The sequence below is a fragment of the Eptesicus fuscus genome, chromosome 12, assembly GCF_027574615.1.
Source record: "Eptesicus fuscus isolate TK198812 chromosome 12, DD_ASM_mEF_20220401, whole genome shotgun sequence".
Classification (NCBI taxonomy): domain Eukaryota; kingdom Metazoa; phylum Chordata; class Mammalia; order Chiroptera; family Vespertilionidae; genus Eptesicus; species Eptesicus fuscus.
Genome location: NC_072484.1, coordinates 864,658 through 988,254, shown reverse-complemented (window position 1 = coordinate 988,254; position 123,597 = coordinate 864,658). Strand labels below are relative to the sequence as shown.

Sequence of the window (123,597 nt, the reverse complement as noted above, 5' to 3'; positions counted from 1 at the left end):
AGGGGGTGCTGGGGCCTGGTGGCTGGCCGTGCCTGGGTCACTGTTCTCAGCATCCTGAGGGGTCCAGGCCGAGAGGGTCACCGAGACCTTGCTGCCTGAGATCTGAAGGACAGAAGAGGAGCACAGACACTGGCTGGTTGTGCCCCGAGGGCTGAGGTGGGTCACCCAGTGGTGACTCACCCGGTAGATCAGACCCCCGTAGCCCTCAGTTCTGGGCCAGGTATGCTTCCGCCATCCTGAGAGCAAGCAGCTTCCCAGGAAGGACACTGCACCTGGAAGGCTGCGGGGAGCAGGTGTTTGCCTTCTCCCGAATGTCCCGTGGCAGGACCCTCGGGCTGGTGGTGTCTTTCCCTGACACTCACCCTCTCCCCACCGCTTCCTTTCTGTCCCTGGGACTGGGCCTCTACTTTTTTTTTTTTTTTAATTTCTTTATTGATTAAGGTGTCACATATTTGTCCTCATCCCCCCATTCCCATCCACCCCTCCCCACGGCTGCCCCCACCCCCCTGTTGTCCTTAACCACTGGTTAGGCTTGTATGCATGCACACAAGTCCTTTGGTTGATCTCTCCCCGCTACCCCCACCCTCCCCTACCCACCCTCTGAGGCCCGACAGTCCGATCGATGCCTCCTTGTTTCTGGGTCTTTTCTTGTTCATCAGTCTATGTTGTTCATCATTTCCCCTAGATGAGCGAGATCATGTGTCACTAGAGATATACTTATAAGAACCGAATGTGAGACGAGCAATAATAGTTATGCTGACAGGCAGATGAATCAGTCTGTAGTGAGTTTCTTTCTGGACCAACAGTTCTTTTGAGACCCAATTTCAATGTCCACCAGTTCCTTATGTGTACATGTCGGCACTGACTTTTCAGCTCTGGATGGTGGACAAATGGTGGTAATGCAGGTCCGACTCTCTGGTTTGGTCTCGCCCAGACCCAGGGGCACGGCTTTACCCAGACTCAGGGGCATGTGGCCTCACCCGGACCCAGGGGCGCATGGCCTCACCCAGACCCAGGGGCACGTGGCCTCACCCAGACCCGGGACCCAGCCTCACCCGGATCCAGGGGCGCATGGCCTCACCGGTCCCGGGATCCAGCCTCACCCGGACCCAGGGGCGCGTGGCCTCTCCCGGACCCAGGGGCGCGTGGCCTCTCCCGGACCCAGGGGCACGGCCTCACCCAGACCAGGGACCCAGCCTCACCCGGATCCAGGGGCACACGGCCTCACCCAGACCCGGGATCCAGCTTCACCAAGACCCAGGGGCGTGTAGCCTCACCTGCACCCAGGGGCGCGTGGCCTCTCCCGGACCCAGGGGCGCGGCCTCACCCGGATCCAGGGGCACACAGCCTCACCCAGACCCAGGGGCGTGTGGCCTCTCCCGGACCCAGGGGCACTGCTTCACCTGGACCCGGGACCCAGCCTCACCCGGATCCAGGGGCTCACAGCCTCACCCGGACCCGGGATCCAGCTTCACCCGGATCCAGGGGCACACGGCCTCACCTGGACCCGGGATCCAGCTTCACCCAGACCCAGGGGCGTGCGGCCTCACCCGGACCTGGGACCCAGCCTCACCCGGATCCAGGGGCGCACGGCCTCACCCGGACATGGGATTCAGCTACACCCAGACCCAGGGGCGCGTGGCCTCACCCGGACCCAGGGGCGTGTGGCCTCTCCCGGACCCAGGGGCATGGCCTCACCCGGACCCGGGACCCAGCCTCATCCCGATCCAGGGGTGCACGGCCTCACCCGGACCCGGGATTCAGCTATACCCAGACCCAGGGGCGCGTGGCCTCACCCGGACCCAGGGGCGTGGCCTCACCCGGACCCAGGACCCAGCCTCATCCGGATCCAGGGGTGCATGGCCTCACCCAGACCCGGGATCCAGCTTCACCCGGACCCGGGACTCAGCCTCACCCGGATCCAGGGGTGCACGGCCTCACCTGGACCCGGGATTCAGCTACACCCAGACCCAGGGGCGCATGGCCTCACCCAGACCCAGGGGCGCGTGGGCCTCTACTTTTCATTAATTGAAGCATATTTGGGCTTGGCTGGCATGGCTCAGTGGTTGAGTGTTGACTGATGAACCAGGAGGTCACGGTTCAATTCCCCGTCAGGGCACATGCCCAGGTTGCAGGCTGGATCCCCAATGTGGGGCTTGCAGGAGGCAGCGATTAATGATTCTCTCTCATCATGGATGTTTCTTTTTCGTTTTTCTTTTTAAATCCTCATCTGAGGGTATTTTTCCATTGATTTTTAGAGAGAGTAGAAGAGAGAGGGAATGACAGAGAGAAACTTCGATGTGAGAGAAACACATTGATTGGTTGCCTCCTGCACAAGCCCCAACCAGGACCCAGGCTGGCCTCACCCAGACCCGGGACCCAGCCTCACCCGGATCCAGGGGCGCATGGCCTCACCGGTCCCGGGATCCAGCCTCACCCGGACCCAGGGGCGCGTGGCCTCTCCCGGACCCAGGGGCACGGCCTCACCCAGACCAAACACATTGATTTGTTTGTCTGCAACCAAGGTATGTGCCCTTGACCAGAATTGAACCCGGGACCCTTCAGTCCACAGGCTGACGCTCTATCCACTGAGCCAAACCGGCTAGGGCTCTCATCATTGATGTTTCTATCTCCCTTTCCCTTCCTCTCTGAAATCAATAAAAATCTTTTTTTTTTTTAAACGATATTTGGGTGGTTGATTGTTTGGGCAATTTTGAATAAATTGCAATAAATACTTACAGACTTGTGAAGGTGAGTCTTGGTTTAGGGCAGTTTCTCAATCTTTTAAAAATTACTCCTCCCTAAGGAGCCTCTTTAAATGGTTTTTCTTTTTTTTTTTTTTTTAAGAACTATTTTTTAAAAAAATATATTTTATTGATTTTTTACAGAGAGGAAGAGAGAGGGATAGAGAGTTAGAAACATCAATGAGGGAGGAACATCGATCAGCTGCCTCCTGTACAACCCCTACTGGGGATGTGCCCGCAACCAAGGTACATGCCCTTGACCGGAATCGAACCTGGGACCTCTCAGTCCGCAGGCCGACGCTCTATCCACTGAGCCTAACCGGTTTTGGTTAAATGGTTTTTCTTAATTGTCATCTCCCCTCGCAACATCATGGCCACAGAGGTTCTGTACATCTGGGGCCCTTTGGGGGCATGGCCCGGGCAGCACCTAAGATCCGGGCCAGTACTGCTCACTGAACGTGCTGGGGACTGCGGGTATGTGGCATCTCTCCCAACAACCCGCTGGCAGGACACTGCCGCTCCCTGCAGGTGTGCGCACCTGCCCCACCAGCAGCCCCGAGGACCGGGCTTGTCTCTGAGTGCTCACCAGCACGTGTGATGGTCAGTTTTCTGACACTGGTGGTCCTCGCTATGGCTTAATACCTCCCGGTTTTTACTGACACCCTGATTTCTTCCCTTGCAGGAGGGATGGCGTGTGACACAGCCTGGCCGGCTGGAAGTTTTAGATGAGGAACAGATGTGGCAGGCGTGCCTGCAGGCTGTCGGTTCAGCTGGCTCAGACCCTTCAAGAGAATGGCCATAGTGTGGTCCCTGCGGTGGCTGTGTCCCTCCCGGGCACCCCGTCTGCCTGTCCCTGTGCTGTGGGGCAGGAGGTGGGGGAGCAGAGGTCCCAGCCTTGGTCTTTCCCATTGATTTTTTTAGAGTGGAAGGCATGGAGGGAGGGAGGGGGGCGAGAGAGAGAGAGAGAGAGAGAGAGAGAAATTAATGTGGGAGGAACACATCGATCAGTTGCCTCCTGCACGCACCCCAACCAGGCCAGGGGCCGGGGATCGAGCCTCCAACCCAGGTACATGCCCTTGACCAGGAATCCAACCCCAGACCCTTGGGTACACTATCCACTGAACCACATGCTCTATCCACTGAACCACACCATTTAGGGCAAAACAGCCCCCTTCCTTCTCCCTCACAGCAGCCTGAGTGGCTGAGGTGCAAGGACCAGGAGTGACAGTGAGTGGGAGCCCCCAGGAACTCCCCGCCAGGCAAACACCTCATTATTCAGGTTCCCGGGAGCTAAGTTCTGAGCAGCACCTGTACCTGCCTGACACTAAGTGGAGTCACAGCTGGAGGACAGCCAGCGTGCTGGGGTGACAGGAAGCGGGAGGTGTCGTGGAGTGTGTACAAGACACAAGATGGGCTTCAGGCTGATGCAGGAGGCCACCCGTCAGAGGAGTCCTGTAGGGCTGACTGGGGACTTCTCGGTGCTCTGGGGGAAGTGCCCTGACAGCGTAGGAGCGTCCGGCCAGAATCCAGCTTTACCACTTGGCAGAACCTCAGCTGGCAGGGGCATCTCAAAGGCCAGGGCTCGCCCCTTGGGCTGGGCCTTGGGGGGGCTATCCGCACCTTCCAGGGACAGTGGTCTGTGGGCGGTGGGACTGCCCCACGCCAGGGTCCTTTTTGGGACCCCCCACTTGTGTTCAGGGTCCCCGCTGGTTTGCTGTGCGCTTAGCTGGGAAGTCATCTGTCCTGCCCAAGGGGCGTTTCCTCGGTGTCCCTGCTCACAGCTGGGTATGGACGCCCGTGCTCTGTGAGAAGCTAAATTCTGGCACAAGGATCATCAAATTAAGGCCAACCGTGCTGTAGATTCACTGAGGTTCAAGGGCAAGGGCTCGCTGGAGGCTGTTCCTCCCATGGCCATGCATAGGTTCTGGAGCTGTTCGCTTCAACTGAAACACCTTGTCTGCTCACAGCTCAGCCACTGCCCCCGCCCCCCGCCCCCCTTGGCACCCACCCAGGGCCACCGGGCTCCCAGCAGGTGCTCCCTAGCATTAGTCAGTGGCTGAGCCTTGGGGGTGAAATCCCAGAGGTTGGCCACGTTGTGCTGCTGACCCTGGGACCTGCCACATTGGCTGACTCCCCCACGGCACCCCCATCACCTGTCACTCTAACCACACACCTGTTTACTTCCCCGGGGCAGCCTCAGGCTTCCTGCTCTGAAAGTCCAACACGCGAATGCAGTGCAGGGAGTTTACCCAACTTGATGAGGTCGGGTGTCAGCTGCACTGGCAGCAGTCCCCTGAAGCCAGTGCATCTGGCCACCAGCCGGTCATGAAGTGGGCGTGTGAGGGCCCCAGGGCAGCCCCCGCCCCGCCATGTCCACTGGCAAGAAGGGGTGGCCGAGGCGTCCCTTTCCAACTTTCCAACGTGGGGAGGATGCGATCACACAGACAGAAAACCTCTGCAGATGTTTATTCTACTTCAAGTACAAAACCTACCAGTTCCACGTTCCAATGGACAGGGATATAGAACTCTGCACTATAAAATACAATTTACAGAAAATTCTATCAAGTAAACCTAAAGAAACACACCTGATTTTTACATTTGTGTAAGTTAGAAAAATTTGTGTTGTATGTAAAAAACCTTCTCATCCTATTAGATGTTGGAACTCAACACCGCTTGACTTCGCCTTAACCTAGGCCGCTGGCTCACGGCACCAGCCTCCCAGACGGCTCGCCCTGGACGGCGCCCAGCCCACCGTCCCCGGGAGAAGGAAATCTGGAGCAAGGCACAGTGAGCAACAGACTCCAAAGAACAAAAAAAGACGCTCTAATTTACATTTGCAAAAGTAAGTTTATGAAAATATAAAAAAATTATCAAAGTGTATTTGTACAGTCAAATAAATTAGCAAGGTTTTCTCTTTCTCACACTTCAGAACTTGAAAAATACATAGCAAGAAGCAGTGCACTGCCTCACAGTGGATGCTTTCTACTTGCTAGTTATGGAACTAGTATCACTATTTTCCATCTCAGAGTTTATACAAATATTGTTTTGTTTTCAAAGACAAACTTTAAAATTTACCCCCTGACAAATATAACGGTTTAGAGCTAGTGCACTTTTCCTGGGACGGAGGAAGAACTGTGCAGAAGGTGAAGTTCAACAAACAAAATGTTCCTGATTACTAAGATAAAAGAAACCCCCCTTCAAAGTACACTTAATTGGTATATTTTCTTACCTTTAGGCTGGTAAAATTGAAACCCTTTTCAATAAATTGTTATTTAAAATGCAACAATTTGTACTCAAACAGATGTTGCTTTTAATCATGTTTTTGAAAAAAAGAAAATATAAGGTGATATATAAAAAAACTGAGCACAACTAAGAAACAATGTATTGTTTCCCGGTTGAAATTTCTAATCAAATCTCTTTAGGAAAAAGGACGTTCACCAAGCACACTGCCCTCCAGAGGCGGCGAAACCCGCAGAAACAGCTTTTGGAAACCTAGAAATACAGATGAGGTGTCAGCAAAGGTATGGCTCTCAGGTCCACAGAATTCCCTTAAAATTTACCAGAATCAAGTTATTGGAAAAGATAACTTTATAATCTGAAAAAGCAATATGCTTTTGTAGACACTTTCCCATTTCAGTAATTTTAAATGGAAAAATTAAGAGTTACGTTTCTTTAAAAAAGCATCAGAATTGTAAAGACGTGAAATTTTGTAGGAAACCATCATACACAAAATTACAGTAATTTTTGAAGTCCAGAATATTCTATTCTTCATCTATGTTCATAGCTATTTCAAAACCAATTTGTTCAGCACATTGTATGAACTCGGCTTATAAAGGAAGTGCCAGCTGCGCCCAGGCCTAGGTGTGGGCGGCGGGGTCAGTGACCCGCGGGGCCAGGGCCTCGGCCTTTGGGTCCCGAGTGCTCTCCTTGCTTTTGCTGCGGTCCTTGCGGTCTCCGCCTCGCTCATGGTCCCGGCCCTTGTCCCGGTCCCGGTCTCTACTGCGAGACCTATCCCGGTCCCGCCTCCGGTCCCTGTCCCTGTCCCGGTCCCGGTCCCTGTTCCGGCTGCGCTCCCGGCTCCGGTCCCACTCGCGCTCTCGGTCTCTGTTGGCGTTGCGCTCTCGGCAGGAGTCCTTCTCCCGGTGTCTGTCCCACTCGCGGCCCCGGTCCCAGTCCCGCTCCCGGCTCCAGTTCCTGCTGCGCTCGCGCTCCCAGGGCTTCCCGTGCTCCCGCTCCCGTCGTCGGTCCTCGAAGGTGCGGCCCTGCCGGCTCTCGGGCTGGGCCTCAGGCTCATCCAACAGCTTCTCTTTGGGCCCGGTCTGGTTTCTGTAGTCCGCGCCTTTGGATGGGGCCCACTGCGCCTCGGGCTCGGGGGCTGGTCCGGGAGCCCCCGAGGGCAGGTTGGGGGTTGGGCCCGACTCGTCCCACCGGTCCTTGCGGTGCTGGGGCGGGTGGCTGGGCAACTCCAGCAGGGGTCTGGGCACTGGCTTCATCACTTGAGGGGACTGGCCCTGGAAGTGGAACCGGGGAGGGACAGGCTCACTCTTGTCAGGAAAAGGCACAGACCCCCTTGGCCCACCAAACTGAAGGGGTGCTGGGGCCCTCGGATTCGAAAATCTGGGTGGTGAGTTCACCCTTTGCTCTTCAAACTGCTGAGGCTGAAGTCCCCTGGGTCCTGGCATGAAATTTGGTGCTTGGCCTCTGGGTCCATCAAACTGATTAGGATGGGGACCCCGGGTGCTTTCAAACTGACTAGAATGTGGCCCTCTTGGACCCACAAAATGGCCAGGGGGTGGTCCCCTCTGACCCCCAAACTGAGACGGAGGAGGGCCGCCTCGGGGCCCTTTAAACGGGGCCAGCAGAGGCCTCCGTGGGCCTCCAAACTGGAAGGGGCCTGCACCTCTGCTTCCCACCAACGGGCCTTGTTCTGGTCCTTCAAACTGGGCAGGAGGCCCAGCCGTGTCATTGTACGGGGCGTCCTGGAATTCCCTTTTTTCCCCATGCAGATCCTTGCGTTCTTCAAACTGGGGTGGTGCTGCTCCTCTGGCTCCACCAGGGTGAGAGGGTGAGGGGCCCCTGTTGTCCCCGTAGGGAGGTGGCCCATGTGGCCCTGAGAATAAGGAAGGGATGGGCCCCTTCTGAGCTCCAAATCTGGCCGGCGGAGGCCCTCTGGCTCCATCGTTGTTAGAAACGATACTGTCTTCCGAAAACGGAGCCACGGGTCCCCGCGGTCCGGGGAAGCTGGGGCCATGAAGTCCCAATGTTCCAAAAGTGCGGGGTGCAGGCTCACGCTGGCCCTGTAACTGGGGCAGGGGGGTCCCTTTCTGTCCAGGCGGGGGGAATGGGGTGGCCCCCTCTCCAGGTCTGCACTGTGGGTCTCTGTCTCCTTCAGTTTCAACAGCCGAACGGTCACTTTTTTCAGCAAACAGGGCATTTCTTGGATCCTCATATGGGGACGAGCTGAAGGATTTGTCCTGAGATGCAAACGCTGGGCTTGAAAATGGGTCCCTCCCTGCAGGACTGAAACTGTGCCCCTCACCTGGCATAGCGAAGTTGGGCTGGAAGGCGGTGCTGGGCGGCGTGGGCAGCAGCACCTTCCGGGCAGGCCGGGCCAGGCCTGGACCGCCTGTCACGGGAGGGCTGCTGTCGGTGGCCGGCGGGCCCTGGCTTTCTGAGGGCTCACCTGGGAGGCCATCCTGCTTGGCCGGCAGGGTGGCCCCGTCCCCCGGAGCCCAGGGTGGAGGGGGGGGCTCCTTTTCCTCCGCGGCAGGTGCAGGCCCCTGACTGGCAGTGGCCACTTCACTGGGTGCTTCTCTGGTGGGCAGGGCATTGGGGGCGCTGCTGGCCGGGGCCTTCGAGAAGCTCTCACTCTCACTGCTCTCCGCGGCCAGGCGCCGGGCCTGCCGGGGATCCCGACTGTGTCTGGGGTCAGAGCCAGGGCCTGGCCCCTGACTGGTGGGGGGCACGGCTGGCCTGCCGGCAGCCTGCTGCTCTTGGGGGAACAGCTCAGCCTTGGGTAGTGAGGACTTTGGAGGCGGCGACATCAGCGCATCAGACACTGAGAAGTGGGCCATGGAGACCCCGACGGCGGCCCGCTGCTGCCTGAGCGCCTCCTCCTGCTCCTCCACTTGTCTCTTCTGCTCCTCGATCTGCTTGCTGAGCTCCTCTATCATCTTCTGCTGCTCCATCAGAGAGGGAGCAGACACGTCAGCTGCGAACCCAGCCGGCCTCTCCGTGGAGCTCCTGACGTCTGCACACATCCTGTTGGGCAGGTCGTCGATGGCCACTTTGGCTTCTTCCAAAATCGTCTCGTCCTCTGGGTCATAGGCCACCTCCTCCCGCTCGGTGGTCTCGGAGGCCTTTTCCATGTCGTGCCTTTTCCCTCGGTCCCCGAGCTGTGTGTCAAAGGCCCTGTCAGGACCGTATTCTTCTTCAGGGTCATAGGGTCTGTCGTCTTCCTCTTCCTCTAGAACTTTCTCTTTGGAGAGCTGACCAAACTGCTGGACAATGGGGTCCAGAAGGGGCACTGCTGGCAGCTCGCACTCAGCCTTGGCCTTGGCGTCTGGGCGGGAGGTGGAGGCCGACTCCACAGACTCCGTGGCCGGAGGGTCGAGTGATCTCTTCTTCCCAAACAGCGTCTGCAGGATGTGCTCCAGCGGCGAGGCGGATTTCGAGGCAGAGGAGGCAGCGCCTGTGACCGCTGCCGGCGCCGCTGGCACGGTGACGGCGTTGGCGGCTCCTGGCTTGAGGGAGGACAGCATCTGCAGCACCGAGGACGAAGCTGGCGGTTCTGGCAGAGGGGGTGGGGGTGGGGGAGACGCTGGGGGGGTGGTGCTGACAGCTGTGTCCCCAGAGCTATGCTGATACTTGGGGGGTTTCTTCTCAGCCTGTGAGGCCGGAGGCACTTTGGGATACACTGCCACGTCCGTCTCCTCCGGCGCCTGCAGTCGGGCCCGCTTCTCCTCTGACTTGTCCACGTCTCCAGCATTCGAAGGACGTTTCATTTTTTGACAGATCACTAACCCAAGGATTATGTTTGGCCGTGGTGACTCAAGACCTGAAAAACAAAATATATGTGCAAATTTTAGAATCTAAATGCCACTCTGTCCTTCAGAGGTGAACTTTATTAAGGGCGGTAGTGGGCAATGTTTTCATAGGCACAAGGCAGAAATTCTGTGCAAGATAAAATCAAGAGTTTGAAGGACTTACTGCAAAAGACAGAGAACACACAGGTGAGCTGTCTGCTGGGGAGCAATTTACCCCCAGATCCCAAACCCCAAACCAAGGGCCCAACTCACAGTAAATTCACCCCAAGTGCCAGAGTTTATGTTACAGATTTAAACTTATACATAACCCTTAGGCAGCAGTGCGGTAAAGGGTTGGCCCTGTGCCGACGGCACCATCGCTAACCAACCACAGGGAACAAGGTCGAATGAGTCCGGGTAGCTGTTGAACACATCTTGGCTCTTGCTACACACCCTCCTGGCCTTGAACTCAGGAGTTTCATTACCTACATTAAGCTAAAGGTACTAATATTAAACATTTGATTAGGGACCAGTTCTATAACTCAGATACGTGATCAATAAAATTATAGCGATCGATGCAGTCCACTCCATTAGGTAACTCCATTGATAGCCGATGTGAAAATTACACGGAACGGGGAAAATGCTGCTGACTGAATGGCTGAAATAAGTGTTCTTGCAGGTTTAGAGACATTCCACGAGCACCAACTGATCAAGAGCTGTCCACCGCTCAGGCTTCGTAAACCCAGTGCTGAGGCCTCCACAAGCTGGTGCAGAGAAAGCACACCGGCGCTGTGGGCGCAGCAGGTAAGTCATTCCTTCTTAAGAAAGGCTTATGCCAAACATTCCAAGTTGTGGCATGTTATTTCAGGGATACTAATATTTTATAATAACCCCTCCCCCCCATTCAGAGTAAATCCAGACTACCACAAGGAAAAGAAAAAAAGTCCAACTCATAAAGCAGTAATTTAGGGAGAAATGCCGCCACACATTGTTTCATGATAGCAGAATATAATTAAAAGTAATCAAAATGTATAAATTCAATTTATAATTTAACACTACCGTGGTACATATTCATGTTACAGTCTTACTTACTAAACAAGAAATCAAGTATTGTTTTTCCTATTGTATGACTTTAAAGACGATCACAGATCACTTCATTATGTAGTTCCGCTAATCTTCCTACATTCCGACAGAGACCGGTTGACAGGCTAGGCCCACGAGGGTGGTGGAGGTGCCCCCTGGCCCCAGGAGCAGGTGGAGGTGCCCCCTGGCCCCAGGGTGGTGGAGGTGCCCCCTGGCCACATGCCAGGGCAGAGTGACCCAGCACAGCCAGACTAACAATGCTGTGCTGCCCTCCCTGCTGCTCAGGCTGCCGTGTGAGCTGAGGTGCCCACTGAAGACCCAACTCCCAGGACCTCACCCCATCTTCGTGAGAGAAATGGCTTCAGAGAACAGCCGTGTGTCGGGGAAAGAACAAGCTGGACAGAGGGAACAGGGCAGGAAGGTTAGGCAGACTAGAGTGTCAGTAGGTGTGTCAGTCTGTTTTATAATTAACATGAATCAAGGTTATTTTAACTTCTCTGTTTTCATAGGCAGAATGTACTTATTGAATGTTTCACAGCTTATTCAGACCCAGTTTTGGGGTACAGTCAACTTCAACAGGCTGTTCTGGCCTGTCTGGACAATGGCCCCGGAGCTGCAGAGCAGGGGCACGTGCAGACACTCACTGGAAGCCTGTCTCTAGGGAACCTGGCAGAACTAAAGGACTGTGCCTGGCCCCATGGGTGGTGGTGTGGGCAGGGCTGGGAGCCTCAGTGTGGGGAAGTCCCCGTGGCAGTCCACAGCATTGGACTGGTCACCAGCGGAGGCGCTGTGCCACCTCACAGGGAACAGCTCAACTTCTCAAGTGCCAACAGCAGGCTCGCGGCACCCATGAAGCTCCAGGTCAGAAAGCTGTGCTGGAAAGTCGCTGTGCTTCACCCAGGAAGCCATGGTCTCCAGCCCAGTGATGTGTGTTCCCCGCCAACTAAAATGTCTAATGGCTCAATATGCTTTCTACAGAAATAGCACATCCCACTCTTAAGAAAATCGTTTAGACTAACCTGTTGTCATATTCAAAGGTAAGGTTATGGTAATATTTCTTAATATTTACATTCAGAAACAGGAAGTGACCTAGAGATGGGCATCTAACAGCAGATAGACTGACGGCCTCAGCTCTCAGTGCCCACACCTGCACACACCTGTGAGCAATCTAACAGCTCCAGAGCTGGGTGGGCATTAGTTTTGAATTTCCTCACTAATCCTCTCCAAGATGTGAAGTTTAAACTGGGCTCTCAAAATGTATACTCTTGTTTTGAAGCCGTCAAATCTTATCTGATTCACATGTTCATGTTACAGCTGCAAGAACGTTTGCAATGTAACTAGATCTTTGGAAATATGATGCACAGGAACAGAAAATAAAGTTCACTGATCTGCACTGGGCCTTAGGGGCAATCTTTACAGAGACGGGTGCTCTCAGGGAGGTCACCCACTGCTGGGAGGTGGCAGCAGGCCAGCTCTCCCCACCCGAATGCCTCTCTGGGCCTGGGCCTCTCCCACTCAGCCCACTGTTGGAACATCACCCTGGAGAGAAGAGTGGGTGCTGAGAAGGTGCAGAACAGGGACCATGCTGGCTGCAGTGAGGAGATGGAGGGCTCCAGCCCAGGGCACAGGGGATCAGTCTCCATTGTTAGAAGCAGAAGCTGCTCTTACCCACCTCCCTTCTGAGGGTTGTGGAGGCTTAAATTCCTAAGTCAGATGAAAACACTGGGTGGTGGGGGTGGGGAGGGCCATCCTGCATTTCCAGACAAGGAGTCCTGGCACCTGGGGACCCCTCCTCTGCAGGGCCAGAGCAACATTGATCTCAGACTGTACTAAGTGCATGGAAATAAGCCTGCTTAGCTGCTCGGATCCGTTCCCAGAGTGGTCATGGGAGGGGCAACCTCAGCTCAGTGTTAACATAAGATCACCCGACAGCACAGAGGAGGAAACCAGGAAGTCCAGGGACTGGGACATCTAGAGAGGCAGGTGCCACCTGACTTCCTGAGTCCAGACCAAACCAGGATCCATGTCTAGCTGTGTCAGCCACAGGATGCAAGAGGTGAAGTGACAAGGAAGGAAGCTGCCCTGGGGCCCCACATACCTCCAGCCTGGCACACCATGGACAAGCTTAATTTTAATAACTGGCTCCTTAACCCCCAAACTATCAAAATGTTGCTTTTTAACCCTAAATCTGCCGGGTACACATCCCACTCCATTGAAAATGAAAACCTGCTGTTATGGTCTAAATTTGTCCCAACACTATTCCCCCACCTGCTAGACAGAAAAGTGTGGGAGTTACGCAGTGACCATCCTTAGTGTGACTGGATAGAAAAGACTAGGCACATACAGGGGTGGCGGGGTACCTGCCCCAGTCTACACGCAAGCACACACACACATGCACACCCAGAATTCACACGACCTGTACAAAGCCGCTGGGCTCAGCATGCCTGAGTGTTGTCCATCTCCATCCAGGTGGCCCAAGCAGCACAGCCTGCACACCTGAGGCTGAAGGACGGAGGAAGTCATGTCGGCTTATGAAAAGCAAAGTGGGGACTCTGCCTCCATCAGTGCACCTACGACAGGTACAGAGAGCTACTACGTGTTCAGATTCAAACAAACAACAACCAGTTTCCATGAAATATACTTTATTGATTTCAAAGGAGAAACTAATACATTCGATACTACATTTGTCTCGGATCACAGTGCACATCTAGATACACACACAGAAATGCTTACCTGACGTTAAGTCACAGCAGGTCCAGCTCGTTGAGAAAGCAGTGAAAACGGAGGACAGGGAAACACTATGGCTGTGAGTCTCTAAGGAAGGGTCCTCTCCGTGGTGCACTCGAGGCCGTCCCTCCCCTCTGCCAGCGCACACCTACACCTTAGACACCAGGTTGCGCAACAGCCATTGCAAAGCGGAACCCGAGGCCTTGCCTGTCACTTGTGAGGGCGGAGTCCCAGCCTAGGTCCGTCCTGCTGGGCTGCACAGGAATGTACAAGACCAGCATCCAATCTGATGGGTCTTCCTTCACAAAGCAGCCCCAGGAGGTGCAGACCACCTGACCCCTGTCCCCAGTGGCGAGGCTCTCAGGGCCAGGGGCAGGGCTGAGCTAGCACCCGTAGTGGATGACTTCCAGCTGGACCAAAGGGCCCCGACTTCACAGCTGTCCTCCGAAACAACGCCGCCACATTAGGAAAATGCCACCGTCACACGAGACCGCCTGAGGACACGTCTAAAGTACGCAGGGTGAGAGCATCCTGGCACCGAGCAGGCTGCTCACAGGGCTGGCGGGCAGCCGAGGGGCTGTGGACACAGCTCCCAGGTCTGTTGTCCAGAGCATGCCGAGACGGGAGGCCCTAGGAGAGGGTAGCCAGAGTGGACTTACTAGATCTGAACTCGGTGTTGGGGCCGCCAGCATCTTCACTGGCTTCTTAAGTGTGGACAGCAAGAGCTCGTCACTCCACTGGGCTCCCAAGGTCAGGGGAGGGAGGACCCTGCACCTTCTGAATGTGGTGTGCGAGTTGGTCTCTCTGCAATTTCTCCACCCCCACAGCAGGCGGGCCCCACCCAGGCCTGTGCTTCTCGTCCTAAAGAGAACTGAGAGGGACAGAGTGCAAGGCCTCAGGACAGCCGCCCTGGCTCGACACCTAATTGTGTGTGACCTCAGGTGAGTGACAACTGTGACAGCACAGGGCTGCAGTGGGGTCAAGGGTGCTCCGGTCAGGCCATGGGGCCAGTGCTTGCCGGGTGGCACGTGATCACACCTGCTGGCTGCTCTGCTGAGGGACGTCACCACCACTTTGAGACTGGGCCTGTGCCTTCGGAGGATGCTCTGCAGAGATTAGCTCAGTGAGGACAGGGACCACCACGACAGGAGAAGCATCTCCACCCAACCTCCCACTGCAGGTGCACATACATCACAGACACACGCACACACGCACACAGGACACACACACGAGATACACACCATGGAACAGGACACTGTAGCTGGAGTGAGCCATGTCACACTAGAAACACACGAAACAGGCAGGTAGACCCTGCCTGGAAGCGGGTTTTAGGTGATGTGAAGGGTATAAAATATATACATAGATATTAATGTATATATAAAAAATTATACCATAATAAAAAAATAACAGACTAAATTAAACAGGCTTGCATTAAGAAGCCCTTAAATTAGCCCTAGCCGGTTTTGCTCAGTGGATAGAGCATCAGCCTGCGGACTGAAGGGTTCCAGGTTCGATTCCGGTCAAGGGTATATACCTTGGTTGCGGGCACATCCCCAGTAGGGAGTGTGCAGGAGGCAGCTGATCGATGTTTCTCTCTCATCGATGTTTCTCTCTCTCTCTCCCTCTCCCTTCCTCTCTATAAATAAATCAATATATTTTTTTTAAAAAGCCCTTAAATCTTTAAGAGCTTATGGGCAAAACATGGTTAGTTTCTAAAACCCTTGTCACTATTTGTTCTTTATTATGGACGAAAAGCTGCAGGTCCTTTGGATGTCCCCTCAGGGAGTGTCCAAGCCCAGGAGTGTCAGGTCCACTCGGCCCATCCCTAGTGTGTCTGGTGGTCAGCGCCCCAAACGAGGTGTTACTCAGGCTCCTCGGCCAAGTGAGTCTGCAGATGGGCAATGGGAGCTCAAAGCAGCACATGAGGCTGATGAGGGGAGTAGGCCCAGGCCCTGCTAACCCACCTCTGTACACAAAAAGGGCTCTGCACTCGGAGGGCTGTCGTGCTGCCCAGCTACATGCCCACTGGACCCGCATAGCGTGGCACCCGTGACTGACCGGAGGCTCCTCACAGGTGTCTGAGAAGTCAGCTTCTTTCTCTCACCTTCAGGGACACAGGATGCCGCCCTTCATGGTCATCAGGGAGCTCGCCAGCCGCTTCACCAAGGTTCTTTCTGCCACCCACCGCCAGGTGACATCTCTTTATCCCCAAGGAGTAGGAGAGGACACCCCGAGGGCCTGGCTTTTAAAATGTACTCAGCACGAAGAGAGCTTGATGATTGTGTCAGTAAGTACTGAACCTTGGGTTACTGACACCAATAACCCCTTTGTGGACACAATTCTGAAATCAGGGCACAGTGAGCCACCTTGTGTTAAGTGTGTGCTCCAGCCAGGACTGGGAATGCCTGTGGGAGTGGGGCGACAGTCAGGGCCCAGCTAGCGTAGGTGTGGTGTGAGCGCGGCATGTGGCTGCGGTGGGAGCACTCGCCAAGGCCTGGTGATGGGGCCAAGGCACGAAGGTGCCACGGTCTAGGCAGCCCCAGTGATGGTCAGAGGGTTCAGCCACCGCCTCTAGGACAAAGCCCTTCAAAGAGTATCACCATATGTCTCGTCATCTTCTCGGCACTGTTAATCCTGGGGGACTTCACGGCCAAGGAGACGCGTCAAGTTAGGAATCTTTCACCAGCTTCTTCTCAGGTTACAGAGCTGAACCCCCACAGACCATGTCCCTTTGGAAACACCCTCAACGCTCTGACAAGTCTGACTTTTTAAAGGTTAATTTGTAAGAAATCATTTAAAAGCAGCACTTTATAAGGAAGGAGTAAACACAAAGTATTTTGCAAAAGATGAAATAACTTATTAAAAATTAAACCTTGAACAGATTTTAAAGTATTTCTCAAATTTTTCTCCTTCACTACCTGTTCTTGTATCTCCTGGAAATGACTCCCTGACAGAGGCAGAGAGCGCCTCAGAGCGGCACCTGCTCACGTCCGGAGTGGGGTGTCCACAGAAAGCCCTGGGGGAGGCGGGAGTGCCCAGCGCGGTGAAGTGTTGCCTCTCCACCTCCCTCCTCCTGTCCTGTCCAGGCTCCTGGGCACCTGATCTGTCCAACGACCAAGGCCATGCAAGTGAAAGGCGGGGGAATGCTGAGGGCTTTTCCCTTCACGAAACTTTTCTCAGACCATTTATGCCAATAATAAGGGTACTTCTGGTGCCACCCCCAAGCCTAGAGCTGCCTTCTCCAGCTCAATGTGGCTTCATGTGACTGCTAGGTCTGCTGCCAGACAGACAGTGGGGGGAGCAGTTACAACCACCTGTGACAGCTCAGTAGGACTCGGTGTCAGGGCAAGGGGATGTGTGTGACCAGAGGTGCTTACCTGGTCCCTCAAAGGGCAAGAGCTTGGATGGAACAGGGTCCTCAGAGCTCAGTGGGATTAAGTAGAGGTCCTTGATGTGCCTACTGTTGTTAGCAACAACGCCAAAGCGGCCGCGGCTGCTAAAATAGGAGTAGAGAGATATATAGGCCACCTCCTCCTCCTCCGTGGCGGGATGGAAGCGGATCAGACACAGCTCCTGCAACACAAACAGGACAGGGAGCATTGGCCTACGGTGCCAAAACCAGCATCGATCTGAAGGAGAGAGACGCGGTTCCGACTTTGATTTCAGTCCTGTTAGCAATCGAGTGGCAGACAGAGCACAGGCTCAGGGACTCACAGCCGCGGGTCCTCAGAATAGCACCCACCTGTGGAGTTCTCATACCCAAGACAATCCATGAGCAGGGGGAGGTGATGAGCTACAGAACTCCCTGTGCCTATCCAACAGGAGGGCTAAGCTAGACTGGAGGGGGCCTGAACCGCTGTGAACCCGAGAAAAACGACCGCCTGGCCCCAAGAGCATTGTCCATGCAGACATGGCTGTGGCTAATCTCGGTGCAGAGAGGAAAGCCAGTCAACTCCTCCTGTGGCAAGGACAACAGGGAACAGAGCGGCTGCTCACTAACAATGACCTGCATGCACCCATGGTAGGTCAGTATCAAAACCTCAGCACTATAGCACTCCCACCCACCCGGACTCATCCAGCTCGAAACTTCACTTTGAAGGTCCACCTGGAAATACTTAGGAAGCTGACATTTCACATATTAACCCATCGGGATGAGAAGTGAGGGCAGAGCTGTGTTTGAACGGGCACCTTCTTCGGTGGTGCCATGAGCAGTACCTTAGACACAGAGGATTTGAGTTTGCCGACATAGTCCCACACCGTCCTGGGTGCGATCCGTCCACCAATGTGAATAGTGTCGGGCAGGTCCTAAACAAAACGCACTCTGTGTCAGTGACAGGAAAACGGCATTCAGAGGCTGATACAGTCATTTCAGGGCCCCAAGCTAGCGAGTCAAGATTCCAAAGAAAAGGGTAGTAACTGCCGAAACCGGTTTGGCTCAGTGGATGGAGCATCGGCCTGCGGACTGGAAGGTCCCAGGTTCGATTCCGGTCAAGGGCATGTACCTCGGTTGCGGGCACATCCCCAGTGGGGGGTGTGCGGGGGGCAGCTGGTCGATGTTTCTCTCTCATCTCATCGACATTTCTAGCTCTCTATTCCTCTCCCTTCCTCCCTGTAAAAATCAATAAAATATATTTAAAAAAAAAAAAGAAAAGGGTAGTAACTGTACCAAATGCTACAGGATTACGAGTTACCAAACCCATGGTGGGGGGTGATGATAGCCTTGTGCCAAACACGCCTGTTCGCTTTATGAAGACAGACTGCAGGACTGACTCGTGTCTCCAGAAATGCCGCCTGTCCAGGGCTCTGTTCACTGTATGTGTCACTGCACACCAAGGCAGGTCACACACTGAGTAAATGCCCAAGCTGAACAGAGGGAAGAGAAAGACCAACTGGGCTTCTTTACAGAAGCCGGGAGGCCCAATTTCTCATTGGAATTTGTGTCCAAGCGGCTCAACCTGTGGACTCGTCCATCAGTCCCCGCTGTAACTTCAGAGGTGCTCAATCACTGATGGCAGACTGTCCCACAGGATCAGAACGCCTGTGAGAGGTGTCCCCGCGCGCACGCGCACACGCACACACACACACACACACACACACACACTCACTCTCTCTCTCTCTCTTTCTCTCTCTCTCACTTTCTCTTGGCTCTAACCTCACTGAGATAATCAAAACATCCAGAGACGGGGTAAGCCTTAGTGACAAACTTTGCTACACTCTGCATGTTAATAAATCCTTTCCAAATGGTGCTGAGTCGAGACAGAAAGAGGGTTGTATCTCCTTCTGGAGGGGACCGAGACGCCACAGTGCTGCAAAACAAAACCAGAGAAAAGGAGTAAAGCTCTCTTTGCACAAAGAACATTCAAAGTGCGAAGATTTTACATATTACAAAAGTAAAAGTGAGTTCGGGCAGGTTTCAGTAGCTTACTTTTTCAAATTAACTACTTTAATCATTATGATGTAAACAGATATTCTGGTCAAAGAAAAACAAACTGAATATGAATAGGCCACAAAACCAGATGGCCACAAATTCAAATTTTCAAGATTTATACTTCTAAATGGTGTTAGGCACCTTAGATGTGGGACACTGAGTGCTTTACACAGCCCCCCGAGCGGCGGTGTTGCTGGGTGATTGCAAAGCTGAGGACTGAGTGGCTCTTCCCGCCCCTCCCGTTACTCTACGAGAGAACACATGTGGAGACCGCACCTGACGCTGGGGGACGGCGGGACCGACAGCAGGTATCTGGGCTCGGGGGATGAGGATGGCTTGGCTAGTATGGACTTGGGCACCAGCACCGTGGTCGCAGCAGGCTTTAGGACTTCTTGTTGTGGCTCTGCCGGGTGGGTGCTGCCTGGGAGGGCTGCTGCAGGAGTCATGACTGTGCTCGCTGCGCTCTGTGCGGTCCTGGGGTCTCGGCCAGACATGGTGACAGTGGTGAGCACCGTGCCCCCACAGGAGGCTGGGCAAGAAGGCCCTTCCAGGGCAGAGGGCTCAGGCGGGCCGTCTCCTGGAGCCCCGGGGAAGTACCTCCTTTCCAAGAGAGCCTGGGACGCACTCTCTGGGTCTGGCTCAGAGGTGTTTTCAGGGAGACTTTCTGGCACCGCCTCATCTGCTGAGCTAAAAGCTGGCTCACAGGCAGAGCCGTCGTACTTGGATTTTGACTCTTCTTTCTTAGCAGGAGCTGACAATTTTTGTCTTTTTGGAGCTGGTTCATCTTCTGATGATGGAACCTGACCTGTAGCACAAGAGAGGCTTGGTTTGAGGGCACAGCCTGCCCCCAAGTAAATGACCATTTTTCAAGGATAAAGGAGCAACGTTCTAAAGGCAGGCGCCGACCTCACACGCTCCAAAGACCATCCCGGCTGCGTCATGTTTTAAACTTGGGCTGAATCCAATTGCTATACGAGGGTCAGCAATGTTAAACAAAAGCCTCCCGCACCTGCTCACCTGTACAAATCTTGCAGTTCAGGTCAAAGAGGTGGGCGCGGTGCTGGCCCGTCGTGTCCTTTAACATGCTGCTGAAGAGGTCCAGAGGGGGTGCAGCGCTTTTCTCGGGAACAGCACGTACTGACTCCTGCTCCTAAGAGGAGAAGAAGGGACACGGCGTGGGTCACCGCGTCCCAGTCCGGCATGGGATAGGAAACCGAGCACAAACCACTGAGACAAGGCGACTGCATAACCCTAACCCACATCCTTACATCTGAGTCTGACACCGGGGGGGAGTCTTCCATGTCGGGAATGGCCTCCTGCCTAACGGCTGTCTTTCTACTTTCCTGATGCAATCTCGCTCTGGGCTCCATCACCTGAGAGAGAAGACAGCTTAGTGAGCTCCTCCCGCTCCCAGTGCGGCCTTTACTTCCGGGCAAGGCCAGCTGCTCCGGCTTCTGGCAGCCGCTCCCCAGCACTCACAGGCTTTGTCGGTCTCTCCTTCCATGTGGAAAGCTCTTTAGACACAAGTTCTTCTGGCTTCATTCTCACAAGTTTGGCCAAAGAGATTTCTTCACGCAGAACACGATGGAAGAGACCCTGTGAACAAACATTTTCATTCACTGGTTCAGGACAGCTGAGTGAGTGTCTCTAAGACCCAAGGAAGGTCATGGAGGAGACAGAGCAGGTGGAGTCCCTGCCCAGAGGCTGGTGACACAGGCCAAAGCACCGGACCCAGCACAGCAGCGGCCTCAAGGTGTGCAGCCCCCTAAGAGCTCATGGGAGCTAACATGCCCAGAAAACATCGGCACTGGGCCTGTACAGCTGACCTGAGGCCCACGCTGCACCAACTGCTAAAGAGACCTCAGAGGCAATAGATCAACTCCAAAAGGTAATGTTAGGGCTAAAAGTGAGAAGAGACCTCTCTGCCAGGGCTTAACAGGCAAGATGGGAAGTCAGAGCTTCCCTGTGACACTGCTTCTGAGCATAGGTGAGAGCTTAAGAGGTGGAGAAGTGGGCAACCATAAGCCCAGTGCAGGAAGCAGGAGCCACAGCAGGCCAGAGTCCAGCCCACTCTAACCCGTGGGAACAGCACTGCCCTCCCACAGCTGCTGTGAGAACCAAGTGCCCCCACCCAGGTGTGCACAGCACCTGTCTGAACAGTGAGCACAGCAGAGTTCATCTAAGGCACTGGTCGGCAAACCGCGGCTCGCGAGCCACATGTGGCTCTTTGGCCCCTTGAATGTGGCTCGGCGTTAGAACCACTTCTTCAAAACAGACTCACCCAGGCTGAAAACCGACTTCTATGCATGGGCCACGAAGTTTCAATCGCACTGTACGTGCGCGCCCGCCCGCACGTGGTATTTTGTGGAAGAGCCACACTCAAGGGGCCAAAGAGCCGCGTGTGGCTCGTGGTTTGCCGACCACTGGTCTAAGGGAACCATGAGGATAGGCTGGCTCAGCTGATGGGGAATGACAATAATGCCCAAATATGGAGCTACCCACATACTACCATAAAGAATTTAAACTTTATTCTGGAATCAATGAAATGACGAGAAAGCAATTTCACAGCCACATTTAAGAGAGACGAATCTGGTGAACTACAGATGGACGGAGCCAGTGAGGAAGCTGAGGGCTGCAGCTAAGGAAAGGAAAGGAAAGGAAGGAAGGAGGCAGCACTATTCCCTACACCGATGGCCAGTGTCAAAGGGAACAAAAACGCCTGTTCGCTTCCACAGAAAGGGCAGGAATGTTTCACAACGCCATGTATGGTTTAGTGACGTGCCACTCAACTCGAGCCCAGGAACACGTGCGCTCTGCGGCAGGACGCCCAGCCCTGAACCATGGGCACACACCTGGTTCTTGGGGTCCTTGAGGTTGAACATGATGCTGCGGTACTTGCTCTTGTAGCGATTGTCAGTGACGTGGAAGAGGTTGAACATCTCTTTCTCGATGTGGAGTGCAACCTTCCCGACCTCGTTCTCTGTCATCGTGAGGTCGTCACTGTCACTGGCTCTAGAAGAGACAGAACTGTGTAAACCCTGAGCTTGCACTTCACTCAACAGGGGAAATATTCCACTTTAACGGATAATCAAGCACAACAGCCCACCTTTTCCACAAAATTTCCTTCAAGGAGCGCCTTATATTTTGCCGAATCTGTGAATTCGGCTGTGATGGGGTGGTGCTCGAGGCGCCCAGGCGTCCTGGGGCTGGAGAGGCCAAGGGAACAGATGTCACCATGGGCTTCCTGGCGGCTCCCCCCGACGCAGAGGAGCCTGGCAGCTTTTTGGAAGTAGATGTGGTGGCACCAGGCACCAGCCCTGCCTGCTTGGTGGCAGGAACACTGCCTGAGGGGGCAGGCGAGGGCCATGGCCTCTTGGGTATAGTGCCCTTGAAGCCTGAGGGCAACTTCCTGATGGCTGGCTTGGTCACATTTGTGAAAGGAGGGGACTTCTTTGGAAGGAGACTCCGGGCTGCAGGCTGCCTGCTGCCCACAGCAGGGCCTGGAGCAGCCACTTTCTTCGGCATCGCAGCTGCCGTGTTCTCCACCTGCCGGTCTTCCTTCATGGCTGCAAAGAACACACAACGTTAGTGAGGCAGGAGGGCACGCAGTGCACTGTCAGGTGACATGAAAAGCACACTCGGCCTCAAACTAGCAAAACTTAACAGGCCCCAGCTGAGGTACTGGAAATATTGAGGGGACCCCTATGTAAAGTATATAATTTTTTTTTAATCCTCACCTGAGGGTATTTTTCCATTGATTTTTAAGAGAGTGGAAGAGAGAAAGGCAGAGAGTAATATCGATGTGAAACACATTGATGGGTTGCCTCCTGCATAAACCCTCGACCAGAGCAGAGCCTGCAATCAAGGTACATGCCCTTGATAGGAATCAAACCCAGGATCCTTCAGTTCGCAGGCCGACGCTCTATCCACTGACCCAAACCAGCTAGGGCCAAAGTATGTGAGTCTAACTCTAACCACTAAGCCATACACACCTGAAACCAATACAAAGAAAACATGCCCCCCCCCTCCAATTATTTACCTTAAAATCCTACTAAGTATGAAAATTAAGGGATGGGTGGTGGTCACCAGACCTTATTGTATGAGACACTGATTTAGGGAAAAGGGTTTTAAAAGTAATTATCAAATTCAGAAATGGAGTGTAATTAAGGCCTCTGGCAATATTTATGATCCTGACCATACTTTATTTCAGAAAGAAATGCTTTACTGGCCCTTGCCGGTTTGGCTCAGTGGATAGAGCATCAGCTTTCAGACTGAAGGATTCTGGGTTCGATTCCAGTCAAGGGCACAGGCCTGAGTTGCAGGCTTAATTCTCAGCAGGGGACGTGCAGGAGGCAGCCAATCAATGATTCTCTCTCATCATTGATGTTTCTCTTTCTCCCTCTCCATTCCTCTCTGACAATGATTTACTGTGAAATCAATAAAAATATATTTTAAAACAGTAGATTCAGAAGAGCACTTTCCCTAAGAACTTGAGTACAATTTCTTTGTAAACATGACTTTAAAAAAATCTCTTCAGGATTGGTCACAGACTGCCTCTAGGCCCTTGAGGCCATGGAAGGAGTATTAAGAGTCCTTTGGGGGGAGGTTACCCACAAGTGTTCATTATTCTTTTGGACAAAAGTCAATAGAACGCCATTTATAAAACACAGGAAAGTTGGCAGAAATCTGTAACATGGGAAGACTTATCACTCTTATACTAAGGTGACAAGAACAGATTGTGCTCTGATATAAACATTCTCATTTAAAACTACCAGTTGTGCCCTGGCTGGTTTGGCTCAGTGGATAGAGCGTCGGCCTGTGGACTGAAAGGTCCCAGGTTCGATTCTGGTCGGGGGCACATGCCCGGGTTGTGGGCCCGGTCCCCAGTGCAGGAGGCAGCCAATCAATGATTATCTCTCATCATTGATGTTTCTTCTCTCTCTCCCTTCTTCTCTGAAATGAATAAAAATATTATATTTAAATAAATAAATCTACCAGTTATATTTGATTATTGGTAAGACCGTAAATTAGCACTTTTAACCCAAACAAGAATTGTAGACAAAAGCTCAAAACATATCAAAACCCTTCAACTTGAACAAAAATTTTGACACCAGCACTTTTTATTTTAAAGAGAGCATGCTAAAGTATGGATTACATTAATCCTGTCAGCCTTTATACTTAAGGTTTTAGGGAAACAAGACAATTCTAAGACAGATGCCGAGCCCCAGTCCCAGGGGTGTGCAGCTGACCAAAGCCAGGCCGGCAGGTTTACAGATGGCCCTTGCTCCACACACGCAGAATGGCGAGAACAGGTGGGCCCAGTAAGCGAGCCAGGACAGCGACCAGGTCATCAGGGACCGATGTAAAAGGCGCCTCCTGTAGGTGTTTTTCTCAGACTACTTGCGCAGCAGCAGCAGTGAGCCTCTAAGACTCCCTACATGCAAATGGGGCAGGGCTTCCATAGATGATGCTCTAGTGAGCTGTCAATCTTACCCAGGGATTAAAAATCAATCACCAGTCAGCCACCACGGCTCCTTCTAACTCCCAGTAAACCAGGGAGACAGTCTGAAATCGGGTGAGAGGTGAGACCCTTTCTCCAGGTGCCGCCCTCCCAGGTGTTCATGCTCCAGGGCCCAGGCAGACACCACCACCAGCTGTGGCCGCCTTGGCAGAGGGCCAGAGCCCCCCCCCCCCCCCCCCCCCGAGCACTTCCCGCCTGCAGCAGCAGGTGAGGCCAGTTCGGCAATGGGCTTTGCTAAAGGCACGCGGGGACCTCAAGTTCCTTCCACTTGGTAGTATGAATGAAATCACCCATTTTACAGTTTGTGCAGCACCACCACCAGGACCCAAAAGCTAGGACTGTGTTACAAGTCCCTTGTTTCTATCATAAATTCTGACTTTAAATCCCATATTTTCCTCCCAAAGCCCTCACGCCCCCTGCCTACCCCAGCCTAAGGTGGCTGTGCACCAGACCCCCAGCTTGCTGGGGCTCCAGGCCTCGGCCAGCCCGCTTCTCCACCTGCCCTGCTTGTCATTACCCATGCCTACTGTCACCAAGGCTCACCTCTAAAGGCTTCCGTGCTTTGGGAACTGCGTTTCTAAATAAAGCACACTCCCAAGTCTGATAGAATGAGAAACGGGACAAGAACGAAGATAAAAGCATTTCTACGTGTCACTTCATCAGACTGAGTCCACATACCCCAGGAGGAGGCCACTTGGGAATTCATTTTTATCAGTTTGGATGTGGCTAAGGTTTGCAGCACCTTGCCTGCAGGATCACTCAAGCTCAGGTTCGGTAACAGGGGGGAAGCCGCAGGGGGAGGGGCTGTAGCACTGAGGAGCCGGTGCTGCCTGGGTGTCTAAAGCACTGCCTGGTAGAGAGAGGTCACCGAGCACCAGGCAGGGAAGTCAGCTATTAGCAGTCACGGAGGAATGAGCTGCTGACGATGAAAACTGGGACCTGAAACCAGTTCAGTCACTGCCGTTGACAAACTTGTATCTTGCTGGGTATTCTAGTAGCGCACTTTTAACAAACTCTAAAGGCCTGGCCGAGGTACATCCAAACACCTGAAGAGGATGCCTGACTGGACCACAGGACCCCCGCATGATGGGGCCTGGAACAAACCTTGTGGGACATTGTTTCACGTGACAAATTCGTATTAACTTCAAAAGCTCTGGGTCTGCCTCCAGATCAGAATCTAAGATCTGTACTTCTGGTCTAGCTAGCCTGTTTTTCCTCATTCCGGGAAAACCCACGGAGAGGTTAAAACATCTCCCACACACAATGAAAATGACCTGTCACCCAAGAGCGGTAACAAGTAAACACACACAATCTACTTAAAAAGAGGGGGTGACTTTCCTTAACCATCATGCTATTTCATAAAATTAGTTGCTTTTGTCTCTAGAAAGTCAACCTTCACCATCTTTATCTGACCCCCTAAGGGCATAAACAGGTACCACTTAATTACCGGTAAAATGTCAGGAACTGGTGGACTCCAACAAATTGGCCACTAATCTCTTCTACTTTGAAGAGACACATTTACAACCTGCAAAAACTTCCATGCAGCAACTGCTACACGTTGCCACACGTGGCCCCACTGAAAGCTGGACTTGGGACATTCTGGAACGACACTGGCTCTAGTGCAGTGCCGGAACATTCTCAGTGGCAGAAACACCGTTTTTGAGTAGAGGCAAAAATCAAACTTGCAAAACCCCCTAAGTTAATTTCTATGTTGTGTATATCTTTTTGGAAGGGCAGGGACTATTTTGATAACCAAGAGGAAGAACCCATTCTAGAAAAGCAGCAGCACACCCCATGCTGGGGTGGTTTCAGGGGACGGCAGACGCCCCCGCCCCCCGCGAGCTGCAGTGGCAAGGCTGGCAGGATCAGCAGTGATTGCAGTGGGCAGAGGTGGCCCTGGGAGTGTGCCAGTCTGGGCTGTCCTGGCAGTTAAGGCGCCTTTAGCTCCCACTCTGGGGGCTGCTTGTCCTGAGCTCCAGGCCAGGCTGACTTGGGGAGCCAGACACCTTAGCAGCTGTAGGAGACAGGGCTGCCCTGTGGGCCAGACCACTGTTTCTACCTGCTGGCCACGTGTGATGTGAACGGAAGGCTGGGGTGAGGCCTAGTGTAGAACTAAGCAGGCTGGTGTTCCCAGGGACCGGTAATCAGCAACTAATTGGCTCATTTCCCAGTAAGCATGGAGCGAGGGGCCTTGTCATACTGCAAGGCAGGCTGTGGGGCATCGCTGGCCTCTGGGTGGCACTGGCGGGCCTCAATGAAGACCGGAGGACACAGGTCTCCACTGGCACTGCTGCTGTCTCCTGCATGGAGACCGCAGACATCCAAATGAAAGTATAGCAGGACTGCAAGTAAATATGCGGGTACACCCAACCAGCACAGGCACAGGGCCTGGTGAGAAGCCTTCAGAGCAATTGCATAATGCTATATACACCTCCTCCTCCTCCTCAATGTGCCAATATAACCCCCCAAAATGAGTGTCACACTGCTACCCCAGATGGGCCTGCTTCTTAGTGACTGGCTGTTAAGAGCCAAAGAAATTAAGTGAGCATGTGGTATGACAGTGAGCCAACCTTATAACAAGTGCAGGGAAGCAAATGGAGGCCCTGGCAGGGGTGTCCCCTCTATGGAGCTGCCCACTGACTCAGCACCCTACTCCACACCATCACTACCCATTGGGTCCCACAGCCACTCGGCAGTCAGACTAAGGCAGCTACCACTGTAAGAGCCGTCTCTGACAGAGCCAGAGTGGGGCCCGGAGGACACAGTGGAACAAGTGTGGATGTGAATTCTGTTCGTGGTGACTTCAGCTCTAGTTTCAGCTCAGCAGGGCTCAGGTATAATTACATTTCTCACTGCAACTTGGGTTTCCTGTTAAGATTCTTCCCCAAAATCAAGTAACAGCAAATCGTTTTGCTTTTATGCGTTTGCTTAAATATTTTGAGTTTTTCAATAAGTACTGATTTGCTTTTGTTAGAAAAAACAAATTCCTAGAGAACACGAGTGTAAGCCACCTCCCAGCTGCTGCTCAGACTGGAGACGCTCTATCATTAGGATGTCTCTAAAGAGGTCTGAATGGCTGTGGTTTGGGCCACAAATCTTTTCTAGCTGACTTGTCTGATGTCCTATTTGGGTGATTTACACCTTATATGGAGAGGTGCCTAGACCTCTTCAAAGAAACTTGCCCAAAACCAAGTATGTATCTGGAGGTTAATGCCCTTCTTCATTTTAAGTCTCACATACAGGGTTTTGCAAATTCATGTTGGATTGACAGCATATGCAAGAACTGACCCAATTATCCTTCACCACTAACACTAGAATAATGTGATCAAGGCCTCATGGGGAGCCGGGCGTGTAATCAAGAGGACGGGTAGCCAGCCTGGCGGGGGGCAGTGGCCTAGGGAGCGCAGCTGCTGCTTTCCCGCCATCTCAGCACTGTCACCTGGCAGCCTCCTCACTTTAATAAGGCTACAGTTTAACCAACATCTGTGCCCAACTTGTTTACTACTTCAACCAATATGATGGGGCAGGGGCATGAGACCCTCCCTGTGAACTCCAGGTCACAAAGGGTCACCTGAGTGGACACCCAGGGCAGGCGGGTGGCCGTGCAGATGCAGCGGCTAGACAGCAGTTACCTTGGCGCTCTTCCTGCCGAGCTCCTCCGGGTCCACCTGTGCAATTACAGATGCTCTTTCATTTAAACAAATGAAAGTGGCAAAACTTCTTATCCATCTTCTAAGTTTACTTCTTTAATTCTCAGAAGCTAAGAATATAACTGTGCGCACAGTTTTGTGCCATGCACAAACATCAAGAATAGTATTTTATGATTTTATACAAACAGACCCACAACTTGTGTAGCACACTGGAAGACCTGCAGCATCATCTTCAAAGGGGTACTTGGGCTCTAACACTGATGATGCCACCAGAGTGGCAAGCAGTATCAGATGGGCCCAAAGCTCCAAAAGGTCATAGGTCACTGAAGAGCAGGTGGAGGGATCAGGACCCACCCTGAGCTGGAACTTTTAGCACCCCTCCCTCCCTTGGGGCTCCAGCACAGGGTGCTGCTGAGGGCTTTCATCTCAAATGTTTACGTTTATGTACATGAAACCTTTCCCCGATATAATTACCTGAATAGTTGGGTATTTTAATGTTATAAAAGTACAACACTGTAAAATACCAAAAAAATGTCACTGACAACCAAGAAAATTGCGGCTGTATAGAGAGCATTAAAAACAGTTGTCAAGCTAAATCCTTCATCAGTACAGGCTTTGGTTTTTCCTCTAAGGGGGGGGGGGGGGGGGGAGGCTGGGGGGGAGGAGAGGTGGGGGAGAAATTGGTTCATATGGACGAAGTCTGGTTTGTCCCAGCCTCATTTTATTGCTACTGACAATCCTGGAAGAGACAGGTAAAAATGGCTCACGCAGCTGATAAAACCAAAGACCCCCCTGTCCCCGCTTTAAATGTCTACAAAATATGCTTGGGCTCTAGAATCCCCCCCATATTTTATTACAGGAAACTTGTTTCCTCTGATGGTTTGTGACATATGCTCCTGGAGCCCACGCCAATAGTCACCCTCGTGAGTCCGTGTTCTCCATCCACTTCTCCACGGCTCGTGGACGATCTGCATGGCCACACAGGGCCTGGGGAAATGCTGGACCTGGGCAACACGCTTAACCAACCATCCGGATTTGGGTGTCCTGGTTCTCTTAGGGTTTTCCATTTTAATTCTCAAAGCTAGATGAAACTGTAGAAATCTCGTATTTCAGTCAAAATTTGTTCAGATCCCGTGTTTTAAGTCACCTAATGAGACATTTAAGGAGCCCAAAATACTAGAATATGAATACCAGAATCCCACTTCCATATTCTAATAAACCTGGGGCATTTTACAAAAGAAAAAAAAAAAGTTAAGCTCTCTCCATGCCTTAACAATAATGGAAGGCGAACCAATAGTAGAAATGAAGAGAAAAAAATAAAACATTGATTTGGGGGAGAAATTAAAAAACAATTGTTTCCACAAGAACAGAAAACCTCAAAAACGATTTAAATAAAAAATTAATCAGGAATGAGTGTATGTGAATTGCATCACCCTGAGAGCACGAAGGACCTACTGATCTTTTCATGAGGAGGAAGAGCGAACTTCGATGTGGTGTAACGGAGGGTCCCACACCATGTTCCCTGACAGTTGTCCCTGCATCCACAATCCAGGTCAGCACAAGGATGGGAGAGGGAAGCGCGGAGCACTGCCAGGAGCAGCAGACTGGCTCTCTGGGCTAAATGAGGCTCCACATGCCCAGGCCAGTGTCCCAGCACATCAGGTGCACCTTGAATCTCACCATCCCAACACAGAAAAGCCCATTCGGAAGCCGGCCAGGGAGGCAGGTGGGGGAGTCCTCATGGGGCTGCAGGGCTGTGTGTGTGCTACAGCAACTGTGAAAGGATGACCTGGGTCAGAGAGACACAACTGCTACTCACCCGGACTGAAGTCAGTATTTTTCCAATGACCCTTTTACTGTCCCTCCCAATCATTTTTTGGGAAGATGACATTTCTGGGATAACAAAAAACAAAAAACGATCAAAAGCAACTCAAAAATGTCCCCCATGCACTCAATCAATTCTGGATATCCATCAGTTTTAACTCCGGCGTAGCAGTGTGCTAGGAAGGGTTAGTCATTAGTTTGTTTCAACTTTCTGTCAACTGAAGCCCATGAAGCTTCAGGGAGGAGCTGATATGGAAAGAGGAGGTGGAGAAGAAAAGAAAACCCAGCCTGTGAGCAGAGAAATGGGCCCCTGGTGTACTTCCCCTCCCCCAATTCCTTTCTTCTCTCAGGGTCACAGTGAGATTAGAGTCCAGGGAGAGAGCCATCCTGTCCTCACAACTCCACACAGGGTGCCTCAGAGCAGCTTTCCAGCTCTAGTCCACAGATGGAAACCAGTCGCCAGGACCTTGGTAGATGTGCCCGTGTTTCCTGAGTCTGCGTCCTGTACCCTGTAATCCACTCAGAGCACAGTACACAGGACTCCAAAGTCACGGCTCCCATCAGTTCACACATAAGTGATGCATGTTTTTAGGTACGCTCTCAGCCTCTATAAAAGTGCTACTTCACAGGTGTGCTATAACTTGATGAAAATTTGAGCATGAAATTCTTAAACAATCTAAAATATATCAACTCATTTTAATACAGGTTAACTGTACTTAACAATGTATTCCTAAAATAAAAAAATCTAGTATTACTTTGCAATTTACTTAGGTATTAAGGCCATTACTGTCTCAAAGCGAGCACCGAGTTACACATTTTCTAACTATACTAGCCCAGCGCCTACCTACAGGTACCCTCCCTCGGTGACCGTTAAAAGGTGACTAAAAGGAGAAGGCAGAACAGCTCTATAATCTTGGAATTCAGGCCTTTTTAACCTTTCAGTGCTTGAAAAAAAAAAAGGCATAAAACAGTATAAAAGACAGCACAAATAAAAATAATCTTAGTAAGAGAGTAAGATGTGCCCTGCAGATCAATTTAATTTTGGAGAGTTAGGCTGAAAAACAACAAACAAAAGGTCCTGGTGCATAAGCAAATCTGGGATTTCTAAGACTGACTGGCAGTCCCTCAACTCATTTTTTGGGGGTGGGGAGGCCTGACCTACAGTCCAGCATCCAGAGAAGTCTGGAGGCCCCTGGTGGAGTCTGCTTTAGGAGACACCTCGCCCACTTACCTGACACACACGACGCTCGGGGCGTGAGACCAGGAGTGTGTATGTGTGGATATGTAATGTGTACTGAACATGAAAAATTTCTCTCAGCTCAGAAATCGTACTTTAGTTGACTATCAGTGCAACACCAATTTGCAGAAAGAGCTCCCAGCACAAAAGGAAGTGATGATCACACGTGCTAAAGGGCAGTGTGGAAACCTGTACAGCTAACAGAGCTGTGATAATGATGCACCTGTAGTGTGGATGGTGATGAACTTGGGAGTGCCGGGCAAGAGTACCTAACCATTGGACTTTGTTGGCAACAATACCAAATACTTACCAATGTGTGATAATGAAAACAGACTAGACCTCAATTGCCAGGTGCCACATTCAACACTGAGGTTTGCAGGGCTTTGTGGCAAACAGGCTAAGCGGAGCCCGTGGGGCTCCCGGGTATTTGCTTCCATCCCTGGAGATGCAGCTTTGAGCTTGGCTACACCTCCTAGTTCTGGACAGTCCTGAGTGGACAGACATCCAGAAAGACAGGGAAGGGTCCAGAAGCCACCCCTAGGTGATACATACATTTATACAACAGTGACGGCCACAGGGCAGCAGTCTGTTCTGGCTTTACTGCATTGTAATTGTGGTCGCTTGCCCAGGATGGCGTGCTGCTCTCGCAAGTCGTTTCCTTCACAAGGACCTCAGTCCGAGCAGGGGCCACCACTGCCTTCTTCATGGCATTCTCTTTCTTGTCTGGAGCAGGTCTCTTGGGCACAGAAGAGACTTTAATGCCTGCCTGGATAATCAGTAAAACCCCAATCATTAAGGAGGTCAAAAGTTAACCTTCATTCACTTCCCTTTCTCAATGAAGGTGAGAACATGCTTAAGGTCACTCACGCTCCCACCCCACCCTGCGCCTGGGCACCACGCCTCACCACCAGCTGAGCCATCAGCATTCCACCGTAATGGCTGGGAAGGGCTTCAACTTCTGAGTGACATGAGGCCCAACACAGAATAACTGTCCTTCAGCTGAGGTGTGAGGCAGCCAGGTAATACAGAACAAGTCCCTTGAGCAGGCCTGGTGAAGAGGCCAGAGCCAAGTGGGAAGGGCCACTATGAGAGTGTGCCTGCCCACAACACAGTAGGAGAGGGCGACGCTGGGCAAAAGGCCGGGACCCACACGCCCATGCTCTCCAGCAGGCATCCTGCGCCGTCACTCTTACTGGACACAGCAGTCGATTCAAAATTACCAGCCTTAAAAATCAGGCCATCTAGCCCAGCCAGTGTGGCTCAGTGGTTGAGTGTCCATCTATGAACCAGGAGGTCATGTTCGATTCCCTGTCAGGGCACATGCAGGAGGCAGTTGATTGATGATTCTCTCTCATCATCTATTTCTATCCCCCTCTCCCTCTCCCTTCCTCTCTAAAATAAAAAAAATAAAAAAGAAATAAAAATCAGGCCATCTAGCCTTGGCAGGTGTTTCTCAGTGGTTAGAGCATCCGCCTGTGAACTAAAGGGTCTCGGGTTTGATTCCTGGTCAAGGGCATGTACCTCGGTTTTGGGTTTGCTCCCCTTCTCCAGTTGGGGTGCGTGTGGGAGGCAACAGTCGTGTCTCTCTCACATCAATGTTTTTCTCTCTCTCCCTCCCTCTCTCCCTTCCAATCTCTTTAAAAGCAATGGGAAAAATACCCTCAGGTAAGGAATTAACAAAAGTAAATAAATAAAAGTTAGGCCATCTAAACGCTAAATAAGCACTCAACTATGTCAAGAAAACGCTCGCAAGTGCAATGGGGCCATCCCACAGCCATGCCAACCAAAGCGAACTCCAGGAGGGCATGCAAGTGGGAGTCAAGTGCCTGTGATTCTCGAAACACCCTGACTCTTGACAAGTCACATGTGTCTCAAAGCCAGACCACCTGAGAGCCAGGTCTCACAGTGAGACAGTCTCGCCTCAGAGCCCACCCCCAGCCCTGCTGGCTGTCTGTGACGTCGCTTCCCACATGGGCTCCAATGGTCACCAATACTTCTTGGGAGATGGCTGGCTTAGGAATAGCAGCCAGCTAGCTTCCTGGGTTTGCTTTACTGTGTCCATATTAGTCAATCCCTCAGCTAGAGGGCAGAGAAAAGAAAATGTGAGAATATATACTCACTGGTAATTCTGACAACAGGACTGGTGGAAAAGGTGGAGGACAACAGAAGCGGGGATGGCACCTGACTTCCATCTATGCCGCTTCCCCTCTACAAACAAGCCAGCGAGTCTGGAACATGGGCACACTTAGGCTTTGACTGTTCCAGTGGGGGGTGGTCTTGGTCAGCTTACCTGAGCGCCACACCTGGGAAGAATGAGCGTTTCTGGCTTGGTCTTGGTCTTGGTCTTTTCTTTGGGTTTTTGTTTTGGCTCCTTCCCCGCACTCAGGAACTTCATGGTGGCAGCAGCGTGTTTCAGAATGCAGTCACTGCTGCAGTAGACAGAGTCCGGCTGCGCCACGCTAGAGCACCCAGGCCCAATACACTTTGCGGCAGCAGGAGACTCTGTGACCTGCAGAACAGAACATGTGCCTTCAGACTTATCAATTCAAGCAGTTAAGGTACTTTGTAAAACCGCTATTTCTAGTACTGAGGGGACTGTTTTTAATCAAGAGATACTAACAGTATGTTTAATGTGAATAAAACTTACGTTTTACTTACTCAAAGCACAGGAATCGACTTCCCTGTGTAAGACATGCACCTTCTGCCTGCATGCCACTCGTGGAGAACACAACTCTGTCCCTTGCACATGTGCTTTCACATCCACAATTAGGTTCCCGCATACAGGATTTTTTTTAGAGGTAACTAAGATGCTTTTGAATTAATTGAAAGGGTCTGATTCAATCAGGCGAAAATGCTTAACAGAGAAACTGGGCCTGTTACAGGAGAGGAGACATTGCTGCTCCTCCTATTGTGAGGGCCATCAGTGGCTGGCTCTGAGGGTGAGGGTGCAGGTGAGAGCCAAGACACCCAATTAGGTTTGAATCCCAGATAAACAACAAATACCTTTTTAGTATAAGCATGCTACAAAAACCACACAGGACACCTTCATAGACATGAAAGCTTCTGGACGTGTATCTTCACCCGCCCGGCCTGAGACCCTGGCCTCCATCGGCCCCTGGGATGCAGCCTAGGACAACCCTGGGCAGAGGGCCTTAGCCAGGCCCATTTCTGACCCGTGGAAACTGAGCTAAGAAGTACGTGTTTTCCTGCCAAGTCTGTAGTTGTGGCGCTAGAAGCCTGACGTATCATAAGCTGAGTACGTCTGACGGTCAAGACCAAACATACAAACACATCCCTCAAATGTTCTTGAGCAAAATCTTATGTCTCACATTAAAGTATTTGAGATAATAGTTTTTCTTCTACTGAATCCAAGTTTCACTCAAGATAAAAATTAAACGTACATAGTCTCAAACACACTGACACTAAAGACATGAAATTAACCCTTTGCACTCGCTTGCTTTTTTCTCGATTCCTTTATTCTACTCGGGATTTAATTTTTTAAATACCCCAGATTTTACAAAGCGCGGCAGTAGAATAAAAAACTGGAGTTTCTTGTCATACAAACTTATTTGGATTTTATATTTCAAATTATTGATACATTCAATTCGACATACGAGCTGCTACCGATGCTAACCGTGTCGAGTCACACTCTACATCCGAGTGCAAAAGGTTAAGATGGCTTTTCCCACTTAATTTACATTTCTGTTAACTCTTCCTAATGACTAAAGTTGTTAACGGTATCATGTTTCCATTGCGTACCTACAGTACCTCACAATAGCTGTACTGAAGGCTCCAGTTCTCACTAACACAGTGCGGGGTGTGAAGGCAGAGACCCTTTCGACATGGTCGTCTCACAGCCTTCTGCCTACCGGATACCTGCAGGACAGGCGGGGCACAACCAGCTGGGGCGCCCTCCCACCAGCCCAGCTGACCACACCAGGGCGGCTGGGACGCAGGAAAACTGGGAGTGAAAACATGCCCTGAGCAGGGCAATCATGAGAGCCCAAGACAGCTCTCCACAGCGGAAGCTGACAATCCATGGAAAACATGATGAAGAATCACAGCCCTAAAGACCAGCTGGAAAGAAGGACAGAGTAAACAGAGCTGTGGACAAGAACCACAGACACTGGGCTGGGGGCTGTCCCTGGCTGAGGTGATTTGAAACCCTAGTAGTCAGAGAAAGCTGCCACCACCGCCCTCAGCATCTCCAGTGGGTAGGTTTCAGAGCACCATTTCTTGCTCGCTTGCATCTCAGCCACCAACATGTCATCCAGGCTGAGGAAGACCTGAAAACTTTGGGGCCATGGGGGCCACAGCCACAGAGGCGAGCACAGGAAGCACCCGGGAGGCCGAGGTAATACAGGTGGCTTGCATCATCACAGGATCAACTTTGACAAACACCACCTAACAGATGCAAGGCATCAGCACCTAAAGAGAACCCAAGCTTAGTCAACTGTGCACCTTGGTCAGTGAGCAGACACACAAATGCTGCAAACACAAGACAGGGGCTGCTCCTATTACTGACGTGGTGGCATCAGGCTGCTAGAGCCTGGGAAAGGGAAGGCTCCCACAGCAGCCTGTCATGGTGGAGGCCAAGTGCTTCAGAAGAGCTGAGGAGAAGACGAAGGGTGTTAGCAGAGGCTGTGTCCTGCTAGCTTGAAGCCACACAGAAGGAAGTTCATTAAATGCTCACGAGTGCTTTTGGGGGGTGGGAGGGAAGACCCCAAGTTCTATCAAGATGGTGCCAGTTGAGCGAGGGCACACTCACTTCAGTAACTCCAAGATGATTGTGAATTTGTTACAGAAGACTCCATAAAGAACACTTAGGGAAAGACTCATTTTTAACAAGCCAGTCATCAGTTCATTTAAGGAAAACATTGAGTCAGCAGTAACAGTCTATGAGCTGGACGCGGAGTCCCACAGGAGCAGGGATGGGGAGGCTCACAAAGCACAAAACACAACCGCTCTCCTCCCAGCCCACCCCCATCAGACACGACGCTGCTTCTGGGGAAGCCTAAATTATTCCAAAAGAACCAAACTCCTCCCTCTTGATGTTTGTCAGCAGAAGTCAGATCATCACTGAGCCAGGAGGCAATACTTACAGGCTGGAATATCTTGAGTTTTTTCTTGCCACTTGGATTTGCAGCCTTCTCAATTCTCCCCTTTATTCCTTGGTCTTCACTGGATTTCTGCTCTATGGTCCCAATACTCGTACAGTCAGTGCCGTCAGGGTCTGCAGGCGGCAGCCTTGCTTCCTGCCGGCCGGTGGCTTCTGAGTTAGGTTCGTCCTGCACCTGCAGGATGGTGCAGTTGGGGCAGATGTAATCCTCCCCGTTCCTTTCCAGGAGCCTTCCACGAGCCTCCGAAATGCCCACACAATCGCCATGAAACCACTCTTCACATCGGTCACAGCAAATCATAAATCTGAAATTGGAAAATACCCAGGAATGGAAACAGATACATACTCAATTTTAGACAAACTGGTTTCAACATTGTTAAAGAAATGCAAACGTACAGAAAAGTAGAGACAGGATAAAAACACAATACACTCTCAACATTCAAGCAAGTTCACTCAATCTTGTTTTGAGTAGAGCATTTTAACTAAAGGGTTCCTGGTACCCCCCCACCTCAGCTCAGTACTGTCTCCCCAAAAGAGCAACAATGCCTTTCTCCCACCCAAAGAACCAGACCACAGCTCCCCTACCACCACCAGAGCAGTGCCACCTGAGAGCGATCTCTGGGATGACAGTGGGTGGCAGGTAGTTTAGTCTTTGCCGCCCTGCACTCTGGCCGCTGACTGCACGTGGCTAGTGTGACCAAGGCAGTGAAGAGCCCCAAGTGGCCTACGGTGACCACAGTGCATGCAATGTATGGCTCCAGAGTCCCTTTTGACAATGACTTGTTCATCTGTTTCAACGCACAAGTTGCTCATTCAGCCCAGCTCCATAACCCTAAACCCGCTGCTTTTCTCACATGGATTTCCCTGAAGCCCGGGGCAGCCAGCACCCTCCTTGCCCATGGCCTACCTGTTGTTGTGAGGCTGACGACATATGCAATACAGAGCATTGGGGTCGTACACCTCACACTCGGGCTTGTGCTTGACTGAGCTTCCAGGGTCCTCCTCTTTGACTCCCAGGGCCGTCCGCCCTTCTGACTTCCCCTCTCTGTCACTGCTAGCTGCCTGTTCAGCTGTGGACTCTTGCTGGCCGGGTGGGGAGCTCTCCATGGCATCGGCCACCTCCACGTCCACAGCTTCTGCTGGGCCCTCTTCCCGGCGCTTCTTTCTCAGGCGACTCTGGACTCCTCTCACGGTCCTATCAGCTGGCTCCTGCTCACGCTTTCTTCGTAGGCGATTCTGAAGTTCTTTCAAGGTCAACCCATCGCTATCACTATCGGAGGTGTCGTCCTCACCATCATCTCCTTTGGTCTTTGCAGATGAGGCTGGTCGTCCCTTACTGCCCGTGGGGCCGACCTTGGGCCCACTTTTACTGTCAGAGGAGCTCTCGACACTCCCCTCAGAAGCGGTTTCCACGTCTGTGACTGGGCAAGAGGTTGGCTCACTGGGGTCCTCAGGGGAGATAGGCACCGTCTTCCTCCCTCTGCGCCGGACCGTTGTGAGAAACTCCTCCACCCTCTCAGTCCGCTTTGGCTGCCGCCCACTGCGTCGCAAGGAAAGGCTCTGCTGCTGCTGGGGCTGCTGATCCACAGAGTCTAACTCCGCGTCCCCGGCGCCCTCTCGTTTGGCAATGGTGGTCCTTCGAAACCCCCACGTTTTCCTAAACTCTTTACTGGTGGGTTTGATGACCTTGGGGGTCTCCTCATGGCTCGGGTCACCTTTCTCATCCATACCTAATGGGGAAATGCAACCAAACCACAACCAACGTTAATGAGGCCACATCCCTTGGCGAGTGAGCAGTGAGGCACCGAGCTAGAGGAGACGGCCTTCATCTCACAGGAGGGGACACCCACGTGACCCCAGGAAAGGACCAACTTCCTACCCATGAACAGTGAGGGTGGACGTTTAAGTGTAAAAAAAAAAGCCATTTAGACTAGTGCTTCTTCAAGTGTGAGACATGACCTAATTCGAGGCGATTTTTGAAGAAAATTCTAATTGTTATACATCTAACATTACGAAGAAAAAACAGCTAGCAAATCTGTAACTTCGCCATTTAACTGGTGAGGACAAGGTCTTATAAAACAGGGAGTGGGGAAATATCAAACGAGCCACAGTCCTGGGCAGCAAGGACATGACCAGAACAGTGTTTGCTGCGATGAGAGGTGGCTGCCATTTCCCTCCGAATCAGGCGGACTCTGCCTGCAGGGCACAGTGGATGGAACGCTGTGTCAGTCCTGGGCCCAGCAGGTGAGAATACTGGCTGCTCCTGTCCTGGGCTTTGGAGCCCTGAGCAGTCACATAAGAAGTCCGACCACCTGGCTGGAGAGACCCCATGGAGAGGCTGTGTGCTGGACCTGCCTGCACCGCAGCCCAGATGAGCTCTGACTTAGTAGATACAAAAGGACCAGTTCTAGGGGTAGTTGTTATGCAGCAACAGATGACTGGGACACTTAGGAAATACTGAACCTTGGCTACCTTGAATGTGTATTTCTTCTCCCTTTTCCCTTTCCTTCTAATACAATTACTGAAGGGTCATGCTTGTGAAAACGCTATTTCTATTTGAAAATAATAAAACCCAAAGAACACAGTATGTACCTTAAGAATTATTTTCCGAACTGTCCAGGCTTCAATCACATGTAAATGCTAGTGATGACTCAGACTTGACACCATGTTCCATCCTATGGGGAAAGACTGGTATAGAATGAAGACCTTCAAAACATAAAATATACAAAACTCAAAACCATATACAACTTGACTCCTTTCTACTTCCCACTAAATGCTGTCATCCCATTTCCTGTCCAGCTCCGCACACCCTTCACTCTAGAACTTGGCCTCCTGCTCCCACCACTCAGAAGCTTGCAGGAGTGGCTGTGTCATTAGCATGTATGCCATGGAGGACCACACCACTTCAGTAGTCACAGCCGAACTAAACTGGGGTCCTTCTGGAACTTCCAACAGAGAGTGCTCTGGCTGGTGACCTTGAGCAAGTCACAGAAGTTGGCTGCATCCAGGAGGCAATGCTGACCTCATAATGCTGTGAGCTTCAATGTGAGAAACAGCACTCACGCTCCTGAGAACAGGGCCGCGCTCCTTCCATGTGCCGTGTTAGAGCTGTTATTACTAACCTCACTAGTTACAACTGTTTGCCCATCTGGCCTAGAAATCTGACTCTTAGGATAAGTGTTCTACTCTTGCAAATCTACTTGTAGCAAACCTGAGGGCCACCTTAAAAGAGGATCAAGCCCTCATTTCATACACCATTCTCAATTCCTACCGAAGACATGAGGGATCTGAACCAGCCTTTGCCCACAAGAAGTGCAGGTAGCCCCAGTCCCTCCATTTCAGAGGGTCTGGGACTGGGCCTACGAAGCTCCCGCAGGGCTGTGAAAGGAGCCCGATCCCCTACCTGCAAGGGGTGGTTTCCTGCAGGAGGAACTCTCCTCTGCAAGTACACTTCACCACAGAGCGAACGTATGACGTCAAGTTCTATGCACTAATAAAACCAACGGGAAAATAATTGCTCTGAATAAAATTGTTCTTTTTTCCAGTTTGAGCTAATGTGTGTGTGGTGTGTTTTTTTGTGAGTAGTCTTTTACATTAAAAAAATATATATATTTTATTGATTTTTTATGGAGAGTAAAGGGAGAGGGATAGAGAGTTAGAAACATCGATGAGAGAAGCATCGATCAGCTGCCTCCTGCACACCCCCTACTAGGGATGTGACTGCAACCGAGGTACATGCCCTTGACCGGAATCGAACCTGGGAGCCTTCAGTCCACAGGCCGACGCTCTATCCACTGAGCCAAACCAGTTAGGGTATCTTTTACATTTTTATAAGCTGAATGTGGGCACCAAAACACCTGTAAGTTATCTTTTTCAGTTGAATACACACAAAAGTTTAGAAAAGGTGAAAAGAACAATTCTAAACATCATTCCATATTCACCTAAAAACTTTCCAGCTAAAGTTTAGGATGTTTCAAACATATATGAATGTTACATTGTATCACCTTCTTTACATAGAATGCCACTTTAGAAATAGAAAACACAACTTCAAACTTTTAAGGATGATACGTTACCCACCGGACACTGAACGCTGGGACACCTCCAGAAGTCCTGAATTCAAAAAAACCCAGTCTGACCGTTGCAAGCACTTGGTCTAAGCAAACAGCCAGGCCTCAAATACTGCTGCCGCCAGCCACTGCTCACTGACGACTACACAGATTATCGTGAGACCATTCAAAAGAGTGAGCTCCTAAAAGAAAGAAGATGGTTTATAAGTCTTAACTATAAATTAAACTAATTAAAAAAAACAAAATTAAAAAACCTAACACTCCCCCGCCCCCCAAAACACACACCACAGTTCCCTTCCTTCAAGGACTTCTAGAGAAAATACTGTGACCACACAGGGACCAGGACAGGGGTGGAGCTGCCTGTAAGAGAAACCGGGCCCTGGTGGGGTGGGATGGAGAGGGCCACAACCAGTAATCAGGTGTCAGCTATTACCCAATCAATCCTATTTCTCAATAAACTCAACAGAGAGAAACAAAATATGAAAAGGCTGAACAACAAAATTAAATAATTATTTAAAAATCCTTAATTCTACATCTACACCATCATTTTAGTTAAAAAACCTGAGAAAGATTTTAAGACTTTATAATCAAGGATCAGAGTGGTACAGGTCATGTATTATATTAAAAACATCTCTCTTCCTACACTCTCTTTCGAATGAACGTACAGCCTCACTTGGTCTAAGCCCCACCACATGTGCCTCAGTTCCCTGAGGGACCCTAAGTACTACTTTTGACACATTTCACAGTCTCACCCCAACCTAGGGGGCCCACCTCACCTCGTTTCCTCCTAGCCTCACTCCAACTGCCTCCTGTAACTGTGGTCTCCTTAGTGACTCAGAACAAAGACAAACATTCTGATGTTCCTCCTTTTAAAGCAACAGTGACCATTTCACCCCATTAGTAAAATATGTCACCACAGCCACCAAATCTCTTAAATGTGGTGGTAAACTGGTCTCAAAATGAGGCTACAGTGGTTCAGAAACTTTACTTCTCAGAATAAACTGGAAATAAACCTTACTTATATATTTCAAAACCCCAAGAACAAAATTTAAGAAGTTCTCAGGAATGAAAAAAAATTTTAATTTATGTTACTCTGAAAGACCAACATATGTCTGGATTTGACTTAAGTGTTGAAAAATTCATCAGAAAAGAAAAAATCTAGTTATTTCTATTGAATGGAATGAGATAAACTCTATATTCAGAACACATGACATTTCAGACAATTTGGTTCACTTATTTGGACTTCTTTATATTTCATATTTACATCTATAGTCAAGTGCTAAGTTCCTAACACAATTAAGTGTATAACCCTTTACACCACAAAGAGAATAGGTCATAAACTTTCATTCACATCATAGTAATACAACTTTCCCAAAGGAAAAAATGTGGGCATTCCTGAAAAAGTGAGGGGGTGGTGGTGGTGGTGACGAACAGTCATAAGCGCAAATTTTTTTCTCAGCTGAAGACTGCTCCCTTCCCTGCTGAGGTAGGAATAACTCTTTGAAACCTTAGGTTTAAAAGATAAACCTCAACAGCCAACAACCACGGAGCCTGTGTACCTATAGGACAGCCCCAATGGCTAAATGGAATCCAGGAACGAGATCCTCCGCTATCAAGGTCCTTGGAAGGCAGCTCTCAAATTTTTGGTCCCAAGGCCTCTTCACACTCTTAAAAACTGAAGACCCCAAAGAGCTTTTGTTTATGCAAACTACATTGTTATTTCCAAAATTAAAACAAGAAACTTTCCAGGTAGTTGTGGGTGTTCTTTGCTAACCCACACCAAGCCTCGACTAGTAGCAGAGTCATAAACATTAGTTGCAACACAGAAGCAGAAACCATATGGTCATCTGGATCACCAACTCACACAAGTCCAAGCGCAGCATGGTCCATCAGATGACACGGAGGACACACCTGTGCTAGTAATATTGGCACCTGTCTCCTCAAACAGCTTTAATCACTGGGAAGCCAACAAGCTCACAATGGCAGATAGAAGCTTTTCAAGATTCTAAGCCTCATTTGAAACCTGGAATTTTATCGTTAGGAACCATTATGACAGTTCTTTCCTTAAGACTCACATCCTTCATCTTCAAGAAAATGCCCGCCAAATGCCAGTCTGAAAACCGCAGCCTGTCAGAAGTCCTTTCAAGTACAAAGGCTCAGGTCCCAACAGCCCCCAGGGGCTCCTCCTGGAGATAGCCCCCCTTCCCATCTGGGGTGGAGCAGAGGTGCTACCGCATCCTCGCCTCTTCATCACAGGGAGTGGTAGGAAGACTATCAGCTGAGATTTAATAACAATAGTCTTTACTGCTTCACCAAAGACAGTAAGGTAGACTGGCACATTAAAAAAAATTTTTTTTAATTGATTTCAGAGAGGAAGTGAGGAGAGTGGTAGAAACGTCAATGAGAATCATCGATCAGATGCCTCCCGCACACCCCACACTGGGGATTGAGCCGGCAACCAGGGCATGTGCCCCAACCGGGAACTGAATAATGACCTCCTGGTTCATAGGTCAGCGCTCAACCACCAAACCACGCTGGCTGGGCAGGCTGGCACATTTTAAGTGGCTGGTGCAGAGGTGGAGAGCACACTATAGGGTTTGATGTCAGCAACCGAATTTGCTTCAGCACCACCAACAGTTAACTCAGCAAAGGCAAACAACGTCAACTGTCACAGCGGAGAGCTTTTACCTCTTAATCCCTGGAAGGATTTGGAGACACCCCGGGACCCAGCCAGAGACCCAGAGGACAGACTCCTGTGACAAGGTATTTCCACCCGTGTGAGAAAACACCGCACCGTACACAGCACTAACACAGACGTGGGTTTCATCATCAGAAGGGCCCACCACGGCCTCCCACCAAACCTATTCTAAAACAACCCTCACTCTGCCCTCCATTCTCTACCTCTGTCAAGCTGTCAGAAGTGAATTTCTTAAAAACAAAAGCAGAAAGCCTGGCTGGTGTGGCTAAAGGGCTCTCTGTCAACCTATGAACCAGAAGGTCATGGTTCGATTCCTGGTCAGGGCACATGCCCAGGTTGCAGGCAATCCCCTGGAGAGGGCATGCAGAAGGCAGCCAATCAATGATTCTCTTTTCATCATTGATGTTTCTCTCTCTCTCCCTTCTCCCTTCCTCTCTGAAATCAATAAAAATACCCCCAAAAAGTTTTAAAAACAAAAGCGTACCTTTCTAAAATGTTATGTGTTACTTACAAAACAACTACAAATGTCAGTGGTGCGACTGTGACCATGGTGGAGCTGAAGACCGACCCCACGACCACAGAGCCCTGGAGGCCTGTTTCGAATGGTGCAGTGCTACACAGTGAAGAGACTCATGTTTACAACATGCTATCCAACCACAATGTGGATCCTACTCTCACAGCATGACAACACTTCTTATCGAAGAGATTACCCAGTGCTGACCTGTCCCACCTGGTGGCCAAACCATGTTTGCCCAAACCTCATATCCCCAGGGACAACATTCAAAACTAACCATTTAAATTTGAAAACAATTCTGACCCCAGGGAAAACATTCAAAACTAACCATTTAAATTTTGAAACAATTCTGACCTGCCAGTCAGAAATTACATCCAAAAGCTACAGCATAACCTCGCCATTATGGATTCTGATGACTCAGACTTTTTAATTCCGAGTCTCACAATTCAGTTTCTATTAATGGGGTAGTCACTAATGAGAATACACCCAGAAATTCCAACCACGCAGGATGTCCCGAGAGTGTGGCATTTTCAAGCATTGATGGCAGCTGCCCTCATCTACCCCATAGGTCCAAAGTCACAAACACTCGCTGCTCATCCACAGAACATGAGCATACCCTTGGGGCACGCGCAGGAGGCGATCAGTGGGTATGTCTTTCTCAAATCGATGCCCCCCACCCCCCCGCAACCCCTCACTCTCCCTGAAATGCAATGGAAAAACATATCCTTGGGTGAGGATTAACAATCAATCAATCAACCAATCAATCAATCAATCAACCAATTGCCAGTTATCCCTGCTGGGCACTTCAAGGACTCCTTTCCCTGAATATCCCAAGTCCTGTAGCTGTTAATTAAGAATACAGTACCTGACCAGCTAGCATGGCTCAGTGATTGAGCATCGACCTATGAACCAGGAGGTCATGGTTTTATACTTGGTCAGGGCATGTGCCCAGTATTGTGGGCTCAATCCCGTGTAGGGTGTGCAGGAGGCAGCCGATCAATAATTCATTTTCTCTCTCCCTCTCTCCCTCCCTTTCTGAAATCAATTTAAAAAATAAATAAAAATAAATACACACACACACAATCCAGGACCCCTCCACACACACACACACACACAACACACACACACACAATTGGCCACCCTACTGTGTTTATATCCACACTGTCTGTTTGGGCCCCAATTACATCTGTGCTGGACGTTCTTCTGGCACCTCTTGGGGGCACTGCTGTCAGATCCCAGTGCCCAGCTGGGGTCTCCTGGGATCATCCACAGTCCCTCATACAGGCCATTCTCACCCCATTTTCACTGCAGCAAGTGTTGTTACCGAGGGTTTCCTACAACAAATGCCAAGTGCCATTTAACAGACAAAACCAAGGGCCTCTCCCATTCAGGAATCTACCTCACCTACAGGGCAGAGTGCCCTACAGCTCAAAGCAGTCTTCCTCCACCCCCCTCCCCTACCCTCCCCTCCCCTCCAGCAGACACTCGGGCCTCACTTCAGGCAGTCCACTGGGGGCGGAGGGGAGGTGTGCCCCGAAACACTTTCACCTGTGACCACAAACCAGCCTTTTCCCCAAAAGCAAGTAATGTGGTTGAGCCAATTTCGAAAATGCAAAGACATTGCCTGTCTTCCTAAAAGTAATTCATCCCCCCCACGTTAAAGTCGGAAGTCTACTATTTCTTAAAACTTGCATTCTCAAAAGTGAGCACTCCTAAAGGTTCTCAGTGTGGCCCTTAGGCTTTGGAGGTCTCCAAGGTCAAACTATTTACACAACATTGAGACATTGTTTCTGTTTTCATGGGTCACTCCCTCAGGAGTATTCTAGAAGCAAATGTGAAAGTCAAACTGCTGCCAGTTAAGCCAGACAGAAAAGAGATTTGCAAAAAGGTAAAACAATGCCCCCTTTCTCATTAAGTTGGTTTTGTCTTGGAAAATAGTTTCCATAAAACGTTATTCATGTTAATATGCAAGGGTTTATTGTTTTACAATAAGTAAATGTTCCTATTGTAAATGCCAAATACAGTAAATATCAACAGACACAACTTAAACAAAAGCTCTCTGGGGTCCCAGTAATTTTAGGCGTGTCAGGTCCAGACTTCGAACCCTCTGGGAATGGCTGACGGAGCACAGACTTGACTCCTGGGGGAACCTTAAGGGCTGCTGCCTATTGGACCACAGTGACCTTCCTTCCAGCCAGGAAGACTGCAAGGCAGGGACAGCACTGCTTCAGCAGCGGACTTTTCTGGATACTCCCGACTTTCCTAAACCAGCTTCGCATGACTGCCGAGAAGGGGCTGATTCCAGCTAGGAGACTGCAAGCGCCCACACTGACTGCCCCAAAGTTCAGAGAACGTGGCTGGAGAAACAACAAAAGCCTATACTCAGGCCTGTGTCTCCTGAGCAGAGCTGCATCCCCTACAGGTCTTAGGGCAGAAACGATGCTTAGAGACCTTGGAGACAAGTTAAGAATTCCTGGGTTTTCAGCTGGAATCTTCCTTTCTTTCCCCAAGATTAGCAGAGGCCAGTGTCTGGTTTTGGTTTTGGGGTAGTGGGAAAGGTCTAAGCTTAAATAAAGGTGTTAAAGAATAAATAACAGGATTTTGTGTCAATTTTCATGGACCCACACAGAGCTGCATCTTCACGGATAGAGAGGCATGCCCAGGAGGGCTGTCTTACAACTAAAGGGAAAACTTCAGATTACAATCAACAAACCCTAAGATTCCAAGGCTAGGGTCTACCTAGCCTGTGTCTCTATGGGGTGCAGGGTGGCACCTCAGGGGGACCACTCAGCATTCTTGGACCTGATAAAGGCTGCCAGCAGTGCCCTCCCCTACTGACCGCAACACGACACCCCCCCATTGACATGTGGGCTAAGTCCTCAGGTAAGCAGATTGGAGGCTGGGGCTCAATGGCTTTTACATCAGGATGTCCCTGGCTTCAACCCCAGCTGCAAACCTAACAGCAAGTTACCTCTCTCTGGGCTGTACTTTCCTGCCTGGGAAATGGGGGACAATTGTGACCTTACAGTTTCCTAAAAGGAAATTCCACCACGTCAAGACCAGTCAGGGCTCACAGCGAGCAAACATGCAACGAATGGTGGAAGTCACCTGTTAAAATGACAATGTCAGGCCCAGCTGGCGTGGCTCGGTGGTGTTTTTGCTTTCTTCTTACTTTTGTTATATTGCTTTAATTTTCTATATATGTGTATTTATCTTTATAACCCAAATCATCGTAAAGCTATATTGGGAAAAAGCCCCCGCTTACAGTCTTATAAAGGTGTATTAAAGTACCACCTAAGTGTCTGTATCAGCATATGAAAAACAAAATCACAGCATCTAAAATTTCATCTAAAATGTGATGCCCAAAGAAATATCTGCCTCATAAAAATTACACACAAGGTAACCACCACCTGCTGAAGTATGCTTTATAGTCATGGTTACAGGCATTCTTATTACAACACGTACAATTACCTATTCAACTTGGTGTAACTATTTACCTTACTCAAAAAATAAAATGTGGCCTAAGCAAGAGCCACTACTCTGCAAATCAGGTGGGCACTGGACCAAGTGAACTCGATTTGACGGTTTCTAGCCCCCTCCTTCCTGACTGATGCCTTTCCATTAATTGTCAGTCACAGACCTCTGTGACTGAATTAGCAAGGTCACTTAATGCTGGCCATAAAAAGGGTAATATTAGCCCTAACCGGTTTGGCTCAGTGGATAGAGCGTCGGCCTGCGGACTGAAGGGTCCCAGGTTCGATTCCGGTCAAGGGCATGTACCTTGGTCGCGGGCACATCCCCAGTAGGAGGTGTGCAGGAGGCAGCTGATCAATGTTTCTCTCTCATCGATGTTTCTAACTCTCTATCCCTCTCCCTTCCGCTCTGTAAAAAATCAATAAAATATATTAAAAAAAAAAAAAAGGGTAATATTAGATTTCCATACACTGTGACTCTGCCACTTAAATAAGAAAAATGCAAAAGTCAAACTGTAAGGAAAAGCTTTCTTAGTGAACTTGCTGAGTCTACCAGGGGTATGAGAAATCAGGCCTCTATGGGACACAGTGCCACACTTCAGGGACCCAAGGACAACAGAGAGCTGGCCTGTGAACACAATCTTTACTCTGTCAGAGTCAAATGAAATCACTTGGTATCATGGGACAGACATATGAAGAAAAATCAGGTCCTGGAACATGTACTAGAAAGAACCAGTCCCTAGGCTACAGGGATGGAACTCCCAGGAAATTAGGCACCCCCGGTACTTACAGTATCAACAGCAGGACCCACAAGCTCCACTGGGAGCCAGAGTGCCCACTCCAAAGCCCTTTCCCCACGTGAAACAAGCCCATGAACCAAGGCCCACCTGGAGCACCAAGCGAGCCCATCTCCAAGCCCAGGGACACATCTGCAACAAGCTACTGTGATGCTCACAGCACACATGCTATGAATGCCACCCTTTGCCAGGAAAGAAATTGGTAACCATGGGTACTAGCAAATAGTGAGGGAGAAAGAGAGGCCAATTATACAACTTTTTATTTGTGCCCTTTTTTCTTAGGAGAACAGAACTCACTTTGCTTGAAATAGCTTACATTTAATCCAATAGTAAGATAAGGGAAGGCTCTTGGAAAATCGGAAGTAAACAAAAGATACGTTATTCCTAAACTCATGGTGAACACAGGTAAGCAGAAAACGGTGCTGAGGAAATGCATTCGGCAAGTTTCTCAATGGGGCCAGGGCTGGGTCTTCTGAGATGACTATACCGTGTTTACAACGTGGATCAGTCACAGAGACACGAGCAATGGGGCTCCAGGGTGCAGGGTTGACAACACCGAGCCCAATGAAGGAGCTGGGATGACCTCGCATGTCCCCGCTAGGCTTGTCTACAGGATTGGGAGGGTCAACTTTCTGGTCACTGCTTCTGTCCTGGTGCCTGGCACACAGGATGCAATGAATATTCGCTGAATAAATCAAGGAATCGTTCCAAAGAGCAGAGATCTTAGTTCCTTAAAACGCACAGCTGAAAGCACCTTTCTTGGAAGCATGTTTCAGCCAGGGCCTAATGGCTCCAGGAAACCATGGAACCAACATTTGTCAGAGCCCAGCCGTGCAATCCTGGGCAAGCTCCTCCCCTGTACTTCAGCTTCCTGGAGGTCAGGCTGCACACAAAAGCACCCTTCTCCAAACAAGCTGGCACTCGTGCCCACTGCAAGCCGTTATTGAAGCATAGTAACTACATTGCAACATTATCACTACTAATCGGAGGCTCAGCTTCCCCGGGTACCAACGTACAGATACAAGTTATGTGAATACACTGAAAAGATCCTAAAAACCTCCTTTCTCCTCCTACAACATATGCCCCTTAGCACACGGGGCTCAAATCTCATTCCATCAGCGTGCAAACAAGGACATTGTTACCGACGGTCCAGGCAAGAAGAATTCCTTCAACAGCTACAGCTTGTCACCGCGCTGCTGTCACCTAAAGCCGCCCTTCCAAGCTCCCGTAACGAGGTGCCAGATCCAAAGCAGAAACGCTGACTGACTTCCTGTCTCTAGGCCTGGCCGGGAGCAGCGCGCGCGGGGACCGAGGAGAAAGCAAACGGATCTGAGCATCAGAGGCCAAAGTCCGGACGGTACACCGCGACACAAGTGTGGCCACAGACACCCAGCTGACAAGAAAAACTGAACACCGCCGCTTCCCGCCGGGGCGCGGACACTGAGAAAGCGGCGTCACCCTCGCAAGACTCGGTGCTCGTCAAAACCAGCCGGTTGCACGCAAGCCAACAGAACGTACCCCGGAACAGGCTCTGGAGCGAAACTTCGCCCCCCGAGTCGTCTGGTTTAAACACAAACAACTCAACCCCACCAGCTCCATGACCACTGGAAACAGGCGTCCTACGTGTCAGCTTGCCGCACCGGGAACTTGCCAGGGTCCCAGGGAGGCGTTCGCTCTCTCCCCTTTCAGTACGCTCCCGCCGGGACCGGACCCGGCTCCCTCAGCTCGCGGGCCACCCCAGGCCCCCGCCCCTCCCCCGCCGCCGCCATCTTCCCTCTCCGGCGGGAGCAGGCCCGGCGCGAACGCCGCAGCTCTGGGAGGGCCGGGCTCTAGCGCCGCCGCACTCCCGACCTCCCCAGAGCATGGCCCCGCGACGGCCAGCTCCTCCGCCCGCTGCTCGAACGCCACTCACCTTCGCTCCCAGGCCTCTAGGATCTCGCAGCCATTTCCTCCGAGAGCCCCGGAACGAGCAGGCGGGCGGGGTCAGCGCCAGCCATCGAGATGTGGGGGCTAGAGGGCCCACCCGCCGCTCCTAGCGCCGGGTAGACGCCAGCCACCGAGACGCCGTGGAGCTAGAGAGGATACCCGCACCCTGAGCGGCGCCCCCGTGCGGCAAACGAAAGAAGGCCAGGTACAGGCTCCAAACCGCGCGCATGCGCCCCGCGCCTTGAGCCCAAGGGCCAAAGCTTAGGGCGAAAGCGGTGGTGGGGGTGGGGGTAGGGCGGGAATCCCAGGCTGCGAGCCCACGGTAGACCGCCCCCCCCCCCCCATCTCCAGGGAGCGTACAGTGGCCCGGTTCCTGTTGGCGGACTCCTGAGGGCCAAAGAGCAAGGCGCAGCCTTTCCCACCAGCCTGCGTTTTCATTTCTCCGGAATGCAGCCCCGGGGGCCAAGGAGAACAGCGAGCCGCCCGCGCGCGCACGCAAGCAAACAGCAACCTGGGCACACCTGTCCACAGGGTTGGAGGGAGAGGTGAGACAGTTACTGTGCAGAAAGGGAAAGGGCTCTGGCAATGCGCAACCCTCCACATGGATTTTCTTCCCTTAGTGCGGACTAGTGCACCCCAGCATCTGCCTGTCCCCAAATACTCAGTCGACCTCAGAGAGCAACTCCTGCTGCCTTGGGACGCCGTGGACCCTGGACATTTGCTCCAAGGGCAGTAGTAACTTCTTGACCTCTGTTCCCATCACTTGCCCCTACAGCCCCACTTCCAAGTTCCTTGGAAGCGGGAACCCCTAGGCAAGAGTGGAAAGGCGCTGTGTGCAGTAAAGCGGCACCGGACACTACAGGGTCTCCCCGATGCTGCATGTGCACGAGAACCGGGGCCTGGAGCAGGAGTGCTTTTTAACAGACATCTCTAAGGACCACAAAGCCAGTTTTCTTCAAAGGAACACAATGCAGCTAGTTTCTGCTTGTGTGATTCTGTGAGGACCACCTTCATGGAATCTTGCAGGGATTGGCTCTATACTCTTCCATCTTGTGTCTTCACGTTTGCCCCCAGGTAGGTGTAGTGGGAGGGTTAGAGGCCAAACAGATCGAGCGTAAACTGGCTTGAACAAGCATGGTGATTGATCTTGGGCAAGTTGTCTGTAAAATGGGGCTAGCATGATGGGGCACTGGGGAAGATCACAGGAGCCTCACTTACAAAGGGCCCCTAAATGGGAGTTAGAATGGGGGAACCCCGCCAGCCCAGCCTCTTTAGTTGAGGATCCTTAAATGAATAAATAAATAAATAAATACACACACACACAAAACAAAACCCAGCAGCAATGTTTTTCTGCAAGTTGAGATTTTAACTTTGGGGTACAGTATAAGGCCAGGTGCTTGGAGTGATGAAGGGCACTTAAGGACAGGGCTGAGAGCCGACCAGGAAGTCTGAGGATGCTTCAGAATGGGAGACCAAGGGGACAGCGGGAAGCCCCACTGCAGTTAGAGATGACCCTCACAGCCCTGGGACTGTGCCTTTAGCCCTCTCCCCGCAGGCTGGCTGGGGCTGGGGCTGGGGCTGAAGGCGCTGCCCCAGTGGGAGGAGTCAGGCTCTCCCCCTAGGACCTCTTCAGGTAATTCCAGCCCACTTGTTGCACCTCCTCAAGGGAGCTGCTTCTCACTGTGAAAGAGGCATTTCTGGAATATAGATTGGGTATTTTTTAGTTGAACTCTACCAACTAAGGAATACTTTCTCCTAACAAAATTACTTTAATAACCTAAATTTAAAAGTGGTCTCCAGTGTCTCAAATTCTTCCTTAGATAACCCCAATGCATAACAAAAACCCCAAGTCCTGTGGACTGGCAAGAGGAGTGGCTCAGAGGGCCAGAGGGGGTAGGAAGCTTAACAGGCTTCCATGCCTCAATGGGGTTTGAGTCTTTGTGGAAAAATATGATTAGTGCATTACCAATACGGTCCTGCTACCTCCACACCTCATGGAAGTCTATCAAAGCAGAAAAGATCTGGGATTCATCAGTCCTTCAACAAACTGCTATCTGGCTTTCAGTCTCTTCTCACCCTGAATTAAAGCCCATTGGAAAGCAGGGTCCTGGTCTCAAATGAAAACCCTAAAGCAGAACACCATCGGGATCAAGTGCAACCTTGAGCCCCAATCCCCCCTCTGAGGTTCTGCCCCTTTCCAAGGACAATTCAAAACTAGCGAGGCAGCCACAAATAGTTTTATTATTACTCTCACTTGGAATTCATAGACTTGGAGCAGCCCAGCAACATCCTGAGGGGGTGGGAAAGGCCAAGGTCAGACCCCTTGGGCCCCTTCGCTGGGCCTCCCTAGCCTCCACTAGCAGTTGGGGAGAGCCTGCCAGTGCCCTTTGACTCAGGGGTCAGGGGCTGAAAGACTCGGACCTCACACACACCCTGGCCCAAGGCTCACTGGAGCGAAAGCAGTGGCACATTTCAGTGGCACTCGTGTTTCCTCGGGCTGCCCCAGGCTGGACGAGGGGAAGGGGCAATAAGCCCACCCACCCTACTCCAGGGCCCCAGGGTGCCTGATAACCCAGAGGCTGTGCTCTTAACCCTTTGTGGAATTAAAATACGTGAATGAAAAGGTTACACCCACCATTCCCTGTGGCTAGAATATAAATTCCTAGGAACAGATAAATCTAGTAATTTTTTATAGCTAACAAAGCTTCAATCACTTTATTTTTTAAAAACCTGATTTTCACCACTTTCACATAGTATATAAAGCCGGCTCTAACAAAAGTCTGCTTACATACCTGTCAGAATTTAGAATTAATTTCCAGGTGGCTATTTCGTGATTATCCAAAAGAGAGAATAGTCAGCCACCTCAAACCCCAGGAGCCTCCCCTTCTGATTAGCACATGAATCTCCCCATCAGCAGCGACAGCTAATCCCAGGAGGGCCCACCCAGAACTAGCCCCATCCCCCTTCCCCACCCCTGCTGCTCAAAGCTAATGTAAATCCTATCAGAGGCTTACATCTCTCACCTCATCTAATGTATAAAACTGGCAGCAAAACCCCGGACAGATGGGTGTGTCTGTCTTTCCTTCTTAGCGTGGCTGCAGGTGGTTTAGACTCCCAGCCCCAAAACTGGTTGCCCTTTTTTTCTGCTGGCTCACTAAAACAAAACGGTGAAAACAAGAAAGGTGTCTCTGGCGGAAACACCAAGAACAACAGAGGCTGAGCTCTGAGGGATTGTGCAAGTATACCCTAAAGGTTCTCATAAAAAATCAATACCCATAAATCATCCTTCCATAGCAGGAGATTTTTGCGTTCCGAACAGAACCAACTGCTTCCAAAATGTAGGAACTCAAGGAAAAACAAGAGCGCCCAACTCTGTCTATAAAGGTGGAAGGCAGCCACTGCCTTTTATGGTTGTGCAGAGGAATGAGAAATCCTGGGAGCCTGTCAGACACAAAATTCCTCTCCCTCCAACACAAAGTAAGAACTCAAAGCATGAAGGTAAGATGATTTCAGTCAAAAAAGCCAAAATTTTGCAAGTGTTTTTAAAAAAAGGAAAATGTGGACATTAACTGAAAAATGTCTCATCTTCATTCAGTGGCGCCACCTCTGGCCAAACATCCGATTACAACATCTGGGCCATGCAAAAACAACCCTTAAAGCATATACAGATGTGGCCGTGAACATATATATTGCGTGCATTTATGTATACATACGTGTGTATTGATGATATATATATAATTTAAGTTAAAAAAAAAACAACGGGTCAACTCCTAAAACAATCTGTGTATTTCGAACTCTCGACCAGTCAGGTCTGAGGGGCACAGTCAACTCGAGCCACCCAGGGGTGCCGCCTGTGCCCCTGCTGGTCTGCAGCAGGCCTGCCCGTCCAATCCCCAGGCCACCCCATTTGTTCTAGGTGGCACTATGCTGCACACAGCGTACGTTACAACACCAGCAGGAGTTCAACATTAAAATATTACTGTTGCTTTTACCCTTGCAAAGAAACTTATGACATAACCAGTGCCTTGGGACTTAATGGCACCATCCATAACAGGAAATACATGCAGGTGAAGATACGGTGGGAGGGTAACCAGATCACCCCCCCCCCCCATTTAACCTGCCCCCGGGGTCTTGGTTCAGCTAAGCATGGACAGAACCACCTATTACTAAAATGCTCCCTCGGGTTTCAAAGGGCCGCGGACGGGGCTGCCCTCCGCTGCCTTCCCGAAGCGCTCGAAATCGCTCCACCTCCCTCTCCTGCGACGGGGAAACCCGGCCCTGCTCGGAGCCTGCATTCTTCTAGAGCAGACGGGATGCGACCTGCAAACCCCGGCCAAGGTGTCCGTGCGCCTCCGCGTCCCCCAGGTGCGCGCCGCGCCGCGCCGCTTGGGACCCCGCCGTCGCCGCCGCCGCCGCGCCCGCCCGGGCCGGCGGGAGCTGACGCATCTGGAGTTGGTGCGCGTTCCCGACACGGCCGGGAACCCGGGTCGCCCCACAACGGAACGGGGAGCTCCTGCTGGCCGCGCTCGGGCGGCTCCTCCCGGGCCTGTGCGGCCGGTCGGGAGGAACCTCAACTCGGGGCGGCGCGGGGCCCCGGCGCCTGTGCCCCCCCGTCCCGTGCCCTCCGGGCTCACACAAACGACGGAAGGGACACTGGCACCTTCGCCTCGGACTCAGTCTAGCGGCAGCATTCCTCGCGCGAAGTACTCCCACAGCGACGCCTGCACAGCGGCCATTTTGCCCAGAGGCGGACGACGCCTTTTGACTCTCGCGCCAACCCGTAGAGCTAGGGCGCCGATTAGAGCGTTCAGCGCAAGGACGGAAGCTGTAGTTCAGCACTTCCGGGCAGCCGCCGCGCCACGCCCTGTCGCCGGAGCAGTTGATTGGCTGCCGGCTCGCGATCTCGCGATCTCGCGGGAAGAGGCTGAGGTCGGGACGGCTGCCGGTGCGTCTGCTCTCGCGTTCCCGCCCCGCCTCTGTCGCGGCCCCCGCCTCCGCCTTCCCCTGCCCCTCGCCGCCGCCCCTCCCCGCCCGGCCCGGCCCGGCCCCCAGAGCGGCCGCGGAAACTGCGCAGCGCGGGAGGCGGGATCCACACGGTAAGATGGCCGTGGTGGGCCCCGGCGGTCGGGCCGAGCGTTCCCGCGGAGCACGGCGGGGCCAAAAGGGGGCTGGAGAGGGGGTCGGACCTGCGCGGTGTCTTCAGGGGTCCCAGGTCCGAGCAGGTGTCAGGTCGCGGCTTGTTCTCGGGCGGCGGCGGCGTCGCCCCCTGGATTTGCAAGTCAAACTGCCCGTTGCTCCGGCCGAAGCTGCCCGGCACTGTGGTCCTACCGAGAGAATACCGCCGGGGCCGGCTTGGCGTTCGGAACCAGAATACTGAGACACGGCACTGGAGATCGATTTTTATAACAACTGCTTCCTGCAGACACCGAACCGGCGAGAACGGACACTGCTGCTTGGGGAGCAAGTGCCCCCCGTCGGAGCTGGACTGTTTAGTTGTGTCTGCTGGAGTTTAGCTGACTTCTCCGAAGGGGTCGCTTTCGGAAGTCTCCCTCGCCGTCCGGGAGCGGTACAGTCGGTGTGGTTGCCCCCTGAGAACTCAGAGACAAGTGTCTTTTTGTACCGTGTGGGAATGAGAGTTTGGTCTGAGTTACGCAGTTGGCCGCGTCCGCGAGGGATGGTGTTTGAAGAACAGCGTCTCTTGGTTTTGTCTCAGGTGCTCTCTGAGTGTTGGCATCTCCCACGAGCCAAGACTTTGTCTTGTGTCCCTTTGCTTCTCTACCCACACTGTCTCCCTGGGTGATCTGGCTGTCCCTACTTTCTGGCGAATGTTTCTCTAATTAATGTTCCCAGCGCTGAGCTCAGGACCTGTAATCCAGGTGCCTGCTGGAGTTGCCTAGCTGCATGTCTGACAGGCAGCCCAAACCGGGCTTGCTCCCCAAACCTGTTCCTGTCCCAGCCCTGCCTCCTCACTGTGGCCCCATCCTTGGAGGGCTCAGCTTCAGCCTTCCAGTCGTCCTCTTATCCTACCTCGTTCAGTCCAGCAGCAAGGCCCACGGGTGTCCCCAGCACATCTGCCCCGGGTCCCTCTTGTTTGGGTGGCTCCTTACTGGTCTTCCTGCTCAACTCTCACCACTCTGCATTTGCTATCTTGTAATTTTTTTAAAATGTATTGAAGCATTGAGCATGTGCTTGCTATCTATAAAGCGGTGTTCCTGACAGGTATGTCAGCGACGAGAAATCAGTATTCCTAATGGGTATGTCAGCAGCACCCCCACCTCAGAAGCCCAGGTGGTTCTCCCAGGGCCAGCACCTGTCCACCCCTCCTTCCTGGTTGCACCTCCTGAGTTTCCCATTTCATGTGTATTTACTGCTAAAGCACATGTTATGCAGTTTGCCTTGTTTTTGTTCTTTACTAAGCTGTCTGCCACACTTGGGCCTCTGCTGCAACTTGCTATATTCATCAGCTGGTTTCTAAGAGCAGTTCACGTAGCTGTCTTCATTTATTTTAACCCCCTTAGTAACTTCTGCCATGTGAGAGCAGTCGATCACAATCCCGTCTCAGCAACCTAAATCCAAATAGCTCTGAAAACCAAGTGTTTGCTTTTGTTTTTAACCTATTTGATGGTGGAAGCTGTTGAATGGCCTATATTCCCCTCAGCACTAATACCCATTTCACAGAAGAGATGATATTTGATAATGGGGTGCTGCCCCAAACCCAAGAGGGCGCCATGCCATATAGTGTAGACTGTCACGTAGGTTTTGTGTGGTCTGAAAAGTTCTGGATCCTCACACACCCGCCCAAGGGTTTGGAGCCTGGGGTTGTGGTCCATGCTGCTGTTGGATGGACGTGTGGCGCATGGCTTCCGTGTTCCTGCCGTCTGGAACAGTGTTTCTGTGAACAGGCTTGTGTCTGGTGAAGGTGGTGAGTTCTTGAGGTCTGGTCTGGCGGGAGTAGAAGCTTGGGGCTGTGGGAGCACTTGTGTGTGGCCTCCAGAGGCTGCAGATTTTCACAGTGCAGCCTGCTCTGATGCAGTGAGAGCTCGGGGTAACTCTGGGTCTTTGTGATGCTGGTGGCCTCACTTCTTAGTTTTTGTTGGTCTGGTGGTCGATTACCAGTTCCTCTTGAGTATGTGTGTCATAATATGTAATTCTTTGGGTCATACCTCTGGCAGCTGCCTTTTACACTTTGGAGAGACTTTAAACTCCCTCCTCAGCCTCGCTCAGTCCCACCTCAGATGACCTCTTGGTTCTTTGATCCCTGGCTCTTTCTTGCATTCATCCTACCTTACGAACACCAAGTCTTCTTCCTGGTCCCTAACCCTGTGCTGGGGTCGCTGGCCCTTTGCATGTGCTATTCTCCAGATTTAAAGTATCTTCCCACTCTATTGCTTCTTACTATGTCACTGTGTTTATTTCTGAAATGATCACAATTGTTAGAGAATTCTTCACCAATTCCTAAAATATTTTTTCCCTGTAGAAATAAAGCAGAATGAGTTACACAGAAAAACCTGATGAAATCACGAAAGATGAGTGGATGGAAAAACTCAATAACTTACACGTGCAGCGAGCAGACATGAATCGCCTCATCATGAACTACCTAGTCACAGGTAACAGCCTGCGATCAGGATGCTACAGATGCTCTCTTCTGTGTACTACCAAAGTTCTGTGTGCAGTTAGGTTTGTTCTGGCATTACATACCCAGTGTGAACATACCAGATTTGTATATTAATGTTAAAGATATCCACTCTTGGCTAGGAGGTCATTATTCCTGTGTCTGAAATGATAGCACCTGAGGCAAAAATCAATTTTTTTGGCTTTTTACATTTTTGTAGTTAATTAAGATCATTAAGAATGTTCTAAAGTACATTTAAAGCCCGAGTAATCTCCCCTGGCCAGTCTGGTAAATTATATTGCATTGTTTCTAGAAGGTGCTCAGCTCAAAGGAGATAGGGAGGGCAGAACCTATGAGGGAAACAGGTGGTCTGTAGTGGACATGCAGTCCTCCATGATAGTGGAAGGAAATGGGGGTTCTGCATTTGGGAGGAAGCCCAGACATTTCCACAGGGATGAGTCTTCTTCCTGGTAGTTCTGAGGACCCCTTCCCCACCAGCCTCTGCTGAGATTTTTTGACAGGTGAGGAGGAAATGTGAGCTTGTGGCTGTGTGTGTGTATGTAGAGAAGGGCAAACAGGCTGCTTCGGGGGTGGGGGGGGGTGGGGGGTAGGGGGGTGGGGGGCTGTGGACTCAGTGGAGAGGAGGGAGTGGCCTGATCCTTGAGGCTCTGAAGTCTTGCCTCGCCTGGACCATACTTACAGCTGCTCTGCAACTGGATCTGAGGTTGCAGCCTCCTTCAGGGAGCCCACGCCAATATGTCTGGCTTCACTTTCTGTATATCAAGGCATAACCAGGAATTCACAAAGATATTAACACCCAGTCCCTGAGGAAGTACAGTTCATGTGAGGGTGATTTACTCGAGGCGATTGGTCAGACAGCGATGAAGAGGCTTTGTGTTTAATATCTTGCTGACTTTCTGAGCAGTGAGGCCAGTTTTCATTTCCAGAGGGCTTTAAGGAAGCTGCAGAGAAGTTTCGAATGGAGTCCGGGATTGAGCCTAGTGTGGATCTAGAAACCCTTGACGAACGGATCAAAATCCGTGAGATGATCCTAAAGGGACAGATTCAGGAGGCAATCGCCTTGATCAACAGCCTCCATCCAGAACTGCTGGATACCAACCGCTACCTTTACTTCCACCTGCAGGTGAGTTTTGGTTGAGAGTTGTCTGCTCTGTGGATCCCTGAGAGGTGACTTGTGATGATTCAGAAGTGTCGGGTGAATCTGTGTTAATAGAATGTCGTTTAATTTACGTGGGGAAGGGGCTTGAGTTAGCTGTTGTGTTATGTATTTCAGAAGTGGTTTCTTGCTGTTAAAACGCAAGTTTAATAACTCAGAGGTGCTAGAAAAGTGTCCTTTAAGTTGTCCTTTTGACTAGAGAGTAGCCTGGTGCCGCGGGGCGGGGCTGCTGGCCCAGGTGTGGTGTGTAAGTCTGTGCGCCTTGGCCCCTGACTAGCAACAGCACCTGATCGAGCTGATCCGCCAGCGGGAGACTGAGGCAGCACTGGAGTTCGCGCAGACGCAGCTGGCAGAGCAGGGGGAGGAGAGCAGGGAGTGCCTGACGGAGATGGAGCGCACGCTGGCCCTGCTGGCCTTTGATAATCCCGAGGACTCGCCCTTTGGAGATCTTCTGAATATGATGCAGAGGCAGAAGGTAAAGAACCCTCGTGGGGTAACGCACATCATGTCGGGTGTGTGACCCTGGAATGATAGCACCCGTTCTTCCTGGTGTTCTGTTCTTCATTGTGTGCAGCTAGGCGCAGCATGCTGTCACCTTACCCAACAGCACAGTGACCCTGCACACTGTGGGGTTTCTGGGCACATGTATGACTTTGACTTCCCTGGAACCTAACTATTTACAGTCGTTCCTCCGTAACTACGGGGGGTTAGTTTTAGGACACACCCCTCCCCACGTCCCCCCACCCCCACCCCCAGTGGGTACCAGAATCTGTGGAGGCCCAAGTCCTTTGTATAAAAACGTGTGACAATGCATGCAGCTGCCCCTCGCATCCACAGATCCCAATGGTGGAGGTGCAACCCACCTTTGGGTATGGAGGGCCAACTGTGCTTATCGAAAAATCCACGTATGGTGGTGTTCAAGGCTCAGCTGTATCCAAGCCTCTGCCGATTTTTCTCATTTACCTTAGCCTTCCTCCTGTGTATTTGGAGCCTCTTAGAAGTAGGTGTCCTAAGTATTTTTTGTTTAAAATCCCAGACTTGTTTCTGAAGCTTCCTGTCCTCACTGCTGGTTCTGTATTCCAGCCAACGTGACGTCAGTCGTTTCCCTAAGTACAGCTGCCTGTCCTCGCATGGCCCCTCCACTGTCCTTCAGGCCACAGCAGGCTCCCTGAGGCTTTGAGGATGGAGCTTGTCACCCCTGCCTGCTCCTTCCTCTTGCAGTTCCTCCAGCCTGGCTCATGGCACTGAACTGCCATCCAGGCCAGGTGTGACATTTGCCAGCTGGACTGTGAGCTCCCTGTGGGCAGGAATGTGTGTGTGTGTCACGCAGAGGGCCTCACATGTGTGTCAGTGGTTACGGGCCTCTGCAGATGAATAAAATGCGTGCTGTAACAGACTCTCTGGCTGCCTGGACGTGTCTTTTCCAGGTGTGGAGCGAAGTGAACCAGGCTGTCCTGGATTATGAGAACCGGGAGTCAACACCCAAACTGGCCAAGTTACTGAAATTGCTCCTTTGGGCTCAGAATGAGCTGGACCAGAAGAAAGTAAAGTACCCCAAAATGACAGATCTCAGCAAAGGCGTCATCGAGGAGCCCAAGTAGACCTGAGCGGGGACCCCTTGTGTCATCACACGGACTCGCTGGAATGTCCAGCTTGACTGGGAGATTTTTACTGCAGTAGAGACTCTTGTCCCCCCTTTACTTTTGGGGAGCCCAGCACTTTTTTCAAAGGAATAATGACCCTTTTAAGCGCTGGAAAGTTTGCAGTGAATGACACCTTGTCTTCAGAAGCCTGGTGCCGACCGCATGCGGCACATCCTGAAGGTGGTGGCACCTGGCGCTTGAGGTGTCCTGCTCCTGAAGTGTTCCCTGGCCACTGCACTGTCCTGTTATGGACACCAGTGACCCCCCAGGTCCCCCAGAGTCTACGGAAAGCACTGGTCATTGTTCTGCTTTCTGAGAGCTTGTGGGCAGACGACACGCGTTCTTCATTTTCCTGTCTCCGCGTACAAGTTGCCCTTTCGCCTGGCTTTTGTTTGTTTTTTCATCACAGAGACTATATAAACTTGTAAACTCTAACTCAAAGACTTCTTGTGTGTGAGGGCATCGAGTTTGGTTTGTTTTCCCTTCGCTCTGGGTTGTGTGGCTTTGGGGGACACGTGTGTGTGAGGGGTGGGCTGTGTGTTTTTTAATTTTTCAAATATATATTTTGGTGCTGTCTGTGGTCAGAGACTCTTTTCTGGTGGGTTAAGAAACCATCTCTTCTGGGCAGTTCTATTGAAAATAAAAGTTATGCTTTGATTTCAAGAATGACCGAAATGCCTCTAAAAAGTCTTAATCATCATCGCAAACAAACCTGTTGTTTTCGGGGCTTGGTGATGGCAGTGCTTTCGTCTGGTCCTGAAGCTGGAGGGCCACTTGCCCAGCACTGTGAGGGGACACCGTGCCCTGAGGAGGTGGAGGCCTCAGCTGGGCATGCGGCTGGCCTGGAGGTCTCACACTGCAGCCTCGTGGTTTCACCAGCTCACACCAGCTGGTTCTGTAGGTGTCTTAGTTCTGTGCGCACGTGTGTCTTCTGCCCAGGGGTGGAGAGCTTGGAAGTGGCGGCCTGTGTAGTTGGGGACACACGAGTGCCATGGGATTCAGAACAAACAGCTTCCCCCAGAGGCTGAGGTTCCCAGTGGGTAGAGCAGTGGGCAGTGTGGGCATCCTGGTGGTTCTGTCAGTCAGTCACAGACTCGGAGGTCAAATGCAGTCACCATGGATGTCCTAGCCTCTGCCTCACCCACATGCCACTTGGACGTTTCCACGCTGACGGCTTCACTAGTCACGTTTCACATTCAGGTCATTGATACTTAACTACAGCAGAAGCTAGAAGGCAAATGCTAGGAGAGAAATAGAGATGAAACTACGTTTTCAGAGATGCACTAGTAACTCAGAATAGTCTTCACCACCTTTTCTTATTAGTGTACATAAGACGGCTCACGTGCATGATTACTACATCGTTAAACCTGATGGTGTCTTCGTGTGTGAGGGCCAAGGTGTGTGGCGATGAAAGTCCTGACTGTAGTAATTACCCAGAAACTCGGATTGTGCTGTTGCATTGGTCATGTAAACGGGTTGTCATGAGCTGTAAGTCGATGGCTTGGCATTTTACTAAGATAAGGAGTTTAGCCAATGATGCAGACCAGTGAGCCCGATGGGGAGCTCGAGAGAACTCAGGTGTTGTTCTTGCCTTTAAAAGGTCTGTTCCCGTGGCCTGCTAGTGGACTGGCATGTCCTGCGGAGGGAGCAGCTCTGCAGACTTGGCTACCTGCCACCCTTTTACAGTCTCCACGCTGAGCTAAGCCATTTAGAGGTGATGAAGAGGGAAAACCATTCAGCTGTTCTGCTTTGTCTCGTGGAGCCTCGCTGTGGTGATCAGGAAAATGTAATGCTTTCTGGAAGTGCCTTGAAATAAATAGAGTTGGAGAATGTTCTGGTTTTCTGTGTTCCTGGTAGGACGTCATGTGAGGAATCTCCCCAGTTTGGAACCTTTCCAGAGCACAGGGATGATTACAAAGCAAGTGAGAACTAACATGTTTTGCCATGTGAATGAAGTTTGCCAGGTTTTGGAAAAGGCACATGTATACCAGGATGTGAGATGGAAGTCGGCCTGGCATGTGACTACGCGAGGCCCCGGGGACATGGAGGTGCTGCCTCCCATCCTGTCCTGAAGACATGTCAAGAAGATAGCTTGGGGACGGTATTTCTAAGGCAACGTGCTGTCTTTATTTTCATACTCTGTACACTTAGTTCAGGAGCATGGCAGACCAGCAGTCTCAGAAAGAACCTTGCGTGTTTCATGACGTCCGGGACACTGAGGCAGGCCTCCCCCTAGGCCGTTGGTGGCAGGTCTCCGTGTGAAGGAAGGGCGGCAGGTGGCATGGTGGTCTGTCTGCGCTCCTGCTGACACCGCTGAGTCAGGCACAGTGGAATCCTCACTGGCTGTTGGCTTGTCCTCACAGGGCCTGTCCTCAGCCTGGGGAGGTGTGGTTTTGATGCGTGCTACTCTGACACCTCGTGTGTGGGGCGTCTTTTACACTGGGTATGTTTTGTTTCAGAAATGCGTACAGCTTTCTCGGGTTCGCAGTAGGTTGTGCTGTTGCATTGGTCATGTAAACTGGAGAAGCCGTCACCTTCCGTAGCACTCTCTACATGTGACCCTGAAGTTCCATTTTGTTCCTGTGGGCATGTCCACGCCCAGTACCTTTTTAAAAAAATCTTTTAAAAAATATATATTTTTCTTGATTTCAGAGAGGAAGGAAGAGGAGGGAGAGAGAGAGAAACATCAATGATGAGAATCATTAATCGGCTGCCTCCTGCACACCTCCCACTGGGGATCGAGCCTGCAACTTGGGCATGTGCCCTGACCAGGAATCAAACCATGACTTCCTGGTTCATAGGTTGACGCTCAACCACTGAGCCACACTGGCTGGGCGATGCCCAGTACCTTTTGAAAAATGCAGAATAGGTTGCTTTTGCTGCCTCTTATAAACTTTGTAGTAAAATTTCTCACACTTTTCTCAGAGTGGTCATCCGAAAAGCTCTCTTTCTTCCTTAGAGATACTCTTACAAGAATAAGAATTAGAATTAAGTGCAGCCGAAACCGGTTTGGCTCAGTGGATAGAGCGTCGGTCTGCGGACTGAAGGGTCCCAGGTTGGATTCCGGTCAAGGGCATGTACATTGGTTGCGGGCACATCCCCAGTAGGGGGGTGTGCAGGAGGCAGCTGGTTGATGTTTCTCTCTCATCGATGTTTCTAGCTCTCTATCCCTATCCCTTCCTCTCTGTAAAAAAATCAATAAAATATATTAAAAAAATAAAAATAAAGAGTTTAGAGTTTAAAAAAAAAAGAATTAAGTGCAGTCTGATCTATTGAGATGTGGTGGGAAGGCTGTGAGGAAAGTGGAGTTCCACAGCCTTTCTGTTTGGCTGCTGCTCTGTCCCCACTCGGAGCAGCACTGTATCATGTCTCATCTGTGTGTATCTGTGTGTTTGTTCGTGTGTGTCTTGTCTGTGGGTGTCTGCATGTGTCTCGTCTGTGCACGTCTGTGTGTCTTGTTTGGAATCTGTCGTCTGTTCTCTAGAGTTCTGGCACTTACCATAAGGTTCATTTTTGCGAAGGAAGTAGAACTATTTGGCTAGCCCACTGCATAATTTTAAGCTGAATTGGAATATCCCAAGTAAGTTTTTTACTTATGAAATTTCCAAACATTTAAGTATCAGGGTGGCTGCAGCCAGCCCCAGGATTTCTCACTGTAGTGCTCATGCCCATGTCCCCTGGGGTCGACTGCACCTTCCCAGGTGAAGGAAGCTGTGGGACACCTGAAAAAACCTAGGGTGGCCCTGGCCGTTGTGGCTCAGTGGATAGACCATTGGCCTGCAGACTGAAGGGTCCTGGGTTCGATTCCGGTCAAGGGCACGTGCCCAGGTTGCGGGCTCGATTCCTAATAGGGGGCGTGCAGGAGGCAGCCTATCAGTGATTCTCGTCATTGATGTTTCTATCTCTCTCCCTTCCACTCTGAAACCAATAAAAATATATTTTAAAAATAATTTAAAAAGAAAGTGAAGCCACACAGCCAGCGAGGATTCCCAGATTCCCACGCCAGGCCAGGAGGGCCTGGGAGGGAGCTGGGTGAGGGACGGCGCAGGACCCACTTGGCCACACTCGGGATGTGGCGTGTCTTCAATCTCGCATTGCTGTCATATTCTTGGGATGAAACAAGTGTCGAACAGCAGTGCTTGGAACAGCCAGGTAGCAATGCCTCACCAGCTCTCAGAATGAGCTGCTGCCGGCCTCCATGACTCCCTCATGGAGGACCAGTGTCACACTCACCATGTCTCACCATAAACGTGGTCTTTCTGGTTGCTGGTGAAGTTGTACACAGTTTTGTTCTTGATCCTCTCAGCTCGAAAGCAGGGTGCCCCCTCGGTTCACTCGAATTGTGTCTGGAGCCAGTTCCTTACTGCTTCCTCTTACCTGTCCACAGTGCAAGAAATGCCATACGTTACCTTCAGGAGGTACTGTGCCCGTTGGGCTGCACTGGTGGCAGAGGTGACATGGGGGGAGGGGCATGGGAGAGACACAGGCTCTGGTCTGCTGAGTCTGAATTTTACAAAAGCTGTGCTGGTTGTGGCCCTGGAGCTGGGCAGGCAGTTATAGTAAGGTGTGAATTAGCCATAAACCTTTATGGCTTGTCTCCTGGCAGCAGAAAGTAAAGGAAGGGCCCCGCCGAAACCGGTTTGGCTCAGTGGATAGAGCGTCGGCTTGCGGACTGAAAGGTCCCAGGTTCGATTCCGGTCAAGGGCATGTACCTTGGTTGCGGGCACATCCCCGGTAGGGGTTGTGCAAGAGGCAGCTGATCGATGTTTCTCTATCATCGATGTTTCTAACTCTCTATCCCTCTCTCTTCCTCTCTGTAAAAAATCAATAAAATATTTATTAAAAAAAAATATATATATATATAAAGGAAGGGCCCCAAAGAAGGAGGCAGAACCAACACCCTGCTAGGACTGCTCGTCACCACCCTCTGCCCTCCTCTTGCACACCAGGTGCTAAGCCGTCTCCTGGAATTCTCCACACCTGAACCTCAAGGGCAGTTAGGTATGGGGTAGCTCCTGGGATCCACCAGGAGCCTGGAGAGCGGGTGTCCACCCCAGTCCAGCAGCTAGTGGACTGGCATGTCCCCCCTTTATTCTTCCTGTGTTTTCTCTCCCCGCCCAGAACATCAGCTCCAGGAGGAAAGGAACTTTGGGTAGTCAAATAACCAACATCCACAACAATGTGGTTCTGGTTGTAGAAAACTAGAGGCTCAATGCACGAGATTCATGCAAGAGCAGGCCTTCCTTCCCCTGGCTGCCGACACCGGCTTCCCTCACAGCCCCGGCTTCGTCCGGAAGGATGTCTGGTCTAATTATCATATTACGCTTTTATTATTATTGATGACCATCAGAGAGTCTGGTGCAATGGACGAAGCTGAACTACCAGACAGAGAATGGGAAACTGTTGGTACTGAATTTAGCAACAGATTTCTCGGCTGTGGGCCAGGGCTCCTCGGGGGAATAAATCTCCACTACCACCTTCTGTCCTGTAGATGGAAGAGTAGCCACTGGTCAGCAAGCATGAATGAAGCGAGGTGCAAGGTCACCAGGGACACGCTGTTCAAGGCAACTGAGGGAGGGTTGGGAGGGCCACTCGGTGGTGGAGGGATGGTTTAGGCTTTGTCCTCAATGCAGGAGGAGCTTCTGGGGGTGCTCAATATGGTAGGACTTGGCCAGTCCCTAGGCTGCTGTGGATACACATGCATACCCCGACGGGAGAGAATGGAATGTGGTCACCGCAAGTGAAAAGTGGTCTTCAGCAAAGGGAATGTCCATAGTGAAATGATCTGAAAAGCCAGTTCCTGTGGGAAGGGTATCAACTCAATTGCTCCACCAAACCTAACAGGCATGAGACCTGCTGCTCAGTGGGCACTGACTACCCCAGCACTGCACCTGGTTCAAGGTCACAGGCTGGAGCCCACCCTCAAAGACTTATTTGAAAAGTTGTTTACACTTGACCTGGCCGGTTTGGCTAAGTGGCTAGAGCGTTGGGACTGAAGGGTCCCAGGTTCGATTCCGGTCTAGGGCACATGCCTGGTTGCGGGCTTGATCCCAGTGGTAGGTGTGCAGGAGGCTGCTGATCCGTGATTCTCTCTCATCATTGATGCTTCTATCTCTCTCCTCCCTTCCTCTCTGAAATCAATAAAAATATATTTAAAAAAAAGAAAAGTTGGTTACACTTGAGTCTTATTCTCCCTGCATCCGGGTAAGACTCCCCCTGACTTTCATTTGATGGCACATAGCCCTGTGAGGTGAAGACCAGCCATCCCCATTTATAGACGGGGCAGCAGGCTCCTGGCTCTGCGATGGCCACCTGGCTCAGCCCCTACAAAGCTGCAGGGAGCCCGTGCTACCGCCAGGGGTGGGGGTGTGATGGAAGCCTGTGCTGGCGCTCCAGGAGCTCAGGGAGCAGGGCGGATGGAGCGAGCGCCTGAAACCGGGAAGCATGCTGATGGCCTCCGGACAGACGTCGCGGGGCGGGAGGAGGGAGACGCCCCGCCTGCTGCTGTTCCCCTCCCCCACCCCGCGGGGTGGCCGTCTGGGGCGACACGTCCTGGGAGCGCCGGACGGAAGCGCTGCTGGGACTGACACGTGGACTTGGGCGGCGCTGTGGGCCGCGGGAGCCGGTCTCCGGACTCAGTGCACACCGTGGCTGTCGGCTCCTGATGCAGCCGCCCCCGGACAAGGCCCACCGAGACAAGGCCCACCAGGACACAGCTGGGGACGCTCAGTGGTCCAGGTGGGGAGGAGGGGCGTGGGCGGGGATCAGGGGAGGGGCGGCGCATCCTGTGGGGAGAGTATCCTGTGGGAGGCGTCCAGCTGCAGGGCCTCCTTTGGGCCTCATGGGGGGCAGGCACCACCCTGGGGAGGAAGGAGTGGAGTGCACAAGTAACTCCACCCAGCGGGACCCTCCTCCCACCCGCCCCCAGGCTGCTGGGGCCCAGGAGGTCATGCAGGCAGGGGGGCCTGCTTGGGATAGGGGGCATCTTCCTGGTTGGGGAGCAGCCAGCGCTCACTGGCCTGGCCTCACATGCTGGAACTGACCCTGCCAGGTAGGACCACACAGTAGGACCACACCTGAGAGCATAGAGGAGCAGTTCAGAGTCACCCCATGGGGCAGTCAGGGGCTGGTCAGAGTCCTGCCACCACGTGCCAAGTGTGTGATGTGGGCCAGGTCCCCGAGGGGGGTAGGAGGAGGAGAAGTTGGCAGTAGGAGAGGAAGGGCCCAGCAGGTTACCCACTCCTTTTCAGATCTACTGTGTAGACAGGAAGGAGTAGGGAGCCCCCAGAAAAGCCCCAGGCCACCGAGGCTCAGCACTTGCTCTGGTTCTGTGGGCTGAGGACAAGCCAGCTGGACCCTGGGCCCAAAGTCAGGCCCTGAAATTCCAGAGCTTGTCCACCTCCAGATTTGGGTCCCCGGTGAATCTGCTCTCGGGGCCTCCCTGTTGCGGGCAGAATAATGGCACCTTCCCGCCTCTGCCCCAGCACGGCTGCGGGAAGACCCGAAGGGACAGTCCTCAGTGCTGGGGTCTAGATGAAGGCAAAGCTGTTGGGGAAGAGGGAGAAGCTGGCATTCATAAGAAGCCATCAAAGCCAGGAGGCTCCTGGGACAGGGCCAGGGAGCAGGGAGGAGCGGGGCTGGCCGTAGTGAGTGTGACCACCAGTGATGGCGAACCTATGACATGCGTGTCAGCACTGACACGCATAGCCATTTTGATGACATGCGGCCGTGCCGAGGATGAAACATCTGCTGCTCCTGAGGATGAAACATTTGCGAAATAATGTTTTTTCCTCAAAGTGACCCACTACCCGAGTTATGCTGTTTTTTGGCGAAGTTTGACAGACCAAGCTCAAAAGGTTGCCCATCACTGGTGACCACAAAGCCCCAGGCACAGCTCTGGTGTCTCCCCAGGTTAGACTAGGGACTGTTAGCTGTGTGCCTGGACCAGGGGTGCTTTTGGCCAGCCTCTCCCTCACTTCCTCCCTCCACAACCTGCTGGTTATGGAGATGGGGCCTGGCTCTCAGCTTGAGTCAGGTGGCAGGCTCGCTTGGCAGCCAGCTGGGCAGAGGGTTGTGCCCAGGGCCATGGAACAGTCTGCAAACTTCTCTCCTGTGACGGTTTCATAGCCTGGGCTGCTTTGCTGTAGCTTCTTTCCTCCACGGGGTGCAAAAGCAGCACTTGAGTCCCAGGACAGACAGGACAGGCGGTACCTGGAGGGCCTGTGGGGTGCTGGGGAGTCATGCTCAGGGGGAGCAGGTTGTTCTCACCCACGACTGGATAATAATATTAATAATAAGTGCTACTGTTGACCGCCGCTGGCTCTGCGTGCCCTCTGCTTGGACTGCCACGTCTTGTACTCACAGCGACCCAGGAGGCAGGGCCACTCTCCACCCACATCCCAGGAGTGGGGGCGACCAGCAGCCTTGGATCCACATGTGCTCTCTGGCTTGCTGCCCTCCTGGCCCGCGGCGCCTGCACAGTTCCCTTTTCTGAATCAAGGGGCCACGTGACCGCATGTTCGTGTGGCGTGGGTGCTGCTTGCACAGGGGCCATTGCAGAAAGCATTTCTAGGTGCTTCATAGGAGGCATCTTGATGACTTGGGCTCCAGCTTGAGGCTCAGGGCTGGTCAGAGTGGGGGTATGCAGCCTCAGCCTCTCCTGACCAGTCCTGCCACACAGGGCTGAGCATTCTGGGTCTGGGTCATCCCTTCCAGCCAGACATCCTTGTTCTGTGTCCCCGCCAGCTGCTACGGACATTCCTTTGCCCACTTAGCCGACACTGCCCGCCAGCTTAGGAACGGGGCTGTGGAGGCCTCCAGGGCCGAGGGGGAAAGCAGAGAGCGCCTTATGCCACGCAGCTCCCGGGAGAGTGCCCCTGCCAGCGCCTCAGGCTCAGAGCCCACGTGGCAGAACCCCTCATGGAGCCTGCAGCCCTGGCCCTCCTGGGTCCCATGTCAGACATGGAGGCAGGTAGGGAGCAAGCACTGCTGGGAGCTCTGGGGCCTTGAGGGGCCTGGCCCGACCACCGCCTCCTTCATTCTGTGAACGCCGGAGGGAGGGTCAGTGGGAGTCTCCCCTCTACCTTGGCCTCTCAGGCAGGGGGGGGCTCCACTGAGACCTGTCCCATCTGCCACTGGAGACTATTCTTGTCTCGCTTCTGAGTAGCATTTTAAGAACAAGGAAGTAGGGCTGGGGCATGATGGTCACGGTCCCTCCCCAGTAGGCACTGAGGGGTCACTGGGCCGTTTCCAAGTACAGCACCGCCCTGCCTCTGTGGAGGTGCGGCCAGCGGGGCTCCCGGGTCACAGGACTGTGCACGTTCAGCACAGGACCTGTTTCCCAGCGTTGGGAGGAAGTTCCAATATGTGAAGCAGGCAGTGGCGGGGTGCCTGGGGCCTCAGCCTGTGGCACCCCACAGAGCACCTGCAGAACCAGCTTGAAATGCAACCTCTTCACTGCACACATGGGAAAACTGAGGCTCAGGGAAGAGACGGGGTCTCCAAGTCGGTCGGGCGTGCGCCAGACCACAGAAGCCAGCAGGAGCTTCCCAGCTCCAGGCAGGACCTGGTCTGCAAACATGGGCATGCGGGGCAGCAGGCTGGCTGTTTGGAACTTAGATTCATTCATCCCAAACCTTTGCATGGTGGTCTTGAACCTGGAATCAGCTGTCTCTGCTTGTGGGGTACAGCAGCCTCCGTGGGGCAGCAGGGAGGGTGCTGTATCCTCCTGCCTCCCTCCCCCACTGAGGAGAAGTACAGTGGCCCGTGTGGACAGGCGATGGAGGAGAGGGGCATGATTGCCATGCCTCCCTCCGGGCCAGTCACAGGGGCTTCTTGTGGGGGCACCCAGAACTTGTGGGCACCTTGCTGTTTACTGGCTCGTGAAGGAGGCAGACATCATGGGCTCTTCTTCCCTGGGGAAGCTGAGGCTTGAGGAGGCTGGGCAACTTGTCCAGGTCCCTCGCCCCCCAGCCTTGTCTGCAGCCAAGCGTGGGCTCCAGCCCTCCTGGGGTGGTCTTGGCCTCACCCTGAATCCTCCTCCCCAGTTGTCTGTGCAGCTTGAGCCTGGAGGGGCCTGGCAGGTAGGAAATTGGCTCTGGGTCCGCCGCAGATCAAGCCCCCATGTCTACCGCCTGGACCCCACTTGGTTCCTGGCAGACACCACCCCCTCCCAAGCCCCTGCCCCCTGCCAGGTCCAGACAGAGGTGCAAATGGGGGTTTGGGAATGAGGGGACAGTCCAGTGTCCTTCCTCATAGGCGTCCTTCCCTACTCTGCTCTGACATCTGCCCCGAAGCTCCTGCTGGCCCCCTCTTAGTCCCCCCCTACATTTTGGTGCCCGGCTCCCGGCCCCTGCCTTCCTCTCCCTGAGCCCTGCCGTTTCCTGGTGACTTTGATGTCCACATGGCCCATCGGTCCAGCGGCCTGGCCTCTCACCTGTGACCTCTCCTCCCCTGCAACCTCCTGAAGCTTTACAGCACTAACACCTTTGCCTTTCATCCGCCAGCCCTTCCCCACAGCCTGCGCTTCCCCCTCTGCAGTGTCCCACCCCAGGGAGGACCTGGTCACCTGCCCCAGGCCCCAGGCAGGTGGGCGAGTCCAGGTGCAGGCAGGACCCTGAACCCCCAGCTTTAGGGCATTGCCACTGTCCAGACCAGCTGCCTCCAGCTGCCACCACACTCTCAGTGCTCTCCCCCACCGCACAAGACATGCGAGTCAGCAGGGCGCCTCCTGCCCGCCCCTGCCGCCCCCCACACAGCTGCCTTTGGAAAAGCTGTAGCACGCCGGATGGCGGGAAGGCAGCACAGCACCCCTGGCTCCGCACTGCTGCCCCGTCACACCCGAGGTCAGTGTCCGTGTTTGTCACGGGCAGTGAGCCAGTGTTGACAGGTACAAACCAAAGTCCACAGTGCGTTCAGGCCTCTGCAGCTCTCCGCTGTCCCAGGACCCGTGGGGCTCCCGCAGGCACGGGTCCTCAGGGCAGGTCTCCTGGGCGCCTCCACCTGTGGCCCTTGGTTTTGGTGACAGACAGTTGAGAGCACCGGCCAGGAGCTTTGTGGATATCCCCTCTGTGGACATTTGTCTGACAACCTTCCCAGCAGCCAGGGGTGCCTCACCCCTGCCCAGGTTCTTCCAAGGGGCCCCATAGCACCGCCTGCCCAAGGTCCTCTGCTGGGCAGACCCAGCTGTTCTGGGGACCCTGCAGGACCCACTGTCCTGCCCCCAACCTGTGGTTGGTCCCCCCGCAGCCACAGGACCCTCCCTCTCTGCCTCAAACGGCGTCCTCTTGCCCACCTCACCGCCCCCTTGGCAGGTACTAGCTGTCAGCTCCCACCTGGCTGCCTTCTTGGGCCCCTTGGTCTGCAGTCCTGGGCAGCAGCCCCCGACCACAGGGCGTCTAAGCTGCCCTACACCCGCATGCTGTTCGCGACGTTCCTGGAGCCGTCTCTCCTCCTGGGAGTCAACAGGCGGCATTTAGACGTTGGGGAGTTTGGAGTTTGGGAGGTGATGTGCCTTTGTCAGACTCTGCCCCTCCGGGCCTGGCCCTTCCTCTCCCGCAGGCCCGAGTGCCAAGCATGGACGGGGACGCTGCTGCTGGGCACGTGCCTGCTGTACTGTGCCCGTGTCAGCATGCCCATCTGCACCGTCTCCATGAGCCAGGACTTCGGCTGGAACAAGAAAGAAGCCGGCATTGTGCTCAGCAGCTTCTTCTGGGGTTACTGCCTGACTCAGATCCTGGGTGGCCACCTGGGGGACCGGTAACTGCCCGCTCCCCACTCCCGTGCTGGGCTGCAGAGCTCTTGGGGGAGGCCTCCTGGGAACTGGGGGACCCGAGGCCCAGGGGCTGGGTGCACAGCCCCTTTGGGTGCTCAGCACTCAGTGAGGGCTCTTGGGGCGGTGGGGATGGGTGGACGGACGGGACCCTGTGCTCTCACCCTCGGCCTCCTCCGCAGAGGTTGTGGCTCAGCGCGACCCTGGAGGACAGCTCCGAGAAGGGGTGGCCCGAGCCCCACCTGGCTGTCTCCGTGGCAGGATCTCTGGCCCTACAGCTCAGTCTGGCCCCGCAGCTTCCCCATCACTGCCCTCTTGGCCCCTCCAGGATCGGGGGTGAGAAGGTCATCCTGCTGTCAGCCTCTGCCTGGGGCTTCCTCACCGCCGCCACCCCACTGCTCGCACACCTGGGCAGTGCCCACCTGGTCTTCATGACCTTCTCACGCATCCTCACGGGCTTGCTCCAAGGTAGGCGCACTTCAGGGGCTTCCCTCACTGGTCGTGTTAGACTCTGTGAGAGCATGTGTGTGCATGTGTGTGTTCATGCAGGCGGTGCACGTATGCATGTGTGTGCTCCTATGTGCTCCTGTGTGTGGTGGGTAGGCAGCTTGGACTGACGATGCTTTGGCACCCAAGCAATTTCCGTTTCTAGAAGCATTTCTGTCCTGGCCGGTCTATTCAGTGGTTAGAGCATTGGGCCCCGGACTGAAGGGTCTCGGGTTTGATTCCCCGTCAAGGGCACGTACCTGGGTTGCAGGCTTGATCCCCAGTCCCCAGGTCAGGGCACATGTGGGAGGCAACCAATCAATGTGTCTCTCTTACATTGATGTTTCTCTTTCCCTCTCCCACTTCCCTCCACTCTCTAAAAATCAATGGAAAAAAATATCCCCGAGTGAGGATTGACATCAACAACGAAATAAATAGAAGCATTTCAAAGTCTGGCAAATTCTAATGTCAGACGTCCTTCTGCCAAAACAGCTACACCCGGGTGGCCCCCAAGTTGCTGTCTAACAGCCATCAACACCGTGAGGCTGTCAGGCATGATGGGGACACAGGCTCCCGTGCTCTGGTCACACTGGACTTCTGGAGAGAGTCCCCAAAGACCCATGGCCCAGGTGAGCAGGTGGTGCCCAGCCCCGCTCCGGGGAAGGGACGGCCTCTGAGCTACCGCCTGCACCAGCCTGGGCTCTGCAGCGTCCATCTCCTGGGTTCCACCTGAGTGCGTGGGTTCTGGGCCCCCTCCTCACCACGCCCCGCCTGCTCCAGAAGGGCCCCCTGGCAGCCCCTCAGATCCTGGCAGGTCGTGGGCATGGGCCCTAGGGACCCCTGTGCCCCTGGAGGTGGCCAGTGCCTGTTTTCTGACCAGCCCCGCCACTCTGGCCTCTGTGCTCCCGAGAACCCACCCAGATGGTCTGTCTCCCTGTGGCTCAGCGCTGGTGCTCTGGGGCCTGCCGACCAAGGTCCCAGAGCTGGGCTGTAGGGCGCCCCTCTGGGTGGCCCACAGCTCCGGCTGTTTCTCCCCGTCCTGGGAGGCCAAAGGACTTTTCTATGTGCTGGACTATGGTTCATTATGGGGGACAGACCAGGCTCCAGGACAGCTGTCACGCTGGGTGACTGGCACTCTGTGGGCAGGGCCAGTGCTCCGAGGGGAACCACATCCCACTCCGGTTCCCAGCCTCTTACAGCATAACAGGCAGGAGCTGAAGTTCCCAGTGCAGTGTTTAAACACGAGGTTTGTGAATAATTGTAGATTCACAGGAAGTTGCCGAGCAACATACGGGAAGTTCTGTGCTCTCTCCCGCCTCCCTGTGGTGCCATCTCAAGTAGCTACGGGAAGCATCACCCCGGACCCAGCACTGGTTCCACAGGGCATGAGGTCTCACCTGTTGTGTGTGCAGCGTGTGTGTGTGTGAGATAGCATGTGCTAGTGTGAATCAGGGTGTGTGTCTGCAGGTGGCCACGCCACATGCGTGTGCCAGGACTGTAGAGCTGGTGTGGCTCTGGAAGCCAGGGTAAAGGTGGCAGAAGTCTTTCCCGCCAGCGCCTCTCATCCAAGCTGAGCATCTCCTTAGCCAAGTGTTGCTGCTGGTTCCTTGGGGTGATGCGAGTGTGAAGGACACCCCAAGCTTGAATAATCACCGACGGGAAGCTTCCCAGCCGGCTCTCACCCTCGGCTGGCTGCACTCGCTGGGCCCACTGGCCCGTGGGCCTCTGCATTCTCCGCTTGTTCCAGGGGTTTACTTTCCTGCGCTGACCAGCCTGTTGTCACAGAAGGTCCGGGAGAGTGAGCGAGCCTTCATCTACAGCACTGTGGGGGCCGGCTCCCAGTTCGGGTGAGTCCGAGCCTGAGGGGGCGGGGGAGGCAAAGTGTGTGGCCCCAGCAAAGCCCCACAGGTGGTGGGACGGCCACGTGGTGCCTCTGTGGCTCCAAGGGACTGGGTGCGGCTGGTGCTGTGCCCCGGGCAACTCTGTGCGCAGGTGCTGGCGGCAGGTGGAGTGGCTTTGGGCTGTGCCGGTGGGCAGGGCAGCAGCGCTTTGTCAAGCGCCCTTTCATCTGTGCTGGTCGAGCCAGATGTGGGGGATGGGCTCCGATGGGAGGTGCCTGCACTCGCCCTGGGGGGCACATGTCACATCTGGAAGTGAGAGCCTGTGCCCTGCCCCCGGCTCTGTGTGGAAGGACAGCTCCCTGTCCTCATGGGCTTCCTGACCCAGGCTCAGACCCTCACTTCCCTGCTCCAAGGTCCACGCAGAATTTAGAGGGGCAAGGGGGGCCCTGGGTGGGCTGGAGCAGCCCACGTAAGAACCCAGGGTGCCAGTGCAGAGTGATGTTCAGAGAAGCAATGCAGGACACCAGGGAACACCCCTCCTTTATCTGAAATCCCACTTCACCTGGGTGCCCTGGGCCCATGGGGGGGCGGGCAGGGAAATGGAGGCTCAGAGAGTGACCCCACAGGCCCAGTGGCCTCAATCTGAGCCCAGCTTTGTTCCTCCTTTACAACCTCCTGGCCAAACCTTGGCCGATGTGGTGGTGGGAAGCAGCCCCTGAATCGTGATGTTTGGGGATTGAGGGCCCCAGGGGATTGGGGGTTTTATTTCAGAGACCCACACCGAAATTTCAGGCCTCCTTGTTTTTAAAAATATATTGGTATTGATTTCAGAGAGGAAGGGAGAGGGAGAGAGAGAGAAACATCAGTGATGAGAGAGAATCATGGATCGTCTGCCTCCTCCAGGCCCCACACTGGGGATGGAGCACACAGCCCGGGCATGTGCCCTGACCGGGAACCTAACAATGACCTCCTGGTTCATAGGTTGATGCTCAACAGCTGAGCCAAGCCGGCCAGGCTCAGGCCCCCTTAAGGGCCAAGGAACAAGACATTCGAGCACCACAGAGCCCCTGTGCCCTGTCTCGGCCACATGGCCATCCTGAGTGCACGGTGGCCACGCAGCATCCAGTCTCCCGAATGCTAGTCTCTAACCAAGGGCTGCAACAGGGCACCTCCAGTTTCCCAGACACCAGCTCACAGGGCTGGGATGGTCCAGGCGCCTCCTTGCCTGGGTGAAGCCAAGTCATGGCCACTGTCCTCTTGTTCTAGGATGCTGGTGACGGGGGCAGTGGGCTCCCTGCTCCTGGACTGGTGCGGCTGGCAGAGCGTCTTCTACCTCTCTGGTGGCCTCACCCTGCTGTGGGTGTGTTACGTGTACAGGTACCTGCTGAGCAAACAAGGTAACTGCGGCCGGGTAGGCACAGCCTGCAAATTCGGCCGCCCAGGAAGGGTGAGGGCCTGGAGCCGGGGCCCCTCTGGCCACCACCGAATGTGAAAGTCACAAAGCAGCCCCAGCTCAGGGGACCAGGGCTGCAGCTCAGCCCCAGACTAGGACCTCAGAAAACATGCCTGCGCTACCTGTCCCTCCCCCCGCCCCCGCCCCCATGGTTAACGCCATGTTCAAGCTGAGCGGTCTGCAGGGGTCAAGGCAGAGGCGGGGAGCTGCGTGTCAGATGGCAGAAGAGGGGATGGGGACTCAGGGCTGGGGAGGGGGGATCAGAAAAGTGGACCCTCAAAGGCACGGGACACAGCGGAGGGCCCACCGCCCCAGCACTGGGCCTTAAGAGCAGAGCAGCCGCCGTCCCCCTGATTCCGAGCAGCTTTCACATGGACGCTCCTTGCTCCCTCCAGATCTCATTCTGGCCTTGGGCGTTTTGGCGCAAGGCCTGCCGATGGCCAGGCACACCAGGGTTCCCTGGAGACAGCTCTTCCGGAAGCCTTCTGTCTGGTGAGCGGGCTGTGCGGGGTCACCTTGTGGGGGGCGGGGCGGAGGGTGGGGACACTGTGTGTCCCTAGCACTGACTGATCAGGGTCCCCACGGCCTCTGGCCGCCCTGGGGGCTGGGGACCGTGGACCTGCACCTGCAGGGCGGCCATCTTCTCCCAGCTCTCAGCCGCCTGCTCCTTCTTCATCCTGCTGTCCTGGTTGCCAACCTTCTTCAAGGAGACCTTTCCCAGCTCCCAGGTGGGTGGGTTGCCTCGGCTCCCGCAGGGTGAAGCCGCACCACGTGGCCAGCACCATGCCTGGTGTGCAGAGGGCCCTGCCGTCCCGCTCCACGCAGTCCTGACCCCTGACCCTGCACTGCCACACTCAGCCCGGCCCTGTGACGGGCCTGCCATCTGTGATGGTCATTCCTGGGGAGGGCCCGGCAGGGGCCTGATGTGAACAGGAATGTCACCTCCCGGTCCTGGTGGCCAGGACCCCTGAGCAGCATCCTCCTGGCCAGGAGTGCGGCCCCCCACCCCCCACCCCCTGCTCTGCCCTGCGAGACTCGGCAGCAGGGGAGACTGTGCTGGGGTCTAGCCCGTGGGGATGGGTCAGGGTTCGGGAGGCCCAACCCTGGGGTGAGGGTGAGGGTGGGGGCTGGTGCCAGCCTGCCTGCCTCTGAGACTCGGTCCCTCTCCACAGGGCTGGGTCTTCAACATGGTGCCCTGGCTGGTGGCGATTCCCGCCAGTCTGTTCAGTGGGTTTCTCTCTGACCATCTCATCAGTCAGGGTGAGCCCTGGGGACAGGACTTGGGGGAGCCATGCCTGGACTCACCCCACTGTGGGAGGGGGAGGCACCCCTCCTGGGAGGGCAGCCACAGCGATGGCAAGAGGCCATGGCCCCTGAGGACCAAGCTGGGGGAGTGAGAGCCCAGCCCTTCAGAGGCAGCAGGTGAGCCCCTGGGGCCTGGTTCCCAGCCTGACCCGCTGGGTGGCTCCCCAGCCTCAGTTAAGAGTGGGCTCAGAGTGCAGTGAGAAGCTCCAAGTCTCCCACGACTGGAGTGACTCCCAAGGCTGGATGCAGAGGTGGGCAGGGCACCTGGTGTGGGCAGAGTCGAAATCAGGTGTGAGCGGGACCCGAGTGCACGTCTGTAACGGTCAGAATGGCCTTCCTTCCATGCATCTGCCCAACCTCAGCCTCGGGTCCTCTGAGTGCAGACGGACCTCAGAGTGGATGCACCACAGCACACACACGAGTGTGCACACACCTCTCCCACGACACAGAATACCACGGCTTGAGCCTGGGGCCTCTCCCTGCTCCCTCCGGCAGCTCTGCCGGGCGGGTTCCCCTGTGGGTGCTGTTGGAGGGGATGTCAGTGCAAATGGGGCAGTGGGAACGCGTCCTGGTCTCCCCTCTGTCCAGGTTATAGAACCATCACCGTGCGGAAATTCATGCAGGTATGGAGGTTGTGGGATGGCTGTTTTTGGACATCCTGTTTATTCCTGGGATACGAGGGTTGTGTCCCCAAATCCCCTGACCCAGAAGGTGCCGGTGTAGCAGGGCTGTGGGAGGGTGCCCTGGTAGTGCTAGGGCCGGTGCGGCCGCCCCTTCTCGGAGCTGTGTGTGCGGCTCTCTGTGCCCTTTGAGCCCTGGCACCCATTGGGGGCCTGGATTTGCTCACATCTAATGGGGTCTGTCCACTTGAGGTTCAACCAGCAGGGATAGCCTGGGAGGGGGTACCCTGGCCCCTTGCTGGCACAGCCCTGCCTGACCCTAGTGTCTGTCCACAGGTGATGGGCCTGGGCCTGTCCAGCGTGTTTGCCCTGTGTTTGGGTCACACCTCCAGCTTTTGTAAGTCTGTGTTCTTTGCATCGGCTTCCATCGGCCTGCAGACCTTCAACCACAGGTAAGGGCCCCACGCCCTGCCCACCAGAGACGCCCGTCTGCCCTCGGCCTCCAGCACTGCAGCCCTGGGTGCGCAGGGGCAGGGCAGGCCATGGCAGGTCCCCAGAGGCAAACGGTTGTCTGGTATCAGTGGGCGTGGCCCCGGGCCATTTGGAGAAACAAAGGCGGTGCTGGGGGCAGGGCTGGGGGAGGGGCTGGGGGAGGCGGCATCTCCAGGCAGCATCTCCTCCACCGGGAGGAGCCAGCTCATCCAGTCCATGCCCATCCTGTGGGCGGTTCCAGACCTTCCCAGCAGAACTTCACAGGGAGTCGTTTCAGGAATTGTCATTTTTCAGATTTAAGGACGCAAAGGAGCGTGCCTTCGGCAAGCTGGCCTTCTTGTTTGATTCATCCTGGGAGTGGGGCCCTAGGCTGGGTCACTAAAAAGATGGGGAGCTGGGAGTTCAGATGGCCCAAGTGTGGCCGAGCGCCTGGGCATGGCCAGCGAGCAGCGCGGGGCTGGGCCCTGAGCCAGGTGCTCAGAGGCCTGACGTTAGTCCCGTGGATGGCGGCTGCCCCGTGGTCACTGGCCCACGCGCTCTCCTCCCCACAGCGGCATTTCTGTCAACATTCAGGACCTGGCCCCGTCCTGCGCTGGGGTGCTCTTTGGTGAGGACCTGGCCCCTGCCCGGAGCCTCAGCGGCTGCTCCCAGGTGGGTTGCCTGCGAGGGTCACAGGGGGACCCTCTGATGGTCTTCCTCTCTCCCCTGTTCACAGGTGTGGCCAACACAGCTGGGGCCTTGGCAGGTGAGAGGCACACAGGGGTCCCCTGCCTGAGGTGCCTGGGGTACCCCTATGTCCCCCACTCTGGCTATGCACGGTGGGGTGTGGCACCCTTCAGGGGGGGTCTGACAGTGTCAGACCAGTGTGGTGGGGGGCACACCTCCAAGCTGGTCCAGAGAGAGAACAGAGCTGTGTTCTGTAGGGTTCACCTCCCCCTCAAATGTGAGTCAATCCCCAGTGTCCTGGGTCCCCATGGGTCAAGTGCCTGGATGACAGAACAGGCCCCTCCCACTGCCCCGGCCCCACTGGAGGCACAGAGGGCACAGAGGTGGCCGGTCTCCTGCAGGGGCTGGGAGGCCTCTGCCCCCTGAGACTGGCTGGCCTTTGGACACAGAATTTGGCTTTCTCTTTAGGCCCCTTTCCTTCAGGCACCCCCACCCCAACTCCTCTCCCCCAAACTGCCTGGGACTGCCTGTCGCTCACCCTGTCTGTCCCCTCTCTTGGGTGCAGGTGTTGTGGGTGTGGGCCTGGGTGGTTACCTGATCGAGACCACAGGCTCCTGGACATCCGTGTTCAACCTGGTGGCCGCCGTCAGCAGCCTGGGGCTGTGCACCTTCCTGATGTTCGGGAAGGCCCAGAGGGTGGACCTGAGCCCCCGGCAGGAGCACCTCTAGCTGCCCGCCCCCGCCCCGAGCCCGTCCGTCAGCCTCGGGCGAGCGGCTTCGTTCAAGAGCCTCTTCTCTTGACCGCAGAGGTGGGACCTCGGACAGTGAGTCTCGGTGGAGCAGGAGTGGGGCGCCGCCCTAGTTAGGCCTCAGTTTCCCCTCCGTAGGGGTGCGTGCCCTACTCAGCATTGGTGGACTGTCCCGGGTGTCTGGAGCCAGTGTAGAGCGGGTGTGCCCTGCCCTCAGCCGCCTGGGAGCCGTGCTGGCACAGGGCCTGGACGCACTCCGTCCCCAAGACGGCTTTGCTGTTTCTCGGCACTTGGGCCGGATCCTTCTCTGTGGTGGGCACCTGTGTGCTATGGAGTACTCGGCAGTGTCCTTGCCCCAATACTGTCTCCTGATGTCACCAAGTGTTCCCAGGGCAGCTGCCCGGGTTGGGTGGGGGGAAGTGAGCTCCACCCCTTTGGCTGTCTTTGGGGACCCCGCCCCAAGATCTGCCTCCGTGGATCCCCAGACACCAGCAATGCGCTCTGCTTCCCTGGCACCCGGTGCCACTGTGTGGGAGCCTGGGCACCCTCTCCTGCCCAAGGCGTTCCCCAGAACCAGGTGACCCTGCCTTCCCGTTTACAATAGAGGAGCCGTCGCTCATGAATAATAGGTGTCGCCAGATGTATATGGAGAGAAAGAAATACAAAAATGTGGTGAACGTACCAAAGCCTTATTTAAATGATGACTATTCGTTTATTTAAAAGAAGACTGTTATTTTAAAGCACAATGTTAAAAGAATAAATACTTGTAAAATATTTTTTGAACTCATTCACGAGAAAACCAGTGAAGTGTTACAAACAGGTCAAAGGAGAACCCCAGAAACAGACCCCGGGGTAGCCGGGGCACTGCATGGGGCGAGGTGCTGCGTGTCCCCACGGCTGGTCAGGAACGGGCCACTGCTATCAGCTCCCCACAGAGCCTGGCAGCCCCGCCCACAGTCACTCAGCCCAGGCCAGCTGTGCAGGCACATCTGTTGGTTCCTATTTCAGCACAAGCTTCCCCCACAGCCACCCCACTTTTTTCCTAATCCTCACTTGAAGATATTTTTCCGTTGATTTTTAGAGAGAGTGGAAGAGAGAAAGAGAAACATCAATACGAGAACACATCGATTGGTTGCCTCCTGCATGTGCCCCAGAGAGGAGCCTGCAACTGAGGTATGTGTCCTTGACCGGAATCGAGCCCGGGACCCTTCGTTCTGCAAGCTGACACTCTATCCACTGAGCCAAACTGGCCTAGGGCTAGTCTCCCCACTCTTGATTAAAAAGAACCTGAGAGATTCTTTAAAAAAAAATTTTTTTAATTGATTTTAGAGAGGAAGGGAAAAGGAGAGAGAGATAGAAACATCAATGATGAGAGAGAATCATGGATCGACTGCCTCCTGCATGCCTCCCACTAGGGATCGAGCCCAAAACCCAGGCATGTGCCCTTGACTGGAATCAAACCCAGGACCCTTTGGTCCGCAGGCCAACGCTCTATCCACTGAGCCAAACCGGCTAGGTCCAATCTGAGAGATTCTTGATCACAAAGTGAGTCTGGCCGGGTGGGCTGGGCCTGTTTGCAGAGGTGCAGTGAGAATGCTAATCTATATAATAAAAGCCTAAGTGACTGTTACGGCAGAATGACCAGTTGCTATGATGCACACTGACCACCAGGGGGCAGATGATAATGTAGGAGCTGCCCCCTGGTGGTCAGTGCACTCCCACAGGGGGAGTGCCACTCAGCCAGAAGCTGGGCTCACGGCTGGCCAGTGCAGCTGTGGTGGCGGGAGCCTCTCCCGTCTCTGTGGCAATGCTAAGGATCAGCGAGCCGAGCAGTAGGAGCAGTGAGCAGGTGGGCGGTAAGAAGCAAGAGGTCCAGACTGCGAGAGGGTGCAGGCTGGGCTGAAGGACCCCACCCCCACCCTGTGCACGTACTTTGTGCACCGGGCCTCTTGTGTCCCATAAAGGCCTTTGGTTTGCTCAGCTGGGGTTTCATGAGCAAACTCAAGTGAGTCCACTTCTGTGATCTGCTGTCCCGAGGCAGGAGCCCAGCCCAGGAAGCTCCCCAGGACACGACAGGAGGGCCACCATGGCAACCACATGTGAGTGGCAGCTCAGCAACACAAGTGCATTCACACTGCTGTGCGGCCACCACCACCATCAACTCCAGAACCTTTCGTCTTGTAAACTGACACTCTATCCCCATTAAACACTCCCTCCCCACCCCAGACACGGCACCCACCTTCTAGTCCGTGGCTTTGACGACTCTAAGCACCTCATATACGTGGAATCGTGCAGCATTTGTCTCTTAGTGACCGACTCCCCACTCAGCACACTGTCCTCAGGCCCCCATGTGGGAGCAGGCGCCAGGACTTCCTTCCTTTTTAAGTCCTGTGTGGATGGACCGCTGTTGGGAGGACTCACTCTTTATCCTGTCCCACCACGCCCGCGTTGGGTCCGAGTCCCTCTGCCACGAACGGGACCTGCTGGGACGCCGGGCGTTGGGCGGAGGAGACATGAGAGGTTGTGGGCGTGGAAGAGTCTTCCCTGTAGCCCAAGAGGCCACGGCTGCCCGGGAGCATCGGACAGAGCAGCCCTTCAGAGCAGCCCTGAAGCAGGCGCCCACCCGGTCGTCCACAACACGTCCTTCCTCCAAAGCAGCCTCCACACAGGAGCTGTGCAGCGTAGCAGCCCAAACCAGCAGCACGCACGGCTGGTCGTCACACACTTTTATACCAGCTCACACAAAAGCGGCTTCTTGCCCAGTAGGGACATCACCTCTGGGTGTGGAAGGGCATGCCTGCACGGTACAGGACGATCTCTGTGCCCTTGCTTTTGCTCTTGGCCTTGCACCCTGGATAGGGCCCCACAACTGCGTTGTGTGTATCCATTCATCTGTGGGCTCCTGGGTTGTTCCTACCTCTTGGCTGTTGTGAACATGCAGCTGTGAACTGGGGGGTGCGATGAACACCTTTGTTTTTAATCCACAACAAACTGTAAACTCTTTGAGGGGGCGGCCCTCCCCACGGAAACCGGGGCCCAGGCGGTGTGGTGGCTCTGTGCCGAAGCGGAGCCAAAGGCACACCTGGAACGGATGCTCACAGGCCTCCTGGTGCCACTTCCTCACAAGACAGAAGAGGAGGCCGCATGTGGGGTTTGGGGGTGCAGGGCCCAGTGCAGCAGATGGGCCCAGGCCCCTCCCCTCAAGGACCATTCTGGTCCAGAATGTCATCCTGGTCCTCGGGTGGGGTCTCCCTAGCCCTTCCCAGGCCGATGTGGACCCCAGGACAGAGCTCCATGGAGTCCGGGGAGTGTTTGTGGCGGGGAGGGTGCTGATAACAGAGGCGTGTTCCCTCGGTGGGAGGGGCCTGGTGCTATCTGGTGCAGTCAAGTCAGACATGTCCCCAGCTCTGGGCAGCTCTGGCAGGGTCCCAACACCAAATCAAACCCTGCCTGTCCCTTAGCTCCTGTCGGAGGGGCTTGCCACCTGGAATTAGGCGCATGTAACCTGCACAGCCCACCACCAGGAGGCGCCTCAGGAGGGCACGGCTGTTGTCACCCCACAGCTGGCCGACAGAGGGCGCTGTTGGACAGGGCTGTGCCCACTCTTGCCCCAGCTCCTGCTCCCAGACTCCTCCCAGGACCTGCGGGAGCTGCCCCCTCAGTGGGAGCTGATGTTCCTCTCTCCACAGGAAGGGAGTGGGCGGGAGGTGGTACAGCTCAGGGCACCGCACGGCGATGGTGGGGGCGTCACCACCAGGTTGTGTGTGGGAGAGGGCTCGAGGCTGGACGCCGTGGAAAGAAGAGGGACAGAGGAAGCGCTGATCCCTCCAGGGTGGCTGGCTCCCCGGTTTCCGCCTGTGCCTGACCTGAGTTTGAAATCCTGGCCCTGTCCTTCCCCTCCGTCCAGTGAGTCAGGGATGTGTCTCTGGGCAGCCGGATACATCCCTTCCATCCAGTGGGGGCGATGTCCTTGCCTGCAACAAGGCTTCCTGCCGCCACCCCCAGGGCACCTCCTCCTCTCCAATGTTCAGTCCCTACTGAGTCAGGAAGTGGGGCAGCACGTGGCCTCGAGACCGATTCTGTCCCTGGGACTTGGGAAGCAGAGACCCCTCGGGGGGGCAGCCCTGCTCTGACCCCTAGTTAGCACTCCGCTATAGCCCCATCTGGCCTGTGGGCTCCTGTCACGGACCGTCTCCAGAATCACCCCTAATTGGTGGCTTCCCAGCAGTTCTCGGCAGGATGAGCACCGGGCGGAGTGGGCCTGGTCTGCAGTCAGCATGTGCAGTGAGGACCGGGGTGGGGGGTGGGGGATCGAGGTGGGGGCGTGGGGGCACAGGCAGGGCGGCGGGCCCAGCCCCTGACCAGCCCTTCGGGACAGGCCGCTCTCCAGGTTAGTGAGAGCATTCAGTTTGCAGAAAAGTGGACAGCGGAGAGAGGGCCTGGTGAGCCCTGTCCAGCCAGCGGCCCGATGGGGACGGCTGCCTCCCAGCGCAGGCCCGAGCGGTCCGGGCCCGGCCAGGCCTTTCCTCCCTTGCTTCTCGCTCTGTCTGGGGCAGCACCGCCTGTTTACAAACCGATGTCTTTGTCCCCGGGCAGAGCTCACCGGCAAGATTCAAAGGTGTGAGGAGTAAATGTTGTCCTAAGTTTCAGCTGACGTTCAATTTTAATGACTTTTTAAACAAAGTAACTATTAAACGAGCCGCGTTTGCGTCTCCTGATGCCTGACAGGTGCTTTTGCCCGTGGGAAGCAGATGCTAATCGCATTTCCTGATAGCTCATAAATAAGCAGCCTGGCATTTCCCTTTGTCTGTGGCACTGCCAATGGCCAATTTGGTCTTCAGAAGTGGCCACCTTGGCCTGTCAATCATCTCTTGCCGTAGGCGCTTTTTGGTGATTAGAAGCCCCTTAGAGAGCGAGAAGTCTAAATTAGTTTTAAATAAAAAATAAGAATATTCATGCTGCTGAACATCTAAAGGTAAGAGCAGCAGCAGAGTCCAGACCGCCAGCCAGGGCCTTGGGACTCAGACCCACTGGGGGTCCCTGGGCTGGGGCACAGGCACGGAGGCAGGAGGACAGGTGGGGGTGCGGTGACGGGCCAGGCTGAGACAGCCGTCCGAGAGCGGGGAGATGGGCGCCGGCGGCACGTTCCAGGGGGCTCGGCGCCTCTGTAGGGACGTGAACGCTCATGCGGAGGACGGGGAGGAGAGTCGGTCTCCTTGAGAGGAGAACAAGGTCCCCTTGGAAGAGCTGAGAGTACACAGCACCTCGCCGGGTGGCGTGGGCTGCCTGGCGGTGATGGCCGTGCTCCCAGGCTGGCTCCCTGTGCCCCCCTCCGGCCTGGCCAAGTGGGGCCACCCTTCCATGGACAGGTCAGCCACGCTGGCTGTGGTCTCCCTGGGAGCTGGGGTAATAACCGCCTGACCCCGCTCGCATCCTTGCTGGGCTCTCTGGCCCTGGGCCCTGTCTGAGGCACTGACTCCAGGCATCACCCTGATGGGTGCTGCCCGCTCAGGAAGCAGGCCTGGAGCGCGTGTGGGACTGAGAAATGGGCTGGGCTGGAGGAAGCCAGGGTGGCTTTGGAGGAGTTGGCATCTGCTGGGACCTGGTGGGCAAGGCGGGAAGAGGCGGTGAGGGGCACTCAGGCTCCGGGACCAGCTGTGCGGGCTGCAGGCAGACACCTTGTGGTGCAGGCCTGGGAGTGAGTGTCGGGCCGGTGGGCTGCATGGAAGGTCCGGAATCTCCTGACCCTGCTCCCCCAGCTCTCAGAAAGTCCTGGCACAAGGGTTGGGGATGGATCCAGGATGCAGGGGTGCCCTAGCCAACCTGCTGTGGCGGTACCTGACAGGCCACTGCCTTCCTCTCCATTCGGAGGGGCTTATGGAAGCCCAGATGGGCGCTCTGGACCAGGCTTGGACTCAAAGCCCCGCCTGGAAGCCCCAAGGCCTTCACCAGAGACTCGCCCTCTCTGACCCTGTTTTCGAGGTTCCTCCGTGGCGTGGCGTGGCCAGTACTTCACTTCTTCTCTCGGCCTCGGCATGTTTCCGCGTGTGGACGGACCCAAGGGTGTCTCTGTCACCAGCTGACGGCTTTCGGGTTGACTCCGTCTTCTGGCTACTTTTCGGAACGAACGTGCGAGAAGCTGTGTGGGTGCGCACAGGAGGCTCTGGGGGGTCCCTGTTTCTAACGGACTCTCTGGAGTCCACAGATCCTCCCTCGGCCTTTGGCTGCTCCCAGGCCAGAGAGGGTCCCGGCACACGTTCCCCTGGCCGGGTGAGCAGATTCTAACTCCGCAGCCAGCAGAGAGCTGCTCTCCGGGACAGATGGGCGGGCGGGCGCGGCGTGGAGCCTGGCGAGTGCCCGTCGCGGCTCTGGGGAGCGGCTGGTGTCCGCTGTGCCGTTGTGCCTGAATCTCCAGCAAAGCCCTCGCCATGCTATTAAATCGTTTAGCAAATAAAAAATTTTAAAATGTCCAGCCAGATGTCCAAGTTGACAAAGTGCTCACGGCATTTGACTGATAAAAAGCCAGAGCGCGGGTGAGCGACCGCAGAGCCCCGAGCAAGTGTGGGATGTGACAACACCCGGCTCCTTTGTGTGGGGGCGGGGGCGGGCACAGAGGTTTGAAGGGAGCGCCCATCTGTCGCTGCCGTGTCCCCGTGTCCATCCGATCCCTGAGCAGCGCTGCTCTGCAGCAGGCCCCGAGAGGAGGCGTCACAGAGCAGCACCATCAATATTCATGGCGGCCGGCGCTTACAGAGGGGACAGCAGCCCGGCTCTTTGCTTCGGTGACTGGACTCTGTTTCCTGGCAAACTGCCTCCTGAAGCCGCGGACGCATCTGAGAGACAGACAGGGACCCACAGAGGCCACGGTCCTCTCCGGGGCAGAGGGAGAGCTCCGGCCAGGCCCCGCCTGAAGGCAGACCTCTCCCCAGGCTGAGGGGAGAGGAGGCCCCGGGGATGAGTTGGGGTTGGGGGTGAGTAGTCGGGGGATACGAGCTGAGGACAACACGGCAGCACACACGTGGGAATCGGCGGGAAGCCTGAGCTCAGCTACATCTAAAACCACCCCCTGGCATGGTGGCTAGGGGATTAACAAAAGGAAGTCAGTCACCCAGAGACCTCCTGCAGGAGACAGTGTCCCTGAAGCTATGGCAGGGCTGAATCCAGTCTTCAGTTTGTTGCTGTGAGTGAAGCATCCAGCCTTGACCTCGGCAGTGGGACGTCAGGGTCCGCGCAGGGAGCCTCCTTCCCGGGAGCGCTTTCCTCCCTCTGCGGGACGTCGCTGACGGTGCTGGAAGGCAGTGACCTCTGGCCTCTGGGCCATGCCTGTCCCCTTCGCCCCTTCTTCAGTGCTGGGTGGGGCCGACGTGAGAGGCGCTCGGTATGTGGGTACGACCGTCCTTCCCAGCTTTCGGTGGGGCATCTCACCGGTCCCCTGCAGGGTCCCCGGTCGTCCCCACTGAGCCCCCGTCGCCAGTGCCCTGCCCAAGCTCTAGGAGAGGAGCAGGCAGGCGCGCAGGCGCTGTCAGCCCCCCGCTATTGTCGCTAATAAGTGCTCACGCTAACGAACGGGACGGGTTTAACAGCAATAATGACTTTGTGTCACGGGAGTGGCCATTCTGGATCCCATATGAAAACTGCAACAACACCAGGTCCTCTGTGGTGTTGAAGTTCCCGCTGTTGTGAGACGAAGCAGAGGCTGTGCTCGAACGCTCTGAGCGGGTCCCGGAGTCTCAAACCCGAGCTGCCCTCGGGGACTGGAAAGGCACTCAGTCCCTGGACCTCCACCTGCCTTGTAGGGGGCGGGCTCGTGGGGAGATCGGGGAAGCCCCCAACAAGGCAGGGGCCAGAGGCCTGGACAAGCCGCCAGCCGCCTGAGCCTCAGTGTCCTGTCTGTGGTGTGGGTGTTCAGACTCTGCTTTCGGGGCTTGGCAGACACCGGGGGACTGTAGCTCCTCCTCCAGGTGACCCACTTGGGGTCCCTTGACAGCATGGGAAGGAGCGGGTTCCCAGAAACCAGCGTGTCCCCGCGGCAGAGCTGCTCCGGAGGGCGGACGGCTCCTCTCCCGCACGGCCGCTCCCCGCTGCAGCGGGCTCGCTGGCAGCCAGACCAGGCGACCTGCACGGACGGAGTCCCGCCGCCGCCGGAGGGCACGTGGGCAGGCACGCGAGTCCCCAAGACGGTTGAGGAAGCCGACCTGGACCAGGTGGGCCCGAAGCCGGAAGCCCTCCCCCTCCAGCTATGCCTGGTCTCTGTGAGGGGACCCCCCTGTGTCCCCTGGGAGAGGAACTCGGAGAAGACTGACAGCCCACAGCAGAGATGGAGCCTGTGGGACAGGCAGGCTGGGCGCCCTGGACACTGATTGAGGGGTGTAGAGGCCTGGGAATTGCCAGGAGCGGCTCCACTTGGACACTTTGAATCCACTGGGTTTAAGTTCCTCGGTCCCGGCAGGTGCGGTGTGCAGGCTATGCCCGTCCCCGCACCTGCTCCACGGGCCGTGATCTGAGCAGCTGCCCAGGGCCTGCACGCAGAAGGCCTACCTTGGGTGAATGCTGTGCTGTCACCATCCTGCGATTCCTAGTCATGTTGAACGAGGGCCCATATTTTCATTCTGCTTTGGGACTGCAAGTCCCTTAGTCAGTCCTGCACCTGGAAACCTCTGGGTCTTTGGAGGAAGGGTTGCCAGGGCGGGGTCTGCAGCCACAGGACTGGCCGAGCCGGGACGCTCAGGGCCAAGGGTGCAGGGCTGGGGATGGTGGCCAAATGCAGCAAATGGCAACATTGGATGCTGAGTTAAATTTGAATTTCAGACAAACACACTTTCACTATAAGTGTGTCCTCTGCAATATTTGGGGCAGAGCCCTACTAAAGATTACTTTAAAAAAAAAAAAATCTGGAAACACCAGCTTGGGGCATCTGCCAGGCAGGCAGGATTTCCAGTTGTTTCCAGGTGGGATTTGTCATTGGGCACCACCAGGCCCAGCCCAGGACAATGTGACTGCAGCAGACCCCGAGAGTGGCAGCTTCCGTGTGGAGCATCAGGAGGGGCCAGGGTGGTCTTGTGCACCCCAGGCAGGCTCGGGTCCGAAGGCAGCTGGGGAGAGTGCCCTGGGCCTCGCCGTCCCAGGATTTGGTGGCTGTCACATGTGTGACGTGCAGAAAAGCGGGCAGGTTTCAGGTGAGGGCCTGTTAGAGAACGAGGCCAGCGTGTCCATCTGGACCGCGCTCTGGGGCATCCAGTCTGCAGTCCAGCCCACAGGCCTCACACACCAAGGTCTGCCGGGCTCCCCTTAATGAGCAGTCTTAGATTAAAGGGACCAACCACAGGGCTGGAGAGCTGTATTAAATCTCTGCAAAATGAAGATCGCAAAGATTTACTTAGGCTGGTTCCAGAGGAAATGTAATGACAGCCTCATCCATGTGCCCCCTCGGGTGAGATCATTTAGCTGCCACCAGGGATTAGGAGCGTCTCCTGGACATGGAGACGGCGCTGCAGCCGGCAGCAGGGCACCGGGGCCGAGGGGCACAGAGCCCGGGCTCTGACTGGGCACTTAGCTCGCACGTACGCAGCGGCCATCCACCCGTGACATTGGTGGCGCCCCCGACGACAGCCTCTGATTGTTAAAGACATCCCCATGCTTTCCTCTGTCAGGAAAACCAAGCAGCCCCTGGCAGGACGGCTCAGGGTTGGAGCATTGCCCCGTGTACCAAAAGGCTGCAGTTTCGATTCCTGATCAGGGCACATACCTAGGTTGCAGGTTTGGGGCACGTACAGGAGGCAACCAATTGATGTTCTCTCTCGCATCGTTATCTCTCTCTCTCTCTCTCTCTCTCTCTCTCTTCCCCTTTTGCTCTCTCTAAAAATCAATGGGCATACCCTTGGATGAGGATTTAACAAACAAAAGAAAGAAAGCAAACAGGAGAAGAAGGTAGAGACAAGCTTCGAGGAGGAAGAAGCCTCTCTCACATTGTAATTTTGCAGACAATGAGCTAGCCGTGGACCATCTCCCGGCCTGTTTCTCCCCCGCTGCGGCCCGATGGCTCCACTGGTCTGAGTCCTCTCTCATTGCTGCGAGCATTTCCTGTTTCATTGCGAGAATCTTGGACGGCTCCTCACCACGGGTTCATCGTCCACAGGTCCTCAGCCTGAGTGCCCGGGTTAACGCTAACCACAAGCCGCTATCAGCAGCCGGGCCCTTCCCGGCCCCTCACCGACCACGGCCGTCATTTTGATTTAATCAGTGCTCAGCGGGCACGCTGCATGCAGGCCCTGTCCCGGCCTCTCGTAGGGAGGACGCCTGGGCTGCAGGCCAGCTCCAGCTCCGAGGCTGGCGCGCCCACACCCTCGCCCCCTCACCTGCCAGGGAGCCCAGCACGGACAGCCAGGCCGGCGCTCTTGTCTTACTCCAGGGGACGTGTTTTCAGGAGAAACGTGGGAGACAGTCGGACTAGTTCCGAGGGTGTTGGCGTGGACATGCTGTGGCGCCTCCATGTGTCCTGGCCGCCTCGCCCGGAACTGCAGGCAGGAGCGGTCTTTGGAAAACCCGACACACGCCAATTGGGTCTTTCCAGAAAGAGTGAGTTTGGATGCTCAAGTCGCCCCTGAGAGTCCATTCCATGCCACAGAGCATCATGCAGGGCAGCTCCCGCAGACATCAAGGTGGCAACGACCCTCAAAAGCCCACGGCACCCGGGGTGGGGTGGCCGCCGCTCAGGGTGGGAGCCCACATCTCAGGTGCCACTGGGATAGTGAGGCTCAGGCAGAGCCGTATCTTTCAACTGCAAATAGCTGCGCTGAGAGGAGACCAAACTCGGAACACCGCCGCTGAAGGTTTTTGGAAAAGGCAAAGCTCCAGGGCAGATGGCAGGCCCCAGTGCGGGGCTGGGCCCCGGGGCGGGGGGTGCTGGGGGGTCCTTATGCGGGGCTGCTGGCTGTGGCGCTGGGGGCGTGCCTCTGCGCTCCGCGCCCGGGACAGGCAGGTAAGGCGGGCGCGTGTGGCAGTGTGTAAGTTATTCCCCGGCAGCCCGACTTACACCTCACATTGCGGGCAGGAAAGCCCTGGAGGTAGACGGCTGCACAACATTGTAGGCGGACTTCATGCCGCTGAATTCCACATTGAAAATGGCAAAAACGGTACGTTTTATGCTGTTTGTTTTACCTCAATAAGAACAAAGAGGGAGCAGCCACGTTGTGAAAAGATGAACGGCTCCCCCTGCACCGACTCCCGGGAGGTGCTCCCAGCGCCTCAGGGACCAGCTATCACCTGCACAGAGCCCACGACCTCACAGAGCCACAGACCTCACAGAGCCCACGGACCTCACAGAGCCACAGACCTCACAGAGCCACAGACCTCACAGAGCCCACGGACCTCACAGAGCCACAGACCTCACAGAGCCACAGACCTCACAGAGCCCACGGACCTCACAGAGCCCACGGTCCTCACAGAGCCCACGGTCCTCACAGAGCCCACAGACCTCACAGAGCCACAGACCTCACAGAGCCACGGACCTCACAGAGCCCACGACCTCACAGAGCCCACGACCTCACAGAGCCCACGGACCTCACAGAGCCACGGACCTCACAGAGCCACGGACCTCACAGAGCCACGGACCTCACAGAGCCCACGACCTCACAGAGCCCACGGTCCTCACAGAGCCCACGGTCCTCACAGAGCCCACAGACCTCACAGAGCCACGGACCTCACAGAGCCCACAGACCTCACAGAGCCCATGGACCTCACAGAGCCATGTATCTCACAGAGCCACAGACCTCACAGAGCCACAGACCTCACAGAGCCACGGACCTCACAGAGCCACAGACCTCACAGAGCCACGGACCTCACAGAGCCACGGACCTCACAGAGCCCACGGACCTCACAGAGCCACAGACCTCACAGAGCCCACAGACCTCACAGAGCCACGGACCTCACAGAGCCCACGGACCTCACAGAGCCCACGGAACTCACAGAGCCCACGGACCTCACAGAGCCACAGACCTCACAGAGCCACGGACCTCACAGAGCCACGGACCTCACAGAGCCACAGACCACACAGAGCCACGGACCTCACAGAGTTCACGGACCTCACAGAGCCACGGACCTCACAGAGCCATGGACCTCACAGAGCCCACGGACCTCACAGAGCCACAGACCTCACAGAGCCACAGACCTCACAGAGCCCACAGACCTCACAGAGCCCACGGACCTCACAGAGCCACAGACCTCACAGAGCCCACGGTCCTCACAGAGCCCACGGTCCTCACAGAGCCACAGACCTCACAGAGCCACAGACCTCACAGAGCCCACGGACCTCACAGAGCCATGGACCTCACAGAGCCCACGACCTCACAGAGCCACAGACCTCACAGAGCCCACGGACCTCACAGAGCCACAGACCTCACAGAGCCACGGACCTCACAGAGCCCACGACCTCACAGAGCCCACGGACCTCACAGAGCCCATGGACCTCACAGAGCCATGTATCTCACAGAGCCACAGACCTCACAGAGCCCACAGACCTCACAGAGCCACGGACCTCACAGAGCCCACAGACCTCACAGAGCCACGGACCTCACAGAGCCCACAGATCTCACAGAGCCACGGACCTCACAGAGCCCACGGACCTCACAGAGCCACGGACCTCACAGAGCCCACAGATCTCACAGAGCCACGGACCTCACAGAGCCCACGGTCCTCACAGAGCCCACGGTCCTCACAGAGCCCACAGACCTCACAGAGCCATGGACCTCACAGAGCCACAGACTGGAGCCTTGCACGCCCTCAGGACCCTCAGGACGGCCCTGCCCGTGCTCCCCTCACCCGTCGCTGCGGCCGCTCCGAGCGCTCTCCACCGCCCGGGCCTGGAGGTGCCTCTGCCCTGGTTGTTCGTTGGTAATTGTTTTGGAAACACTCTCTGTTCACCTGTGTGGTGGGTGGAGGCGGGGCAGTGGTTGAAGCTGCGCTCCCTTTTAAATGACTCTCGTGGCAGTTGCAGGAGTTAACGAGGCGGCTAATGAACCGGTGTCCTTGAAAGTTCCCATGCCCCTCGTTTTTCAGCAAGCCACGGGTGTTAATTACCCACGCTGTCCCCTGCAGTGCCCTAGAGGCCTGCAGGATAACGAACCGGTTTAGGGGAGGTGCGTCCCCTCAAAATTACTTTCAAACCAGCCTCATTAAGCAGCAAATGAGAACAAAATTCCTGGACAACGTTCTCATTAGGGGTGCCGACCCGTCTGCACCTGTCCTGCATGTCCAGTGGCGGCTGATGGCCCTCCTGCTCCGCCAGCCCCTGTGTCTCCTGGAGACGTGTCCCCTGCGAGGAGGGCCTCCCCTCTGCCCCTCAGCAACCAGATGGGCTTGGGGTTCGGTGCTGCACCAGCCGGGCTGGGCAGGTATCTTGGGGCGAGAAATTGGGAGCCAGGAAGTGACCACAGCTCAGAAATTAGACCCTCCTCCTCCTCCTGTTCAGCTCTGTCCTCTCTCCAGTGTCGCTCCCGACTGTGGTCACATTTGCTGTCCTGGCTTCTCGTAGCTCTGGCTGGGAGGGTATCCCTGAGACCCAGAGGGAGCCCTCCCTAGGGCGCCGCCGTGTCATGGGCAGGGTTTCGGCTTGAGCCGGGGTGGAGGGAGCCCCGGGAGACAGGACCCGGGAGCAGGTTCCCACTGCCCGTTTATCCTGCTGACCCCGCCTTCTGTTTCCTGAAAGGGTTTGACACCTCATCCCTGGAGACCAAGCCAGCCGTTTGCCCAGGGCTGTCCAGGTCTAAATGGAGGCAAGTCATCTCACCATGCGCAGTCAGATACACAAGGCCGGGGGAGGACGGGGGAGGGGCTCTGAGATGTCTTAGAACAGCGGTGGGCGGGGAGGAAGGGCTGCTGTGGGCTCCTGCAGACCCAGGCTGTTCTGGTCCTCACTGTGGTTAAGGATCTAGAACCTGCTCAGGGGATGAAAGTGTATATAGTGTGACACACATGCACACGTGAAAATGCATGCACACAAATACACACGTGCTCACATGCACACACGCTCACACGGGTGCACACAGGCACGAGCACATGTACCCACATGTGCGCACATACAAAAACATATGCTCCCACATGGCAATGCACATATGTGCACCCGTGTGCTCACTTATGTACACACCACACATGTACACATAACACACACATGTGTACACACGCACACACGTGTGCTCACACACGTGAGTTCAGGTGACACTTTTGGGCAGAGAGAGCAGTGGCCCCAGCCTGTTCTTGCCAAGTGTCCCCCTGGCCCCGGCTGGGCTGAAGTGCTGGCCAGCGGCTCTCCTGGGTCAGCCTTCCTGCCTTCCTTCACAGACCAGCCAGACTCAAGCAACACCTGGGGACAGTGACACCACGTCTGGTCTGCCGGTGGGAAGGCCCCCTGAGAGGGGAGGGCTGCAGACTGGTCTTCCTTCCTAGAGCTGTGTTGGGGGGACAGAGAGCAGGACAGAGCGGGGGCTGTGTGTGCTGGAGGGCGGGGTGCTGGCCCATTGGGACCAAGGCGCTGAGGAGCCGGGAGGAGCTGGGGGAAGCAGGAGGAAGCCGCTCACTCTGAACGCGGCTGCGGCCCAGCCGGGAGGGGTGCCTGAGAGGAGGGGAAAGCAGTTCTGAGTCCAGGCAGTTGGTAAACGGCTTTTATTTGCTTTGGGAACGGAGATTCCCGGATATAAAGGACACGTCTCCCCACTGGTCTGCGATGTTCGGGATGAAGTCGCCATCCTCAGGGAATTCACCAGCAGAGGGGCGGGGGCTGGCCCTGCCTGCGGGCTGGCGAGGAACGAGCTTGAGCAGGTGGTTTCTCCCACAGCGGTCGGTCCGTCCCCGGGCCACCGATGCTCAGCCCATCCGAGCGGCCCCTTACCGCATGCTCCGCGCGGAGCTCTCCCGGGCCTGGCTTTCCTTGCTCTGTAGACCCTGCCATCCCAACTGCTGCTCCTGTTGGTAGTGACTCTGTCGGAACCCCTGGGCACACACAGGCTGGTCGGACCCTGGACGCATGTTCAGTGCCAGGGCTGTAACGGAAGGCTCTGTCCCGAGCGAGAGAGGAGAGACCTGTCGTTCCCAGGGGTCTGCACCTTTGGTGCCCTGGGGTCAGACAGCAGGAACGCACTGGGAGGGCGGGGACTTGCGGCTCCCGGTACAGAGAGCCAGCCGGGCTGCAGAGCAATGATGGCGACAAAATCACGTTGTCAGTTGCCCTCAGAGCGTGTGGTTCCATCTTGTGTCTCAGGGTTTGTGGCCAAGTTCCCAGACGGGCCATGGTCTTGTTAGGGCCGCAAGGGCCATCCACATGGAACAGGGAAGACGGGGCACCGGTCAGGGCCCCTGGGAGCGCAACCAACTGTGGCTCATTGCTTCACACGACTCGGGGCCTGGAGGCGAAGCTCGGCGGCGGGGAAGGCACTGCGTTCCGGTGCGGGCGCGGCGTTCCGGTGCAGGCGAGCTGCTCTGTGAAACCCTCCTGCTAGGATCCTGCTCCTGACCCGAGGCCAGCACTGGGTGGGGGGCACCCCAGGAGGCCCTGAAAGTCGTGTGGAACAGAGAACACCGGCCAGGCCCACACTGAGGACCGTGCCTCCTGGAAATGACAGAGGCCGCTGCATCCTGACCACAAGCTGACCAGCAGCAGCAGAACAAACCTCAGTTCATTCCGACCCTTTCACGTGGGATCTTCCAAGGCTGCGCTGCTCGCCACCGGGCAGGACCGCCAGCCGCCTCCCACTCAGAGCCGCGCTTCCGTGCAGCCTTTGCGCGGGGTGAAGACATCTGCACCCAGACCGGGACCGGCACGGACCGCCATTTAAACAGGCAAAACCCTGCCACCAAAGCCAACTTTCTAACGCACTGAGCCTTTCTGCATCTATGGAGACATGCAGTCTGCCCCTTTGGGTTACGTTTGCAAATGTGTGCTCCTTCCTAACTTCATGGAGCAGACTTCCCCCGGGCAGGGGAACCAACAGGGAGCTGGGGCCCACCGAGGCAATTGTTGCAGAAACAATCGAATTCGTTGTACATCTCTCTAGTCCCACCCCTCGAATGGGATGCTCACAAGCGGCTAAAGACCAGAAACCCATCACAAGCGAATTCACATGATAAATGGCTGTAATCACTCAGCTGGATTAACCCGGGCTCAGGGGCCTCGGCTGGGTTTCCAGCTGCCCTCCCCTCCGTTGGCGGGGGCGGGGGCCGGGCCAGGCTGTGAGCACTCCGCCCGCCCGCCCGTCCTTTTAGGAAAACAGGGCTTGTCCTTCAGCAGCAGTGCCGCTCCCTTTCATGTCCCCAGCTGCAAGGGAAGGAGACACATATTTGGCAAAGCAAGCATCTGGCCTGGGACTCATTAGCTTCCTCAGACGGCAAAGCCAAGCTCCCGAGGTGCTGCCGACATCTGTGTAAGGGCAGAGAGAACCCCGACTTGGGGGTGAAACAGCAAGGGAAGTGCTGGAGGCCCTGTGACTGCTTTGAACGGTGCAGGCTGGCTGGCTGGTGTGATGCTGGGGCAGAGCCAGGTTTGGGCCGACTTTTGCTCCCTGAGTGGATGTGGTTTAGGGGAGCGGATTTCCAGCCGTGGGAAAGCGCAGGTCCCTGTGCTGAGGATCTAGGGCAGCCCTGGGACCAAGCCTCACCGGCGGTGGAAAGCCAAACAGTTTGGCTTTGTGCAGGCAGAGGAGCAGGCTGAGGGGCCTCCCTGACCACAGGGCGTCACACGCAGGGTACGGGAGAAACCTGTCTGCAGGGGTTGTTTTAAAGAGAGGGGGAAAGGGTGGCTGTGTCTGTCCGGGTCCATCTTTAGCTTAACCACCTTGTTTAGAATCTGTGTCCTCTGTTTCCACCTGGCAAGCTGTGGGTGCTCAGGGGTCAGCAGGCACGCCCAACAGGGAATGAAGCTGGGGTGCCTTGGCCAGGCTGCTAGCCTCTCCTGACCTAGCAAGGGACCCCTCTGGAGTCCCCTGCCCTAAGCACCACGAGCCTGGCTTCCCGGCTCATCCCTGGGCTTGAGTGAAGTTCGGTGTGCGAGGTGCCCAAGCAGCAGTCCGTGTGGCCAAGGGGGTAACCGAGGAGGAAGGCCGTGCCGGCTCAAGACAGCCCCTCGCCAGAGCGGAAGCACCAGAGTTGTCCGGCACTGCCCCGGCGTGCTGCTGGATGGAACCAGTGGCCGGGGGGCATATGGCCACTGCTGCTGGGTAGAAAGCAGACGGGGCTCCTCTGGCTCCCCGGCCCTGGGGGCTCAGCGGGCCAAGGTTAAAGAGGAACAAGCACAGGCCTTTCCTGTTTGTCCGGCTCTAGAATTTATCCCCGGAATCAGTTCATTTTTATTAAAGCAAAGGAAACACAGGCACTTCATAGATTTGCATTTTCAGGCCAGAGCTGCAATGCCCGCTGCGAGGCCACGAGCCACACGTGTCCACGGACACCTGCCACGGGGCTGGTTCTAGCGCAAGACACACGACATTTTGAAGACTCATATGAAAAAGGAGTAATTATCTCCCTAATAATTTTAAAATGCTGTTGACATGTTACTATGTTGGGATAAATAGAAATTACCATTAAAATGAATAGTTGAAGTAAGTTTTTTAACTTTACTTAATTCATTCTATTTACCTCACCACTGGAAAATGTGAAGTGCCCCACGCGGCAGGCACTCCCCGTGCGGGACATGCCGGTTAAAGGGCCACTGTGAACCCCTCGGTCCCGGGACTCGTCCTCATGGCAGCAGGCGCGCCTGCCTTATCTGAGACGAATGGATCTAAGAATGAGCATCATGAAAAGGCTGTTTCAAAGCGGGGTTGTTCACGAAGCTCTCTCTGTCACTCCTTGGGCAGTGATGGAGAAGTGGGGGTTCGGGGGGGCGGGCAGGTGCTGGCGAGTCCGTTCAAACTGACCCACAGCATGGCCACCACCCCTGCAGGAGCACGGCCCTCCAGAGGCAGCCCGAGCCCCCGCCGGTGCTCCCGAGGGCCTCCTGTGTGGGGCACACGGATGGGGGAGGCCAGGCCTCTGTGCTGAGAAAGGTGCCCCGTGTCTGGGTTGCCGTAGGTGGGGAGTTTGCGGAGCAAACTTGGGAGAGGCCAAATGACACTTATTTCGAGGCAACAGCTGGCTTGATCAGTGACACTGTTGAGAAACCATCCGTTCAACCCCGGTGAAAGGCATTCGGCCAGTGGGGACACCAAATAAACAGCTTTGCAATTTAAAAAGTTTTAATTTGATTTAACTTTTACTTAAATGAAGTTACTAGAAGGGTTTATGGCTCGTTCAATGGTTCTCTTAAAAATTGTTATTTTTTACCCAAGACATTTTTCCCTTCACCTTTTCTGATTATTTCACCTATTTGTTGCTTACAGATCAGAGACGTTTTAGACTCTGATTTTGAAAGTATGAGTTGTCACAAATGAACACTACTTTGATATTAAAATTTAATCATTTAAACAAGTTGAAATCAAATGCTTTATCTGAACACAAAGGATGTACTGACATCTGTGGTCTTGGCCAGAAGCAGCACCTTAGTGTCAGATGATGAGTAACTTGCAGCGCTGACCAGGGCCCCTTAGCAACGTCCCCAGCACGCATGCCCTCGAGTTTGCAGCGTCCTGTCCTCAGTTACCTGGAGGGAATCTGGAACATAGTTCCCAACACTTGGCTCTGTGATAAACCAGCCTGTTAGGGGCAAAGACAATGAAAAAATGGAAATGAGCAGGAACTGGTATTAAGCTTACATCTTTATGAGTAAGATTTAACCACACTTCATTTCGCAGATATAACAGGGCATTTGAAATGTATTAATTAAAGCTAAATGCTACAGACAGGCCGCTTTGTAGGGCGGCAGTCCTCCCCCATTAGCACGGCATTAAGGACAGCAGAGAAAATGGGGTTAATAAAGCCGGATGTTGTCGCTGAGTCCCTCGGGCACCAACTGGGCAGACAGCTCAGTCCCCACGCGTGGACCCCGTGCAGCAGAATTCGAGCTGCACACCCACGTAAGAGACAGCCGCTCCTCACCTTTGCACCAGTCAGGGTGCGGCCCCCATTAGGTCCTCACCCGTGGCCGGCCTCCTCCCCCAAAAGCTTGAGGGGGTTGGCAGGTCACCGGGACCAGACCGGCCCTCCCTTCACACCCTACGGCCAAATGCGGGCGGTGCGGGCTCCTCCTCTTCCTTGCAGCCGCCTGGAAGCACAGGGCGCAGGACTGTCTCCGTCCAACTCCAGCAGGGCCGCCCCTGGAGAGTCCAGGGACTGTTTGGGGACAATTCTGCAGGCTTGAGGGCAGCGGCCTTGGCGTCCACTCATCCCCAAGAGGTTAGCACCTCTAGCTAGGCAAGAAGATAAGCACCCTCAGACTAGGGAAAGCCGAAAAGCCACTACCCGGCTCTTCTTGCGTTCGAAGTCCAGCTCCTTTGTAAAGGACAGTTGCGGGGCGCACTGGTTGCGGGGGCGCAGGGTGGTGGAGCCGGCAGAAGCAGGAGGTGGTAGGTCTTCGGGATCACCCAGAGCGCAGCCCTGCAGTTTGGCAAGAGAGGCGCCGGCAGCGGCAGCGGAGGGCGGGCCCTAACGAGGGCCCCACCCGCTAAGCAGGGTGCGCTCTGTCCCTGCGCTGCGCCAGCCCTGGGCTCAGTTGCTGGGAAGGCCTAGTTTTCACAGGACCGTGCGCCCTGCTAGTCACCTCCACCGCGTCCCCAGGCCCCTGGCGGGGGTGTGGGGGGTGGGGGGGGGCGTTGGCAAGGTGCCCAATGGACGCCTCAGACTCCGGGCATGGCTTCCAGCGCCCCACTCAGAGCTCAGCTCCTGTCCGACGGGCTCCGAGTTTCCCGTGGCCCCAAGCTGTTCGGCCACAGGGGCAGGCGGCGAGGCCAGGGTCCGGTGGGGCGGGGAGCGCGAAAACGGGTGACGCGCGCGGAGGGGTGAGGGGGTGTGGGGGTGCCCTTACAGCCTCTCATCGCAGTGCTCACAAAGCGCCGAGGGCGTCCCGGGGCAGGCGGCGCGCTTGTCTGGACGGGGCAGCGCGCCGCCCGCAGAGAAGGGGTACACGGCAGCCTGGCCGCAGGGCGTCAGGGGCGCGGCGAGGCCGGGGACCTGGTGGAGGCAGGCCACGAGGCGCCGCATCTCGTCCAGGGCCTGCGCCTGCATGAGGATGTAGTTCCTGGCGAGCAGCAGCGTGGCGATCTTGGAGAGCTTGCGCACCGACGGGCCGTGCGCGTAGGGGATGACGGCGCGCAGCCCGTCCAGCGCGTCGTTCAGGTCGTGCATGCGCCGCCGCTCCCGCGCGTTGATGCTGAGCCGCAGCGAGCGCGGCTCCCGGGGCCGCCTCCGCCCGCCCGCCGCGCCCCCCGGCCCGCGCCTCCGCCGCCGCCGCTCGAAGGCGTCGTCCTCGTCGCCGCTCTGCTCGTCGCTGCTCTCGGCCGCCGCAACCCGGGTGCGGGGCGCGGGCGCCGCGGGGAGGTCGCCGCCCAGGTCCCGTGCGCCGTAGCCACGGCCCGCCTCGGGCCCCTGGGCTGCCCCGAGGGCGAGGCCAGCCGCCGCCGCGTAGCCACGGCTCAGCGCCAGGTACGCGTCCCCCGACAGAGACCTGAGCTCGGCCATGGCCGCGCCGCCGGGGCTCGAGCTGGCCGCTGCTGCCGACGCCTTGCTGCTCCGGGCTCCGCGCGTCCGTCGGGCTGCCCGTGGGTCCCCGAGCCGCCGCGCTGAGCCGCCCAGGCCCGCTTCGGCCCCGCCCCCGGTGGCGGCCCCGCCCCTGCTCTCCTCCCCACCTCCCGTCCTCGCTCGGCGCGCTGGGCGGGTCCAGGGCGGCTCTAGTGCCCAATGGCCTTCCTCCTGCTTGGAGGTGCGGAGGTGCCCGCGGGGACTTCGCGGCCGTCCAATCCGAGCGGACCTGGCGACCGCCTCTTCCCGAGCCCCGCTCCCGGAGGCTCAGAGCCACCGGCAGGCAGAGGGAGCGCGGGGACGGAGGGGCTGGAGGTAGGAGTGGAGATGGGTCGGGGCGGCGGGACCCACAGCGCTTTCCCGGCTTCTCGGCTACGTCCCCCGCTGCTGCCTCCTGCCACCCCGGGCGTTGCCGCCAGTAAGCGCTCTCCTCCGGTGTGGACATCCGCTTCAGTCCGTTTGGCCCTCGTCCCTGTTGGCGGAGCCGCCTCTGGCATCGCGCAGGGGTCATAGCAGGGAACGCACAGCGCACGGAGGGCACCGGGCCGCCGAGGCCGCCGCGGGGTGGGGTTGCCCCCGGGGGCCACCTCCGGGGCCTGGGGCGCCCAGCGTTGCACAGCCAAGTACCAAGGGCCAAGCTGCGCTCCTGGCACTCTGCAGGCAGCCACGGGGGGCGCTAAGGGAAGCCTTTCCAATGCTGTGGTCAGGGTCTTGGGGCGCTTCCTCTTGGCAGAGTTGGGGGGAGTGAAAGGGGGCATAGAGACAGGTAGGCCAACTCCACGTACCCGGAGGCCACCGTGAGCGGTGCGGCTGATGGGGGCCGGGGTCCAATGACTTCTTACCTTGCGGGCTCAGGACTGCGCGAGGGACCAGGGTGGAGGGGAGGGTATGCTGTGGACAACTGGAGTGTGGGGCACTGGACCCCCGGGAGGGCCGGCAGGCATTTGCCGGGGTGTGGAACTGTTCGGCGGCAGCGGCGGCGGCGGCGGTGGGGGGGGGGGGGGGGGGGCGGTCAGTTGAAGCCAGAGGCATGATGAGATTGGCTTTCAAAACTTGGCCCGGAGCAGAGTTCTGGGAGGTTAAATTAAAGCCAGTCTGGGGTCCCAGCCCAGAGACCTCCTGTATGGGCGGGCCTGGCTGTGGGAACGTCTAACCTTGGGCCAGTTTCCTAACGGCCAGGTAACCAAGAACCTTCAACGGCTCAGAGAAGGGCTGGAGGCAGGGGGGGGGGGGGGGGAGTGTGTGGGCGCCCTGGGACATGGGAGGCCCATCTGCTGGTGGCGGGGAACCAGGCACGGATCCTGAAAACACGGGAGCCGCATCATTCTTTGGTCAGATGCCGCCACCTGCTGGCTGTCTGGGGGATTGCGTGCCACCCGTGAGTGCCTGGAGCAGATGGAACCCGTCTGTTACTGGCCCTTACTCCCTTGGTTTCCTCGTTCTTGCACCAATGATGGGGTGCTTGGTTGGGATTAAATGTTAATACATATAAAATTTAAAAAGGAGATATCCCAGGCACTAAACAGTGGCTATGGCACTGTTAAAAAGACATGAGTGACCCTGGTTAGGAGCAGATTTGTTGGCGGGAGTCTTGAGGATGAGGAGACACCCCTGCTGGAGGCAAGGAGACTGATGGCCCTCTTGTCCCACAAATGGGTGTTTCTATTGATCACGGTCAAGTAGACCAAGGGGCTCGGCCTCTGGCAGGGCCCACCACCCCTTCTCAGCTTCCCAGCGCCGACTCCATCCCGATCTGGCTTCCCTTTGAGCCACGACCTGTTGGGATCCCTTGTGGCCGAAGGAATGCTCACTAAGTCAAACTGGTTTAGAAGGAAAGACCTTGAGAGTCTTCTGTTATGAGAACCACTGATGGTTTCAGGCACAGCTGGATCTAGGCGCCTGGATGATGGCGTGGGACTTGCTTGCCTCCGCCTCTCAGCTCTGCTTGGTTCTGTGCTGACTTTACTCTCAGGCAGCTGTGACCCCAGAGCGATGCAGGCACCTCATTTCCCTCCCAGAGCTGCACTCTCTTGCCCTGGAAATTCTCCACTCTTGTTCCTTGTGGTTTGGGTGGCTGCCACCCCACTCGAGGGACGGGCACCCTGACATCAGAACCTCCTCCTCCTCCCACAAGAGACCAGGCTGATCTAGTCCAGTAGGTGCCAGCCCTGGGCCTTTGCTGAGGCTGCCAGGAAGCCTGGTCCCTAGAGCTACCCCAATCTACCTGTGGGTTCCTCCTCTCCCTCCTTCATGCCCCGCAGGCCCCTCAGACCAGAGAGGTACTTAGCTGGGCTAGTTCCCAGAAGGCTTCCTTTTTAAATATATTTTATTGATTTTTTACAGAGAGGAAGGGAGAGTTAGAAACATCGATGAGGAGAAACATCGACCAGCTGCCTCCTGCACACCCCCTACTGGGGATGTGCCCGCAACCAAGGTACATGCCCTTGACCGGAATCGAACCTGGGACCCTTCAGGCTCTATCCACTGAGCCAAACCGCTCAGGGCCCGGAAGGCTTCCTGATGGAGGTGGCGTTGGGTGGCATTGGCGGTTGCATTTGAGCAGAGGACTGTTCTCCTCCCATCTCTCCCACTTCCTCGGGGCCAGAGCTGCACAGGTTCGTCCCCATCTCCCGTTGGACCTGCAGAGGCCGGAGGTGGTGTTGCGGCTGCGTGGCTCTGCCTCTCCTGTACCGCCCTGTCCTCAGGGCAGCACGCTCCCTGCTGCCTCCCCTGCTGTGCCCCCTCCAGTACTGGGTTGGGCTGAGCTCCACTAGGGGCCTGGGCTCAATGCCACCTTCTTTAGCCTCCATCCAGCTGTCACTTGGGACTTTCCGCTGTGACTGCCTTTTCCCTGGTCCGTCCTAGGGAAAGGGACAGTGTCACCCAGACAAACACTTTCACTGTCAACCCAAGTTCTGCTCAATTAGGAGGGAAAGGCAAGCCAATGAGAGAAAATGAGGGCCGCAGGTGTGTGTGCACAAGACAACCCACCTTCCAATGTGTAGCCGGCAGGGCAGCCAGGATGAGCTGCAGAGGGGTGGCCTTGGGTCAGCAGGGTCCCAGCTGGGCTTCCAGGCCCCAAGGAGGCCAGGGCAGCTCACCATGGTGGCGCCACCTGTTGGGCATGGAAGACAGTTACAGCAGACTCTGCCCCAGGTTTCCAAATTGGGCAAATGTAGTGACTTTTAAAAGCAGGGTGGCCCTGGCCTGCTACTCAGCGGTTAGAGCAGTGATGGGCAACCTTTTGAGCTTGGTGTGTCAAACTTCGCCAAAAAACTGAGCATAACTCGGGTAGTGTGTCACTTTGAGGAAAAAACATTATTTCGCAAATGTTTCATCCTCGGCATGCGGCCGCCTCAGTGGCCGCGTGTCATCAGAAATGGCTACGCGTGTCAGTGCTGACACGCGTGTCATAGGTTCGCCATCACTGGGTTAGAGCATCGGGTTCGATTCTTGGTCCAGGGGGAGCCCAGAGCAGCCCGGCCAGCGTGGCTCAGGGGTTGAGCACCAACCTATGAACCAGGAGGTCACAGTTCGATTCCCGGTCAGGGCACATGCCCAGGTTGCAGGCTTGATCCCCAGTGTGGGGATCATTAAAAATTAAAAATCCCCTAATTAGCAGGAGGCAGCTGATCAGTGATTCTCTCTGATCACTGGTGTTTCTCTCTCTCCTCCTTCTGCTCTGAAGTCAATAAAAAAATTATATAAAAAAAGGCATGTACCTTTGTTGCTGTTTCCCCCAGACCCGTGTAGGAGGCAACCAATAACTGTGTCTCTCTCACATCAATATCAATGTTTCTCTCTCTCTCTAGAAATCAATGGAAAAAATACCCCCAGGCAAGGATTAAACAAATTGAAAACAGTGTGGATCACAGAATTTTTTTTTTTAAATCCTCATTCAAGGATATTTTTCCATTGATTTTTTTATTTATTTATTTATTTATTTATTTATTTTTAATTCTCACTCAAGGATATTTTTTCCATTGATTTTTAGAGAGTGGAAGGGAGAGGGAGAGACAGAGAAATACCAATGTGAGAGAGACACATCGATTGGTTGCCTCTGGTATGCCTCCGACCAGGGCCCAGGCCCAGGCTGTAGAGGAACCTGCAACCAAGGCATGTGCCCTTGACCAGAATTGAATCCGGGATCCTTTGGTCTGCAGGCCGACACTTTATCCACTGAGCCAAATCGGCTAGGCCCAGACATCAGAATTTTTCACGTTTTCTGTAAGGTGTGGCTATAGAAAGATGTGAAAATTAGTGCAGCATGGAGATGTTAATTAATGCAAAATAAAGTACAGGGCCTCTTATGCTAACATTACTAATAATTAATCTTCAAGCCTTGAGCACAGGGTGTGGAGTGACAGCCCCAGTCCCCTGGCCATGATTCTGCGTGTGTGTGTGTGTGTGTGTGTGTGTGGTGGGGAGTGTTGCATCTAGAACTGGATCCTACCAGGACCCAGAAGCCCAGGTTGCAGGCCTGGTCCAGGGGGAGCTCAGAGCAGCCTGGTCAAAGAAAAGGTCTTTTCTGTGGTAATGTCTGTGGAACCTTTAACACAACAGGGAGAAAGCCAGCTGCCTGCACAGACTTCCATGCAGGCAGAGCGCAGATGCCGCCCGTGAGCCCCTGGAGCAACCATGTCAAACGCAAAGGCTGACACGGGCCAAGTAAACAAGGTGTAGGTTTATGTGGCCGCAAAAAAACAAAAGCTTCGATTTTCATAGAAACGTAGGTTTATTTCGATAGAGACATGCTGAATACAAAGGGCTGAAATAAATGAGTCATAGTTAATCCTACCTAATAAAATAGTAATATGCAAATTGACCATACCTTTGCTACGCCCAAGCCTCGCCCACCAGCCAAAGCCACGCCCACCAGCCAATCAGGGCAAGTATGCAAATTACCCAACAAAGATGGCGGTTAATTTGCATACGCTGAGAGAGGGAGGAGTGAAGACTGAAGACAACTTAGAAGGAAGAGGGAAGAAAAGCGGAAAGCAAGGTGGCTGCCAGAGGGAAAGCCCGGGCGGGGCGGAGTGGGGTGGAACGGGACGGAGCGAGGCGGGCGGCAGTGGCGAGCGGGTGCAGGTGCGGTGTCTGCAAAGGCGGCGGCAGCGGCCGCATGTGCGGCCGCAACAGCCGCTTGCAGGATTTTCCTGCAAATGGGCTACTAGTATAAAATAATAGAACATTTTAATAAAAATTAATATTTTTTCTTGAACGTTAACTTACCAGACACTGAATAACTACACAAATTAATAAGCTAATGCACATAAACCTATTTTTCTTGTTCTCCAAAAGCGAAGTATTTCCTGTTGTGCACAGCAAACAAGTCAGTACAAGACTAATGACATGGCGATCGGCTGATAAAATATTCACTGCTAGTATTAGTGGAGAGAAATGGTGTGCCTGTGCGTAAGGTGCGTAAGGGAAATGAATGCAACATGATTATAGTAACCAGTCATTAGTGAACATTGTAGTTCGTTATTAATAATCCTATCTAATAAAAGAGTAATATGCAAATTGACCATCACTCCAAGACACAAGATGGCCGCCCCCATGTGGTCACAAGATGGCCTGCACAGGAGGGCAGTTATGGGCAGTTATGGGTGACCAGGCCAGCAGAGGAGGGCAGTTGGGGGAGACTAGGCCAGCAAGGGAGGGCAGTTGGGGGGGACCAGGCCTGTAGGGGAGGGCATTTGGGGGGGACCAGGCCTGCAGGGGAGGACAGTTGGGGGGGGACCAGGCCTGCAGGGGAGGGCATTTGGGGGGGACCAGGCCTGCAGGGGAGGACAGTTGGGGGGGACCAGGCCAGCAGGGGAGGGCAGTTGTGAGGGACCAAGCCTGCAGGGGAGGGCAGTTGTGGGCTATCAGGCCAGCAGGAAGGGCAGTTAGGAGTGACCGGGCTGGCAGAGGCGGGCAGTTGGGGAGACCAGGCTTGCAGGGGAGGACAGTTGGGGGGGACCCAGGGCTGCAGGAGAGAGCAGTTGTGGGGGGACCAGGCCTGCAGGGGAGGGCAGTTGTGGGCGATCAGACCAGCAGGGAGGGCAGTTAGGGGTGACGGGGCCGGCAGAGAAGGGCAGTTGGGGGAGACCACGTCTGCAGGGGAGGGCAGTTGTGGGCGATCAGGCCAGCAGAGGAGGGCAGTTGGGGGAGACCAGGCCAGCAAGGGAAGGCAGTTGGGGGGGACCAGGCCAGCAGGGGAGGGCAGTTGTGGGCAATCAGGCCAGCAGGGAGGGCAGTTAGGGGTGACCGGGCTGGCAAAGGAGGGCAGTTGGGGGAGACCAGGTCTGCAGGGGAGGACAGTTAGGGGCTACCAGACTGGCAAGGGAGGGCAGTTCGGGGTGACCAGGTCAGCAGGGGAGGGCAATTAGGGGCAATTGGGCCGGCCGAGGAGCAGTTAGGTGTCAATCAGGCTGGCAGGGGAGTGGTTAGCAGGTGATCAAGCTGGCAAGCAGAAGCAGTTAGGGGCAATCAGGCAGAGGCAGGCGAGCGGTTGGGAGCCAGCAGCCTGGATTGTGAGAGGGATGTCCGACCGCCCGTTGAGGACCAATCCCACTGGGAACGGGTGGTCGGACATCCCTCAAGGGGTCCCAGATTGGAGAGGGTGCAGGCTTGGCTGAGGGACGCCCCCCCCCCCCCCCGCCATACACGAATTTCATGTACCGGGCCTCTAGTCCTACCTAATAATAGACAAATATGCAAATTGACCGTACCTTCGCTATGCCTGCGATTGGCCAGGAGGCGCGGGGGGGCGGGACTCGGGGGGGCCGATTGGGCCAGCCGGATGCTGAGCTCGCGTCGCCAGCGGCAGCTCGAGCTCAGCGTCTGTGCCATGGCTGTGCTGCGGCACAGAAGGGGCCTCTGGGGCAGCGAGCTCACGTCCCACCGCGGACCATCAAAAGCGGGGGAGCTGGGTGCCTGTCCGCTCAGGCACCAGGCCTTTCAGAAGCCTCTGGCGCTGCAGAGGCTTCTGAAAGGCCTGGTGCACCAGCAGACAGACACCCAGCTCCCCCGTGATCAAAAGCGAAAGCATGTAGGGGACCCTACACGTGCATGATTCAATCATGCACTGGGCCTCTAGTTATGTATAACAGGATATTGTAAAAATTAAGTTACAAAATGTTTTTATTTTATTTTTTTATTTTATTTTTTTTATTTTAATGAATCTTTATTGTTCAGATTACAATTGTTTCTCCTTTTTCCCCACATATCTCCCCACCACCCAGTTCCTACCCCCCCTCTTCCCTTACCTCCCCCCGCGCTGTCCTTATCCATAGGTGTATGATTTTTGTCCAGTCTCTTCCCATACTCCCCACACAGACACCCCTTTCCCCCTGAGAATTATCAATCCACTCCCATTCTATGCCTCTGATTCTATTAAGTTCACCAGTTTATTCTGTTCCTCAGATTTTTAATTCACTTGACTTTTAGATTCACTTGTTGATATATATGTATTTGTTGTTCATAATTTTTATCTTTCTTCTTCTTTTTCCTCTTTTTAAAGAATACCTTTCAGCATTTCATATAATGCTGGTTTGGTGGTGATGAACTCCTTTAGCTTTTTCTTATCTGTGAAGCTTTTTATCTGCCCTTCAATTCTGAATGATAACTTTGCTGGGTAGAGTAGTCTTGGTTGTAGGTTCTTGCTATTCATCACTTTGAATATTTCTTGCCACTCCCGTCTGGCCTGCATGGTTTCTGTTGAGAAATTAGCTGATAATCGTATGGGAGCTCCCTTGTAGGTAACTAACTGTTTTTCTCTTGCTGCTTGTAAGATTCTCTCTTTGTCTTTTGCTCTTGGCATTTTAATTATGATGTGTCTTGGTGTGGTCCTCTTTGGATCCCTTTTGTTTGGGGTTCTGTGCGCTTCCTGGACTCGTAAGTCTATTTCTTTCATCAGGTGGGGGAAGTTTTCGTTCATTATTTCTTCAAATAGGTTTTCAGCATCTTGCTCTCTCTCTTCTTCTGGTACCCCCATAATTCTGATGTTGGTTCGCTTGAAGTTGTCCCAGAGACTTCTTACACTATCTTCAACTTTCTGAATTCTCTTCTCTTCATGCTTCTCTGGAGGAGTGTCCTTGGCCTCTTTGTATTCCAAATCTTTGAGTTGATTCTTGCAATCCTCTAGTCTGCTTTTGGGTCTCTGTATAATATTTTTTATCTCAGTCAGTGTATGTTTAATTTCTAGTTGGTCCTTTTTCATATCCTCAAGGGTCTCATTGAATTTATCGGCCTTTTCCATGAAATTCTTGAAAAACCTTATAACCGTGGTTTTGAACTCTATGTCCAGTCGCTTATTCTCCTCCATTTCTTTGGTTTGTGATCTGTTTCCTTGCCTTCTCATATTCTCTGCTTCCCTGAGTTGATAGGGTAGTTTTGTGTACTAGGTGTCCTATTGGTTCAACGGGTCAGCCTCCCAGTTACTTGAGGTGGACACTCTTGGTGTACCCTTGTGTACTGTGTGTTCCCCAGCAGGAGCTACAGCAAGGGCTAGTTTTCTCCTCCTTTGCTTGGGCGGTTTTGGAGCAGTCTGGAGCTGTAGTTGGTTAAGCTGCCACAGAACAGGCCATTTATATGCAAAAGCCGCTGTGTGGAGCCTGGGCGGGTTTGTAGAATGTGCGGGGCGGGGCCTCAGGGCGGGGCGGGGCCTCAGGGCTGGGCAGGGTCTCAGGGCGTCACTAGGCTGGGGTGTGGCCAACGGCAATGGCTGCCGTCAGCCGTCTTTGCCTTTCCCGTTTCCAAGTCCCTGCGCCCCGCGCACCAGCGCAGTAAACAATGATTGCTGGGCGCACCTCTGCAAAAAAGTCACTCTCACTTTCCGACCCGATGGCCGAGAGTCCAGCTTCTCCCCGTAGGCGTCTGGGTCCCCCGAGTGTCCCCAGAAACTGGATTTCAGAGTGATCGGGAGCTTGTCTCCCTGCGGGTTGAAGAAAAGCCGCGCACCCAGCCGCCCGCCGCCGGCCCGATTCGTGTGCCTCCGTACCTCAGCTTTTCAGCGATTGTGCTCCTTTCTCTTCTCAGCTGTAAATCTTCCACTGAGCCAGCTTTCCCGTGGTTCTGGGTGGTAGACGTTTCTGTCTTTTAGTTGTGTTTTTGAAATTGTTGTGTGAGGCAGCAGATTAGTTGTTTAACTATGCCGCCATCTTGGTTCCTCCTCCTACAAAATGTTTATTAAGATGTTTCTTATGTATCTTTATATTGGCTGGGCCGCAAAAATATTCATTGTGGACCGTGCGGCCCGCAGGCTGGGAGTCTGACATGCTTGCCTTGGAGGGATGGCTCCCCCTCAGCCTCCTGCATTGCACAGCTGTGTGGTGCTGCTTTATCCTATATAATAAAAGCCTAACATGCAAATTTCCCCCTCGACCGGGAGTTTGACCAGGGTCGGGGCTGGCCGGGGGGGGAAGGGAGGCCCTGGCCAGCAGCCAGCAGCCTCTAGGGACCCTACCCATGCACGATTTTGTGCACTGGGCCTCTAGTTGAAATATAATTCACATTCTGCACAAGTCACCCATTTTATTTATATTTTAAAGTGTTTATTTTATTTTATTTTATTTTATTTTTTTTAAAATATATTTTATTGATTTTTTACAGAGAGGAAGAGAGAGGGATAGACAGTTAGAAACATCGATGAGAGAGAAACATCGATCAGCTGCCTCTTGCACACCCCCCACTGGGGATGTGCCCACAACCAAGGTACATGCCCCTGACCAGAATCGAACCCGGGACCCTTGAGTCCGCAGGCCGACGCTCTATCCACTGAGCCAAACCAGTCTCGGCTAAAGTGTTTTTTTTTAATGTTTTTATTGATTTTAGAGAAAGAGGAAGGGAGAGGGAAAGGGAGAGGGAGAGGGAGAGACATTGGTCAGCCTTGATCTGGAATCAAACCAGTGACCTCTTGGTGCGTGGGATGACGCTCAGTCCACCGCCACACGAGCCAGGCACAAGTCACCCACTTTAAAGTGCAATTCAGTGGCATTTAGCACGTCCACACATTGTGTGACGCCCCCCCCCCCCCAATCATTTCCAGAACCTTTTCATCACCCCCAAAGGAGACACGCCCCTGTTAGCAGTCACTCACCAGCCCCAGCCCCTGGCACCTGAGAGGTTTGCAATGCGGGAAACGACACAGAGTCCAGGCGATGAAAAGCGGGGGAGGTTTTAATCTTGCGCTCCCAGGGGAAGCGAAACTCACCGGTCCGAGAGTGGGCCAGGGAAGTTCTCGCCAAAAAGGGGGCTTAGGTACTTCCTTTATACAGCTGTTTAGTGAGGGGAGGGCGGAGGGCATGAGAGTGTGGAATTCCTGCCTCGGGCAAGGGTCTGGGAAGGCGCCAGTTAACTTTGTCACCATCTACCTTGCAGATGTTTGCATCGGCTCTGGACTTCTCCCCTGCCTCAACCTAACAGCACCCACCCATCCATTCTCTGCCTCTGGAGTGTCCTGTTTGGGACACTTCATATAGATGGAACCTAAACCATGTGACCTTTTGTGTTTGGACCACACACCTTAGAGCAGTCTCAACATTTCTCCCTAAAATCAACCATCAGCATCAGTCAGACCCAGGCCTCTCCTCCCAGGAGGGGACTCCAGGGCCTCTGCCCCACCCAGCAGTTCTGAGTGCGGAAATTGACTCAGGTACTGCCTGGCGACACTAAGGGACACCATCAGGTACCTCACCTTTTTCCTCTGAGGCAGGAGGGTCATTTCTGGGGGCAGGATGTGCGCATTGCTTTTCCTTCTTTCATAATGTGCCCCTGCACCGCTCCCTGCCCACGGGGACCCCGGCTCCCCCTTTCGAGAGAGACACACTTGGAGGTCGGGGGAGACTGGTGGGGCCTGGGGAGAGACTGAATGAGCCAGAAAGCATGGCATCTGGAGTTGCAGTCAGTGGAGGGCACTGGCGTAGCCAGCACTCCGCAGCCCCACGCAGCTCGGCCACCAGGTGGCACGCACACGTCACGGAGTCACAGGCAGCATCACTGCCGGCAGAATCGCCCTGTGCTCCTTCCTGGTCTCCCGTACAGCCTTCAGATGCGAAGGAGTCGGGCAGACCCGCCTCCCTCCCAGCTCTCTGGAGCTGTCCGTCACCTGGCTGAGCCACGGTCGCCACCCTTCCCCTGGCCCACGTCACTGGACAGAGGCTCCAAGGTGTAGCTCACGCCCCAAACCTCCTGCAGTTTCTCCCCCAGGTGCTCTGCTCTGGCGCCCCTTTTCCAAGGGCCCCGACGCCTGCCAGGTGCAGGGGGGGGACAGCAGAGGTCAGGGCCGATGCAGGAGGTCCTGGAGTCGGGGATGTGGGCCCGGCTTGAGGGAGGCGCGATGGTTACCTCCCCTGCTTACCCAGAAAACACGCTGTGCTCCCCAGCTGCTCTGTGCGCAGCTCCAGGGGCTGGGATGCTCTCCTTTTATTTATTTTATTGTTGAAAGTGTTACATATGTCCCTTCTCATCCCCCATTGGCCCCCTTCAGCCTTCCCCTCCCACCACCCCAGGCGCTCACCGCCCCGTTGTCCACGTCCATGGGCCATGCATACATGCATACAAGGTCCTTGGCTGATTACCTCCCCCCTCCCCCCATCCCTTTTGGGATGCCCTCCTTTTAAAAAGGACTCTGGGCCTGGCCAGTGTGGCTCGGTTGGGTGTCGTCTTGTGCACCAAGGGGTCACTGGTTCAATTCCTGGTCCGGGCACGTGTCCGGGTGGTGGGGGCCTGTGGGAGGCAGCAACGGTGTTTTGCGCTCACATAGCTGTTTCTCTTAATTAAAAATCTTTTATAAAAATGGACTTCTGCACCTTTAAGAAGCTCAGTTCTCAGAATAGATGGGGCACCTGTACAGCACAGGAAGCTGTCCTGCTGAGCTCCCAGGGAGCCCTGGGCGGCAGCCCATGGAGCCCTGGCTCTTTCTTTGCTTGTGACGATCTCGACCATCTCTGGTGAAGGCTCCGGGCGCTTCAGGCCTCCCCGCGAGGCTTTTGAGTCTCATTCCACAGGCCCAGGCCGCACACGCCCGCACACCCACCAGCCCTGCCTTCCCCCACATTGACCTCTCTGCCTGGGCTTGACAGCTGGGCCGAGGACACATTCACGTTTTGCCCCCACACATACTCACTGGACACGGTGCCCCAGGGGCGGCGCCCTGAGACTTGTGGGGGGAGGGGCTGTCTGGGTGAGCACACCTGCTCTGTGGCCTCCTTGGCCTCTTGTGTGAGGTCACTGACTCGCGATTCCCTCGGGCCCCTCGGGAACGGGTCTGAGGCGGCTTCCGCACAGAGGCCTGATGAGGAAACATAAATATTTCATGGTCTGGGCCAGTGAGGGAAGAAAATAAATAGCTACACCCTCAATTAAGGGCAGGTTTCCCACCAAAGAGATGCTTTCTTCGTCCTTTTAGGGTAACATCTCAAGCTGTCGAGCGTGCAGCTGTGCTGGGAGCACCCTGGGTCATGGCGGAATGGGGCTGGGACGTAGCTCAGGAGCTCGCCTGCCGGCAGAGGTGAGGCTGCAGGCCGAGGGGGCACCGGACGGGAGGTCTGGGCTGCAGCCCTGCGCTGCCTACGCCATCCAGCCCAGGGCTCTGGGAAACGCCAGGGCGCTGTGCGTGCCGGGCGGCTTTTACCACGGGCCCAGCCCCCAGGAAGGGCTTCGCGCCACACAGGCCGAGTCCTCAGCGGCTGAGCGCTGGCTTCCCGCCTGGCGTGGGTGCCCCTCAGCCTGGCGGGCCTGCCCCTCAGCCTGGCGGGCCTGCCCCTCAGCCTGGCGGGCCTGCCCCTCAGCCTGGCGGGCCTCAGGGCATGGGGCTTTTGGGCTGAGTCACAGACCCTGTCAGACCTCCCAGCTGGTCCGGGCACGGTCACAGCTCCTTGCCACGTTACTAAAGCCCATGCTCAGAGGGCCCAGCCCCCCGGCATCTGCTTGCCCCTCTTCAGGGTCACAGCCCCCGACATCCAGAGGCTTCCTGCCACCAGAGGTCCGTTGGCAATATGCCCAGCGCTGGGGAGCAGGCAGGTGGGCCTGACTGGTCAGCGCAGCCAGGGGGCCCCCCCAGGAGGAGACCCTTGAGCTGGGTGGGGGTTGGTGACTACTGACATGGTGGTGGGGTGCTGGTCCCTCGCCTGGAACAGGGCTGGTGGGAAGGGACCTGGAACAATGTGAGGGGCAGGACCCCATTGGTGGATCGGGTGGGCACGAGAGAAGGAGGCTCACCAGCCCTGTGCCAGCAGCGGAGCCTGGCCCTCCAGCTTCGTCCTGTCCAAGCTCCCTGGGCGGCTGGCAGCCCCTCGCTGAGCCTGCCTCCTGTCTTCACGGGGGAGGAGGGAGGGCACAGCCCCGCCTCCAGGGGGTCTGGAGAACGAACCCTGAGTACAGTTGGCTTGTGACAGGCGCCCAGTGTGGTGAAGGTGCTGTGCCTTGTCACTGCGGCTCCAGAACCAGGGGCAGTGGGCAGCCGGAGGCCACCTGGCTTGGCCGGTCTCTTCGTAAACTGCGGGCGGGCTCCTCGCGTGGGCTGAGCCCCGGAGCCCATGCAGGCCCGGGGGCACGGGCAGAGGCTGCGGAGGCGCCCAGTGTGCGTCTGCGGGGCAGCTGGTCCGGGGAGCGGCCCTGTGCTCTGGGCAGAAGAGGGGCGGCTGCTGTCTCCGGGGAAGGGGGTGCGGGAGGCACGGGCCCCGCGAAAGGAGGGCGTGCAGGCCCGCCTGGTTCCTCTGGTGCTCTGGCCGTCCACGCTGTCCACCGGGCAGGCGGGGACACAGTGTGGCCGGCTGGGCACTTCAGGACCTCAGACTGTGGCCTGGGGAGGCTCCCCTTGCCTGAGCGGCACTCAGTTGGGGACCCCGACTCCTGGTCCCTGGGGGGGTGTTCTGCCTTCAGCAGCCTCAGCTGCCCACAGACTCAGGCTGCTAAGAATGGCAGTTAATCAGACGCCCGATCGTAAAATGTCACATTATTATTTATGAAGTGTTTAATAATCACAGCACAATCATTGCAGGTGGAAAGTGCAAATGTGGTTTATAAATTGTATGTTTGAATGTAGTCAGTGGCTGGAAAAAGGCTAAATAAACGCTCTCATTCCCCACCTCCACCCCGCATCTCTGTGTGGCCGGGGCGGGGGCAGGGAGGCCGGACAGCGATGCCTGCTGCGTGAGGCCGGCGCACCGCGTTCCTGCACGTGGACTCGGGCGTCTCAGGTCGGCAAACATAAAACTCAGAAGTGGGGTCCGAGAGCAATGTGGGTGTGGTGGGAGGTAAAGTACTGGATTTTATGCAATTGTGCCTGGCAAGATTTTGAGCATCTTTTGTTTTGAGAGTAAAATTCCACAATTAGAAATGAAACAAGAGAAAGAAACAAAACACTGAAGTTGGAGAAAGGCTGACAGCCCCTGACGCCAGAGCAAGATCCTTGAGGGCGACAGGCAGTGGCCTGACACGTGCAGGCACGGTGTTCTTTCCCATGGGACACGCCTTGGGTCACGGGTCACCATGAGCAGGACATGGATATGTCTGCAAGCAGGACTAGCAGAGGTGGGGCTGCGAGCCGGACCCAGACCCGTGCTGTCACCGTCCCGGTCCCTGGGGGAGGGGCTGTGTGGGGCCAGGAGCCTCGTGCTGTCCACCGTCCTGGTCCCTGGGGGAGGGGCTGTGTGGGGCCAGGAGCCTCGTGCTGTCCACCATCCTGTTCCCTGGGGGAGGGGCTGTGTGGGGCCAGGAGCCTCGTGTTGTCCACTGTCCTGGTCCCTGGGGTGGGGCTGTGTGGGGCCAGGAGCCTCGGCTGGGCGAGCAGTGATGGGGTGTGGCCGGTGGTTCCCTGCCTCTCTCCCCAGGCCCGTGGCTTCCTCTCTGTGGACCAGCAGAAGGTCCAACCCAGACCACACAGCAGTGACCACTCAGGCTCTGAAGCCGGACCAGGACCTGCCTCTCGGCCTCACCCCTCCTGAGGGCCAGCCCTTCACTCACTCTTGACCTGGGGGCGTCCCATTTGGGCTCCCTCCAGCCGTCGGCCAGCACCTTCATGTACATGGCTTCCAAATGGACCCCAACTGATGGCACTCCCCCAGAGGCCCTCTCAGCCCTGTGTGCCGAACCAGGACCCCCAGGGCTCCCAGCACTGCCCTCCAAGGAGGACGAGGACATGGGCAGCCAGCACGGCAGCCTCGGTCACCTCCCCTGAGATGTGCCCTTCTCTCCAGTTCCCCTGCCTGTGGCCGTCTCTCCTGAGCTAAGGATGAGGAGCCCAGGCTTGGCCCCCGCCAGGAGCTCCAGAGGTTGAGGGCCGAGAGGTTGCCCGGAAGGAGGCTGCTCACAGCTGAAGCCAGGGTTCCTGGCCCTCAGCCCTGGGATGGGGCTGGCTCTCTGTGGCTCCTCTGCCTCTCCCACCCCATCCCCCACTTGTCTCCACTGCTCTTCCAGCTCTGAGGTCACTGTACCCTAATTAAACACTTGACCTGGGTTCTGTCCTCCCAATTGGCCCTGACTGATGCAGGTGTCTCCCTCATTATCATCACCATCATCATCACTGTCATCACCATCATATCCATCACCATCATCACCATCACCACCACAGTCATCACCATCATATCATCATCACCATCATCACCATCACCACCACAGTCATCACCATCATCATCACTGTCATCACCATCATATCATCACCATCACCACTACTGTCATCACCATCATATCATCATCACCATCATCACCATCACCACCACAGTCATCACCATCACCACCACAGTCATCACCATCATCATCACTGTCATCACCATCATCACCATCACCACTACTGTCATCACCATCATATCATCATCACCATCATCACCATCACCACCACAGTCATCACCATCACCACCACAGTCATCACCATCACCATCATCACCATCATCATCACTGTCATCACCATCATCACCACCACAGTCATCACCATCATCATCACCATCATCACCATCATCATCACTGTCATCACCATCATCACCACCACAGTCATCACCATCATCATCACTGTCATCACCATCATCACCATCATCATCACTGTCATCACCATCATCACCACTGTCATCACCATCATCACCACCACAGTCATCACCATCATCATCACTGTCATCACCATCATCACCATCACCACCACAGTCATCACCATCATCATCACTGTCGTCACCATCATCAGTGCATCAAGGCAGGTGAAGCTCCTGGAGGCGGAGCTCCTGACCAGGCGGGGCTGTGTGCTCAGCGCTGCCCGGGCAGCCATCCCCCGCTGCTTTGCCAAGTGAGGCAGTCTGCGTGATGGGATTTGCTATCCCAAGAGGAGCACCTCTGTCCTGGGTGCAAAGGCAGGGAGGGCTCTGGGTGTGCTCACACCAGGCTCTCTAAGCGTCTTTCTTGATGCTGAATTAATCAGGGGTTCTGAAAGCAACTAGGGGTTCCAATGGGCATCATCTTTGGCACGACCACAGGTGGGCTTGGAAAACAAGAAGGGTGTGAGGCCGGGGGCCCGGGGGCCCCAGCAGGGAAGAGGCACTCACACACCTCAGCACGGGGGACATCAGGGCATTGGTGCCAGACCGCTACCGAGTTAGGTGGCTGCCAACCCCGGAGGGACCTGCTGAGGCGGCTCAGAATCTGAAGCAGCCCGGGCTGAGCGTTGAGCCTGGGTGGTTTGCACAGAGGCAGAACGTGCCACCTGATACTGAATACAGCTTTGCAGAGCCTCAGCCGTGCTGGTCACCTTCGCACCTGAGCTCGGGCCCAAAGGGCTGCTCTATCCTGTGCCCTGTTCTGTCAGTGTCACCAGATGGGGCCTGGCCCACAGTAAGCAGACAGACAGGTGGCTGGGACTGTGAGGGAGGGAGGTGGGAACGGGTGAGGTGGGAGGAGGGGAAGGGTCTGCGCAGTGAGGTGAGGTGCAGTGACTGATTTTGGGTGGGGCAGCTCCAGTCCGCTCTGTAATGATGCAGGTGGCTATTGCTCGATGCTCCCCCACCCATGACGTGGGGACTGGAAGCAGGGGGCCGGAGGTCTTTGGTCCCAGTGTTTTGTTGGCCCCTCGAGAGGGACTGTCCCTGAGATCCAGAAAGATCTCAGGGATCAAAGCCAGGACCTGTGACACAACCCAGCGCAAGGTTCCAGAGCCCAGGACACCAGGCGCACTGCACCCGCGCCTGCCAGCCCCTGCCCCTGTGGGGACTCACCTGCCTTTCCCTCCAGGGGACAGAGCCCTCCCTGGGCTCAGCATCTCTCTGGACTTTCCCTGATCTTGTCTGGCCCAGAGGCTGCCCTCGTCACTGCTTTCTCCGGCCGGGATTTCTCGCCCTGTGTTTTCTGTGTCCTGGGACACCTCTATGGCCAGGACCGTGCAGTGGGCGGGTCTGTGCGCCAGGCCAGATGCACCAGGGGTGCTGCAAGCCCCCTTGTCACCCCTAAGCAGGCCCCTTCCTCGGCCACTGACCAGCACCCTGTACCACTTCCCTGTGAAGGAAGCAAAGGGGGATCTATTTTGTTTGTAGAGAGCTGATTATCATAGATAAATGTATCTAATTAGTCACATTTGCTGACACACAAGCCTTTAATTGTGGATTGAATAATCCTATATAATAAAACCCTAATATGCAAATAGACCGAACGGCTGAATGACCGGTCGGTCGCTATGACGCGCACCGACCACCAGGGGGCAGATGCTCAATGTGGGAGCTGCCCCCTGGTGGTCAGAGCGCTCCCACAGGGGGAGTGCTGCTCAGCCTCCTCGGTGATGTCCGACTGCCAGCATAGGCCCACTCCCACTCGGACATCCCCCAAGGGGTCCCGAACTGCAAGAGGGCGCAGGCCGAGCTGAGGGGGGGCACCCCCCCCCCAGTGCATGAATGTCATGCACCGAGCCTCAAGTTAGGTATATCTGCATATGCAAATGACACAGTGATACCCTATGTCATGTCTAACATGATACCTCCAGAGGCAAACCGTTCTGTTGCAGGATAGAATATGATCTATTAGTTTACATAAATACCTTCGTTTAGAACCAGCAACTCCTGTCTGTTTACATGAGAGCTGGCATCATCTCCTGTTGAAGAGACACCTGGGGGCAATGATGCTCAGGGTGGCACCCAGGGTCAGGGGCTTCCTGGGCCACCCCCGCTCGGCCGAACCCCCTGCTCTGTGACAGGTAGGCTTGGTGTCAGCGAGACCCCGAAGGCTGCAGGTTGGCTCAGTGCCTGTGGCCCCGCCCCAGGGCGGTGAGCTGTGCACTAATGGTGCTGCCCACACCACACTGGGGTCCTGGCTTCAAACGCCGCAGCTGCTCCTGGCCAGGTCCGGTCACTGCCATCCTCCCTGATGCGTGTTTTCCAAGCAGCCTCCGGAAGAGACTGGGTGCCCAGCTTGGAATTCGGGGGGCCCTGCTCTGTGTTGGCCTCCCCAGCCTCTGCTTTTGGCTGAGTCTCCCCCTCCCCCAAGTGACCGCGGCAGGTGATCACCGTGTCCTCCAGGTCTGGATGGAGGGACTGTGGCCTGCCAGGGCCTTCAGGGAGCACCACCCAGCAAGGAGGGAGCGCACTGCTGCTGTCCCAAGCAGGGCCAGGCTGGCAATGGGCCCAGCCCCTCTGGCTCCCCTGCCCCTCCCCCGGCTGGGCTGCGTGGCCACGTGGGCTGCACTGGGAGGCAGAGCATGAGGAATTTGGCTCCAGCCAGAAGATGGCACATTCCTTGCTTTCCAGAGGCTCTGGCAGCAGCCCCTCCACGCCCACCCTCTCGTTGCCATGGCAACCTGCTGACAAGCTGATACCATCCCAATATGCTTTCAGTACCTTCTTTTCCCTCTTCCAGCCAGGAGTGCAGTGAGCGGCATGGCCAGCAGAGGGCAGCGGCGGGTTGGCACTCAGTGGGGCAGGATGGGTGGGCCTTGCCGAATATGGGCCCTGCATTTTGGGGTCTCCACGTTTCTCCCAAAGGCTGAAGGCCAATGCCCTGCGGAGAGCAGTAGGCGGGGACGGCCATTAGCCTTATGACCCGTGGGCCCTCAGCTTTGGCTGGAGATGTTCACATCCCAGAGCTGAGGCTGCCTCAGCTGCAGCTGCTGATGGCCCCGCTCGGCATGCCCCCCGAGCCCCAGGCGCTCATCCCCTCATTCCAGGGTTCCTCTGTCCGTTCGTTCCCTCTTTCACACACGGGGTGGGGGCCTTTCTCCCCAGGGCTCAGACCAGCAGCCCTGCCCTTTGGTCTGAGCCGGGACTCAGATGCCCCAGGGGCGAGAGGCCTGCTGTCACCCCCACAGTGTCTCCTGTGTTCTCTCAGGTGGGGCACTTTCGCCCAACCTCTCCGTCATTGCTTTTTTAAGTCCCCCCACCCCTGCCTGTGGTTAATCTGACATCTTAACTACAAGTAAGACCAAGTATTTAAGGAATTCATCCGGCGAAGAAAGAAAAGACAATGCCGGAAGGAAGGAGGAAGCAGCATCCAAACTGCTGTGTGCCATGCAACACGGTGCTGTCGGGCGGGGCCTGCGCTGGGCCACAGCGCCCGGCAGAGGAGCTCTGGCAGCCCCCACCGAGGCACGGGGCCTGGGCTGGGGGCGGCCAGCAGTGCCTGGCATGGGTGGAGTGGGCTGGGGCCCACTGCAGGGAGAGCCATTCCGAGGAGGAGCGGGGTGGATGGCATGGCTCGGCCTCCTGCCCTGGGTAGTAGACCTCGCTGGCCTGGGCCTCCCTCCCTCTCGGGGTCCGGGTTGTTGCGGTGTCCCCCCGGACTTGGCTCTGGGCTCCAGGTGTTACGGGTGGATTAGCAGCCAGGCTGCCTGGGTGCTGGCCCGGGAGGGCCTCCGATGGCCCCTGGCTTGAGGCTGATTGGCCAGGTGCCTGTGGTTATGCTCCTTGTTGCGTTCATCTGCCGCCTCCTGGCTCACTCGGCAGCTGCATAGACTCGGTTGTCAGTGGAACCCCAGGTGTGCTGGCAGCATCCTGGGAAGGGGCCGGTGGGGGCGGAGACCCCAGATGCCTGTCGCCCTTGCTGACTTGTGGGGTCTTCAGCTCCATCTCCAACTCCTATGTGGCCTCCACCACCCACTGGCAAAGACCCCATTTGTCCCTGTGCCCTGGAGGGGGAAGGCTGGACCCAGCACCCTGTTTGGGACCTGCATCCTTTGTGGGGGGCTGGCTCTAAGAGGGTTCAGTGAGGTCACCTGAGGCCACAGAGGGTCCTGGGCAGGTGGTACAAAGTGGGACAACTTTCCCAATGGATGAGAATTCAAACAGCCTTTTATTTATTTATTTTTTAATCTTTATTGTTCAGATTATTACAGTTGTTCCTCTTTTTCCCCCCCATAGCTCCCCTCCACCTGGTTCCCACCCCACCCTCTGCCCTTACCCTCCCCCCCACAATTGTCTTCATCCATAGGTGTACGATTTTTGTCCAGTCTCTTCCTGCACCCCCACTCCCCTTTCCCCCTGAGAGTTGTCAGTCCACTCCCTTTCTATGCCCCTGATCCTATTATATTCACCAGATTATTCTGTTCCTCAGATTTTTTATTCACTTGATTTTTAGGTTCACTTGTTGATAGATATGTATTTGTTGTTCATAATTTTTATCTTTACTTTTTTCTTCTTCTTCCTCTTCTTAAAGAATACCTTTCAGCATTTCATATAATACTGGTTTGGCAGTGATGAACTCCTTTAACTTTTTCTTATCTGTGAAGCTCTTTATCTGCCCTTCCATTCTGAACGATAGCTTTGCTGGGTAGAGTAATCTTGGTTGTAGGTTCTTGCTATTCATCGCTTTGAATATTTCTTGCCACTCCCATCTGGCCTGCATAGTTTCTATTGAGAAATCAGCTGACAATCGCACTGGTAGGTAACTAACTGTTTTTCTTTTGCTGCTTTTAATATTCTCTCTTTGTCTTTTGCTCTTGGAATCTTTTTTTTCTTTTTCTTTTCATTTTTTTAATTAAGGTATTATATGTGTACATATCTGACCATTGCCCCCCCACCCCACTCCCATACATGCCCTCACCCCCCAGAGTTTTGCGTCCATTGGTTATGCTTATATGCATGCATACAAGTCCTTCGGTTGATCTCTTATCTCCCCTACCTCTCCCTAACCTTCCTGCTGTAATTTGACAGTCTGTTTGATGCTTTATTGTCTCTGTATCTATCTTTTTGTTCATCATTTTATAATGTTCTTTATTATCCATAAATGAGTGAGATCTTGTGGATTTTTTTTTCATTGACTGGCTTATTTCACTTAGCATAATGTTCTCCAATTCCATCCAGGTTGCTGCAAATGGTAAGAATTTCTTCTTTTTTATGGCAGCATAGTATTCCATTGTGTAGATGTACCATAGTTTTCTGATCCAGTCATCTGCTGACAGGCACCTAGGCTGTTTCCAAATCTTAGCTATTGTAAATTGTGCTGCTATGAACATAGGGGTGCATATATCCTTTCTGATTGGTGTTTCTAGTTTCTTAGGATATATTCCTAAGAGTGGGATTACTGGGTCAAATGGGAGTTTCATTTTCAGTTTTTTGAGGAAACTCCATACTGTTCTCCACAGTGGCCGCACCAGTCTGCATTCCCACCAGCAGTGCACAAGGGTTCCTTTTTCTCCGCATCCTTGCCAACACTTGTCATTTGTTAATTTGTTGATGATAGCCATTCTGACAGGTGTGAGATGGTACCGCATTGTTGTTTTGATTTGCATCTCTTAGATAATTAGTGACTTTGAGCATGTTTTCATGTGTCTCTTGGCCTTCCTTCTGTCTTCTTTTTTCTTTTTAATTTTTTTAAAAATATATATTTTATTGATTTTTTTATTTTTATTTTTTTTTACAGAGAGGAAGGGAGAGGGAGAGAGAGTTAGAAACATCAATGAGAGAGAAACATTGATCAGCTGCCTCCTGCACACCCGCTACTGGGGATGTGCCCACAACCAAGGTACATGCCCTTGACCGGAATCGAACCTGGGACCCTTCAATCCGCAGGCCGACGCTCTGTCCACTGAGCCAAACCGGTTAGGGCCCTTCTGTCTTCTTTAGAAAAGATTCTATTTAGGCCTGTTGCCCATTTTTTTTTTATTGGATTATTTATCTTCCTTTTATTAAGTTGTATAAGCTGCCTGTAGATGTTGGAGATTAAACCTTTATCAGTGATAACATTTGCAAATATGTTCTCCCATGCAGTGGGCTTTCTTGTTGTTTTGTTGATGGTTTCTTTTGCTGTAAAAAAGCTTTTTATTTTGATGTAGTCCCATTTGTTTATTTTCTCTTTAACTTCCATTGCCCTAGGGGCAGTGTCAGTGAAGAAGTTCTTTTGGCATATGTCTGAGATTTTGCTGCCTGTGGATTCCTCTAGTATTTTTATGGTTTCCCGTCTTATGTTTAAGTTCTGTATCCATTTTGAGTTTATTTTTGTGTATGATGTAAATTGGTGATTTAGTTTCATTTTTTTGCATGTATCTGTCCAATTTTCCCAACACCATTTATTGAAGAGACTGTCTTAACTCCATTGTATGTTCATGCCTCCTTTGTCAAATATTAATTGAGCATAGTGGTCTGGGTCGATATCTGGATTCTCTATTCTATTCCATTGATCTATATGTCTGTTCTTGTGCCAGTACCATGCTGTTTTGAGAACAGTGGCTTTGTAATACAGCTTGAAATCTGGTATTGAGATCCCTCCTACTTTATTCTTCTTTCTCAGGATTGCTGTGGCTATTCAGGGTCTTTTTTTATTCCAGATGAATTTTTGGAGAGTTCTTTCAAGGTCTGTGAAATATGCCGTTGGTATTTTCATGGGGAGTGCATTGAATCTATAGATTGCTTTGGGTAGTATGGACATTTTAAAGATGTTGATTCTACCAATCCATGAACATGGTATGTTCTTCCATCTGTTTACATCTTCCTCTATCTCTTTTTTCAGTGTCCTGTAGTTTTCCCCGTATAGGTCTTTTACCTCCTTAGTTAAGTTTATTCCTAGATATCTTAATTTTTTTGGTGTGATGGTAAATGGGATTGCTTTTTTAGTCTCTCTTTCTGTAAGTTCACTATTGGTGTATAGAAAGGCCATAGATTTCTTGGCGTTAATTTTGTATCCTGCTACATTGCCGAATTCATTTATTAAGTCTATTAGTTTTTTGATGGAGTCTTTCGGGGTTTTTATGTACAATATCATGTCGTCTGCAAATAAAGACAGCTTTACTTCTCCTTTTCCAATTTGGATGCCTTTTATTTCTTCTTCTTGTCTAATTGCAATGGCTAATACTTCCAGTACTATGTCAAACAGGAGTGGTGAGAGTGGGCATCCCTGTCTTGTTCCTGTTCTTAA

At 54.6% G+C, this 123,597-nt stretch overlaps 4 protein-coding genes and 1 long non-coding RNA gene across 8 annotated transcripts; 3 read left to right on the top strand and 2 right to left on the bottom strand.

The window, feature by feature from the left end:
* Window positions 1-5,571: 5,571 nt before the first annotated feature.
* DIDO1 (death inducer-obliterator 1) lies at window positions 5,572-54,618 on the bottom strand. 2 transcript variants are annotated; one of them, XM_054724516.1, is made up of 18 exons: window positions 54,154-54,618; window positions 40,436-40,607; window positions 39,762-39,848; window positions 38,951-39,064; window positions 37,266-38,088; window positions 36,342-36,663; window positions 33,530-33,748; window positions 31,792-32,005; window positions 22,114-22,573; window positions 21,860-22,019; window positions 20,487-20,603; window positions 20,276-20,380; window positions 20,025-20,157; window positions 19,284-19,812; window positions 18,732-18,885; window positions 17,795-17,884; window positions 16,957-17,152; window positions 5,572-9,801 (listed from the first exon to the last, which is right to left on the bottom strand). In XM_054724516.1, the coding sequence occupies exons 5-18, from the start codon at window positions 38,084-38,086 to the stop codon at window positions 6,602-6,604; spliced, it is 6,720 nt and encodes a 2,239-aa protein (XP_054580491.1). In that variant the 5' UTR covers window positions 38,087-38,088; window positions 38,951-39,064; window positions 39,762-39,848; window positions 40,436-40,607; window positions 54,154-54,618; the 3' UTR covers window positions 5,572-6,601. The 2 variants fall into 2 exon arrangements, with proteins under 2 accessions (XP_054580491.1, XP_054580489.1); XM_054724514.1 differs by lacking the exons at window positions 39,762-39,848; window positions 54,154-54,618 and adding an exon at window positions 49,820-49,984.
* A 113-nt stretch (window positions 54,619-54,731) lies between these two features.
* GID8 (GID complex subunit 8 homolog) lies at window positions 54,732-60,934 on the top strand. Of its 2 annotated transcripts, none has more exons than XM_028133578.2 (5): window positions 54,732-54,929; window positions 57,311-57,440; window positions 58,393-58,589; window positions 58,900-59,097; window positions 60,050-60,934. In XM_028133578.2, exons 2-5 carry the CDS (start codon window positions 57,323-57,325, stop codon window positions 60,221-60,223), a joined length of 687 nt encoding a protein of 228 aa, XP_027989379.1. In that variant the 5' UTR covers window positions 54,732-54,929; window positions 57,311-57,322; the 3' UTR covers window positions 60,224-60,934. The 2 variants fall into 2 exon arrangements, with proteins under 2 accessions (XP_027989379.1, XP_054580495.1); XM_054724520.1 differs by lacking the exon at window positions 54,732-54,929 and adding an exon at window positions 54,936-55,546.
* A 5,941-nt stretch (window positions 60,935-66,875) lies between these two features.
* SLC17A9 (solute carrier family 17 member 9) lies at window positions 66,876-80,382 on the top strand. Its single transcript, XM_008157172.3, has 13 exons — window positions 66,876-67,003; window positions 71,825-72,022; window positions 72,364-72,503; window positions 74,269-74,368; window positions 75,629-75,759; window positions 76,211-76,307; window positions 76,447-76,543; window positions 76,988-77,075; window positions 77,709-77,743; window positions 78,077-78,192; window positions 78,784-78,839; window positions 78,948-78,977; window positions 79,464-80,382. The coding sequence occupies exons 1-13, from the start codon at window positions 66,930-66,932 to the stop codon at window positions 79,625-79,627; spliced, it is 1,326 nt and encodes a 441-aa protein (XP_008155394.1). The 5' UTR covers window positions 66,876-66,929; the 3' UTR covers window positions 79,628-80,382.
* Window positions 80,383-98,075: 17,693 nt separating this feature from the next.
* Window positions 98,076-100,326, bottom strand: BHLHE23 (basic helix-loop-helix family member e23). 2 transcript variants are annotated; one of them, XR_008557658.1, is made up of 2 exons: window positions 98,665-100,305; window positions 98,076-98,322 (listed from the first exon to the last, which is right to left on the bottom strand). XR_008557658.1 is itself a non-coding variant. In XM_054723959.1 (1 exon), the coding sequence occupies exon 1, from the start codon at window positions 100,240-100,242 to the stop codon at window positions 99,586-99,588; it is 657 nt and encodes a 218-aa protein (XP_054579934.1). In that variant the 5' UTR covers window positions 100,243-100,326; the 3' UTR covers window positions 98,076-99,585. The 2 variants fall into 2 exon arrangements, 1 of the variants encoding a protein (XP_054579934.1); XM_054723959.1 differs by having other exon boundaries at window positions 98,076-100,326.
* Window positions 100,327-114,408: 14,082 nt separating this feature from the next.
* LOC114228226 (uncharacterized) lies at window positions 114,409-115,740 on the top strand. The gene is made up of 3 exons (XR_003614369.2): window positions 114,409-114,488; window positions 114,626-114,822; window positions 115,122-115,740. It is a non-coding gene; the product is annotated as an uncharacterized LOC114228226 (long non-coding RNA).
* Window positions 115,741-123,597: the final 7,857 nt, after the last annotated feature.

Coding starts and splice junctions, on each gene's coding strand:
- DIDO1 (XM_054724516.1), bottom strand. CDS start 38,086: ATGGATGAGAAAGGTGACCCGAGCCATGAGGAGACCCCCAAGGTCATC. Junction 32,006..33,529: donor TTCCCAGGTGTGGCGCTCAG/GTAAGCTGACCA, acceptor CTGATTATCCAG/GCAGGCATTAAAGTCTCTTC. Junction 20,604..21,859: donor TCAAGGACCCCAAGAACCAG/GTGTGTGCCCAT, acceptor GTTTGTTCACAG/GGTCTCTTCCATCGTGTTCT.
- GID8 (XM_028133578.2), top strand. CDS start 57,323: ATGAGTTACACAGAAAAACCTGATGAAATCACGAAAGATGAGTGGATG. Junction 57,441..58,392: donor CATGAACTACCTAGTCACAG/GTAACAGCCTGC, acceptor TTTCATTTCCAG/AGGGCTTTAAGGAAGCTGCA. Junction 58,590..58,899: donor ACCTTTACTTCCACCTGCAG/GTGAGTTTTGGT, acceptor GCCCCTGACTAG/CAACAGCACCTGATCGAGCT.
- SLC17A9 (XM_008157172.3), top strand. CDS start 66,930: ATGCAGCCGCCCCCGGACAAGGCCCACCGAGACAAGGCCCACCAGGAC. Junction 76,308..76,446: donor TTCCGGAAGCCTTCTGTCTG/GTGAGCGGGCTG, acceptor CTGCACCTGCAG/GGCGGCCATCTTCTCCCAGC. Junction 76,544..76,987: donor AGACCTTTCCCAGCTCCCAG/GTGGGTGGGTTG, acceptor CCCTCTCCACAG/GGCTGGGTCTTCAACATGGT.
- BHLHE23 (XM_054723959.1), bottom strand. CDS start 100,242: ATGGCCGAGCTCAGGTCTCTGTCGGGGGACGCGTACCTGGCGCTGAGC.